Source organism: Rhinoderma darwinii, chromosome 4, assembly GCF_050947455.1.
Source record: "Rhinoderma darwinii isolate aRhiDar2 chromosome 4, aRhiDar2.hap1, whole genome shotgun sequence".
NCBI classification, from domain to species: domain Eukaryota; kingdom Metazoa; phylum Chordata; class Amphibia; order Anura; family Rhinodermatidae; genus Rhinoderma; species Rhinoderma darwinii.
This window is the reverse complement of record NC_134690.1, coordinates 115,985,450-116,129,628: the sequence shown is the minus strand read 5'-3', so window position 1 is coordinate 116,129,628 and position 144,179 is coordinate 115,985,450. Positions and strand designations below refer to the sequence as shown.

At 43.0% G+C, this 144,179-nt stretch overlaps 1 protein-coding gene across 3 annotated transcripts; it reads right to left on the bottom strand.

Annotated features, from left to right (window-relative positions):
- Positions 1-72,811: 72,811 nt before the first annotated feature.
- On the bottom strand, positions 72,812-137,144 carry TSC22D2 (TSC22 domain family member 2). Of its 3 annotated transcripts, XM_075861492.1 has the most exons (4): positions 137,009-137,144; positions 134,686-136,824; positions 77,924-77,975; positions 72,812-74,790 (listed from the first exon to the last, which is right to left on the bottom strand). In XM_075861492.1, exons 2-4 carry the CDS (start codon positions 136,407-136,409, stop codon positions 74,542-74,544), a joined length of 2,025 nt encoding a protein of 674 aa, XP_075717607.1. In that variant the 5' UTR covers positions 136,410-136,824; positions 137,009-137,144; the 3' UTR covers positions 72,812-74,541. The 3 variants fall into 3 exon arrangements, 2 of the variants coding, with proteins under 2 accessions (XP_075717607.1, XP_075717606.1); XM_075861491.1 differs by lacking the exon at positions 137,009-137,144 and having other exon boundaries at positions 134,686-136,974; XR_012883132.1 differs by lacking the exons at positions 72,812-74,790; positions 137,009-137,144 and adding an exon at positions 107,200-107,373 and having other exon boundaries at positions 77,923-77,975; positions 134,686-136,975.
- Positions 137,145-144,179: the final 7,035 nt, after the last annotated feature.

The following is a 144,179-nucleotide window of genomic DNA, read 5'->3' as shown; positions in this document are numbered from 1 at the left end:
CCAAGGCAAACACTTCAATGGGAGGTCCGTGAAAACCTGTTCCACAGCTATCCAGTCTTTGAAGGATTCATGTCTACACAAATCCACTATTCTAGCCAAATGAATGGCGTGGTAATATTGCTCCACATCAGGCAGCCCAATCCCCCCATGACGCTTGGCAAGAACCAGAATTTTTCTCTGGAGTCTAGGATGTTTATTGGCCCACACAAAGGAAGTAAGATGTTGATATACAGTTTTAAAGAAGGAGGAGGGTATCTTAATTGGCAGTGCCTGCATCGGGTATAAGAAGCGGGGTAGAACATTCATCTTAAGAATACCAACTCGTCCAAACCACGAGAAGGTCCCCTTCGTCCATCGAGCCATATCACCCTTCATTAAGTGTAGCAGTGGTAGAAAGTTGAGTTGAAATGTTCGTTCTACACAACTCGGCAGTTGAATGCCCAGATATTTGATCGAATCACGTGTCCACCTAAAGGGAAAACTGGCACTTAGGGAACTCTCTTGATCATGTGGAATATTTAGCGACATCGCCTCCGACTTCTGAAAGTTAATTTTAAAATTGGACAAAGAACCGTATTCCCGGAATTCCTTCATAAGGTTGGGCATAGAAACACGGGGAGAGGTCGCAAAAAATAACAGATCATCTGCATATGCAGCCACTTTAAAAGATTTACCTCTCATATTTAACTGCTCACATTAACGTTGTCCCTTATCTTACATAGGAAAGGCTCTAGAGCCAGGGCAAAAAGCAGGGGCGACAATAGGCAGCCCTGCCTTGTACCATTATGAATCTGGAAGGGAGAAGAGTAAGTACCATTCACCCTCACAGAAGCCGAAGGCGAGGTGTAAAGAGCACCGACCCAGGCCTGCATGTTAGGCCCCAGGCCAAGATGTTCCAGAGTTCCAAATAGAAATGGCCACCCGACCCGACCAAAGGCCTTCTCCGCATCCGTAGATAAGATGACGGTAGGAGATTTCTGTGTGTTGGCCCAATGGACAAGGTTAAGAGCCTTAGTCGTGTTATCTCTCGCTTCCCTAGACGGAATGAAGCCTGTTTGATCTCTGTGAATCACGGTGGTCATCAATGGAGCCAGTCGATTTGCCAATATCTTGGAAAATAGTTTTAAATCTACGTTAAGCAGGGATATCGGCCTATAACTAGCACAATAGGAGGGGTCCTTGCCATCTTTTGGAATAACCACTATAGTAGCATTCAATGAGTCCGAAGGGATTGAGCCGCCCGATGATATTGCATTAAGGGCCCCCAAAAACCGATCTGCCAACTGGTCCATGAACATCTTATAATAGCCAACCGTCAGTCCGTCAGGACCCGGAGCCTTCCCTGATTTAGTGTCCTGCAGCGCTTTTGAAAGCTCTTCAAGAGTAATTGGATGATCTAATGTGGAGCAAGCTTCAGCGGAGAGTTGAGGCAGACCCGAAGAGGATATATATATTCCTGTATAGCTACACTAGTGGGTGGAGAATGCGGTTCTAGCTGATATAATAAGAATAAAACTCCCGAAAAGAGTGGGCAATATCCCTCGGGGAGGTAACCTTCACACCCACCTTAGAGGTGATATGAGGAACATATGTTGAGGCTCTCTGGGTTCTCAGGGCATTTGGCAGAATTTTCCTAGGTTTATTCCCGCACTCATAGAATATTCTACGGCATTTAACTAATGTGGCTTTAGCTTTAACTTCATAAAGTGATCTAAGTTCCTCCCGGAGGGATATCAAAGCGCCCCTAGTTTCCTGTGTCTGACATTGTTTATGTTTGGCCTCTACTTCGTTAATCTTAGCCAACAGGCCGCTCGTCTTTGCAACCCTCTCTCTTTTGGGCCTCGTGCCCCATTTGATGAAAAAGCCTCTGATATAGCATTTATGGGCCTCCCATAGAATGAATGGGTTTGACACTGAACCGACATTAGTAGAGAAATACAGGTCCAACTCACGTCGTATTTCAGACTGGGCCTCAGGGTGATTAAGCAGAAACTCATTACGTTTCCAGCGGCCCTGTGTCGTGGAAGGCGGGGCAAAAGAGAGAGCGAAATGGGCGAATGGTCCGATAGAAGGGATGTGTGGATGTCTGCCCCCACTACTTTATCAAGGTGGAAGTGACTGATAAAAAAGTAATCTATTCTAGAGAACATATCGTAAGTAGCTGAATAATAGGAATAGTCGCGAGTTCCCGGGCACAGAGTCCTCCACACATCCACCAATTGGTGCTCATGAATAGTTTTTTTAATGGATCGGAGTTGAGAGAAAGGGAGGTGAGAAGCTCCTCTCGAAACGTCTAAATGAGGCTCTATAGCTACATTAAAATCTCCTTCGACTATAGTAATGCCCTCACTAAAAGACTGGAGTTGTTCCAGGTAGTCAGCAAGAGCAACCGAGTGACCCGTGTTTGGTAAGTATAGATTGGCCAGTGTAACTACCTGCGAAAATAGGGTACCCTTCACAAACAGAAATCTACCCTGCGGGTCAGCTCGAGAATCAATGAAGGACCACGGTACATGTTGTGCAATGAGAATGAATACTCACTCCTCTAGATCTGGAGTCCTCTGAGCAGCCATGATAGCAATACGGAAAGCGTCTGTTAGAAAGTTTGGGTACCTTATCCTTCCTGAAGTGCGTCTCCTGGAGGAACGCCACCTGGGTTCTAAGTCTCCATAGATCAGCAAGAATCATGGAACGCTTCTCGGGAGTTCTCAAGCCTCTGACATTGTAGGAGAGAAGCTTCACATCAGTGTGCATGGTCCTTGAGCGCTGTGAGGAAAGAATGAGAGAGGAGAGTGAAAGAGAAAATGAAGAAAAGAAAGGAAAACACTGAAAACAGTCAAGAAGAAAAAGAGGATTAGGAAATACTCTAGGGAAGTCTAAAGGAACCGAAGAGGCTTGGCCAGCGAGACACTCTGGCGGGTATACCTAAGGGGAGAGTAAGTAAGATATCTAAGGAAGTGGAGACCACTTCCCGTATAATTTGTTGAAAGTACTACCAGCGACAAATAACACCCAACCAAGGGATCTACCTATAGCCCAACTAGCTAACTTTCGTATGTGAAACCAATACAAAGTCTTGTATTTATAAGAAACCGAAGCTGACCAAAATAATGACCCCCTTTTTAGAGTCAAGTAACAGATAAATAGTGCCATCGTGTCTGCCACCAGCCAACCCCCCAAGCAAGCCGTGAGAGCTGACTGGTAGGGACACGAGGCCCTCCCCCCGACAAGAATCGTACCGCCCGCAAGAACGGGATGCTATACCCCAGAAATTCCGGTAAATGGTTGCTAACAATTGAAACAACATTTAGAAGAGAGTTAAGCCATATACCCCTCTCCAACCGGTCCCCTAAGTCCCCCTACAAGTGGAATGTATTATAGGGAACGGATAGGAAACTAGGGACATCATGTCAGTAATCAGTATATCTAGGCAAACAAGCCGTAAGAAAACCTTCTGGAATAAGCATGTGGTCGTCTCAGTAAGAAAGAATATGTTATCAAGCAGCTTCCCGGCACTAAACCAGGTACCCCATATTCAATGAGATATCCGGGTTCTCGATATCCTAAATATATATGTAAGACAGATTCAGAACCCCGCAAGTGCAAAAATCATATGCTGACTAATAATAAAAGAACACATAAATAATGAGCAAATAACTAGTAATCACACAGTAACCATCAGCAGGCTAGCCCATTATTACATATATATCTGGCAAACCCCTAGAATCAACTCTCCCTCAGGAGTCTTGTAGCCTGTAAGGCGATGAAAAATAACTAATATCCAGTTCTACAATGCTGCTTGAGTTACTCAAATATACTACCCAAATGAGATGAGACCAATACATTGCAATCCTGAGGTATGTGCGCTGCACAGCACAATAGCTCGCACATAAGTCACAAAGTTGAACCCAACTATACCATACTAATTACCAGGGAATTTTGTAAGTAGAGCATGAAACAGAACACTGCAATCATTATAGATAGGAAGTCCGTAGTCATATAAAAACATGACCACCGGCCAAACCAAGACATTCGATCAATACAAGGTCCCATTTATGGCAGTTGTTGCCTCGCCGGTCTGATGCGCTGCGGTCTGAGTTGAAGTGGGGCCACAGGGCGGTTCCTTCCACGCCTAGTTAGGCGATAATTCAGGGACACAGCAAACCAATCCGGAATGTCACTCGGTGGAACATCCAGAGACAAAAAGAGCGGGCAAATCCTGTGGGGAGTGTACAGCGATCACCGATCCTTGCTTCTTGACAATAAGATGAAACAGAAATCCCCACATATATGTCGCCTCAGCTTCTCTGATTATGTCCAGCAGCGGACGTAGCACACGTCTCATATGCAATGTACGAGCCGATAAGTCAGGCAGGATATGGATCTCAGCGCCTCTAAATTTCAGATGGCCCATGTTGCGCATTTTGCGCATTAAGCTTTCCTTTACTGTGAAATAATGAATTCTGCAGACAATGTCCCGGGGCCTGTCCGAATCTTGTGACACAGGGCCCAGTGCTCTGTGCACTCTATCTAGCTTGATATGGTTGTCTAGAGGCTCCCCCAAAATACCGTTGAACATTTTCGTCACCAAGGCTCGGAGATTATTTCCCTCCTTGTCTTCTGGTAATCCCCTTATACGCACATTATTGCGCCAGTTTCTATTTTCCAAGTCATCATGGTCAAGAGCCATTGATTGTAATAGTGACTGTTGAGAGCGCAATTGGTTCTCCAACCTGTCTAGACTGTCGCCATGAGAGGTTGTCTGCTGTTCTATAGCTGAGACACGAGAGCACATTTGTTCCACAGTACGGTTCACCTCCTCCAAACATGTACGTTGCATTTTCTCCATCCTATCCAACATATTGTCAAAGAAGCTTCTGGATGGAAGGTGCTTAAGGCCCTCAGAGAGGTCTAGTCTAGTCAGTGGGGTCTCAAGTCATAATCGGGGAGACAGGGTCAGGAGACCAGGGAGCTTCAACAGGGGGTCCCTCCAAGCCCGGGCTAATAGCGGGGGTAGCCAGAAGAGTTTTTAATGGAGTGGACGCACCTGAGACAGCACTGGAACGAGGTGGAGAGATCGCTTCCGGCCGTGAAGGAGTCGAGCTGTGAGTAACGGTCGCCATGATGGATTCCTCCTGTCTCTGTGAGACGCGTGGTCGCAAGAAGCGGGATAGTGAAGAAGTTGGAATAACCTTATCCGCAGTCTTAAGGTTCTTCCCTCGGGGCATACCGCGAGAAATCGAGGTTCTTGCAGGTCGCTGGTATAGTAAATAGCAGGTTAATAGTCACGGTCGGCGGGAGCTCCCAAGTATGCGTCCTTCTTCCTCACATGCCGAGACCACGCCCATTTTATTTTATATTTAATATTTGTTCTCATACCTCTCAAGAATGTTAAACTTGGATACCTCACTAGAATACAAATAATTAGTTCACAACATTTTTTGGCGCTGATTTTAACTACGTCGTAATCAACGCCAAGAAATGCCCCAACTTTCCCTCCATTGATTTCAGTAGGAGGTAGAAGTGTTTTTTGTCTACTTACGGAAAAAAAAAGCCTAATCCTCTATTTTGGAGCTGATTTCGCTTCTGAACCTCCAATAAAATCAATGAGAGGCGGGGAAAAAGGTGCTGTTTGTTTGGAGCATTTTTTTTTTTTAACAAAAACCGCCCTGGTTATTGCAGTTGCAAAATTAAAAAAAATGCCTCAAATAACGCATAAAAAAGTATAAAAAACAAAAATCGTGCATTACTAAATCTGGCTCCAAAAAATCAAAAGGAAAGTTTTTCATTTCTGCAACAGAATAGGCATGCTGCAAATTTTAATCACTAGCATGCCCTGATTTTTTCACCGATCCCCCCCCCCACTACATGTGGATGGGGTTTTAAGAACCCCATCCACATGGATTGTACTGTCAAGTTGGGAGGGTTTCTCTAGAGGTGCCTGAGATTGAACCTGCAAAAGTAAATCAGAAATATCCTGTGTTAGCCCTGTCACAATTTTATCAGGAGGAATGATGAAAGAAGGTACGGGGGTCTCCACACGTTGCTATAGAAAACAGCGAGAAAGGATGTCAGCCTTCTAGTTTTTGGAACCTGGATCTCTAGAACGAGAGAAACATTGTTTCTGGAACTCCCATAGAAGTGAATGGAAGTTACAGAAGTAGCGTAGCAAGCCAGCTACGCTGTGTTCTGATTACATGTTCGGAAATTACGAAGTGGCAGTGGTAATCGAGAAAGGTAGAACAGGGTTTATGGGGCCCCGTTCGAGAGATAGGTGCGGGTCCCAGAGGTGGGACCCGCATCTATCTGACATTTATGGCATATCCTGTGGATATGCCATAAATGTCCCTGGTGGGCAAAGGGAAACCCCTTTAAGCCTCTTACAAGTCTCAATGTACAAGAGGTACAAGAGGTTCTTATGGTCTGTAAAGACCACAACTGGAAATTTGTCCCCATCCAGCCAGTGCCTCCGCTGGCTGGAGTGGAGCCCATTAAAAGCCCATTAATTAGCCAACCACTCCTGAGTACCCACATGTGGGAAAAAAAACGGTGTGTTGTCATATAAAATCAGAAGCACACAGAGCTACAGATAGGCCAATAGAAATCTATAGGTTTGTGAAGGATGGTTTATTTGCTTATATTCTCTGTATGAAATTACATTGTGAATTATCAAGCAGGATGCCGAATTACTAAGATATGTATTATGTGAAAGTGATTATAATAATGTTTAACCCCTTCCCGCACCTTGGCGTAACTGTACGTCCAGATAAGCAGTAACTTCGCGCACCTGGGCGTACAGTTACGTCCGCGCTTTAAAAGTTAACCGCCACGCGGCGCTACACCGCAGCGGCGGTTAACTGTGCAGGGTGTCAGCCCTGCTCTCCCCGTTGCCGATCAGCGGCCTGTCGCCGCTGAAATCGGCAATTAACCCCTTCGATGCGGTGGTCGATTGCGATCACCACATCGAAGAGGTTTACAGCAGATCGGCAGCCCCCCACATGTATTTGCGGGGGCTGGCGATCCTTATCATGGCAACCAGAGGCCAGACAATGACCTCCGGGTTGCCATGTACGGAAGCCTCGGCGGATCAGCCTCCGGCCCCTCCTCTGCTTCCTGTCAGTGTGACAGTTACGTCACAATGACAGTTAGAACACATTACACTACGTGTGTAGTGTAATGTGTTCCAGCAGCGATCAGAGCTGCCAGTCTAAGTGTCCCCTAGTGGGACTAGTAAAAAAAGTTAAAAAAAGATAATAAAAATGTTTTGAAAAAGTGTAAAAATCAAAGTTAGAAGTGACATAAACAAAGAATGCTTTTTTTCCTATAATAAGACTTTTATTATAGGAAAAAAATTAACACGTTAAAAAAAGTACACATATTTGGTATCGCCGCGTTCGTAACGACCCCAACTATAAAACTGTAATATTATTTTTCCTGCACGGTGAACACCGCGAAAAAAATAAACGAAAAACAGTGCCCGAATCACAATTTTTTGGTTACAAACCCTCCCAAAATATACAATAAAAAGTGATCAAAAAGTCGAATGTACGCCAAAATGGTACCAATACAAACTACATCCTGTCCCGCAAAAAACAAGCCCTTACACTGCTTTTTTGACTGAAAAATAAAAACGTTATGGCTCTAAGAATATGGTGACACAAAAATGTATTTATTTTATAAATAAGTGATTTTATTGCACAAACGCTGCAAAACATAAAAAAATTATATACATCTGGTATCGCTGTAATTGTATCGACCCGCAGAATAAAGTATAATGGTCATTTATAGCCCAGGGTGAAGGCCATAAAAAAAACAAATAAAAAACATTGTCAGAATTGATGGTTTTTGGTCACCTTGCTTGCCAAAAAATGGAATACAACGTGATAAAAAAAATTTCTGGTACCCCAAAATGGTACCAATGAAAACTACAGATTGTCCCGCAAAGAATAAACCCTCACACGGCTCCGGTGGAGAAAAAATAAAACAGTTCTGGCTCTCAGAATATGGCGATGCAAAATGTGCAGAGTGTTCCAAAAGCAGATAAGATCGGGCACCATTTATAAGTGCGACACCTGCCACATATCTGAGGATTATTATTTATTTACTGCATTATTATACCCTCTTATTATACCCTGATGTACCCCGCACAGATTACATATACCCTGATGTACTCCGCACAGATAACATGTACCCTGATGTACCCCGCACAGATTACATATGCCCCCACATTATAAACTGAAACACCAGTAAAACCCCAAACAGAACAACTACCAAGCAAACTCTGTGCCCCAAAAGCCAAATGGCGTCCCTCCCTTCTGAGCCCTGCAGCGTGCCTAAACACCAATTTACGTCCACAGATATGGCATCGCCATACCCGGGAGAACCCGGTTAATATTTTGAGTTATTTGTCTTCAGTGGCACAAACTGGGCATAACATATAGTGCACTAAAATGGCATATGAGTGGAAAATTTTAATTTTCACTCCGCACCATGCGCTGCGCATTAACCCCTGCGCGCACCATGACATAGCATGTCGTAGTGTGGGGGGTGATGTATGGAGCGTCTCACGTAAAAAATAAAGAATTTAGAACGGCAAAATCGCTGTTTTTTTGGTCACCTTGGCTCTACCTAAAAATGTAATAAAAAGTGCTCAAAAAGTTGTATGTACCAAAAAGTTGCACCAATAAAAACGACCGCTCGTCCCTCAATAAATAAGCCCTCATACCGCTCTATTGACTGAAAAATAAAAAAGTTGTGGGTCTTGGAACGCGGGGAGGAAAAAACTAAGAAGGAAAAGAAAAAAATGGATCACTCCAGAAAGGGTTAATTACTTTCTAATGAAAAACCATTTATGACCACACGTGGGGTACAGCCGTACTCGGGAGAAATTGCTTTACAAATGTTGGGGTGCTTTTACCCCCTTTATCCTTTGTGAAATTGAAAAAAATTCACCATTTTAGTGGAAGAAATGTCGATATTCATTTTCACGGCCTAATTCTAATAAATCCTGCAAAAGACTTGTGGGGTCTAAATGCCCACTATATCCCTAGATAGATTCTTTAAGTGGTGTAATTTCCACTTTTGGGGGGTTTCCACTGTTTTGGCCTCTCAGGGGCTTTGCACATGCGACATGGCACCCAAAAACCATTTCAGCTAAATTTGAGCTCCAAAAGCCAAATAGCGCTCCTTCCCTTCTAAGCCTTGCTGTGGGTCCAAACAGCAGTTTATTACTACATATGGCATATTTCCGTAATCGGGAGAAATTGTTTTACAAATGTTGGGGTGCTTTTTCTCCTTTATTCCTTGTAAAAATTAAAAATGGCTACCTTTTTTCAGAAAAAAAGTCGATTTTTACCTTTACAGAATAATTCCAATGAATTCAGCAAAACAACCGTGGGGTCAAAATGCTAACTTTACCCCTAGAAAAATTCCTTGAGGGGTGTAGTTTCCAAAATGGGGTCACTTTCCAGGGGTTTCCACTATTTTGTTCCCTCCAGTGCATTTCAAACGCGACATGGCACTGAAAACCATTCCAGCAAAATCAGAATTTCAAAATCCAAATGGTGCTCCTTTCCTTCTGAGTCCTGCTGTGGGTCCAAACAGCAGTTTATTACCACATATGGGGTATTGCTATAATCAGGAGAAATTGCTTTACATATGTTGGGGTATTTTTTCTCTTTTATACCTTGAAAAAAAATTAAACATTTCTACGTTTTTTCAGAAAAAAGTAGATTTTCATCTTCACAAACTAATTCAAATAAATTTAGCAAAAAAACTGTGGGTTCAAAATGCTAACTATACCCATAGATAAATTCCCTGAGGGGTGTAGTTTCCAAAATGAGGTCACTTTTGGGGGTCTTTATTGTTTTGGCCCCACAAGACCTCTTCAAACCTGACATGGTACCTAAAATATATGCTAAAAAAAGAAGGCCCCAAAATCCACTAGGTGCTCCTTTGCTTCTGAGGCCTGTGCTTCAGTCCATGACCGAACTAGGGCCACATGTGGGGTATTTCTAAAAACTGCAGAATCTGGGCAATAAATAATAAGTTAAATTTTTTGGGAAAAACCTTCTGTGGTATAGAAAAAAATGTATTACAAATGAATTTTGTATAAAAAAAATGAAATTTGTAACTTTCACCTCTACTTTGCTTTAATTCCTGTGAAACGCCTAAAGGGTTAATACACTTTCTGAATGCTGTTTTGAATACTTTGAGGGGTGCAGTTTTCAAAATGGGGTGATTTATGGGGACTTTCTAATATATAAGACTCTCAAAGCCACTTCAGAACTGAACTTGTCCTTGTAAAAATCGCCTTTTGAAATTTTCTTGAAAATATGAGAAATCGCTGCTAAAGTTCTAAGCCTTGTAACGTCCTAGAAAAATAAAATAATGTTCAAAAAACGATGCCAAACTAAAGTAGACATGTGGGGGATGGTAACTAGTAACTATTTTGTGTGGTATTACTATCGGTTTTACAAGCAGATACATTTAAATTTAGAAAAATGCTAATTTTTGCAATTTTTCGCTAAATTTTGGTGTTTTTCACAATTAAATACTGAATCTATCGGGCAAATTTTGCCAGTAACATAAAGTCCAATGTGTCACGAGAAAACAATCTCAGAATCGCTTGGATAGGTAAAAGCATTCCGGAGTTATTACCACATAAAGTGACACATGTCAGATTTTAAAAATCGGCTTCGTCCTGAAGGCCAAAACAGGCTCAGTCCTGAAGGGGTTAAATGATTTAGTTTCGTGCAGCAGCCATCTTGTCTGGAGTTCCCATCTTGGTTCTTTTGTAGTGAATAGGAAAGTCATTGTTCCTTTAATACAAGTAATGTGGATTTCGTATGTTTTATCTTTGACCTTGGTTCCCATACGAAGCTTGTAGAGAAGGAACAGGGAGTGAGAAGGGAGGGCCAAAATATGTGTGTGGGAGAGCCATCTTACGGTAACATTCTGCCCAAGAGAGATAAGGCCACCTGCAAACCTAATGTGTGAAGAATTATAATGATGTATCTGGGATGTACGTTATAGTCTGCTTTTTACTGAAGGACAAATATTGTCACATTGTCTCTGATTGGTTAACCTCAAGCCTACACCCCTTCTGAATTTCAGTATTCCAGTTTGAGCTTGGAAATAAATCCTTCAGAGGAGTATTTTGAGAATATCAGCAGCGTCTGTGTGTTTTCTTCTCCTCTCTCGATATATATCGGTGAAATATCCTAATTAGGATACTGAATAATGGGGCCTGGCCTGAGAGTCTGTTTGGACTCGTATAAATTTCAGTCTAATATATTTTGAGGAATTGATTTCCACGACAGGTTTATAGACCCATTATCTCAAACAATGTACCATCTGTACTATATAGCCATTTAACAAATTAAATGTTCAAATGTTTGATTCCTATTTTTTTTTTTCTCAGGCCTTGCTAAAATAGCAGATTTGACTGTTTTGGGGATGTACCAATTGTTGCTTCAAGAAAACAATTGCATTAGTGAAAATGTAAATTTTTGGAGATTGAAGCACGAGTATTTAGGCACATTCACAAACAGTGGTATATATATTCCAAATAGAGTCATGTGCGTTGGGCCTTACTATTCAAGAGCACAGATTCTGAGAGTAAAGTTGTGAGTTTTGTTACTGGACTCATTCTAGTGTTTGTGTTTCAGGGTGCTACTGCTGAATAATTATTTTAATGGTAAGTATATAATAAAGTTTTTTACTTTTCAATTTCATACTGGTTCAACAGCATTTGTGAAAATATTAAAATTTCAGTATAAAGCAGAACTTCCTATTGCAACTGTTCATTAGAGAACTCTTCATACTTCTGCAAATTGCAATCTGTCCAATAACTTAACGTGCAACTAAACCTTCAACAAACTTCTGACATGTAGTAGTAACATGTCAGAAGTTTTGAACGGTGGGGGTCCGAGTGCAGAGTCATGATTTTCCCTGAGTACCCTTAGCCGGAATTGCAGGGGAACAAACAGCTTGTTCTCAGGAAGGTTCCCGGGAGCTGAACCTTGATCAGTCGCAATTTCAGAGACTAAGTCAGAATCAACAGAGGATATGATTATACCTGGGGGCAAAACACAAGCAGGATCTTCCTCTGAAGGAGGGCTGGCCTTAAAGCTACGCGACAGTGCATCAGCTTTAATATTTTTAGACCCAGCCCTATAGGTGACCACAAAGTTGAATCTAGTAAAAAAACAACGCCCATCGAGCTTGTCTCAGGTTTAGTTTCCGGGCAGATTCTAGGAAAACCAGATTCTTGTGGTCGGTAAGGACAGTTACCTGGTGCCTAGACCCCTCCAAGAAGTGGCGCCACTCTTCAAATGCCCATTTAATGGCTAAGAGTTTGCGGTTGCCCACGTCATAGTTACTCTCAGTGGGCGAGAACTTACTGGAGAAGAAGGCACAGGGACGGAGATGGGTGAGGGACCTGGTACCCTGGGACAAGACAGCACCCACTCCCACCTCGGAGGCGTCAACCTCCACAATGAATGGCTCCATTAGGTTAGGCTGAATCAGCACTGGGGCAGAGATAAAGCACTTCTTAAGGATCTCAAAAGCCTGGACCGCCTCCGGAGGCCAGTGGAGGAGACCAGCACCTTTGCGAGTAAGATCCGTAAGAGGCTTAGCGATGACCGAGAAGTTAGCAACAAATCTCCTGTAATAATCGGCAAACCCCAGGAAGCACTGTAACGCCTTCAGGGAGGCAGGTTGGACCCATTCCGCCACAACCTGAACCTTGGCAGGGTCCATGCGGAATTCATTAGGAGTGAGGATTTGACCCAAAAATGATATCTCCTGCACCCCAAACACACATTTTTCGGATTTAGCAAAGAGTTTGTTTTCCCGAAGGGCCTGGAGCACCTTCCTGACATGCTCAATGTGGGAGGACCAGTCCTTGGAAAACACAAGTTATGTCATCAAGGTACACTACAAGACATACCCCCAGGTAGTCTCTTAAAATCTCCTTCATGAAATTCTGGAAGACCGCGGGAGCATTACACAACCCAAAGGGCATGACGAGGTATTCAAAATGACCTTCTGGCGTGTTAAACGCAGTCTTCCACTCATCCCCTTCTCTGATTCGGATAAGGTTATAAGCCCCCCGAAGATCAAACTTAGAGAACCATTGGGCCCCCTGAACCTGATTGAAGAGATCAGGAATCAAAGGAAGGGGATACTGGTTCCTTACAGTGACCTTATTCAAGTTTCGGTAATCGATGCATGGCCTAAGACCATCATTTCTTACCTAGGAAGAAGAAGCCAGCACCTACTGGAGAAGTAGAGGGGCGAATGTAACCCTTGGCCAGGCTTTCCTAGATATATATTCTCTCATGGCCTCACGTTCGGGACAAGAGAGATTAAAAATCCTACCCTTAGAGAGCTTAGGTCCTGATACCAAATCGATTGCGCAATCGTATTCTCTATGAGGAGGTAACACTTCGGAGGCCTTTTTAGAAAAAACATCAGCGAAGTCCTGAATAAACTCAGGTAGAGTGTTCACCTCCTCAGGGAGAGAAATAAAATTAACAGAAAAACAGGACGTCATGCATTCATTACCCCATTTGGTAAGATCCCCAGTATTCCAGTTAAACGTGGGATTATGCATCTGCAACCAGGGAATGCCTAAAACCAAATCGGACGATAATCCCTGCATCACCAGTACAGAGCACTGCTCCAAATGAATGGAGCCAACAATGAGTTCAAAAACAGGGGTATGATGCATAAAATAACCATTAGCAAGAGGAGTGAAGTCGATACCCACTACCGGGACAGGTTTAGGCAAATCAATCAATGGCATAGCTAGAGACATAGCAAATTCCACAGACATAATATTAGCAGAAGACCCTGAATCCACGAAGGCACTGCCGGTGGCAGACCTACCCTCAAAAGAGACCTGAAAGGGAAGCAAGATCTTATTGGGTTTCATATTTACGGGAAATACCTGTGCGCCCAAGCAACCTCCCCGATGGTCACTTAGGCGCGGACGTTTTCCGGCTGCTTATTCTTACGCCTTGGACAGTTGTTCACTTGATGCTTGTCATCCCCACAGTAGAAGCAGAGACCATTCTTCCTGCGGAGCTTTCTACGTTGTTGGGGAGACACAGAGGCCCCGAGTTGCATTGGTTCATCCGAGATTCGCGTGGAAGAACGAAGCAACGGAAGCTCGGGCACCATCATGGGGGAGCCAGAGGAGAAGGCACAAAAACGTTCAAGTCGTTGTTCCCTGAGACATCGGTCAAGACGTACCGCTAAAGCCATAACCTGATCTAGAGAGTCAGAAGAGGGATATCTAACTAATAGGTCTTTCAGGGCGTTCGACAGACCCAATCTAAACTGGCACCTCAAGGCAGGGTCATTCCACCGAGAAGCTACACACCACTTCCTAAAGTCAGAACAGTACTCCTCAACGGGTCTCTTACCCTGACGTAAGGTCACCAGCTGACTCTCGACAAAGGCAGTCTTGTCAGTCTCGTCATAGATGAGCCCGAAAGCAGAAAAAAAAGGTCAACAGAGGAAAGTTCAGGGGCGTCAGGAGCCAAGGAGAAGGCCCATTCTTGGGGGCTGTCCTGGAGCCGGGACATAATTATACCCACTCGCTGGCTCTCAGAACCTGAGGAGTGGGGTCTTAATCGGAAATAGAGCCTACAACTCTCCCGAAAGGAGAAAAAAGTCTTCCGGTCCCCTGAGAACCGGTCAGGCAACTTGATGTGGGGTTCAAGAGGTGACGTGGAGGGCACTACCTGGTTAGCATCACGCTGGTCGCACCTCTGAGCCAGGGCTTGGACCTGTAGGGAGTAACCCTGCATTTGCTGAGCCAGGGTCTCAAGGGGGTCCATAGTTGTGTAGGAGCCAGGGTAGAAAAGGTATATGGGCCTGTGATTATGTAATGTCGGGGTAGGGAGACAGACAGGTGAGCCCGAATCTACCCGCCACTCAGTCCCTGCCTACTTGCATGGCCGGTCCAAGGCGACGGCGTACAACTGGGCGACGGTCCCTACGCTCAATAAGTGCACGACAGACAAACAGACAAGGGTACACAGAAGCTAAGGGAAATGGGCAGCTGCCAACGTCAACACCGTGAGCAACAAGAGTAGTGAACGAGCCGAGTCAAACCAGGAGTGTACAAGGTACTAAACACAGAGCAGGAGAGTAGTCAGTAAAGCCAGGGTCAATTTGAAGCAGAGGTCAATAGTACTAGCAGGAACAGCAGAGCCACGAAACCAGACAGAATCACAGGCAAAGGATGAGCAGGAAATGAAGGTATAAATAGACCGAGGGCGGGAGCTAGCTCCGTCTGACCAGGCTGTGATAGGTTCTCCCACTCCTCAGCCTACCAGCCTGAGTGGTAGCAGATCAAGTCACTCTATCAGACCTAGGAGCAGATGCAGACTAATTAACCACGGGCGTCGACACAGAAGCTGTGTCTGGCAGAGCCTTTACAATTGGTTTCTGGTTGCTATGTCACATTTTCAAAGCCCCTGTGGGACCAAAACAGTGGAATCCTCCCCACAAGTGACCTCATTTTGGAAACTACACCCCTCAAGGTATTCACCTAGGGGTGTGAGCATTTTGACCCCACAGATGTTTCATAGATTTTATTAGGATTGGGCAGTAAAAATTAAAAAAATCCTTTTTCTTCAATAAGACGTAGCTTTAGCTAAACATTTTTCATTTTCTCAATAAATAAAGGAAAAAAAGAACAACAGCGTTTGTAAAACAATTTCTCCTGAGTACGATAATACCCGATATGTGGTCATAAACTGCTGTTTGGGCACACGGCAGGGCTCAGGAGGGAAGGAGCGCCATTTGGCTTTTGGAGTGCAGATTTTGCTGGATAGGTTTTTGGGCACTATGTCGCATTTGCAAAGCCCCTGTGGGACCAAAACAGTGTATTTTTTTCTGTCGCTAAGTTGTAAGAGCCATAACTTTTTAATTTTTTCGATGACGGAGCTGTATGAGGGCTTGGTTTTTGCGGGACGAGCTATAGTTTTTATAGATACCATTTGGATGCATTCGACTTTTTGATCACTTTTAATTTAAATTTTTGGAAGACAAAGTGACCAAAAAAAAAGCAATTCTGGCATTATTTTTTAGGTTGTTTTTTATGGCGTTGACTGCGAGAGACAAATAACATAATATTTTTTATAGTTCAGGTCGTTACGGAAACGGCGGTACCAAATATGTATGGTTTTATTATTATTTTTCAATAATAAATGACGTGATAAGGGAAAAGGGCGATAGTGTTTTTATGTTATTACTTGAAACTTTTATTTTATTTTTTACAACTTTTAGTTTTTACTTTTTTTACACTTTTTTTTTTACACTTCTCTTTAGTTTCACTAGGGGACTTGAAGGTCCAACTGTTTGATTGATGTTCTAATACATTGCACTACCTATGTAGTGCAATGTATTAGAACTGTCAGTTATTCACTGACAGCAAGCCGATCAGGCTCCGGCTCCAGTCGGGGCCTAAACGGCTTCCATAATGGCAGACCGGAGGCCATTGTTAGGCTTCCTGTTGCCATAGTAGCAGTTGGCAGCCTTGTCATCACATGGCAGGCTACCGATTTGCTACAAACCACTTTGATGCAGCAATCGCATTGGATCACTGCATCGAAGGAGTTAATAGCTCCGGTTCCTGCCGATACATCGGGGTGTCCACTGTAACATACAGCGGACACCCACTACTGATGACGCCGACTCAGCTTTTGAGCAGGAAGCTGAGCCGGCGCAATCTTGCCGATGGTGCCGGAAGCCTCTTAGGCCCCGCCGGCGAGCGGGGCATAGGAGGCTTCCGTTGCTGGCAGACCGGGAGGTAAGTATTAGCCCTCCGATCGCCTTTGCAGCCACCGGAAACCCAGCGATCACGTTGCTGGGGTGCCGGTGGCTAAAAACTCCTCACATGCTGCGATCTCTATTGAACGCAGCATCTGAGGGGTTAATTGGCTGCATTGGATGCTACCTCCGAACACACAGCTGGCACCTGGCGGTGATGGTGCGTGCTCAGCTCCTGAGCCCGCACTATCACCGCAACGTAATGGTACTGCGCTTTGCGGGAAGCCCTGCCCGACAGCGCCGTGTATATATACGGCGGATGTCGCGAAGGGGTTAAAATTACTCTCTGCATAAATAATTTCATTTGCCTCATCCAAGTGACATGTTACAAGCTACATATTTGCAAGAGCCAGAGGTAATTTAGTAACTGTTTTCTAAGAGCCATTTTCTTACTTATCCAAAATATTTTCATGGAAAATGTAGGATAACAGCGCCACTGTGTGGATGATCAGGGGAGCAAACTATTTAAATGATTTCATACACTATCTAAAGTAACCACTTGGTGGCAATGCAGTGTGTTTATTTTTACTCTTCCAATGTATTGAAGTAAATAGATGCTATAAATGTAAATGGTCTGTAAGGCTCTATTCACATGGCAGAATTTTTGCGGCGGAACGGGAGTTGAAATGCTTTTTTTTCCCACTTGCTGATTTTTTTCAGCTAGTTTTAAAAAGATACGTCCTGCTCGATTCCACCCGAACCACCCATTGAAGTCAATGGGAGGAGGAATTTTCCTGTTGATGGCAGGAATAATCCTGCGGCGGATTTTGTGGCGGCACCCGCCACGCAAAATCCACCATTTGAATAGGGCCTAAGAGATGTATCTGCATAGGTACAGTATTGTGTTATGAGCAATAGCAGTGCCGGACTAAGGTACTGATTCTGAAGCGCTACCAAATGTACACAATAAAATTTTATTGAGTTATTGCACATACACAGACCATATTATTAATGAGAAATAATAGATTATATGGGAAATAATCCCAAAAAATGGTAAACCCCATGAGACCTGCTGCACTGTTAGCTTTAGAGGGGTTGTCCACTTCTGAACCTGAAGAACCCTATTGACGATGGGTTCAATTATCATGTCAGAGCCTGGCTCACTGGAGGATCTTCTAGTTCTCTAGTGGGCCAGTATGATCCTCGCTGCAAGTGTGTATAAGTGTATATATATATTAAGAGATCAGCAGCACAACCAGGTATGAAACACATAGAGGAAGGAATGAATTCCCCAACATTGGGTGGTGCACACAGCAGAAATGTCCCAGGTCCAGGAAAACAACTAATGAAAACAACTGCAGCGCTCCAGTATTTCAAGAACTTGCAACATTTCAACCCACATAGGGTCCTTATCAAGCATTGATAGAGACCCTATGCTTGATAAAGTCCCTATGTGGGTTGAAACGTTGCAGGTTTGTTATGGTGAATAAAAAGAACACAATAAAGCATACCTGATTGATCTCATAGAGTGATTCTATGTAAACCTCACCCACAATTACAAGCCATGCACCAACAACGACACCTTAAGTGCCTCTATAAACAGTGCCAGCAGTGTGCTGAGAATTATTTATTTACTGAAAATAGGTTCAAATCTCTTTGCCATTTTATCTTTATTGTGGTTGGAGCTCTGTTTATTGTTATAAAGACTCCATATCCAGGGGCGTAACTAGGAAAGACTAGCAAACTTTTGACTGGACCCCCTCCCCTGGGTGCCACACACAGCCCCGCTTGTAGATAGTGCCCCCCTGTAGATAGTGCCCCCTGAAGATTGTGCCATGCAGCCCCCTGTAGATTTTGCCATACAGCCCCACTGTAGACAATGCTATACAGCCCCCCCTTTAGACAGTGTAAGCCCCCTTATAGATAGTGCCACCCCCCTGTAGATAGTGCCCCCTCCCCTTGTAGACAGTGCCATCCAGCACCCCTGTAGGTAGTGCCCCCTGTAGATGAATAGTCAAAGTGCCTTCCTGCGATGAATGGAGCTGTGCCAAAGCATCAACGCCAACGGGATCCTTGCGTAGGCCGGCGTGATCCAGTGACGTCATCATGCCGGCCAGCGCAGGGATCCTGTCCCTGCGCTTGATGGGCTGCAGGCCAAAGGTGATACCACCCTGCTCCACCACAGTGTTCAATAGTATCTGCATCCTAAAAACCCAGATACTATTGAATGTGGCGTGTCTACCGCTGTAGCAGCCACGGCGGCCGCTAGCGGCGCCACCGGGTATGGGGGGGGGCTCCGTATCAGCCGCTATGGCTGCTACAGCGTAGTTACGCCACTGTCCATATCCCTTGCTGCCCTCACACAGCCATAAATACATATGCAGCAAGCTCCCCCTACTGGCGGCAGCTAGTCTACTACTCTACTCTGCTGCAAGAGAATTGGCGCTGTGCTGGGAGTTTCCCCTAGTTCTCCTGAACCGGCTGCTAAAATAACAGCCGGTTTGCAGAACCAGGGTGAAGCAGGATGCCAACCCAGATCTCCGCTCCTCCCCTGGCTTCAATTTTATCTGCATCCTACTTTCTCACCTGTCGCATCTCCACAGTTTTTCATGCCAATTTAACAAAGAAAAGGGACACACATAATAGCCAAGAGGGAAACATAGAACAAAAGTGACTAAAAACTTTTTGGCAGCTTTACATTTTAGAACAAGAATGGTAAAGTGCTCCTTCCTCAAATAGTCCCAACATTTTTTTTCCTTACAAATAAGTGCAAATACTATTAGAAATGGGAAAAGGCAAGACAGTACAAGTGATAACCGCTTGCCTTATATTTAATTTAATCCTAACCCCCACCCCCATACTACCATGTTGAAGATTTAAAGGACAAGTGCTTGCTCTGATAATCCTGATAATCTCTGTATTGCAGTAAAGGCAAGATATTCAAGACAATGACCACAATCCCCTCTTTTACCTGTTCATTTACTCTGAGTAAACAGTGTTCTATTAAGTGTCCTGTAAACATTTGCTACCTCCCCCCTTGAGCTCATACTACACGTAGACAGTCCTGCACGTAGACAGACCTGTTTAACTCTCGGAGCGCGGAGTTTACGTCTATACATGAAATACAATGTCCATTACCTCCTTTGTAAAACTTTTACCATAATCGTAAATCAATAAGAAGGTTACTAGACTGACTTGTTTTCCTCCATACTATCAGACCTCTATATACAACATATAATGTCTAGCACATCCTCTGTAAAACAGTTTTGCCAGAAGCTGAGAATAAGTAAAAGGTTATCTAATAAATTTCCTGTAAATATTCTACAAAATTGTCATATCGTCCAAGAAATAAGAAGCCTTTCAGTAAATAGGCCAGTATATTTTACATAAAGATTTATAGCACATTTCTCCAATAGGGCACTCTTACTATGAAAATAAATAATATGCTTTTCAGACAAATAAAATTATATATTAAAACTTCATTTTTGTAAATTTTTGAAAAACCTTAACACGGTGACCTTTTCCCTAAAAACGTTGTGTGTAAATCCAGCCTAGTACCAATCAAATCTAAGTTGATCAATTTAGATTTGATCAGTATCAGGGTATGTTCACACGCACTGTTTTCAGACGTAATTCAGGCGTTTTACGCCTCGAATTACGCCTGAAAAAATGTCTCCATTAGGCCTACAAACATCTGCCCATTGCTTTCAATGGGTTTTACAATGTTCTGTTCCCACGAGGTGTTATTTTACGCGTCGCTGTCAAAAGCCGGCGCGTAAAGAGACGCCCGCGAAAAAGAAGTGCATGTCACTTCTTCTACGTTTTTGGAGCCGTTTTTCATTGACTCCATTGAAAAACAGCTCTAATAACGTCTGTAAAATACACAGCGAAAAACGCAAGTAGTTCCAAAAACATCTGAAAATACGGAGTATTTTGCTAAGCCGTATGAATATACCCTTAGGCTGGATTCACACGAGCGTGACGTTTTTACGCAGGCAAAAAAACGCGGTGTTTTGCCTGCGCAAAAGGCACTTAACAGCTCCGTGGGGCAGCAGCATATGATGCGCGGCTGCGTGCTTTTCGCGCAGCCGCCATCATTATGACACTCCATTTGGATGTTTGTAAACAGAAAAGCACGTGGTGCTTTTCTGTTTTCATTCATACTTTTGACAGCTGTTGCGCGAAACACGCAGTTTGCACGGAAGTGCTTCTGTGTGGCATGCGTGGTTTTCACGAACCCATTGACTTCAATGGGTGCGTGATGCGCGAAAAACGCCCAAAGAATGGACATGTCGTGACTTTTTTTCAGCGGACTCACGCTGAGTAAAAATCACGCACATGTCTGTACAGCCCCATAGACTAATATAGGTCAGTGCGACGCGCATGAAAATCACGAGCGTTGCACGGACGTATTTCCCGTTCGTCTGAATAAGGTCTTAGGGTTATATTATGTGTTAGAAGAACACAGGATCCTCTGTCAAGCGAGCCGTCAGTGAAGCGGACTGATGGATTTGGCTTAGGGCCTGTTCACATCACCGTTCGCTTTCCGTCCAGTGGTTCCGTCGAAGGTTTACGTCGTGGAACCCCGCAACGGAAAGTCAAACGGAAACCACAGCTTTCGTTTGCATCACCATTGATATCAATGGTGACGGAAACACTGCTAATAGTTTCCGTTTGTCACCGTTCCGGCAGGGTTCCGTTTTTCAGACGGAATCAATAGCGCAGTCAACTATTCATGCTTGATAAAGGTCCTAATGTGGGACAGAAATGTTGCACTGGCCATGTTGGCTCAATAAACCACAGTTTTTTTCATCTTTATTACTGGAGTGCTGCAGGATTTATTTTTTGGATATCTGTATGGTCTTTTTGGATCGAGACTACTTGCTGGCACCCGTTTATTTAAGGACTTCTTGCCTGGAATTGAGTGCTGCTGCTTTCTTTTTCTGGTGTATATATGTAAACTATGTTTACTAAAGGTTCATATTTGCATGATAAGCAATACTTCAGCCACTAACGCAAATCTTGGCCTAGATATGGCAAGAATGTGAAACTAGTCTTTACTGTACAGATAATCTCCGCCTTTGGCATTTAGTAGTTATGAAATATTTATGCAAACAAATATGAAGTGAGGCAGACATTCTTAAAGAGGAAGTTCAACAAATCATACACTTAAAGTGTAGCTAAATGATCGACAAACTTCTGACATGTCAGAAGTTTGGATAAATAATAAATGTAGCTGTGTACGGACTCAATAAAAAGTCTATGAGCCCGTACTCCGATATATCGGCTTTCCGGAAAAAGCCGAACAGAAACGAAGCAGCTGAGCGGTCACATGAGTTCTTTAGCTGATTAGTTCTACCGATTGGTGGGGGTCTCAGTGCTCAGACCCCCACCAATCCAAACTTCTGACATGTCACTATGACATGTCAGAAGTTTGTCGAACGTTTAGCTACACTTTAAAGGGAATGTGTCGCTAGAATAATTTTTATTTTTTTTTATTTTTTTAAACAGTGTATAAATGATTTAACATTGTACTAATTTTTTTAATTTTTTCACGAGTCAGGAAATATTATAAATTAGATTCTAATTTATAACATTTCCTTGTGCTGGTCACTAGAGGGAGCAATTCCCAAAATTGCAGCATTGGCATGTGGTAAAGCAACCACATTGCATTATGCTGCAAAATTTGAGAAGACACACTCGCTCTAGCGTCCTCAAACAATCCCCCCTCCTTTATCCTGGCTAGTGCCAGGAGAAAGGAGGGGATTGAATGTTCAAACCTCCTGCACTGTGTGTCGCCATTTTCTGAGCGAATACACAGTGTAGTAGGCTTACATACAGTGGTAATCACACAGTAAAACACGAACATACACAGACATAACTTACCTGCTCCTGCCGCCGCCGCTCCCTCCGGTCCGTCCGCACCCTCCGCTCCTAGTGCTTGCTTCAGAACACATGTCCGGAAGCCGCGACCGGAAGTAGTAATCTTACTGTCCGGCCGCGGCTTCCGGTCCACAAGAAAATGGCGCCGGATGTCGCTCGGCCGAAGACCTTCCATTTGGACTGTGTGGGAGCGGCGCATGTGCCGTTCCCACACAGACGGCGTACACCATAGTGAATGCGAACGGCTCTCGTTCACATTCTCTATGGAGATGTATGTGCCGTATTCCATGTCTGTATGTGTCGTTAATCGAAACATACAGAGATGAAAAAAAAAATGGCAGCCCCCCTAGAGAAGAAAAAGTTAGAAAACAAAAACACACAAATAAATAATTTTCTTTTAAATAAAACACTAAAAGCAAATTGATATAAAATTATTTTTTTTCGCGACACCCTTCCTTTAAGTTACAGCAAATGTTTTTCCACCATTTATGTGACTACTGTAGCAAGTCCTGCGTTTTCTATAAAAGCACTATAGACACATGGGGCAGGTGGCATATACGCATACTTTTCAACCATCCTGGATTCAGTGGAACAGTCTCTGATTATGGGCGGTGTCCCGGGCGGCCGGTGCTATGTTTCTTTGTCAACTGTATCTGCATCCTCAGGACGCAGAAACAGTTGAATCCAATGCTGAAGCAAGGAACCGTCAGCTCCCTTCTTCAGTATTCAACTATGGAGTCCCCTGCCAGAGAAACACAAGCTCTCTGGCTGGGGACTCCTGTCTTGGGAAAAGCCTTGATGTCATTGTCCATATATGGACAGTGGCGTCAGTGGCTCGACCAAGATCAGTATCCCTGGCCAGAGCATTGACAAAGCTCTGGCCAAGGATTCCGGTATCTTAAAGCCCCTAACATCACTGTCCATATATGCCGACGCTCGGGCCAGGGACAATGGCGCTATCTACATGGGCACTGTGGCAGTTTATATGTGGGCACTGGCACTTTATATGTAGGCACGAGTGGGCACTGTGGCCCTATGAAGGCACTGTGGTAGCATGTGGGCACTGGCACCATCTATGTGGACACTATCTACAGGGACATTGCAGCACTATAGGGTATTCTACTGTGTGGTGGCATCCAAGGGGCGTTATACTGTATGGGGCAGCTAAGGGGGCATTATACTGTATGGGGTCATCTCTGTGGGCATTATACTGTATGGGGGAATTTGTGTGCGCATTATACTGTATGGGACATCTGTGTTGGCTTTATAATGTATAGGTGCATCTATGGGGCATTATACTGTATGAGGCAGCTATGAGGGCATTATACTGTGTGGGGGCAGTTATTTGGGATTATAGTGTGTGGGGGGGCACTATGGGGTATTATACTGTGTGGGGGCAGCTACAGTGTCATTATACTCTGTGGGGTTCTATGGGGGCATTATACTGTGGGGAGGCACTATGGGAGCATGATACTGTGTGGGCTAAACCGGGTGTGTGTGGGCTAAACAGGGTGTGTGTGGGCGGGGATTGGGTGGGGTTAGAGGCATGGCTTAAAAAGAAAACAATTAACCGCACTAAGCGGTTGTCCTTCTTTGCGATACTTGAAAGATGGGAGGTATGGATACGTGTCTGTCACTTTCAATCATCTCCCTTTTAGTTATTACAGTTTCTATTTAAAACTTACAAAGCTTTTTTTCATCTTCAGATGAAGTTCTTTTAGGAAATGCTGTGGTGCAGGATTTCTCTGGGCAGATATAAAGTAGTTGACAGAAGGGGAACGTCGATGTGAATTGTAGAACTTTAACCTGGACATACAGAGAATGATGATACTGCTTAGAATCCAGGCCATGTACTGTAGATCGCTAGATATTAAGTGTTCCATCAGAAAGAAGCTCAGCAGTAACAGGCTTTTCCTATATGTTGGAAAGTCTACTTGCGATGACCTGATCCTATAGTTTTTACATTGACAAATGAAGAATTGTACTCCTAATGCATTTTCAACCACAAAGCAGCAATTCATATATTATGCGCTGTGTACACTGTAGGCAGGGTCATCTGTCGTCTCATTATCATCAGAGGTCAGGATTACAACGAAAAGTAACATCTCTATTATTAAGCTGTAGGCAGATAATACAGGATCACACCATTGACAATAGGTGATGGACACCGCTCACCTTCCCTTTCCTCTCTGCACAGTGACCTCTGCTTATGTCACAGAGCATGCCCATAACACTCTCCCATAGATGTCGATGAGATGTTTTCTGACTGAGATTTCTTAAAGGCTATGAAAACCTTAGAATGGCATTTTTTTTTTAAATAAAAAGGTCAGTCAGTGTGATTGGTGCAACTTTATAAATAGTTTTTATGCTTTGTATTCTCTATACAGAGCAGCTGTATCCTTCGCTATGACCTGAATCCGTGAGCCCCGCGGACCTGACGTGTTTAGTTTTAGCGGGTCCTGTGTGTCTCTGACACCCAGGATACACCTGTAATCGATCACATCTAAGTTTTGAACTTAGATGTGATAGATTACAGGTGGATCCTGCATGTCAGAGATATGTAGGACCCGCTTTCACTGAATCCGTCAGTCCTGCGGACCTGACGGGAGCAGGATTTAGCGAACGATACAGCTGCTCTGTATAGAGAACACAGAGCAGCTGTAACTCAAAAAATAAAAATATTTCTTAATAAAAACTATTTATAAAGTTGCACCAATCACACTGGCTGACATTTTTATAAAAAAATGAAATAAAAATGCCATTCAAAGGTTTACACAGCCCTTAAAGAGGCTCTGTCACCAGATTTTGCAGCCCCTATCTGCTATTGCAGCAGATCGGCGCTGCAATGTAGATTACAGTAACGTTTTTATTTTTAAAAAACGAGCATTTTTGGCCAAGTTATGACCATTTTCGTATTTATGCAAATGAGGCTTGCAAAAGTCCAAGTGGGCGTGTTGAAAAGTAAAAGTACAACTGGGCGTGCCAGCGCTGCCAACTACCGACCAGTCTCTAATCTGCCCTTCATCTCTAAACTCCTGGAACGCTTGGTCTACTCTCGCCTTATCCGCTATCTCTCTGCTAACTCCATTCTTGACCCCTTACAATCTGGTTTCCGCACTCTACACTCCACAGAAACTGCCCTTACTAAAGTCTCAAATGATCTCTTGGCGGCTAAATCGGACGGTAAATCCTCTCTCCTGATTCTTTTGGATCTCTCTGCAGCCTTTGACACTGTAGACCACAAACTCCTACTTAACATGCTCCACTCTATTGGCCTCAAGGACGCGGCTCTCTCTTGGTTTTCCTCCTATCTCTCTGACCGCTCGTTCAGTGTGTCATTTGCTGGTTCCACCTCTTCTCCTCTTCCCCTTGATATCGGGGTTCCTCAGGGATCAGTCCTAGGTCCGCTCCTCTTTTCTCTCTACACAGCTCCTATTGGACAAACCATCAGCAGATTTGGCTTCCAGTACCATCTCTACGCTGATGACACCCAATTATATACCTCTTCCCGTGACATCACCCCTGCTCTAATACAGAACACCAGTTATTGTCTGTCCGCTGTCTCTAACATCATGTCCTCTCTCTATCTGAAACTGAATCTTTCTAAAACTGAGCTCCTTGTGTTCCCACCATCTACTAACCTCCCTAAACCTGATGTCTCCATCTCTGTGTGTGGCACTATCATAACTCCTAAGCAGCACGCCCGCTGTCTCGGGGTTATTTTTGACTCAGATCTTTCCTTTACTCCTCACATACAATCACTTTCACGCTCCTGTCATTTTCACCTCAAAAACATCTCCAGAATCCGCTCTTTTCTTACGGAGGAAACTGCCAAAACTCTCATTGTTGCTCTGATTCACTCTCGTCTTGACTACTGTAACTCATTACTAGTCGGTCTTCCCCTCACTAAACTCTCCCCTCTCCAATCTATCCTCAATGCAGCAGCCAGGCTCATCTTTATGACCAACCGCTACACCAACGCCTCTAATCTGTGCCAGTCACTGCACTGGTTGCCCATCCCCTTCCGAATAAAATTCAAACTTATTACTCTCACCCACAAAGCTCTCCACAGTGCTGCACCTCCTTACATCTCCTCCCTCATCTCTGTCTACCACCCTACTCGGACTCTACGTTCTGCCAACGACCTTAGATTAAAATCCTCCATAATCCGAACCTCCCACTCCCGTCTCCAAGATTTCTCTCGTGCTGCACCCGTCCTCTGGAATGTGCTACCCCAGACAATCAGATTAATTCCCAATATCCACAGTTTTAAACGTGCCCTGAAAACACATCTATTTAGACAGGCCTATAACATTCCCTAATCTGACTCCTTTCCAAGGCCCTCCATTTAGATTAGTCATCAGAATAAGATTCCCTCACACTCCTTCTCTTCATGTCCGTCATACACGGATAGTGGCTGGTGACCGGCTCATGCAGCTTTATGTTACCACCGCATGTGTATAAAAATGGCCGGACTATTGTACAGAACAAACACTGTTACACTTTGTGTCTCCCTTATGTCCTCATAGATTGTAAGCTCTTGCGAGCAGGGTCCTCACTACCCAGGTTTGAATTGTAAATGAACTTTGTCACTATGTAATGTCTGATATTGTTTGTTTCATGTTCCCTCTAAATTGTAAAGTGCTGCGTAATATGTTGGCGCTATATAAATAAAGATTATTATTATTATTATTATTATTATTATTATGTGCGTACATCGGGGCGTGTTTACTACTTTTACTAGCTGGGCGTTCTGATGAGAAGTATCATCCACTTCTCTTCAGAACGCCCAGCTTCTGGCAGTGCAGATCTGTGACGTCACTCACAGGTCCTGCATCGTGTCGGCCACATCGGCACCAGAGGCTACAGTTGATTCTGCAGCAGCATCAGCATTTGCAGGTAAGTAGCTACATCGACTTACCTGCAAACGCCGATGCTGCTGCAGAATCATCTGTAGCCTCTGGTGTCGATGTGTCCTCGCTCGTCTGACACGATGCAGGACCTGTGAGTGACGACACAGCGTGATCTCTGGAGAACACGGCTGTGTCTGCACTGCCAGAAGCTGGGCGTTCTGAAGAGAAGTGGATGATACTTCTATACACAACGCCCAGCTAGTAAAAGTAGTAAACACGCCCCGATGTACGCACATAATACACGCCCAGTTGTACTTTTACTTTTCAACACGCCCACTTGGACTTTTGCAAGCCTCATTTGCATAAATACGAAAATGGTCATAACTTGGCCAAAAATGCTCGTTTTTTAAAAATAAAAACGTTACTGTAATCTACATTGCAGCGCCGATCTGCTGCAATAGCAGATAGGGGTTGCAAAATCTGGTGACAGAGCCTCTTTAAGGTCCTATCACACGGCCCGATATGATGTGCTGCCAACAACAATAATATTTATTGCTGCATAAACAATACGCTCAGTCAATGGGTGATCATTTATCAGCTGATCGTTGCCTTAGGTACACATGGCAATGATTGGGAACGAGCGTTTATATGAACGCTCATTTGCCCGATTATTGGCCTGTGTAAAAGGGCCTTTATGCTCTGGTGCCTGCTGCGAAGGGAAGATGGCTGCCTCCATGATCATATAAATAAAAATAAAAAAATGAAAACAAAACTATACAATTGGAAAATGCATGTAGATGACAAAAAAAGAGCTCCAGTATATATTATAATTAGTTGAATTAGTTTCATTTTTATTAGTGATATGTCCCCTTTAATATTTTCCACACTAGCTCTCATGTTACCACACCGTATAATGTTGCACATAAGCAGCCAGGTCCGCTCATTCATTTCTATGTCAGGGTCACAGCAATTAATTGGCATCAACCTTGAACTCATGGCACTAGATAGTTTCCCCGACTTGTTTTCATTGTTGTGAACACCATATACAAAGAATGATATGCACAAGCAATGAGAGAAATCTTCATATCACAGTTTTCAGAACTTTGTCCTCCATAAGAACATATTTCATGTGAAAGAACTTACAATTTATTTATGTCATTTTAATGTCATTTTCTTGACTAAATATTTTAGAAAAACAAGTTCTATATATTATATCAAATAGCTTTGATCTGCCCTATAATTTACGCCAGTTTCTGCCTTAAATTATAGTAAATATTTTGGTGCACTAGTGGCCCTGCCCCCTCCGGGCTAACTCCGCCCAGTGTTGAAAAGTGTTGAAAGACGTAAAAAGTTGCAATTTTTTGCGCAAATATGGTGACAAAATTTGTGACTTTTAACACCACAAAAATGCTGTGAAACCATTAACATATTCCTCTTATTGACTTTATGATAACTCCTGATCTTAGTCATTTCCTGCATGGCACTCAATGGGTGCTGATGCAGAATTAACAGGATGCGATACTAAAGCATCCTGTTCCGTCCAGTCATTATGTGAGTTGTCATGTGATCTCCAGGGCACGGTGGTTACAAAAGAACTATTGTAAGACCCGAATCAGTTTCCTAATAAAGGTCTCTCTTTAGTTGCTTCTGCGTCAGGAGAAGAAAGCGTGCTAAAAAAAAAACTGTTGTTCCTCATCACTAAAATTTTTAGGATGGAATCACACGTTTTTTTTTTTGTGGCAGTTTTTTTTTTAGACAAACGCAGGAGTCTGTCCTTTATACGTTCCTTCTTTATGAATCCACTCCTGTGTTTGGTTCAAAAACGCTGCCACAAAAGCTACATTTTCACAAAGTCACGGCAAAAAAACGCCTAATATATCAAAATAACAAGTTAATTTAGTACTAAAAGACCACATTCATACATAGTTAGAGTCAGACATAAGATGTGCCGTGGAGGAGTTTTTTTTAAATAAATATAAAAAGTTATAGGACTGTGGGTTACTGCCCATAAAGAATTACGTGTCTGTTTTTTTGCCCATTGCAGTCAGTCAGAAAACCCCAAATCTGGAGCATGCACGGCTCTAAAAAACAGGATGCTCTGAAAATTTCCAAAGATGTATTTAGTATAATAGTTGTGTGTGAATGCAAAAATGATATGTTTACACCTACTCACAGCTAACATTTAACCCCTTAAGGACACAGCCTGTTTTGGCCTTGTGGACACAGCTGATTTTTTTCAAATCTGACGTGTTACTTTATGTGGTAATAACTTTGGAATGCTTTTATTTATCCAAACGATTCTGAGATCGTTTTCTCGTGACATATTGTACTTTATGTTAGTGGTAAAATTTGGTCGATACATTTAGTGTTTATTTGTGAAAAACATCAAAATTTTGAGAAAATGTGCAAAAATGTGCATTTTTCTAGATTAAATGTATCTGCTTGTAAGACAGATAGTAATACCACACAAAATAGTTACTAGTTTACATTTTCCATAGGTCTACTATATGTTGGCATCATTTTTTGAACGTCCTTTTATTTTTCTAGGACGTTACAAGGCTTAGAACTTTAGAAGCAATTTCTCACATTTTCAAAAAAAAAATCGAAAACCTGTTTTTTCATGGACCAGTTGAGGTCTGAAGTGGTTTTGACGGGGTTATATATGAGAAATTCCGCATAACTCAACCCATTTTAAAAACGGCACCCTCAAATTATTGAAAAAAGCATTTGGAAAGTTAGCTTAACCCTTTAGGCATTTAACAGGAATTAAAGCAAGGTAGAGGTTAAATTTACAGAAAATTTTTTTGTAACACAGAAGGTTTTACCAAAGAAACGCAACTCAATATTTATTAACCAGATTCTGAAGTTTTTCGAAATATCCCACATGTGGCCCTAGTGTTCTACTTGACTCAAACATAGGCCTCAGAAATGAAGGAGCACCTAGTGGATTTTGGGGCCTCCTTTTTTAGAATACATTTTAGGCACCATGTCAGGTTTGAGGAGGTCTTTTGGTGCCAAAACAGTGGAAACCCCCCAAAAGTGACACCATTTGGGAAACTACACACCTCAAGAAATGTATCTAGGGGTGTAGTAAGCATTTCGACCCCACAGATTTTTTGCTGAATTTATTGGAATTAGGATGTGAAAATGAAAATCTAATTTTTTTCTGAAAAAACAGAAAATATTAATTTGTACATTTAATCAAGGCAAAAAAGCACCCCATAGTTTATAAAGCAATATCTCCAGATTACAGCAATACCCCATATGTGGTCATTAACTACTGTTTGGACACATGGCAGGACTTAGAAGGGAAAAAGCACCGTTTGGCTTCTGAAGCTCAAATTTTGCTGGAATGGTTTTCGGGTGCCATGTCACATTTGCAAAGCCCCTGAGAGACCAACACAGTGGAAGCCCCCAAAAGTTATCCCATTTGGGAAACTACATCCCACAAAGAATTTATATAGGGGTATAGTAACCATTTTGACCCCACAGGTTTCTTGCTAAAATTATTGGAATTAGGCCGTGAAAATTAAAATCTTTTTTTTGTCATAAAATGTTGTTTTAACTCAGATGTTTTAATTTTCTTAAGGAATAAAAGAGAAAACACACCCTATCCTTTGTAAAGCAATTTCCCCTGAGTTGGGTAATACCTCATATGTGGTCATAAACTGCTGTTTGGACACACGGCGGGTCTCAGAAAGGAAGGAGCGCCATTTGGCTTTTGGAGCATACATTTTGCTGGAATGGTTTTTGGGTGTTATGTTGCATTTGCAAAGTCCCTAATTGACCAAAACAGTGGAAACCCCCCAAAAGTGTGGGGAAACTGCAGCCCTTAAGGAATCTATCTAGGGGTATAGTGAGCATTTAGACCACACAGGTCTTTTGCAAAATGTATTGCAATTAGGCTGTGAAAATGAAAATCAACCACTAAAATGTTAATTTTTTAAATTTTCACAAGGGATAAAGGAGAAAAAGCACCCCGACATTTGTAAAACAATTTTTCCCGAGTATGGTAATACCCCGTATGTAGTCATAAACTGCTGTTTAGATGCACGGCAGGGCTCAGAATGTCTGGAGCGCTATTTGATATGCAGATTTTGCTGGATCGCCATGTCGCATTTTCAAAACCCCTGAGGTACTGGAGTACAATGGAAAGCCCAGAGAAGTGACCAAATTTTGGAAACGACACCCATGAAGGCATTTATCATTTGCCTGGACATATGACAGGGCTTAGGAGTGAAAGCGCACAATGCACATTTGAGGCCTATTTTGGTAATTTTTGCAGAATTGGCCCACAATTACAAAGCCAAATAGTAAAACAAAGCCCCAAGTGGTGACCCCTATTTTGGAAGCTACAACCCTTGAGGCATTTTGAGCATCTGGACCCCACGTGTTTTTTTTATTATAAATGAATGTGCAGCGGATCGTGCAAAGTGAAAATTGCAATTTTCCACTAATATGCCATTTTAGTGCATAATATGTTGTGCCCAGTTTGTGCCACTAAAGAAAAATACCTCAAACTGTTAAGCAAGTTCTCCTGGGAATGGAAATGCCATATATGTGGATGTAAACTGCTGTTTGGGCACACTGTAGGGCTCGGAAGGGAGGGAGCGCCATTTGGATTTTGGAGCACAGATTTTGCTTGGTAGGAGTTCTGTTTGGGGTTTTTTCTGGTATTTTAATTTATAATGTGGGGGCATATGTAATCTGTGAGGAGTACATCAGGGTATATGTAAGCTGGGCGGAGTACATCAGGGTATTTGTAATCTGTGAGGAGTACATCAGGGTATATGTAAACTGTGCGGAGTACATAAGGGTATATGTAAGCTGTGCGGAGTACATCAGGGTATATGTAAGCTGTGAGGAGTACATCAGGGTATATGTAATCTGTGCGGAGTACATCAGGGCATATGTAATCTGTGCGGAGTACATCAGGGTATATGTAATCTGTGCGGAGTACATCAGGGTATATGTAAACTGTGAGGAGTACATCAGGGTATATGTAAACTGTGAGGAGTACATCAGGGAATATGTAAGCAATGCGGAGTACGTCAGGTTATATGTAAACTGGGAAGTGTACATAAGGATATATGTAAGCTGCGCGGAGTACATCAGGGTATATGTAAGCTGTGCGGAGTTCATCAGGGTATTTGTAAGCTGTGCGGAGTACATCAGGGTAAATGTGAACGGTGCGGAGTACATCAGGGTAAATGTGAACGGTGCGGAGTACATCAGGATAAATGTAAGCTGTGTGGAGTATATCAGGATATATGTAAGCTGGGCGGAGTACATCAGGGTATATGTAAGCTGTGCGGAGTACATCAGTGCATAATAAAGTGGTATAATAATGGGGTAAATAAGTAATAATCCACAGATATGTGGCCAGTGTCGTCCAATCTTATCCTTACTTTGGAAAACCCACTCTGCACCTTTTGTACTGCCATATTCTGAGAGCCAGAACTTTTTTATTTTTTCGCCAACAGAGCCTTGTGAGGGCTTATTTTTTGTGGGTCAATCTGTAGTTTTTATTGATGCCATTTTGGCGTACATGCTACATTTTCATCACTTTTTATTCTTTTTTTTTGGCAAGCAAGGTGACCAAAAACCAGCAATTCTGACATTGTTTTCAGACTATTCACCATGCGCTATGACATATTTACTTTATTATTCAGGTTGACACGATTATGGTGATACCATACGGTATGTATATAGTTTGTTTTTTTATGTTTTACACCGTTTGTGCAATAAAATCACTTTATTTTTAAATCATTTATGTTTTGTGTCACCATATTCTAAGAGCCATAACAGTTTAATTTTCCATCAAAAATACTGTGCAAGGGCTTGCTTTTTGCGGGACAGGTTGCAGTTTTTATTGGTACTGTACTATTATGGGGTAAATGCGACTCTTTGATCACTTTTTATTTTATATATTCAAGAAATCAGCAGCACAGCCAGGTAGGTTTCACCAGCAGGAACTGACTTAACATGGGTGGTGCACGCAGTGAAAAGTATCCCAGGTCCAAGGGCTACAATCAATATGTAAATCGAAAAAAGGAACATGCTTGATAAAGACACATTTTTGGGTTGAAACGTTGCAAGTGTTTTTATGCTTGGTGAATAAATCAAATACACATCATTGGATTATCTAGATTGCTGCAGTTCCTTTCTTCGATTTACACTATTTATTTTATTTTTCGGAGTGGTGGTGACCAAAAAACAGCAATTCTGGCATTGCTTTTTTTTTTCACCGTTTGGTAAAAATAACATGATAGTTTTATAGTTTGGGTCATTGCGTACGCGGCGATACCAAATATGTATACTTTTTTTATGTTTTCATTTTTTTTCCGATAATAAAAGATTATTTTTTTTGTCCCACTATGGGACTTGAAGGCCGGTATCACTGATCTCTATTCTAATACATTGCACTACCTATGTCGTGCAATGCATTAGAGCTGTCAGTGCACTGGCAGCAAGCCTGTTAGGTCCTGCCTCAGGCAGGGCCTAAAAGGCTTCCATACTCGGCAGACCAGGAGGAAATTGTTATGCTTCCAGTTACCATCGGCACCCCGATCATGTTGCGGGGGTGCCAATCAGCTACAAACCACCGAGATGCAAATGCCGCTTTTGACCACGGCATCTAAGGGGTTAAAGGCAGGGTCCGGAGTAAGCTCTAGCCCCTCGCGTTACAGCAGGGTGTCCGCTGTATCATACAGCTGACACACGCGGCTGATGGCTTATCTGCTGAGCCTGCGCCATAGGTAAATGGTGGGTATCAGAGCAGATGCATAACTAGGAAAGACTGGCCCCCATAGCAAACTTTTGACAGGGCCCCCCCCCCTTGGTGCCACACACAGCCCCCCTTGTACATAGTGCCCCCTGTAGATACCTCCCTTCCCTGCCGTGGTGCTCAATAGTATTTACGTCCTAAGGACGCAGATACTATTGAATGTGCCGTCAGCGGCACCACCACCAGCATGGGGGGCCCGTGACGGCTGCCGGCACGGACCGCCTCATGCCGCGGGCCTCATAGCAGCCAATATGGCTGCTACAGCGGTTGTTACGCCACGGTATCAGAGCTAGCTCCGGTCCCTGTGGTTACAGCAGGGTGTCAGCTGTAATATACAGCTGGCACACGCTGGTGATAATACGTGCTTAGTTTTTAAGCCCGCGCCAACACATCCACGTACAGTTACGTGTCGTTGCCTAAAGTACCAAACTGCAACGATGTAACTGTATGTGGAATGTTGTTAAGGGATTAAAAGCTGATTTTTTTCAGATGGGAGAAAAAATAAAAAAGGAAAGAAGGCACCAGATAAGGTGCCTTATGCACATTGTAGCCTTGGCTAACAGAAGTTTTGTGAGATGTCATATATGTGGATGTAAACTGCTGTTTGGGCACACTGTAGGGCTCGGAAGGGAGGGAGCGCCATTTGGATTTTGGAGCACAGATTTTGCTTGGTAGGAGTTCTATTTGGGGTCCCTCTGGTCCAGTGATGAGCTCTGGACATAATGCGTCGGGACAAAGTAATAGGGGAATTCTTTAGGACTCTTCTTTGTAGAAACAGGGGCGGCTCAGCCAGGAACCTATCGGGGCATATGCCCTGCATTGTTTGGCCGTTTAAGGATGCGAGCACAGAATATGGCTAAATAGGCATAACTGATGTCCCTTTCCCACTGCAACATCAGACTGGTTTATCAATCAGGCAATCTGCATGATTTGGTGAGATTTTTCCATGTCTTGCTAGGGATAATGTTTGGATACGGACGTTGTTGCTATCGCCCACTTACACAGAAATACTTGCGTATTTGTTTTTTGTTTATATCATTTATTTTTGGTCTATCACATGAATTATCAATTAAAAGTAAACGGGGTGTGCTGCTGACCTGATGCGAATGCATGGGGACAAGTGATCACAGTAACAATCGTTCTTCCCCATACTTAACAATCGTTGCTCCATTTGAATGGAGCAAACAAGCTGTTCTGTCGACGCTCGTTTAAAGGTAGTAAACACAGGCGAAAAAATCTGCCGTTACAGAATTTGTTGCGGATTTCACCCCTCTCATTGAAATCCGCCGTGGAAATTCGCAACATAAATGGACATGCTGCAGGTTGCACCGCAGGTCAATTTCGACACTAAAATGATCTAAAGTGTGTGGATAAGATTTGCAAAAATAAGCTGCAGATTTTCCACCCGCAAAGACACAGCATTTCTGCTGCATGTGAACATAAAGCTGGATTTACACACATCATTTACTCCTGTTTTCAGTGGTGGTTGGGGTTTTCTGCTCAAAAATGCTGCAGCCAGGTGTTACTTCAACTTCTATAGTAAACTATGAGTAAGCCTACTTACACAGCATTTTTGTGGCGCAAATACAAAATGTCAAAAAAAAATAATTCCACGACTAATGTAAATTGTAAAAAAGAAACCAAATGCAGGTTGCAATTAATTTTTTTTTACAACCGAAACAAACAAAAACTGCAGAAAAAAAAGGTCTAAGTGCAGTCACACATGGCACAAAATACGCAACAATCCATAGAGAAATTACTTTTGCAGATTTTGTGGTGTATTTGTGTTGTGTATTTCAGTGCGGAATGTCACATTGTATTGAAGTCTATGATAAAATTCTGCATCCAAAATCCGCAAGACATACAGAAAATGCTGCGGAAAGTATTTCTGCATCGGAAAAATTCTGCACAGAAATTGAAACCATGTATGTGTTACAGATTTTGGTTCCACCCATAAGAATACAAGAATGGTGTAAATGTCCTAATGCTGCTCATGCCCATGCAGGTTTTAATCAGGTTTTTTTTAAGCCAAAACCAGAAGTGGATTAAAAAATAGTATGATCCACCACTGGTTTTGGCTTCAAAAGCTGCATGAAAAAAACTGATACAAACCTTATCAAAACCTGCATGTATACGGGCACCAAAGGGTGGCTTTTGTGCCGTTTTTTTGCATCAAAGCCAGAAGTGGATCAAGCAGAAGCGAAAAGTATAAGGGCTTGTCCACACGTAACAGAATTGCTGCGTATTTTCCGTCCGGAATTGTGGACGGAAAATACGCAGCAGAATACCGTAGCAGCAAAGTGGGTGAGATTTAACAAATCTCATCCACACGCTACGTAAAATTTCCGACCAGAAATTCAGCTGCGGTGTGTATTTTTCGTACCGCAGCATGTCAATTCCTGCTGTGGAAAGTGAACCGAATTTCTGCTTTTTTCAGAGGAAATATCACCATCTCACAGACTTGAAAAAAACGCTGCAAAATCCGCACCATTTTCTGCAGTAAAAAAACGCAGGAAATGGTGCGGTTTTTCCCGCAGAAAAATGGCTGCTAGTTTCAACGGAAATGCTGCAGAAATTTTCCGTTACGTGTGGACAAGCCCAAAGTCTTTATTTTATATTTCCCATTCATTTGGAATCCACTTTTGGCAAAAAAAGAAAGATGCATGAAAAAGACTGAATTCACACAGCGTTTTGGTGGTGTTTCTAATGGCGTTTTTTTATGTGTTTTTTTTTAGTGTGGCCAGAAGTTATATTCAATTCTATAGTGAAATCTAAAATGCACTACATACAACTACGTTTTCATTTGTGGGGTTTTTGAGGCAATCTTGTGGCCAGTGGCATTTTCTTTCAAACTCCGCATGCTCTGGCGTTTTCTTTTATGCCCTTTTTCCCGTAGGTTTCCCTATAGGACTTCGAAATCGTTATAAAAAAAGGATGTATAAAATGGCACTAAATGAAAAACCCCACCAAAAACATGTTACATTATAATAACATTGCCATTTTTACAAGTGTTTTTTTTTATGCAGTTTAAATGGCCAGAAATAATATGTGTGTGAAGGAGGCCTAAGGCTGGGTTCACACGACCATGTTACGTCCGTAATGGACGGAACGTATTTCGGCCGCAAGTCCCAGACCGAACACACTGCAGGGAGCCGGGCTCCTAGCATCATAGTTATGTATGACGCTAGGAGTCCCTGCCTCTCTGTGGAACTACTGTCCCGTACTGAAAACATGATTACAGTACGGGACAGTTGTCCCGCAGCGAGGCAGGGACTCCTAGCATCGTACATAACTGTGATGCTAGGAGCCCGGCTCCCTGCAGTGTGTTCGGTCCGGGACTTGCGGCCGAAATACGTTCCGTCCATTATGGACGTAACATGGTCGTGTGAATCCAGCCTTAGAGTGGCACACAGCAAATTTTGTCGCAAAAATGTTCTGCGACTGAAAATCAGTTCCATTTTGCTATATTATTCTGATTGTTTCTAAAAATTTATCTATAAGCTATTTTGTACAGAAACATACATCTTAATAGTTACCATGTGCACTTGAAGTCTGTCGTATTCACGAAGTCTGGCACAATCCCACATTACGTTTTTGTTGCAGTTTGAGGTGCAGTTTTTGATTAAGTATTTTGAGTGAAAGCCAGGATTGTATCCAACAGGAAGCAAAAGTATAAATCCTTCCGTTATACTTCTCATTCCTTTTAAAGTCACTCTTGACTTTGGTTCAGAAACTGCACCTCAAACTGCACCATATGTGTTATTCCAGCCTAAGGGCAGATTCACACGAACGTTGCATTTTTGCGCGCGCAAACAACGCAGCGTTTTGCGAGCGCAAAAACCATTTGACAGCTGCGTGTGTCATGCGTGTCTGATGCGCGGCTGCGTGATTTTCGCGCAGCCGGCATCATAGAGATGAGGCTTGTCGACGCCCGTCACTGTCCAAGGTGCTGAAAGAGCTAAATCTTTCAGCACCCTCGACAGTGAATGCCGAACACAACAGCGAAAAACCTGTAAAAAAAAAAGATAAAGTTCCTACTTACCGAGAACTTCCCGGGCGTTGCCTTGGTGACGCGTCCTTGGTGACGCGCCTCTCTTGACATTGGGCCCCACCTCCCTGGATGACGCGGCAGTCCAAGTGACCGCTGCAGCCTGTGATTGGCTGCAGCCTGTGCTTGGCCTGTGATTGGCTGGAGCTGTCACTTGAACCGAAGTGTCATCCCGGGAGGTCGGACTGCAGGAAGGAGACAGGAGTAATCGGTAAGTTAGAACTTCGGTTTTTTTTACAGGTTCATGTATTTTGGGATCGCAAGTCACTGTCCATGGTGCTGAAACAGTTTAACTCTTTCAGCACCATGCACAGTGAATGTCTCCCGACGTCGCGGACCGGAATTTTTTTTGCCGGGTTCGGCCAAAACGAGTTTGGCCGAACCCGGTGAAGTTAGCTTCGGTTGTCGGGGTTCGCTCCTCGCAAAGACACTCCGTTTGGATGCTTGGAAACAGAAAAGCACGTGGTGCTTTTCTGTTTCCATTCATCCTTTTGACAGCTCGTGCGCTGTTTCAGTCGGTTCGCACGGAAGTGCTTCCGTGCGATCTGCCTGGTTTTCACGCACCCATTGACTTCAATGGGTGCGTGATGCGTGAAATACGCAGAGTTATTGAACCTGTCGCGTATTTTGCGCAGCGAACAAACACTGCGCAAAATACACGGACTGTGTGTACTGCCCCATAGACTTCTATAGGGCATTGCGTGCCGCGCGAAAACCACGCGGCCTACACGCTGCCAAATCACGCTCGTGTGAATCCCCCCTAAGGCTAAACCCACACGGGCCACATTTGCTGTGGCTTATTTCCGCAGGAAAATCCAAAAGACAAATTTGCAGATCCCCTGTATAAAAGTGTGGGTTTTATTTACAGGCTGAAAAAAAGTATGAAAAAAAAAATTTCCGGTCATTTAAAATCCGCAGCTGCAGATTTTTCTGTGTTTCCACAGGTAATCTGCAGCAATATCTGCAATGCATGATTGGGGAAAATCCGCATTGTACGCGCAAAATTCCCAACAGAATTGACATGCTGCAGACTTTTTTGACATATACTCAGCTATCTCCCATAGTCCAATAGACCGTGAATAGAGCAGTGGCCGAGTATTCCATAGTACCACTCCATTTACATAGAGAACTCAGCGATAGCAGTCGGACCCTCACCTTGTCATCAGACATGTATCACTTATCAGCAGTTTGAAGACCAATGCTTATTAACAATGTATGCAAAAACATTGACACTATCAAGGCCATGAGTAGACATTAGTCATTTTCGGGTCATAGCAGGTGTTGACATTAACAACATCAAACACTATTAAACAACTGTGTCTGCTGACATTACACTGGCTTATCCTTTTAGCCATCTACCTGGGCAAGGGTCAGAGTCTTCAGGTAATTGGCAGTGTTAAAATCAAACATATACATTTTTGTTTATACACACGGAGACTTAACCCCTTAATGACCGGGCCTGTTTGGGCCTTAATGACCAAGCCAGATTTGTTAAATCTGGTATGTGTGACTTTATCAGAGAATAACTCAGCGAAAGTTTTGAATATCCAAGTAATTCTGACATTGTTTTTTCGTCACATGTTGTACTTTATTTTAGTGGTAAAAGTAGACTGATACGATTTACGGACATTAATTAAAAAAAATAGAAAAAATGAAGAAATTTTGTAAAAATTATCATTTTTCCCTATTTTTAACGGCAATATGTCACATATGTACATACATACAGTACAATTTTTTTTATTAAATATATATTTTCATCTCTTTACTCTATTTTGGCAGCACTTTTGAAAAAAAATTGTTTTTTTTGAGCAATTTAGAAGACTTACAAGTTTAGTAATAATTTTATACATTTTGAAGTACATTTGGTTTTCCTGCACCAAGCCAGGTTTTCAGAGGCTCATAGGTGTCAGAATGGTGGAAACCCCCACAAGTGACCCTATTTTGCAAACTACACCCCTTAAGGTATTTATTAAGGGGTGTTGTAAGTATTTTGACCCCACAGTTTTTTTGTAAGAATTTATGCAAAGCAGGCGTAAAAAAATATAATCTCACTTTTTTCATAAAAGTATCACTTTGAAGACCGATTTCTTTGTAAAGCGACCATGAGAATGAAGAAACACACCCCAAAGTCTATCACCCTGTTTCTCCTGTTTTCAAAAATGCCCCCATTGTGACTCTAATGCATTGCCTGGACACACAGCAGGGCTTGAAAGGAAGGGAGCACCCGGAGGCTTTCAGGACTCCTATTTTGCTTGAAAATGTTTTAGGCCCCACTGTATATTTGGAGAGGTTTTGAACTACCAGAACGATAGAAACTCCCCATAAACGACCCCATTTAGAAAACTAGACCCCTTAAGGTATTTATCTAGGGGTGTAGTGAGTATTTTGACCTCACAGTTTTTTGCTAAATTTAATGCATAGCAGGTGAAAAAAAATAAAAAATCACTTTTTTCATAAAAGTATCACTTTGAAGACCGATTTCTGTGTAAAGCGACCATAAGAATGAAGAAACACACCCCAAAGTCTATCACCCTGTTTCTCCTGTTTTCAAAAATGCCCCCATTGTGACTCTAATGCATTGCCTGGACACACAGCAGGGCTTGAAAGGAAGGGAGCACCCGGAGGCTTTCAGGACTCATATTTTGCTTGAAAATGTTTTAGGCCCCACTGTATATTTGGAGAGGTTTTGAACTACCAGAACGATAGAAACTCCCCATAAACGACCACATTTAGAAAACTAGACCCCTTAAGGTATTTATTAAGGGGTTTAGTGAGTATTTTGACCCCACAGTTTTTTGCTAAATTTAATGCATAGCAGGTGAAAAAAAATAAAAAATCACTTTTTTCATAAAAGTATCACTTTGAAGACCGATTTCTGTGTAAAGTGACCATAAGAATGAAGAAACACACCCCAAAGTCTATCACCCTGTTTCTCCTGTTTTCAAAAATGCCCCCATTGTGACCCTAATGTGTTGCCTGGACACATAGTAGGGCCCGAAAGAAATGGAGCATCCGGAGGCTTTCAGGACTCATATTTTGCTTGAAAATGTTTTAGGCCCCACTGTATATTTGGAGAGGTTTTGAGCTACCAGAACGATAGAAACTCCCCATAAACGACCCCATTTAGAAAACTAGACCCCTTAAGGTATTTATCTAGGGGTGTAGTGAGTATTTTGATTCCACAGTTTTTTGCTAAATTTAATGCATAGCAGGTGGAAAAAAAAACAAAAAACTTTTTCCATAAAAGTATCACTTTGAAGACCGATTTCTGTGTAAAGCGAACATGAAAATGAAGAAACACACCCCAAAATCAATCACCCGGTTTCTCCTGTTTTCAAAAATACTCTCATTGTTGCCCCAATCTGCTTATTAGACGTGTGGCTGGGCCAAAAAGAGAGGGAGCACCCTTTGGCTTTCAGGGCACAATTGAATAAATTCTAGGCCCCATATCATGCATTTAGAGGCATTGAGCTGCCTGAACAAAAAAAAAAACCACGTAGAAATGACCCCATTTTAAAAACTAAACCCCTAAAGGTATTCATCTAGTGGTGTAGTGGGCATGCGGACCAAAAATTTTTTAAAGGAGGAAATAATGGGTATCATTTCAGACACTATGGGTATATAATGTTTTCTTCAAACTCTTATTACGTTTCCACATGAAATAGAGGAGACGTGGTAGAAGGTTATTTTGTTAGAAATATGCCACATTAATAAATTTGTGCGGCACAGAATAGAAGTGAAGCCGTGTATTCATAACGGATACATGTCGCTATAGACATATTTGCCTGTACTTATGACTATGTCTTGCTGAAGAAGCAGTTGGTGCCATTATGATGTCATTGTGGACAGAATTCTGTCCTAATATAAAATCAGTCAGAGAGGAAAAAATAAACTGTACTGGAGTGACGGGCAATATCTTCAAACAAATGGAGGAAAATGTATCCAACTATGTTGCAAACTCGAGTGTGTTCACTAGATAGAAGAACACCTGCAGGGCTGTCATGACAAGCTTTTTTTTTTTCAGTGACTGGTTGTACAACGTCTCTTTAGATCCATCAATCCTTATGAGGGACGAATGTGCCAAGTGACGTCGGTACACCATAACAGGCCCCTGCCCGGCAAGGTAGGAACCGCTATGTGCACAAAACAACCAATCACCTACAGAATATATAAAGGGACAGTGTCCAAAACCATCTATAGGAACAGTAAAGGATCACTAATCCCCAAAATTATGTCAGTATTTCCAGAAGAACCGTAACAAAGCCCATGGTGTATTGATAAGGAACAGCTCGATTATTAGAGATCCTCCCAAAAAAAAATATCATGCCCGTATCACGGTACAGAATTAGGAATGTAACAGCCGTATGTGGCAAGACGTAGTCATAAGAAAAAGGAAATACATCCCCAATTTATTCTTGTAACCATTGCTAAAATGCACGACTTCCACTAATTCAGGGGCGGCACGGGCCGCAGGTGTTGGATTTATCTACTAATAAATGCAATGCCCACATTTAATTTTTATTTCAAGAACACTTGTGGGGTCCATGTTCTGAATAGACAGATGTGGGCTCCTGCACAATAAACTGTATTCATTTGTGAGTGATCAAGTCCTGGATTTAATTGTCCAAGAAATGTATAAAAAAAAAAAAAAAAAAAGGGGAAAATTAGTTTTACAGTCTGAAATAAATACTTTACTACCTCCCCGTAAGAATCCCTCCCTCCCTTGGAAAGCTCAGAAACGAAAAATAAAATATGAATAAATGAAATTGACTCCCTAAAAAGAATCCCCCCCACCCCACCCTTTTTGGTGTTCCCTAAATTATAGATAAAATTCATAATTAGAAACAGTGTGGTAGGTCTCAAAACAGGGGTAGTTGCACAGGCCTGGATTTGAAGGGCACATGGGGCAGTAAAACCGGGTATCCCCTCCTCCTTCCGTGTTTACTGCACACCCGGCATCTCCTTTGGGGGTTTTCCTTACTCTCAGTGGCAGGGACGGGGTGAAGGAAGTGGCGCTCAGTGAGCCTTTTGACATTCTCTGACTCAAAGGAGTCTCCAGGTGCGGGGGAGTCAAACAGGAGGTGCTCTATAATTTTCTCCTGATACTGGAGGAAACTGAGCGTTCCCTGGGTCTTGTACAGCACATAGCTGTTGTAAGTGGCCATCTGGATAAGGTAGATCGCTACCTTTTTATACCAGGCCCTAGCTTTGCGCTTGACCAGGTAAGGTTGTAGGACCTGGTCAGATAGATCGACTCCCCCCATGAACTTGTTATAGTCCACCACGCAGACCGGTTTCCTCTTATCAGAGGTAGCGCCCCTCTCTCTCACTGCCACTGTGGTGTCCTCGTGCACGGTGGAGAGCATGTACACGTCCTTTTTGTCACTCCATTTTATTGCGAGCAACTGGTCACTGGTGAATGAGAGTGACGCACCCCTTACTAGTCACCTGGACACCAGCTGTTGAGGGAAGCCGACTCTATTTTTTCATACCGTCCCACAGGCCCCTGTATTCGCAGCATGGAGGGACTTATACAGGGGGACACTGGTGTAGTAATTGTCGGTGTACACATGGTACCCTTTCTGTAGGAATGGCACCATGAGTTCCCAGACAATTTTCCCACTAATGCCAATATCCTCTGGGCATCCTGGGGGATTAAGGTGGTGGTCCCTGCCCTCATATATAAAAAAGGCACAGGTGTAGCCCGTTGTGCTCTCGCACACCTTATAGAGTTTCACTCCGTATCGGGCTCTTTTGGAGGGGATATATTGGCAAAACGATAGACGGCCCTTGAAGGCCATAAGGGACTCCTCTACCGCTAGTTTTTGGCCTGGGGTGTACAAATTTAGAAAAGACTCAGATAGGAGGGAGATGAGGGGTCTCAACTTGTTGAGGCGATCATGGCCTGGGTCACTTCTTGGGGGGATTTGGGAGTTGTCCGAGAAGTGCATGAAGCGCATTAGCGTCTCATAGCGCGTTCGGGTCATGACAGCAGCAAATACAGGGGTGCTATGGATAGCGCTAGTAGCCCAGTAAGAGCGGATAGAAGGTTTTTTTACTATCCCCATATTTAGGGTAATTCCCCAAAAATTTTTCATTTCACAGACGGTTGTGGGGATCCATCCTCTGGAATAGTAAGAACTGGGATTTTGGGTGACAAATGCCTGGCGTATAAATTCGTCTGCTGGACGATTAGTTCCAGGACCTGATCGCCTATAAACAAATTAAAAAAATTATAGGGGGTAAAATTTGTGACATCAGAGTTGATGCCTGGAGTCGCTGTAAATGGCGGAATTTGGGGGGAGAAAGAAACTGCAGGATCCCACATTGCGGGAGGAACTGCAGTACTAGGCCCGGCTCCTGACGCTTCACCGGTGACCGCTGCGTCCACCACCATAGGGCTGGGGGGTCCAGTGGCAGAAGCAGAACTTGTGTCGCTTTCTGAGCCAAGTTCTGCTTCTGACGCAGTGCAGTGTCCGTATCACTGCCGGAACCGCTAGAGCATAGCATGGCATATGCCTGCTCTGCAGAGAACATTCTGCGGCTTCTGCGGTTCATTATTTTCTAACACCAAACTAACAAGTACATTTTTTTTTTTTTTGTATTAAAAATTTTTGGGGGATTTTTTTTTTTTATATAATATAGACACAACACTAACGTAAAAAAATGAAAAAAATACAGTAAACCGCAGTTAACAAGTAATTACGGGTAATCTGGCGTGATTACGGGTAATCTGGCGTGATTACGGGTAATCTGGGGTGATTACGGACAATATCGGAACACTGGCGAGTAAGTATGTGGTGTATTTCACAGTATAATACAGCACAAGATTTCTATAGTATTTCTCTCTCTCCTCTCACAGATCAACTACAGTGAGAGGAGGGAGGGAAAGAGCACAAATCTTGTGCTGTATTGTGTAAATATGGGACTATGGTCACTGTGATAGGTATATCACAGTGACCATATGATCAGGGACCAATTATCAGGGTCCCTGATCAGTTTCTATTTACAGGCAGAATAGCTGCCTTAGACTCACTGCGCATGCGTGCGCCATTTTCTTTTTTTTCCCGGCAGTTAGGGGGGGGGGGGGGGGGGCACGGGGGGACGACAGGGGACACGATCGGAGGCAGCAGGGGGCCTAAGAAGCAGTTTTTTTATCTCCTCTCACCAAACATACATGGTGAGAGGAGATAAAATCATAATTTGCTGAGGCACATTTATTGTAACGGCGGTCGCCGGTATTCGTTGAATACCGGCGATCGCTGGTATGGGGACCGCAAACAGCGGTCCCCAGTCACTGCTCCAAGCCCTCAGCTACCTCCGGCAGCTGAGAGCAGGGAGCTAAACCTCCCCCCGGCGGCGCTATTTTATTCCGATGCCGCGACGTAAAAAGTCTATGGCATCGGAATAAAGCCCGTTAGTGACCGACGTAGAAACACGATGGGTCGGTCACTAACGGGTTAAAGGATAACTAAACTTTCAACAAACTTCTGACATGTCATAGTGAGATGTCAGAAGTTTTGATCGGTGGTGGTCCGAGCACTAAGAACGCTAGAACGAAGCGGCAGAAGCGCTCAAGTGAGCGCTGAGCCGCTTGGTTTCTGATCGGCTTTTCTCGGAAAAAGCCAATGTAACAGTGTACGGACTCAATAGAAAGTCTATGAAACGAAACGAAGAGGCTCAGTGCTCAGCCAAGCGCTTCTGTCTCTTAGTTCTAGGGATCGGTGGGGGTCTCAGTGCTCGGACGCCCAGCGATCAAAACTTCTGACATGTCACTATGACATGTCAGAAGTTTGTTGAAGGTTTAGTTACACTTTAACTATTCTGTTATTCCTCCAGGGATTTCAGTATATATTAAAATGACAGTTTTACAACCATTATTGTTAAACATTGCCGTTCATAGAGTCCATGGAAACCTTGTTGTGTGTAAAACCAAATTTTGTTTAGTGAATGGTGTCTTATTTTAAGAGAAATCCCTGTATTCGGCCAGCTGGTTGCGGCACAGCTAAGTCCTGTATTTATAATTTATCTCTAGAACAGGAGAACCCGCTAATATATGACCTTTATTTGGTATGTATAGAAAATAGCAATTCAATGCTTTAATAACCAAATATTGAGATATATATGTTCATTCCTTATGAATTGGGACATTGCAGTGGCTCAGTATAGGATTCACTTTCTCTGCACGCCCCTAGTCATTGTGGCATGCATGTGGCATAAGCTTTATATCCCTATTCCTGTGCCCTCACTACCGCTTGAGATAAGGGTGCTACTCTGAAAAGGGCGCCCCTGAACTGCTCAGTCTGTCCCTAGATTCTTTCTGCTACATTCAATATGCCTACAGCACAGCCTTTCCAACGTGTTTCACTGTGATTATACAGGGTGGGCCATTTATATGGATACACCTAAATATCGGTGTTGCTATCAGTGTGTAAAGAGTGGGAGAAGAGGGTTGCATTGACAATCCAACACAATGGGCAGCACTTTGAACACATTTTATAAGTGGTCAGAAACGTGTAAATAACTCATGAAAGAATAAAGTAACGTTAAAACCAAGCACACCATTGTTTTTCTTGTGAAATTCTCGATAAGTTTGATGTGTCACATGTCCCATTGAAAAAACTAAAGTTGGATACAAAATGTCCGACTTCAAAATGGCCACCATGGTCAACACCCAGCTTGAAAAGTTTCCCCCCTCCCATATACTAATGTGCCACAAACAGGAAGTTAATATCACCAACCATTCCCATTTTATTTAGGTGTATCCATATAAATGGCCCACCCTGTAGTTTGACAGGGAGAGTAAGGATATCTTTTCTTATAGATGCAGGTCCTTGTTATGTAACGGCAGTGGCAGTTTTTGAATACATGAAATAGCTTTTGATATCCCTCAACACACCCTCTTGGGGAGAGGTCAGCAGTAGTGTGGCCAATCAGGGAAGGGGCTTGTCCAGAACTAGAGTAAGCCCGCCTCCTAAAAACATGTATCTACAATAATTCCGCCCACGTCCGGAAGAGTTGTTTAACGGTTTAATATCCAAATTGCGGTTCTATAACGACCATGCCGCATCTGAGGTATGATCACAGCTTGTTAGATCATTTGTTAGATCATTTCGCATGCACAGTAGGATAAAACGGATCCTTTAGATGGAATAACTAAGGCTATGTTCACAGGCTTAACAAAAAAACGGCTGTAAAATACGGAGCTGTTTTCGAGGGAAATCAGCCTCTGATTTTCAGCTATTTTTAAGCATATAGTTTTTTTATGCGTTTTTTTACGGCCGTTTTTGGAGTTGTCTTTCTATTGACCCAATGAAAAAATGGCTCAAGAAGTGACATGCACTTCTTTTTTACGGGGTGTTTTTTTATACAAATGGCGCGTAAAAACAACGCCCCGTGGGAAAGAAACGCTGTTTTTCCCATTGAAACCAGCGGGCAGATGTTTGGAGGCGTTAAATAGGCCGTGTGAACATACTCTCACTGATACAAGCAGAAGACATTTAGTTTGTATCTGTCATCTATTGACTTCAATATTGAAAAAAAGAGAAAGTTCCTCTCCATAATTTCAGATGGAAAAAAATAGTGCAGCAGACTGCGCTTTTGTGTCCTGCAAAAAGAGGGAATCCTGATGGAACAAAGACAAACTGAGCATATTGAAATCAATTTATACTTTGACGGAAAAGTTTTTTCCCATTTTTCTGTTTCTATGACTGAACAGGATAATGGAAATCACAACGCAGATGTGAACAGAGCCTAACATATATCTTATTCGCTGCAATGTCATATTCAGATTGCGGTAACAGCAGTCAGTCCAGATGTTCTTTACACAGCGACCTCCTGATTAGTATACAGGTATGGTTATAATGTAAACATTTACTTATTATATAGGAGGGTTATAGCACTATTCCTTGCACTATTATGCTAGGGCTACATGGTGACTTTGGCTGCGACACAGGTCGCACGACCAAAGGTCGCGGAGTTTCCCTGCCTGCATCACAGATAATGATAGTCAATGTGGCTGCGTTGTGACTTGCCGAAATCCGGTTATATTAATTATAGTTCATGTTATTTAATGTGTCCCTGGTCCACCCAGTGTGACATATGAGGAATTATATTTAATGTCCTGGTTTGGAATCCCTTGGTATTTTTAGCTATTGTTCCCATCCTAACTTGCTTTATCCATTATGCATTGTCATGTCATGTCATGTCGATCTAAAACAAGTAATAAACTTGTGATAATAAATTCTACCAGATAATCTAATGTATATGAGATATTTTTAATTTTATTGTAAACCGGTTCTTAACTTGCATTTTGTGTATTGAGTGGCCAGGTAAACAGGAGTGAACTTGACACGTCATGCATGTCCCGAAAGAAGCCTAAACGGTGAAACCATGACATTTGTGGATTTTATGATACAGAAAGCACCGGGGGGCAGGATTGACACCTCAGTTTACTGAAAACCAACAGCCACTAATAGTCTCCTGAGATAAAATAGTTACCACATGACGGCCCTAAAAAGAGGTGTTCCGAAAGGGCAATATTTACGCTTGAGTTCATTCATGAAGCATTAGACTTGCATGAGATGTTAGGAGAACGAGGATACCCTGATGAAATACTTAAAGGGAATGTGTTGCTAGAAAAAAAAAATTTTTTCTAGTTAAACAGTTAGTGTATAAATGATTAAACATTGTTCTAATTTTTTCACGCGTCAGGAAATATTATAAATTAGATTCTAATTTATAACATTTCCCAGTGCTGGTCACTAGATGGAGCAATTCCCAAAATTGCAGCATTGGCATGTGGTAAAGCAACCACATTGCTTTATTCTGCAAAATTTGAGAAAACACACTCGCTCTAGTGAGCTCACAGAATCCCCCCTCCCTTATCCTGGCTAGTGCCAGGAGAAAGGAGGGGATTGAACAGTCAAACCTCCTACACTGTGTGTCACCATTATTGGAGCTAACACACAGTGTAGTAGGTTTACATACAGTAGTAATCACACACTAAAACACGTACATACACAGAAATAACTTACCTGCTCCTGCCGCCACCGGTCCCTCCGGTCCGTCTGCTCCCTCCGCTCCAAGCGCTTGCTTCAGAACACAAGTCCGGAAGCCGCGACCGGAAGTAGTAATCTTACTGTCCGGCCGCGGCTTCCGGTCCACAACAAAATGGCGCCGGACGTTGCTCGGCCGAAGACCTTCAATTTGGACTGTGTGGGAGCGGCGCATGCGCCGTTCCCACACAGACGGCGTACGGCATAGTGGATGGAACGGGTCCCGTTCGCATTCACTATGGGGCTGTATGTGCCGTATTCCATGTCTGTATGTGTCGTTAATCGACACATACAGAGATGGAAAAAAAAATGGCAGCCCCCATAGACAAGAAAAAGTTAAAAAATAAAAAAAAGTAAAACACGAACACACAAATAAATAAAACATTTTTTTATTAAAACACTAAAAGCAAATTCATATAAAAAAATTTTTTCGCGACACTCGTCCTTTAAACATGCATTTAAAGAAGTCATTGGTAGGGAAAGAAAAGAATTACTGACCCTACGTACTCAGACCAAAGAAGATGGTACATTCAGAATCATCAGGACCTTTGATGAGGCCAATTCCGAGGCCAGAAACATCATCTCGCAATATTGGAACATCCTACGAGCGGATTCAGATCTGAAGGAAGTACTAAACACCTGACCCCAAATCACCTATAGGAAGGGCAGATCCTTGAAGGATCGTTTAGTCCTTAGTCATTTTCAACCAGGTCCTAGAACATGTACTTGGCTTCGACCTAAAGTTGTGGGCAATTATAAGTGTGGTGGACGAGTAGTGTGCCAACATATAAAGCTGACAAAAATCTTCTCAAGTATCGTGACAGGGGCCATCTATAAAATAAAGGACTGAATTAATTGCAAGACCAAATCGGTTCTGTACCTGATGACTTGGAATTGCCTTCAAGCCAATGTATGTAAAACCGTGAGAGAATTGAGGCGAAAGGTAGGTGAGTATCTGGGAGACAAAAGACACAAAAGAGATACAATCGGTGGCATGGCATGTGAATTTATACCATCAAAGGGATCCAACAAGTGTCATGTTCACAGATATTGGGGTGTTACGGGACACTAAGAAAAGGTGACATAGATAGGCGCGTTCTACAAAAAGAATGTTTGTGGATCTATCGCTTAAAAACAATGTCACCAAATGTTTTGACTGAACAGCTAAATTTTTGATGAGATGCACTCAGATTATCTAGTAGAATTTATTATCATACGTTTATTGCTTGCTTTAGATCGACATGACATAATATAACAATGCATAATGGCAGGGTGATGCATGATGAATTGAACAAGTCTAGAAGGGAACAATAGGTAAAATTGCCATGTGATTCCAAACGAGGACATTAAAAATAACCCCTTATACGTCGCACTGGGTGGCAGGAACACATTAAATAACAGCAACTATAATTATTTATAACACTTGGCACTATAATAGTACAAGGAATAAAAATGTTGCTATTACTATCCTATATAATAAAGTAAATGTTTACATCATACCTGTATACTAATCAGGAGGTGCCTGTATAGAGGACATCTGCACTTACTGCTGTTACCGCAATCGAAATATGTCACAGTGGGCAACAATATATGTTACTAAATGAAACTAGCATCCCATCCATATATGCAATAGAAACTATCTAAAGATGTCTAATCATACCTCAGATGCGGCAAGGTCATTATAGAACTGCTTTCTGTATGTTAAAACACTAAACAACTCCCCTGCATTACCGGGACTTCAGCCAACTTACATAGTAATGCTGGTGACGCGCATGGCAACTTATTCCTCCCCAGGAGAGGACATAGGCGGAACTATTCCGGACAGGTTTTGAGGAGGCGCGGCTTTCTCCCATTCCGAACAAGCCCCTTTCCTGATTGGCCACGCTACTGCACAGGGATATATAAAAAAAAAACAATAATGTGGATTTTAACCGCTTCCTGCTGCAGCCATTTTTTGGATTTTGACTTCTGGCATTATAGTTGTATGAGGGCTTATTTTTTGTGGGACCAGTTGTAGATTTTCACTGCATCATTTATTGTACCATATAATGTACTGTGAAACTGGAAAAAAAGTTTAATTGTGGGGTGGAATAGGAAAAAACAAGTTGATTCCTCCATTTCTTGGGGGTTTTGTTTTTTACTGCGTTTACCGTGCGGTAAAAATAGAATATTAACTTTATTCTGCAGGTCAATATGATCACATCGATACCAAATTTATATCGTTTTTCGTGTTTTACTACTTTTACAAGGAACAAACTGATGGTTAAAAATAAAATTTGCGTTTTGACGCCATATTCTGAGCGCCATAACTTATTTTTTTGCGGGGCGAGCTATAGTTTCTATTGGTACCATTTTGGGGTACATGAGACTTTTTGATCACTTTTATCCAATTTTTTTGTGGGAGATAAAGCGATTTTGGCATTTTAATTCTATTTTTTTTACGGCGTTCACCGTGCGGGTTATATAATGTTATATTGTAATAGTTTGAATTTTTACAAATCCGACGATACTAGTTATGTACATTTTGTTGTTTTTTTACATTGTGCTTGGGCAAATCAGGAAAAGGTTTTTTTTAAACTTTTTTTGCACATTGAAAAAACTTTATTTAATTGTATTTAATCTTTTTTTACTAGTCCCCCTAGGATATTTGAACCAGCAATCATCAGATTGCTTGCATGATATACTGCAAAACGAATGTATTGCAGTATATCGTTATACTGACAGTCTCCTATGAAGCCCTGCCAGAGGCAGACCTGGCGGTGCGATTTGGACGCAATCCGGAGCAGACGTACAGAGCCTGAGCTCCACATCATCAGCGCTTAATCTGCTGCCATCTACCTTGCCGGAGGCTGATTTTGAACCGCTCTTATCACCTAGACCTCCAGTGTTGACCGGGCAAACCTTTATTCTTGCACTGGGAACAAGTTTTAGACCTGCGGCCTAGTTTGTGGCCTGAAGCCGCAGCCTCGATGTCAGACTGCATTACAGAGTTTTGAAAGCGGTACCTCACCAGTGACCAATCCACGGCCTCCTGTACTGGAGGAACTACTCTAGCTCCTGCTTCGCCCATCGCTGCACACAGAGAGCATTTCCAATCTTGCGGCCTAGTCCGAAGCCTGGGTCTTGAGTTGTAGCTGTACTGCAGAACGCCAACAATGGCACCCAGTTAGTAACGGCCTCCTACATCGCCAAATCCCCAGTAGGGTTTTTCCACTCCTGCTGCACTTGTCAGTGGACTCAGGGAATGCGGCCTGGTCTGCAAAACTATAGACCATATGCCATTTACATTCCTCAAATACAACCAGACCTGGGGCATTTACATCTAAACCTTCATTACAGGTAATCCATACCTACCTGTATATACTCTGCAATACTATATATAGAGCCTGTACTCTGCTCCTTTGTTCCTTACTGCTACCCCACCTTGAAGGGCCACAGATAAAAAAAAAATATTCTTGGGTAATTTACCTAAGGACTTATACAATAAACCACTAAAGGGTATCACTGTCTATTTTCTGTGCTTTTACTAAAAGCACTCTAAAAGCACCTCATGTTCGAGGCTGTCTACCAAAATATCAACTGACCCTTCTCATACGGCTTCTCAGGGACGATCTTTATGCTCCATTCAGCAAACCGTGTGCTGAGGCCCAGTTGTAGGCCTGATGGCGACCTCTGCCTTTCAAGGGTTGCTTCCACCCCTACAATACCCTATCCAGAGCAACATGGACTATATACGACATGGACATACTACTATATATAGAGCCTGTACTCTGCTCCTTTGTTCCTTACTGCTACCCCACCTTGAAGGGCCACAGATCCATTTTTTTAATTCTTGGTTAATTTATCTAATAATGGGTTATTTACTATAATACCATATTGTTTATACTATCCCTGCTAGCGGGGTTTATTTGGTTCGTTTTGTTAGTGAAAATGTCTTCCTAATGACCTGCCCCTGCACCTGCCATTTGTTAGAACCAGTGCTTGAAGCACTGCCGAACTACACAATGTGTGATGCTTTTACATAGTTACATAGGTTCATCCTTTCTTAATAAATTACTCATCATTCATTGCTTGATTAATTATAAGGCTGGGTTCACACGAGCACATTAACGTCCGTAATGGACGGACGTATTTCGGGCGGAAGTCCCGGACCGAACTCAGTGCAGGGAGCCGGGCTCCTAGCATCATAGTTATGTACGATGCTAGGAGTCCCTGCCTCTCCGTGGAACTACTGTCCCGTACTGTAATCATGATTACAGTACGGGACAGTTGTCCTGCAGAGAGGCAGGGACTCCTAGCATCGTACATAACTATGATGCTAGGAGCCCGGCTCCCTGCACTGAGTTCGGTCCGGGACTTCCGCCCGAAATACGTCCGTCCATTACGGACGTTAATGTGCTCGTGTGAACCCAGCCTAACCCTCAATGTCATTCGTAAATAAATAGGCATCTGGCCATTTTTAAAAAAATGCTGACATAGTATCTGCCATCACTAACTCTTGGGGAAGGCTATTCCATATCTTGACCACTCTAACTGTAAAGAACCCTTTTCTATATTGATGTCTGAAACTTCTTTCTTCCATCCTAAGCAAAAACTGACACCTTGCTATCAATCCCATCCACAAGGTCATTAATAAAGACATTAAAAAAAATTGGGCCTAACACCGATCCTTGTGGTACCCCACTGCTGACTTCAACTCATTTTGAGTAAGTTCCATTTTATCAATTTTTGGTTTTCTGTCCCTTAACCAGTTCTTTACCCACTTGCATACACGTTCCCCCAGTCCCTGCCTCTATAGCTTCAGAACAAGACTGTTGTGTGGAACAGTATAAAATGATTTTGCAAAATCCAAATATGTCACATCAGTTGTATGACCAACATCCAGATTTGCACTTACCTCCTCATAGAAACCGAGTATGTTAGTTAGGCACAACCTGTTTTTCATGAATCCATGCTGGTTCTCTGTTGTTAGACTTTTCTCTGCTATATACCTTTGTAGTTGTAACGTCCTTGGGCGAGTACCCCATTCACTTCTGTACCCTGGCGGGAGAGTTGTAATGGAACAATGAGGCCTTGGTGGCTACATTCTGGCAGGGACTGTTCCCTAAGATTAAGGACGAGCTTGCCGCCCGAGATCTGCCATCTACCCTGGATGACCTCATCCTTCTGGCCGCCCGGATTGATAAAAGGATCCGAGAACGGTTCCAAGAGGCTCATCGGGAGAGAGGACTCTCTAGTCCAACTCCTACATTTCAGCAACCTCTGCTGCCCTTATCAGCTGTTCCTCCAAAGGAGTCTTTGAAGATGGACCATCTCAAGCTGTCTACCCTGGAGAGACAACACAGACGAACCTCGGGACTCTGTCTGTATTGCGGCCTCGGAGGCCATCTTGTGTATCTGTGCCCCAAAAGCCCCAGAGCCTAGGGTTGGTTGGAGAGACAACTCTGGGTGAAGAAGGTCTTTTGTCTAAATTATCCATCCCCGTGACCATAGTGTCCGGCGAAAAGACGCACTGGATCTCTGCCTATCTGGACTCTGGATCCACAGCTAACTTTATTCAGAGAGACCTGGTGGATCTTCTTCAGTTGCCCACAACCCCCCTGGAGAGGCCTTTGATCGTTGTTTCGGTGAATGGACTGCCTCTGCCAGACCCGATTGTAGCTATGACCAAACCGCTGAAGCTCCAAGTGGGAGCCCTTCATTCCGAGCTCATCTCGTTTTTGTCCTGTCCAAAGCCATCAACACTGTGCTGCTGGGCCTGCCCTGGCTCTGACTACATGTCCCAGTTTTGGACTGGAATTCTGGAGAGGTTCTCCAGTGGGGTTCCAAGTGCCTCAACCGCTGCCCAGGGCAGATCCTTCCGGCCCAGGCTCCCCGTCTCAATCATTGCCTTCTCACTATTCACAGTTTGCAGATGTCTTCAGCAAGAAGGAAGTGGAGACGCTGCCCCCACACCGGATGTATGACTGCCCTATTGAACTGGTTCCTGACACATCCCTCCCCCGTGGAAGGATATACCCTCTCTCCTTGCCAGAGACTCAGTCTATGTCCGCCTATATTAAGGAGAATTTGGAGAGAGGTTTCATACGAAAATCCTCCTCCACGGCCAGGGCCGGGTTCTTCTTCGTCAAAAAAAAGGACAGATCTCTTCGACCCTGCATCGACTACCGGGGTCTGAACCTGATCACGGTCAAAAATAGATATCCGTTGCCACTGATTTCTGAACTTTTTGACCGCATACGAGCCAAGATTTTTTCTAAACTAGATCTGCGTGGGGCTTACAACCTAATCCGGATTCACCGGCATGAAGAATGGAAGACAAGACTGCATTTAACACCCGAGACGGGCACTATGAATACCTGGTCATGCCCTTCGGTCTGTGTAAGGCTCCCGCGGTCTTCCAAGAGTTCGTCAATGGCATCTTCCGAGATCTCCTCTATGTCTGTGTTGTGGTCTATCTCGATGACATCTTAATTTTTTCTCCAGACCCGACGACTCATCAGAGACATGTCCGCTAAGTTTTGCTGCGATTAAGGGAGAATCACATGTATGCCAAGCAGGAGAAGTGCGTGTTTGAGAGAAATGCTCTACCCTTCCCGGGCTACATCACCTCGGATCAAGGTCTCAAGATGGATCCTGAGAAGGTAAAGGCCGTCCTGAAATGGCCACGTCCTCAAGGTCTATATAGCATTTCCTGGGATTCGCCAATTTCTACCTGCAGTTCATCCCAAACTTCTCCTAACAGCTCCCACACCAAAAAAGGCATAAACGCAAAGGTGTGGACTCCAGAAGCGGAATCCGCATTTATTAGCCTGAAGAGTGCCTTCATGTCAGCCTCTACCCTCCATCATCCTGATGTATCTCGACAGTTTTCTTTGGAGGTGGACGCCTCCTCTGTTGGTGCTGGCGCACTTCTGTATGTGGCTATTACTCTAAACTTTTCTCTTCCGCAGAGCGCAACTACTCGATTGGGGAATCGGGAGTTACTGGCCATCAAATTGTCCCTGGAGGAGTGGAGACATCTACTAGAGGGCGCAGTTCATTCCATTCTGATATTTACTGACCACATGAACCTCACCTATCTCCAGACGGCCCAACGACTGAACCCCTGTCAAGCCAGGTGGTCGCTGTTCTTTGCCTGGTTCCAGTTTGAGCTCCACTACCACCCTGCCGACAAGAATGTGAGGGCCCATGCCTTGTCCAGGTCGTTCGAGACAGAGGACACCATGGAGTCTTCACAAAATATAATTGATCCATCCTGCATTATCTCAACCCTCTGCAAGTAAGAGACATCCCTTACAAGCTTCGGCTGCCCGCTACCCTCAGAATCGCCAACTCCTTTCATGTGTCTCTTCTGAAGCCTGTTGTCCTGAACCGCTACTCTAAGACTCTTAGCACTGTAGTTGCCCCAGCGGTTCTGACGATTTATGCGAGGTCAAGGAGATCTTGGACTTCAAGAGGAAAAGCCTTTTACTTGGTGGATTGGAAGGGGTTTAATCCAGAAGAGAGGTCCTGGGAGCCAGAGGAGAACGTCAAGGCTCCTTCCCTCATTAAGAAGTTACTCTCTCGTTCTTGGCCCCAAGAAGAGGGAGCGTAAGAGGGGGGATACTGTAACGTCCGCGGTCGCACTCTCATCATCCTGCAGACGTCTTCCTCCCCAGAGATGCCAGCACATGCGGCCGTCCTGTCCTGCAGTGACGACTAGGGTACACACTCGCGCTCATTCCCGGACTTAATGGGCCAGAGCCAGAGCACACATGTTTTAGATTGACTTATTGCTCCCATGATCACCTTGGACTATAAGAAGGGCCCTGCCCCTTCCTTCATTGCCTGAACGTTGTTTGTGTTACCCGTGTTAGTCTTTGCAAATGGTCCCTTAGTGTTTTTCAGTTCCCAGTGTTCCCGTACCTGCTACCTGTATCCCGTGCTACATTGTTACTGTGCCTTAAAGAGTTGGAGTTGTGTTGTACCACCGATCTGTCTGCTGTGTTACACCACGCCTGGTTTCCCCAGACTATCTGGTACTGGCAGCTAATCAGTGAACAGAGGAAAAGTACGTGTTTAATATCTTAGCCCTCCCTTTATCCTCTACACTTATATTCCCATGATCATCTTTAAGAGGGCCAATATTATCAGATTTGTTATTTTTGGCATTAATACATTTATGCACATTTTTGGGATTTATTTTAATGTCGTTAAGTGATTTGTTTTTCTGTGAATAACTTTGCTAACTTGATTTAATTTTTACATTTTCTATTGAGATCTCTTGTAAGTCTGGAATGCTTCTGCTAAGCTCTCAGCCTTCAATGTTTTGAATACTTTTTGTTTTTTTCTTATTATATTTAGTAATTCCATATTCATCCATATCGGTCTCCTTTTAGTACTAGCCATTTTGTTACCAGTGGGTTTAAACTTACTACACGATTCATGTAATATATCTTTAAAAACTCCCTATTTATCTTCATTATCCCTATTTACCATTACATGATCCCAGATAACAAGACTTAGGGTATATATTCACACAGAGTGTTTTCAGCCATTCAAAACGGGCGCGTAAAAAAACGGCCGCAAAAAAGAAGTGCATGTCGCTTCTTCAGCCGTTTTTGGAGCCGTTTTTCATAGACTCTATAGAAAACCGCTCCAAAAACGGCAGTAAAAAACGATGCGAAAAACGCGAGTGGCTTAAAAAACGTCTGAAGATCAGCTGTTTTCCATTGAAAACAGCTCCGTATTTTCAGACGTTTTTGATTTTGTGTGTGCACATACCCTAAATATTTCCCTCAGTCAATTGAATTTTGCTCTCCTAAAGTTCCAGGTTTTTTTTGCTCCCCTTCATAATGTTTTATTGAAACTTATATTAAAACTTACCGTATTGTGGTCACTATTGCCTGAGTGCTCCCAGACTCCACATCTGATATTGTGTCTAGTCTATTAGATCAGACCACATCCAGCACATTATTTCCTTTGGTTGGTTTATTAACCAACTGAGTGAAATAATGGTCTTGAATTGTGTATAAAAACTTCCAACTTTTAGAACATCCAGCAGCCTCTATGTCCCAATTAATGTCAGGAAAGTTAAAATCCCCCATAATAAAGGACCCCATTATTATTTGCTGCCTTTTCTATTTGTTGCAGCATTTCATCCTTAGTCCGTTCTGCTATGTTCGGTGGCTTATAACAAACTCCAATTAGTAGTTTACTGTTATTAACTGTTCCAGAAATATTTACCCATAAAGACTCCACACTTTCACAGTCTCCCCCAATGTCTTCATTCAGAACTGGTCTTAGGCTGGATTTTACAAACAGACAAACCTGTCCACTTTTTTTTTAAAATCTTTTCTATCCCTTCTGAATACGGTGTGGCCACCCACATTAGTTACCCAATCATGGCTCTCATCCGGCCAGGTTTCTGTTATGCCCATCAAATCATAATCCATGTTGGTCATTAGAATCTCCAACTCGTCCATTTTACTTGCAAGACGTCTTGCATTCGCCAGCATACATCTAATCTTACCGACACCTTTAATATTCTTAGGTCCGTATCTGTTCCTAGTCACCTCCCTACTGGGCTTGCTAACCCCAGCCCCCACTAAATCCCCATTAACCCCTTCTGTATCCCACTCCCTATGTACTCTATCTAACCCCGCTTGTGTATCCCCGCTCCCAGATCTAGTTTAAAAGCTCCTCCAGCCGTCTAACCCTTCTTTCCCCCAGCACCGCTCTACCCGCCCCATTTCGATGCAGCCCGTCCCTACCAGAGCCTGTAGCCGACAGTGAAGTCAGCCCAGTTATCCATGAAACCAAACCCTTCCATCCTGCACCAATTTCTAAGCCATTCAACTCCCTAATCTCCAGCTGTCTTTCTAATGATGCTCGTGGCACTGGTAGGATTTCTGAAAACACTACCTTGGAAGTCCTGGACTTTAACTTCTCCCCTAGTTCCCTAAAATCATTTTTAAGGACCTTCCATCTCCCACTGACTTTCTCATTGGTACTGATGTGTACCCTGACCGCCGGGTCCTCCCCAGCCCGTCTATTGATTTACCGTTTGTTACTCTTTTTTTATTATTTACTTCTGCTGTTTCTCACACAGGATTATTATGTTACTTATGAGCTACCAACTATGCTCACCTCTTGAACCCTCTTTTCTCCTCGTTTTTGTTCTCTTAAGACCAAGAACATGCTCACAGGGAAACCCTTGCTAGCTTCTCCTCCACACACTCGTGACTGTCCTTGGCTTTCTGAAACCATCTTTCGTCAAGTCATTGGGTTGATCGATGGAGAGAACTCAATCCCTGAATGCTGAACGCATGATACGCTGGTCTCAACAGAGATATTATACTCTTAATAATAAAAAAAAACTCTCGTCTGGCCCGCGGACTGGAGTGCCCTGTACAAACATTTCCTCCTATTAAATTGCACTCAGATTAGACACATATCCTCTAACCCACATACTATAGTGCAAGAATTTTCTCTACGTTTATCTTCTCTATACACTCGATCTGAGCGCAAACAATGATTTTCTCTCCTCTACCCTCTGGCCACTTTTACCTGCTGGTCTGGCAGACCTATTGAATAAAAAAATTTCCCCCGAGGAGGCCGCTATGAAAATGCTGAAGCTTAATAAACGGCCTGGTCCGGATGGCTTTACAGCCTTGTACTATAAGAAATATGCTTCGGTCCTGTCAACATCCCTCGCAATTTTAATGAATCGCCTGACCATACTACTCTCTCGGCCTACATCTCTGATTCCTAAAGCAAAAACGGATCATCTGTGCTGGTCCAATTACTACCCCATATCCCTTATCAATATAGATGTTAAGTTACTCGCTAAAATTCTCACTCTTAGTTTGCACACAGGTTTGGGTGCCATAATCCAGAGACCGAGTTGTTTTTTTTTCGTAATCAACAAGCTTTAGATAATATACGAAGGTCTTTCTATCTGCTACATTACTGCAAGGATAGGATCATTGAGGCTATCTTCTCCTCGCTTGATATCCGAAAAGCATTTCACACGGTCTCATATCTGTTTACGGTCCCAAATAGATGAGTATTCACTCTTATTTTATTGCCTGGTTAAAAGCGCTTTATAGCTCTCCCAAAGCCTGTGTCAGGTATAATGGGTTTTCCTCAGATTTATTCACTATCTCTCGAGGCACCCACCAAGGATGCCTGCTTTCGCCCTTACTGTTTATCCTCACCTGTTTACGGCTTAACCCCAAGCAATTCATCTCCAACAAGATCCTAACATTAAAGGTATTGAGATAGCCTCAGAAACCCATGTTTGCGGATGTCATTTTATTAACTATTACATCCTCCCTAGCTACTCTTCCCAACCTCCTAAGTGTTTTGTCCAGTTTCTGGTCAATCTCAGGCTTGCTTGTTAATCATGTCAAATCTTGGGTTATGTTCACACACAAGATCAAAAACGGCTGAAAATTACGGAGCTGTTTTCAGAGGAAACAGCCTCTAATTTTCAGCCATTTTTGAAGCTGAAAAAGTTTTTTTCCAGGCGTGTTTTGTAGACATTTCGTAGTTTTTCATTGACACAATGAATAACAACTCCAAAAACGGCTCAAGAAGTGATATGCTCCTTTTTACAGGGTGTTTTTTACGCAGTTTTTTTAAACTGCGGCGTAGAAAACACCCCGTCTGAACGAAATGCCATTTTTCGTATTGAATTTAACGGGTAGATATTTGTAGGCGTTAAGCTACCAGTTTTTCAGGCGTATTTCAAGGCGTTTACACCCCGAAATACACCTGAAAACTCTGCATGTGAACATACTCTAATGCAATCAATATCTCACTCCCCTCCTCCATAATAGCTACTTTACAATCTCATTTCCCTTCCAGTGTGTGGTAGACAGGCTGAAATATCTGGGTGTTAGCCTCACTAACTATGTTCACACTTTGAATGTGGTAAACTATGCCCCGTTGCTTCGCAAGCATAGAACCATGCTAGAATATTGAGGGAAATACCATATTTCATGGCTTGTTCGGATACACACATTGAAAATTGTGTTCTTGCCTAAACTTTTATACCTATTCCGTGTGCTTCCAGTTCCCATTCCTAACTACTACCTCTGAAGCTTCCAGCAGTTAATTAAAAAGTTTGTTGGGCAAGGGGGTATTTCTAGAGTCAATTGTGCTACCCTTTCCTTACATAAATCAAAAGGTGGGTTGGGAGTCTCTGTGACCAAATATAAGGCAGACCAAATAGCCCAACTGGCCCTTTAACACACCCGTACTGAACCGGTTGATGCTTAAGGTCCCTTTACACTAGCCAATCCCATTGAGTGAACTTTTGTGGCTCGTGCCCTCGCAGAGATCTTTCAATATAAATACCATTTTACAAATCTGGGATTCGGTTACTCAGCCAGATTACTCTCGCCCTTTTTACCGCTAGCTCCGCTCTGTGGTAATAGTTTCCTCCGGGACTTGACTCTCCCTGCTTGGACTATGGTGGGGCTTACAAAAGATCATTAGTTTCTGTCAACAACGGGTGTCAAATCCTTTTCTGTATGCACAAAAAATATTCCTTCCCTAGTATAGCTTTTCAGTTACTTGCAGATTACACACTATTTCTTCCTTGATAGGATATAGTCCTACTCTGCTCTTCTGCATGAATAGGCAAAAATTCCCACGCACTTAAAAATCTTGCAAAAAGCCTTCCTAGATGAGTGGAAGCTGTTTTAGCTGCATATTAATGCCTGCGCGGTGTAGACCTACGGGGCCGTTCTGCATAGTGGGATGGCAGCTGGCCACACAGGTATGGTACAGAGTCTATAGTCCAAAAAGGGTACCTGAGGCAATGTAGACAGTAGCAAGGCAGGCTCGGCTGGGACCAGGTGGCAGATAAGACATCAGGCGTGGAGTAGCAGAACAGGCGTGGAATGCAGCACAACACGACAACAGCTCAGCACGGCAGTAGACCAGGATAGTACGGGATACAGGTAAGGGGAACACTGGGAACTGGAAGACACTTAGGAGACCATTTGCAAGACAAACTTTAAGAAACAACAACGCTCAGGCGAGGATTAGAAGGGCGGTGACCTTCTTATAGTCCAGGAAATCATGTGAGTTAATGATGATGATTTTCATGTGCGCGTGCTGGCCCTTTAAGAGCGGGCACGAGCGCGCGTGCGCACCCTCCGGGAGACAGTCTCGATACCCGGAAGGGAATGTCGGCGCCTCACAGGTGGACGACGGAGCACAGTAGCAGGATGTCCATGGCCACGGTCGTTGAGGGGTAAGTTAGAACGACGGGCCGCGCCCATAGACGTTAGTATCCCCCCTCTTCTTGGGGCCAGAGTGGGAGAGAAACTTCCTCATGAGGACAGGGGCATCAATGTTCTCCTATGGCTCCCAAGACCTCTCTTCTGGACCGAATCCCCTCCAATCCACCAAATAAAACGTCCTTCCTCCCACCTTCTTGGTGGTTAGAATCTCCCTTACATCGAAAGTGCCTGACGAGCCACCAGTAGCCACTGCAGAACTAGGAGTCCTAGAGTAGCGGTTCAGGACCACGGGCTTCAGCAAGCAGACATGGAAGGAGTTAGGGATCTTGAGGGTAGGAGGCAGCCGCAGTTTGTAAGACACCAGGTTAAAGGCAATGTGTTGCCAGAAAAACATGTTTTTTTTTTTAAATTAAACATTTAGTGTGTGGGTGATTAAACATTGTTCAAATTTTTTTTATTTTTTTCACGAGTCAGGAAATATTATAAATTAATTCAAAATTTATAATACTACCCATTTTTGGTCACTAGATGGAGCTATTCCCAAAATTGCAGCATTGCAACATTGGGTTAAAAGCCCTCGCTCTAGTGAGCTCTCAGCATCCCCCCTCCTTTATCCTGGCTAGTGCCGGGATAAACGAGGGGTTTGAACGGTGTAACCTCCTACACTGTGTGCCGCCATTTTTTGAGCTAACACACAGTGTAGTAGGTTTACATACAGTAGTAAACACACACAAACACGAACATACATTGAAATCTCTTACCTGCTCCTGCCGCCGCGGCTCCCTCCGGCCCGTCCGCTCCGTTTGCTGCCGCTGGTCCAAGTGCACAAATCCGGAAGCCGCGACCGGAAGTAGTAATATTACTGTCCGGCCGCGACTTCCGGTCCACAGGAAAATGGCGCCGGACGGCGCCAATTTCGAATTGGACTGTGTGGGAGCGGCGCATGCGCAGTTCCCACACAGACGCCGTACACTGAAGTCAATGGGACGGGAGCCGTCCGCAGTCCCTATGGGACTGTGGCTGCCGTATTCCATGTCTGTATGTGTCGTTAATCGACACAGACAGAAATGGAACAAAAAATGGCAGCCCCCATAGGGAAGAAAAAGTGTAAAAATAAGAAAAAGTAAAACACAAACACACAAATGAATATAAACGTTTTTAATAAAGCACTAACATCTTTAACATATAAAAAAATAATTTGTGATGACACTGTTCCTTTAATGTGTAAAAATATCTCGAAGGGTCCGAGGAACCTGGGAGTAAATTTGCAGGACGGCACCCTCAGCTGGATATTTGAGGACAACCAGACCTTCGTACCTGGAAGAAATGGAGGAGAATCCAGTCTTCTAGTATCTGCTTTTTTCTTCATGCGGTCAACTGCCAGCAGAATAGAAGATCGGGTCTGCTGCTATATTTGCAGAAAGTCCCTGAAGGTCGAGTCAGCTGCAGGCACCTGGGACATAGTAGAGATAGGAAGAGGTATTCGAGGATGGTGGCTGTAGACTATGAAGAACGGGCTGGAGGTGGTGGACTCCCTAGTATGGTTATTATAGGAGAATTCTGCCCACGGGAGCAGCTGCACCCAGTCATCATGTTGTCTGGAAACAAAGTGACGTAGATAGTTCTCCATAATTTGGTTAATCCTCTTGACTTGCCCATTGTACTGGGGATGATAGGCCGAAGAGAAGTCCAACTTTACACCGAGGAGGCCGCAGAGTGCTCTCCAAAACTTCGAGGTGAACTGGACACCTCGATTTGAGACAATATGCAGAGGCAAGCTGTGCAGACGGAAGATGTGTTGTATGAAGAGGTCGGCCAGTCGAGCAGCAGAAGGCAGGCCAGTCAGAGGAACAAACTGAGCCATTTTAGAGAATCGATTAACCACCACCCAGATCACACTGCAACCCGCAGAGAGGGAGATCCATAACAAAGTCCATTGCAACATGCTGCCAGGGAGCAATGGACACAGGAAGTGTTTGGAGCAGACCAGCTGGTCTGGAGTGGGCAACTTTATTTGCTGCGCATACCGTACATGAGGAGACAAAGTCCATGACATCTTTGGGCAGCGTGGGCCACTAGAACTGACGGGCGATTAGGTCTTGGGTCTTACGAGTACTCGCATAACCTGCCAGCTTGGAACTGTGAAGGATTCTTCCTCTGTCTGCCAGACGTACAAAATATCTTCCTGTAGGAATGTCTCTAACCTGCAGAGGGTTCACAGAGAAGACGCAGGAAGGATCAATAATATTCTGTGGAGACTCCAGTGTCCTCTGTCTCAAATGACCTAGACAAGGCATCGGCCCTCACATTCTTATCGGCAGGTCGGTAGTGGAGTTCGAACCGAAACCGAGCAAAGAACAACGACCACCTGGCTTGACGAGGATTCAACCGCTGGGCCGTCTGTAGATAGGTCAGATTCTTGTGATCCGTGAAGACCAGGATAGGATGGACTGCGCCCTCCAGTAGATGTCTTCACTCCTGCAGATCCAGCTTGATGGCCAGTAACTCCCGATCCCCAATCGAGTAGTTGCGTTCTGTGGAAGAAAACAGCTTAGAATAGTAGCCACATACCAGTCTTGCCTTTAGAGCCTCTCTGGAACAACAGTGCACCAGCACCGACAGAGGAAGCGTCCATCTCTAATGAAAACTGTAGGGACACATCAGGCTGGTAAAGAATAGAGGCTGACGTGAAGGCTTTTTTTAAGATCTCAAATGCAGCTTCTGCCTCCAGAGTCCACACCTTGGCATTCATACCCTTCTTTGTGAGGGTAGAGATGGAGGCTGTCAATGACAAGAAGTTGGGGATGAACAGCCAGTAGAAGTTGGCGAATCCCAGGAAGCATTGTATGGCCCTTAAGCCTTGGGGGAGTGGCAACTCCAGGACAGCATTTACCTTCTCAGGGTCCATCTTGAGGCCCTGATCGGAGAGGATATAGCCCAGGAAGGGAAGAGATCTTTTTTCAAACATGCACTTCTCCAGCTTGGCATAAAGACGATTCGCCCTTAAACTAAGCACCACCTGGCAGACATGACTCTGAAGAGTTACTGGAGCTGGGGAAAAAATAAAAATGTCATCGAGATACACCACAACACAGATATAGAGGAGATCACAAAAAATTTCATTGACAAATTCTTGAAACACAGCGGGGGCACCGCACAGGCCGAAGGGCATAACTAGGTAGTCATAGTGCCCGTCACGTGTAATAAATGCGGTCTTCCACTTGTCACCCTGACGAATCCGAATCAGGTTGTAGGCCCCCCGCATATCCAGTTTAGAAAAAAAAAAATTGCCCCCCGTATGCGATCAAAGTGTTCCGAAATCAAAGGCAATGGGTACCTGTTCTTCCCCGTGATCCGATTGAGGCCTCGGTAGTCAATGCAGGGTTGGAGGGATCATCCTTCTTCTTGACAAAGAAAAACCCAGCTTCGGCCGGGGATGGGGATTTAAGAATGAAGCCCCTCTCCAGATTCTCCTTAATGTAGGTCGACATAGACTGAGTCTCTGGCAGGGAGAGAGGGTATACTCTACCGGGAGGAGATGAATCAGGAACCAAGTCGATCGAACAATTATATGCTCGATGTGGCGGCAAGGTCTCTGCTTCCCGCTTATTGAAGACATCAGAGAACATAAAGAAACAAGAAGGCAACCCTGCCAATGACTGATGTGGAGAAGACTGCCGTGGATGGATATGATCCAGACAGCGGTCGAGACACTTGGGACCCCACTGGAGAACCTCTCCAGAGTTCCCATCCAGGACTGGGGCATGCAAACGCAGCCAAGGCAAACCCAGCAGCACGTGGGTTGATGGCCTTGGGCAGGACAAACAGGGAGATGAGCTCAGTGTGAAGAGCTCCCATTTGAAGTCTCAATGGCTTGGTCACAGACAAAATTGGGTGAGGCAACGATCAACGGCCTTTCCAGCAGGACAGTGGGAGAAGATCCACAAGGTCTTGACAGATAAAATTAGCTGCAGAGCCAGAGTCCAGGTAGGCAGAGACCGGATGGGGCTTCTCGCCAGCAATGATGGTTACGGAAATAAACAGTTTGGAGGAGAGTTCACGATTAAATGCAGTAGTGCCCAGGGTTGTCTCTCCAACCAAACCTAGGCGTTGTTTTTTTTGGGCTTTTGTGGACACAAACGCACCACATGGCCAGCAAGGCCGCAATATAGACAGAGTCCAGAGGTGCGCCTGTGCTGTTTCTCTTGTACAGACAATTTTAGGCGATCCACCTGCATCGGTACCTCGAGCAAGGCAGTAGAGGACCGCAAGAGGGGTTGCTGGAAGTTGGGCACCAATCTAGGAAGCCGTCTCTCCTGTCGAACCTAATGAGATTGCTCCCTGAGTCTTATATCCACCCGAGTAGCCAGCAGAATCAGGTCGTCTAAGGCAGGTGGTAGATCTCGGGCAGCAAGTTCGTCCTTGATCTCGGGCGATAGACCGTGCCAGAAGGATGCTACCAAGGTCTCATTGTTCCAGGACAGCTCTCCTGCCAGGGTCCTGAACTGGATGATGTATTCGCCCACGGAGGTGTCCTCTTGGCGAAGGTTGAGGATAGCAGTGGCTGCCGACGAGACTCGTCCTGGCTCCTCAAAAACAGTACGGAACCGCACGAACCCCTGAAAGTCTTGAGTCTCGGGTCCCTGACGTTCCCAGATTGGGTTCGCCCATGCCAGGGCCTTGCCAGCAAGTAGACACGATGAAGGCGATCTTGGTTACGTCCGAAAGAAACGCTCGGGCATGCAGGGTAAAATGGATATAGCATTGGTTCAGAAATCCCCTACACGTACTTGCATCTCCCTGGAACCGAGAAGGTAATGGCAACGAGAACCGAGGACCCGAACAGCAACCGCCAGGAGGTATAGCAGGAGGGTCGGTCGGAGGAGCTTGCATAGAGGCAGGAAGGGAAGCAGCTAGTGCCCCTAGCTGCTGCGCCATGGAGTCCACTGCCACAAGAAGTGGATCCTGTCTTGCTCAGAGATCCTGCAGGTCTGCTTGCATGGCTTGGGAGGGTGACATGCCCTTAAATTGACCAACAGGGTCCATGGCCTGAGCGTACGGTCACGATGCAAGGTGTGGACCCACTGGGTCGTACCGCGTAGCGGGATGGCAGCTGGCCAAACAGGTATGGTACAGAGTCTATATTCCAGAAAGGGTACCTGAGGCAATGTAGACAGTAGCAATGCAGGCCTGGCTGGGACCAGGCAGCAGGTAGACGTCAGGAGTGGAGTAGCAGAACAGGCGTGGAATGCAGCACAACACGACAACAGCTCAGCACGGCAGTAGACCAGGCTAGAACTGGATACAGGTACGGGGAACACTGGGAACTGGAAGACACTTAGGAGACCATTTGCAAGACAAACTTTGTTAAACAACAATGCTCAGGCGAGGATTAGAAGGGCGGTGGCCTTCTTATAGTCCAGGAAATCATGTGAGTTAATGATTTTCATGTGCACGCGCTGGCCCTTTGAGTGCGGGCACGATCACACACCCTCCGGGAGACAGTCTCGATACGCGTAAGTGGGTGCCGGCGCCTCACAGGTGGACGACGCAGCACAGAAGCAGGATGTCCATGGCCGCGGTCATTGAGGGATAAGTTAGAACGACGGACCGCGGCCATAGACGTTACAGTATCCTTCCTCTTACGTCCCTTCTTGGGGCCAGAGAGGGAGAGAAACTTCTCTCGACGGACCGCGGCCATCGACATTACAATGCCTATGGATTTAGAATTGGATGTCAAAAGCTCATGTAGGTGTAATTTGTAGATGTCTCAATACTTTTGTCCATATAGTGTATCTCAATGTTGTCTGTCTTTTTTGGTTTCTAAAGCATTGAATTGCTATTTTTTAAATAAATATGTATCCAGTTGTGAACAAAATTGTTGGTACCCTTCCGTTAAAGAAAGGAAAACCCACAATGGTCACTGAAATGACTTGAAACTGACAAAAGTAATAATAAATTGTAATTCAGACATTGCTTTTGAATTGTAGTTCAACAAAAAAAAACAACTAATGAAACTGGCCTGGAAAAAAATTATGGTACCCTTAGAAAAGATTGAAAATAATTTGACCATAGGGACATGTTAAACTAAGGTGTCCTGTAATTAGCACCACAGGAGTCTTCACACATGTAATTAGTCAGTTTGCCTATTTAAAGGGTGAAATGTAGTCACTTTTGGCATCATGATGGATACCACACTGAATATGGACCAAAGCAAGCCGATGCCTAATGCACACAACCGTGTGCGCCGGCCGAGTCCCGTCAGTGATCCCAGGAAAGATAGAAAATATCCTATCTTTCCTCGGATCATTTTCACGGACCCGACTCACCCGCTAAAGTGAATGGGTCCGTGAAGACTATCGGGTGCCACTCAGATGCCATCAAAAATGGCCTGATTGGCACAACTGTTGTGTGCATGAGACGTAAGGAGTGTTCTCAGGAGATTAGAAAGAAAGTGATAGACAAACATGTTAAAGGCTATAATACCATCTCCAAACAGCTTGATGATCCGGTTACTATAGTTGCACATATTATTCAGACGTTTAAAGTCTATGGAACTGTAGCCAACCTCCCTGGACGTGGCCACAAGAGGAAAATTTATGACAAATTGAAGAGACGGATATTACGAATGGTAACCAAAGAGCCCAGAACAATTTCCAAAGAGATTAGAAGTGAACTCCAAGGTCAAGGTACATCCGCGTCAGATCGCACCATCCGTCGCTACCTTTGCCAAAGTGGACTTAATGGAAGACGACCGAGGAGGAAGCCATTGTTGAAAGCAAATCGTAAAAAAGCGAGGCTGGAACTCGCCCAAATGCATATTGAGAAGCCACAAAGCTTCTGGGAGAATGTCCTTTGGACAGATGAGACAAAACTGGAGCTTTTTGGCAAGTCACCATCAGCTCTATGTTCACAGACACAAAAACATAGCATACAAAGAACATTGTACCTGCTGTGAAACATGGAGCACTCCATTATGTTTTGGGGCTGCTTTGCCACATCTGGCACACTGTCTTGAATCTATGCAGGGTAAAATGAATTCTGAAAAATACCAATGCTTTCTGGAGCTTAGTGTGCTGCCCAGTATCAGAAAGCTTGGTCCTGGTCGCAGGGCATGAGTCCTCCAACAAGATAACGACCCAAAACACACAGCTAAAAACATCCAAGAATGGCTAAGAGCAAAGCATTGGACTATTCTGAAATGGCTTCTTTGAGTCCAGATCTAAATCCTATTGAACAGCTGTAGAAGGAGCTGAAACATGTAGTCTGGAGAAGGCACCCTTCAAAACCAGAGACAGCTGGAGCAGTGTCCTCACGAGGAGTGGCCCAAAATACATGCGGACAGGTGCAAAATTCTCAGAGAGTTACAGAAATAATTTGTTTGCAGTGATTGCCTCAAAAGGTTGTGCAACAAAACATTGAGTTAAGGGTACCATCATTTTTGTCCAGGCCAGTTTTTAGTTGTTTTTTTTTAACAATTCTGTTGAAGCACAATTCAAAAGCAATATCTGATTTACATTAGTTGATTTTCAGTAAAATGTATTACTACTTTTGTCAGTTTCAAGTTATTTCAGAGACCATTGTAGGTTTTCCTTTTATTGGAAGGGTACCAACAATTTTGTCCACGACTGTTTATATAAAATAGATTATCGAGTTCTCCCATTCTGATGACAAAGTGTTTTATTTTAAAAGCGCACAGAAGTGTTTTATTTTAAAAGTGCAGGACGGTATTGACAACCCTAACCGATTCCAATTTTCAGTAGTAGACAAAAACATTTTTTAGTTTCTTGTTCCTTTAAAAAGATCACCATTACACACCACATGGACATGTTACAGCTTCGAACAACATTCAAGTTACACAGCGCCATAATTTTTGTACACCCATACTCTACCACTGTACCTTCAATTGCATAGGGATTTTTTTTTTCTGTAAGTTTCAGTCTGAAATCTGATAAAAATGAGGCATGCTCCATTGGGCAGTGGGCTATTCTCCCCCTAGAAGCCACCCAGAGTACTATGGGCAAGGACTCAGTGTGTCTCTGTACAGCCCTTAAATGGGTTGTCCACTACTGACAACCTATTCGCCGGATAGGTCATCAGTATATCATCGGTCGGGTCCAACACCCGGACCCCGCACCGTTAAGCCGCTCTGGCAATCTCTGGGCACCGGATGTTATGGCCTATTATGCTATGTACGGAGCCGGAAGCATTTGGCTCCGTACACATCATAGCGGCCGTGCTGAAGCTCTGCTCCTATCTACTTGAATCAGAGCATAGCAGTAGTACGGCAGCTCGCCTAAATTCAGTGGCCGGAGCCAACTGCTTCCGACACGTACGTCCGGTGCTCGGAGGCAGCGGGAGCGGCTTAATGGTGCGGCGTCCGGGTGTCAGACCTCCACAGATTATGTACTTATGACCTGCCTTTATGGTTTTAAATTGGTCAAATATTTTTCTGTAATTTTTATAAAAAATACAACATACAGCCTTAATGTAGAAAAGAATGGCTGCACATTTATGCTAGATGGAAACGGACGTGAAAAACGCGACATTTTTCACGTCCGAGGTGCCCTCGTTTTCACAGATCCCAATAGACTTGAGTCTATGGAGGGATCCGTGAATACAGAACAAAATAGGATATGTTCTATTTTTTAATTGACACTTCACACGGTCCGTTGAAACAACGGTCGTGTTAACAGCCCCATTAAAATACGTGCGTCCGTGTGACGGCGGTTGTTTTAACGGGCGTCACATGGACGTAAAATGCGCTCATGTGAATCAGACCTTAAACTAAAACACTAGTTGGTTAGGTGAAAAATGTAAAAAGAAAAAACACACTAATGGATTAGAAAAATAGACTGCTTTGAACATATTCTAGAGTCACATTTTTCAACAAAACTGCAATTTAATAATAATTTCATAAAAGGGTGTTAAAATAGATATCTTTACAATAATTGGACAGATGTGTATGTCTAAAAACAAACATATGTGCTCGCAGATTTATGAAATGTACATTTGTATTTTGTTCAATTTAAATACTTATTATACACTGCACTCAATCTGCATGTTGAATTTATTAAATACATTAAAATCTGCAATGTAACAAAACTTGTTTTTCTGCATACGAAATTTATAACACCATTTTAAATGAACAAAAGATGGCTCACTTTAATGTTTTTTTTTTTTAGTTTTTTGTTTGACAACTAGTGTACATTTTACACTAGCTCATCTCTACCGACACCAGCTGTTTGCTCTGTTTATTGGACGCAGTTCACAGATTACATATACTATAAGAGTGCTGGACACAAACATGAGGTACGAAAGTGGTTCAGAGATAATAATAGGTCATGCAGAACATGCTAAACAGCAAAAAAGGAAAATAATGTGAATGATAGAACACTGAACAAAAATACAGAGAATGTGCATAACAAAATGAAAAAAAAAAAATAATAATAATAATAATTACACAGCTTTGCTTCTTTGGTTACAAAGTAGGTTGAACAATTTCACAGTTTTTTTTTTTATCCCACCCTAAAAAACTTATAATTCACATAAATTTTCTAAAAAGCATAGGAATCATGGCATCTTTTATATTCCTCCCACAATTGGAAAGAAGAGAAATGAACAAAGTTTTCTTCATCAAAATAGCTAATCTATCATTTATTTTAGTATCACAACTGTCGCTCTCCTGTACAGGTGCAATAGGTTTCAATACTTACTCTGTACAAAATTTACATTCAAACTGGATCTTTTCTATATTGTAAAATAAATACCAAAAAGATTGCGGTTAGTGTTAGATATACATTTATATGCCTGGATACGTATGCTCAGTTATTGCCCTATTGGATGCAATCCCGTTTCTCTATTTATGATAGATTTACATTTATATTCTATATAAAGGAAAATAAAGAGTGTCTGTGACATTGTTCATACATATTAAGAAAATAGCAGCCCTGTAATAAATTAAAAACACAAAAAAACATTTAAATGAAACTAAAAAGAGGGAAAACAAAAGGTTACTTAAAGAGGCTCTGTCACTACATAAGGAGATTGGCGCTGTAATGTAGGTGACCGCAGTGCTTTTTATTTAAAAAACGATCAATTTTGACCACTTTATTAGCGATTTTTAGCTTTATGCCAATTAGTTTCTTAATGCCCAAGTGGGCGTGTTTTTACGTTAGACCAAGTGGGCGTTGTAGAGGAGTGTCTGACGCTGACCAATCAGCGTCATACACTTCTCTCTATCTTTTCTGTGAGATTCCAGCAAGGCAAACGTAATCTCTTTTTAAATGACAGTTTACATCGTAAACTCACGATATTACGTTTGCCTTGCTGGAAATCTCACAGAAAAGATTCAGGATTCTGAATACACATCACGTCCTGGCTGGAGGTAATGTATATTCATTGTCAGGACACTTGAGTAACGTTATAGTGTGTGTATGAGGCTGCACATCGTGATATAGCTATATCACGATGTGCTGTGTAAATGAAGAGAGAGAAGTGTATGACGCTGATTGGTCACTGATTGGTCAGCACCATACACTCTGTACAACGCCCACTTGGTCTAAAGTAAAACACGCCCACTTGGGCATTAAGAAACTAATTAGTATATAGCTAAAAATCGCTCATAAAGTGTTAAAAATAGATCGTTTTTCTAAATAATAAGCACTGCTGTCACCTACATTACAGCGCCAATCTCCTTAAATAGGAGATAGGGCACTTATAATGTGGTGACAGAGCCTCTTTAAAGGATGGTGGCTCCCACTATGAATACAATGATTCGTTTTGCTTATGTAGAACTGACAAAACATGGCTCAGAGTATATTTAAAAAAAAAAAAAACAACACCCCCTGGGAGAGCCACCAAAGCTCCGTAAGTAAGACCCATTGCTGGATACCAGACATTAACAACTAATTTAGGCAGCAGTTTATGTTAAAGAAAACCTTCTCGGAACAATTGCACTATATAAAATATAGGATTTTGCTAAATATTTTTTAAGTGATAGATCAATTTAGATAGTCGCTGTTAACATCGACTATACCGAATGTAGGAGCAGCAAAAGTTGCTGCTTTTTTAAGCCAACAAGCACATTAATATAGGACATAGTAATACCTTTAATACATGCATAGTAACCTAGGATACAATTATGTTCTTGCATATAAAATAAATGCTGCGGGAAGCAGATGGAGAGAAGCCCAATATACATAGACTCTCTCTGTTCAGTGTTCCAATAAAAAACAGGTTTCCAAAGATTACAGAGTCCAGATGAATTACATTACACTCCTTAAATAATAGGTTGACCGGATAATATAAATAGGAGGCGTTAAGCAGGAATGTCTACCTCTAATTTTACTTGACCGTGTGAACTGAGCGTCATTTGATGGCAGACAAATTATGGATAGCGGTGACATTATGTGTCATGCATTTTCAAATACTATAACTATTCATCAGTGTGAATAAATGGCTTTAGTAACAATGCAGCTTCCTTTACCAGACATGCTTTTCCCCCCGTTTTCTACAACATAAAGTGCTGCTCTTGACCCCATAGACCTGCACACATTCATTGTCAGTATTCAAAGAATGTATGTGTTCTGTATATATATATATATATATATATATATATATATATATATATACACATATATTTTTTACAATCCAGTTGTGTTAAGAACCTGATACGCAAAGCAATAGGTATCACCTCTCTCATATTGAGAGATCAGGGAGTACGATTGTCTAATACTGAAAAGGCCAAACACACAAATGAAGCATGGCTACTTGCTCTTTTTCTCATTTTTTTCATTTTTAAAGTGTAAAGAACAGCAGTGGCACACAAGGACAGATTGCCTTCAGATTTCTGAACGAGGCGAGAAAGCAGTTTTTGTACACTTTACGCCGAAGAAACATTCGGTTGCTGCGTGGGGTGTGCGGTCTGTGGAGCGGTTAGAGGAGCTGTAGTCACTGGAGCCGGCTGTTGACAGGGGCCAAGTTGAGACAGCTGATCATTGTTAGAAAGGGATTTTAACAGTGCATTTTCACGTTCAAGTGTAGAGTTTTTCTCGATTAATTCCTTTATTTGTTCCTTTAGGACTTCCACCTCTTCTCTTACTGCGTACATCAAATGGCTTTTCACCAGGTCCTAGAAAAATACAAAAAAACACACTTTAAAATAAAGAGTCGCAGAGTGATTCTAACCCCTCCATTTTAGAGTGCCCAAACAATGTAGACATCGGTTCACCCCAAGAGGAAAAAAAAAAACAAACAAAAAATGTAAAAAAAACCAAGAGAAACTCAAATATTGAAGAGGTATTCCCAGCTCAAACATTTATGGTGCCTCTATCTGACATCTATGGCATATCCTGTGGATGTAAGTCCCACCTCTGGGAACTGCGCCTCTCTCCAGAACGGGCCCCCTGACCTCCGTCCTACCTTCTCCCGCTGGGCTGCGTTCACGGAGTTACAAAGTGGTCGTTTTTTCTGGAAACAGCTGAGCGCATTTTGCTACGTTGTTTCTGGAATTTTGGAAACAGCGTAGCACAGCGAGCCACTTTCACTAGCACCCAAGTTCAGTGTAGCAAAATGCACTCGCCTGTTTCTTAAAAACCGTAGCCCAGTGACAGCAGGTAGGAGGGGGGGGGGGGGTCAGTTGCCCCCGTTCTAGATGGATGCAAGTCCCGCACCCATCGGACATTTATGACAAATCCTGTGGATACGCCATAAATGCGCAAGTAGGGAAAACCCCTTTAATGACCTAATATGTCAAATAGGGGTTTAGAATGGAAAAATATATATATATATAAAACTTCTAGTACTAATCATATTTTTATTAAGAAAAACACTGTTTAATAAAATTCCAGTAGAGGTCATGTCTTCCGGTTTTACAGGAGACATGTGGGATTTATTAGGGCTCGTCATAATCCATTTGAAGGTTCTATTTTTCCCCATTTGCTTATCAGTGCAGAAAGGGGTTTTCTACTCTTATGCCCCCCCCCCCCAGCATACAGGACAAACGGCGGATTTTGCATGCATATTTGTGCACGGAAAAATCTGCAGCGGATTACAGTACGAGCCATGTGGATGACATTGAAAGTAATCTCATGTACGCTGCAGAACTTTTTCCACACAGATATCAGAGAATGCCTCATCATTCGGTTACGGATGTTCACAGTGGATTTCATTCCTTTCAATGTAGTAGAGGTGAAATCTGCAGTGAATCTGATGCAAAATCCACATGTAGCACATGCAGATTATTCCTCAGCAAAATCTACACCAAATACACATTATGTGCGTGGGTATGACTCCTTCAATTAGACAACCTTGGAAAAATATGGGATTATCCTGAGCATCTAGGTAAAATAATAAAACAATGTTCAACCACTATTCACATTCTCTTTTATGCACAGGATGAAAACCCCATGTTAGAAAAACAGAACCCAATGTGATGGGACGGCTACTGACAAAAAGCATGGAGTTAGCAAACAGGCAAAACTTGTTCTGAATGTGTATAAAAATATAGCAAGATAAAAAACCATGGAAGCCCTACTGCCCAAGACTTCAGCGTATTATTTATCAAAACAAGTTCTAGAATTCAGCATCCGCGGTCACCGGCAGGTCTCCTGCTTGAGACGAGAACCTATGGTTTTTTCCCCAAGATTCTTTAAGCTGCTCCATAAACCACAGCAAAAAGGTAGAATATAACAAGGTCCCCATCAGAGCGTGGTTATTTCTATGGTCAACACAATGGACAGTCCTCACTGACAGCTGCGTCTCAGAGATCCTGTCACTTTTTTGTTGTTTTTTTTTTATCTTTGAATTAGTCCGATATAGATTATTAACATTTTCGATGTCTATTGCAATAACACAATCAGCACCCGTCTATCCCAGCTTGTTCTCTAGAGTGCACTCCGTTAGCACAGGCAGGAAAAAAAAAGTGTTAATGTTTAGGGAGACCGGAGAATCAGTTGACGGTGTCCTGTCTATTAGGCCATGTTCACACTGAGTAATTTGACGAGTTTTTTGACGCAGAAACCGCGTCACAAAACTCGTCAAAAACGGCCCGAAAATGCCTCCCATTGATTTCAATGGGAGGCGTCGGCGTCTTTTTCCCGCGAGCAGTAAAACTGCCTCGCGGGAAAAAGAAGCGACATGCCCTATCTTCGGGCATTCCCGCCTCTAACCTCCCATGGACTTCAATGAGAGGCAGAGAAAGCGTATTTTGCGGTGTTTTATGCCCGCGGCGCTCAATTGCCGCGGGCGAAAAACGCCGCGAAAATCGGCGTGCAGGGAGAGGAAAATCTGCCTCAAACTTCCAAACGGAATTTTGAGGCAGATATTCCTCCTGCAAAATACTCCGTGTGAACATAGCCTTAAAAGTCCACTATTCTATGCAAAATATTACAAAGGTTTATCCTCTGTATTTTTTAAATACTTAAAATCGCAATTCAATACTGAAATTCCTGCAAGAACAAACATTTTGTAGTAGTACTTTTAGGCTACGTTCGCACTGAGTTTTTTGCAGGCGGAATTTCTGCCTCAAAATTCCATTTGGAAGTTTGAGGCAGATTTTTCCTCTCCTGCACGCAGATTTTCACCCACGGCCATTTCACCCACGCCGCGAAATACGCTTTCTCTGCCTCCCATTGAAGTCAATGGGAGGTCAGAGGCGTAAACGCCCGGAGATAGGAGAAACCAATGGGAGGCAGTTTTGCGGCGCAGTTTCCGCATCAAAAAACTGTGTGAACATAGCCTAAGGGAACCAGTCAGTGACTTTCTCTCTGCCCTCTCTGTAGTGACAGACACGCTGATTTCAGCAGTCACTCATGTCTGATAGTGAAGTGATTTAAGAGAACTTACAGTTAGAATGCTGGGTGTTAAAATCTTTGCGCTCTACCCATTTCTGCCATGTAAAATCCTTGACTCCCTACCGAGAGGACGCCAGGATGTACGAGGACGTCAAATAAACAAGTCTAAATCTGTTTGCAGAATAAAATTAAAAAAACGTAACGCTGGTCATACACATTGGATGGCCATTGGCTGCACCTCCTCTGACTTGGCCTGGCCAAGATTGCATACTTCATATTTCAGGGAAACAAAAGGGTCGGGCATGTTAAGTTCCAACACGCCTGATCCTACTAGTCGGTAGTGAGCTGTGCTGTGCTGCCCCATACACATTACGACTCATCCATGGAGTAAGATGGTGGTCAAATCAATAGCAGATTTTATGAAAACAAGTTGCTCCTAAGTTTAGAAATCCATTTCATGAATGTACTTACCATTGCCTGCTCGATCTTGTTGTCGATGGCTACAACATTTGCACTCGTAGAACTGAAAAAAATAAAATGGAAACAATTATAAATTTGCTGCTTTGCTGGAATGTGAAAGAGTTGACATTCACATGGCAAACCGTGACAAATAGATAATAAAAAAAGTTCATTGGAAAAACATCTTTTTAAAAGGTAAAATGTAAAAAAAAAAAATAAATAAAAAAAAAATAAAAAAAATAGGTTCGCAAAACACATTGCAGAAAAGTAAACATCGAAAAGGACAAAAAAAAAAAAAAACACCTGCAAAAGTAAAATCTGTTTACACATATCCTGCAGTAGTCTTACTACAAAATGTGACAAAGGTGAACATTTACGCAAAACATACACATTGTCTTCACAGAATGATTGAAAGAAAAAAATTCTAGAGAACCACAATACCGTAAAAGTGTTGATAAACCGCCGTTTTATACCCAGTTTCAACACATTATGAATCCTTGTCTTCTGTGACAGGATTGTAAAAACACATACTGAGGTATAAAATACTGGAATAGCCATTAAGCTCATCTGCCACCCCTTGTTAGGCTGGATTTGCAGCTTCTATATTATTTACAATGGTGACTGTAATGAATGTGTGACCTACAGACAATCCTGCCCTTCATTCACTACTATTTGGTCAACAAACAGGGTATTTTCAACACTGCTGAAAAACTTTACCCTCATCTCATAACATGCAAGGCCTTGTGGTGGAAAGAGGACATTCCTCGATTTAGGCTGAATTCACACAAGGGTTTATCATTAAAGCGTATACTAACCAGCTTCCTAAGGGTATGTTCACACGGCAGAATCCACCGGAAAATTCTGCCTCCCATTCATTTCAACAGGAGCCGGATGCTCGTGTTTCCCGCTAGCAGATTCTTTCAAAAGCCTAGTGTCATAATGAATAACAAGTATCCTAACGGCTGCGTGTTTTATTGCCAAGGACGGGATTTAATAATACTGACCTGGGGCTCCCAAATTAAGCCTTTAGGGGAAAAAAAACCAAAAAAAAACGTCCTAAACTCCTAGGATGGGATCCAATCTAAACCAAAACTCTCAATACAAAGCACTTGTATAGATAGAGCCATAATAAAGCCATGGCTCTGAGACATTAAAGTGGACCACATAGTAGGGATTTTAGTCGTCTAATGACAGATTTAGACCATCTCTTTCGGTCGGTCTCCCCAATTTCATGTCGAGACGTTTTAGATGTCAACCAGCAGACATGTTGGTTATTTTTGGTGGATGCTCAGGTGTAGTCATACCTAAGAAATCTGATCTGAAGTCAGATCGGCAGAAATATACATGTGGCACCTTTGTCACCACCAACTCAATATTCACTACTTTTACCTATTCATACATCTACGCAGAGATCTATATAAAATCGGTGTTAATGTTTGTAGCAGTTCTTCACTTCGGCTAAGAGAGGTGAAACTGGAGTAAGCACTCCCCTTTATGGAGTCCAACCCTTTAAGCAGTTTTAATCTTCATGCACTTTTGGATGACAACAGGAAAATCCCTTTGAAGAGGTGCCAGACGATTGATTATTGTAGGATAAGTTCTGTAACTTTCTAATGTACTGCGCAAACGGATCCTTAACAATGACGAAGAACGGAAACACAGTGAGTGAATGGAAAGAGGATTCTTTTTATCCAGAGGCTGAAAGCGCTGTCCTGCCCTCACTACTGTATCCATTCTAGGCAATCCTCTGTGAGCTGAACAGTTAGCGCCCCAGATTTACAACTCTAACTTAGAGGGGATAGAAAATCCATTTTCACATACCTTATTAGGGAATTCTGAGTTAATAGAGGGGGTCCCCGGTTCAGGATCCTCATCTATTGGTCAAAGTGGAGAGTGGTTACAAAAAGCACTTCTCGCTCTGGAGGACGTGTCCTGTATTACACAGATCGCACATTAATATGAAATGGCTGCAGATTTTCAGTGCAAATTCCACTCTGAGAATCCACAGCAGTTTACAATGCATCTGGAAAACTCTATCCATATGTAGCAAAAGAAATCCACATGGAATGGAAGGCTTTCCGCAGATTTTCAAATCCGCAGCATGTCAATTCTGTTGTGGATTTGCAATCTGTAGCAAATCCACAAGTAACACATATGGGTTTTGCAGTGAATTTGTTGTTGTTTTTGTAGTGAAATCCGGAGAAAAACATCCGCTATACTGCCAGGTTTCCTTAAATTGCGGTTTATCGGTAGAGGAGGGGGTGTTTAGAAAAGGGGAAAACATTGATCAGCTTATTATCTGAACGATTCCTACATGTTAGGATGATGTTTAAAGTGGCCATACACATGAAATAACTGTCGGACACTCTTTTGGCGGACCGCTATTTATCTTGACTAAGCCATAAACCTTCTGGTAGCGGCTATCTGCAGTGGGAACAAAGGATCGGCATGCCGAAATAAAAGTAGCCGGATCCTTCTTTCCCCCGCCATTTGCAGTTGGGAGGCCCCATATACATTAGATCGCTGGTTGATCCTGCCAAAAACAATGGGTTTGGATAGTTTGTATGATGTGTATGGGCATCTTTAGACTATACAATGTAGCAAACTTTCAGACAAGAGCGATTTGTGCTGCTCATGTAGTTAGCTCAGAAGATTACCCAGAATGGATATAATTATAGAAAGTTCTGCTGTAAAATATGTGTTAGGTTTTAAAGAGGCTCTGTCACCAGATTTTGCAACCCCTATCTCGTATTGCAGCAGATCGGCGCTGCAATGTAGATAAGAGTAACTTTATTTTTATTTTTTTAAAACGAGCATTTTTGGCCAAGTTATGACCATTTTTATATTTATGCAAATGAGGCTTTCTAAAGTACAACTGGGCGTGTATTATGTATGTACATCTGGGCGTTTTTACTTCTTTTACTAGCTGGGCGTTGTGAATGGGAGTGTATGATGCTGACGAATCAGCATCATCCACTTCTCTTCACAACGCCCAGCTTCTGGCAGTGCAGACACACAGCGTGTTCTCCAGAGATCACGCTCTGACTTCACTCACTTCCTGCCCCAGGTCCTGCATCGTGTCGGACGAGCGAGGACACATCGGCACCAGAGGCTACAGATGATTCTGCAGCAGCATCGGCGTTTGCAGGTAAGTCGATGTAGCTACTTACCTGCAAACGCTGATGCTGCTGCAGAATCAACTGTAGCCTCTGGTGCCGATGTGTCCTCGCTCGTCCGACACGATGCAGGACCTGGGGCAGGAAGTGACGTCACAGCGTGATCTCTCGAAAACACGCTGTGTCTGTGCACTGCCAGAAGCTGGGCGTTCTGAAGAGAAGTGGATGATGCTGATTCGTCAGCATCATACACTCCCATTCACAACGCCCAGCTAGTAAAAGAAGTAAAAACGCCCAGATGTACATACACAAGACACGCCCAGTTATACTTTAGAAAGCCTCATTTGCATAAATATAAAAATGGTCATAACTTTGCCAAAAATGCTCGTTTTTAAAAAAACAAAACGTTACTCTTATCTACATTGCAGCGCCGATCTGCTGCAATAGGAGATAGGGGTTGCAAAATCTGGTGACAGAGCCTCTTTAAGTCTATGGATGTAAAAAGTATTTGTTTTCATTCAATGCCAGCAAACCATTGTAGTAAACGGCTAGGAATTGAAAAAATAAATAAATAAAAAAAAAAAGGACAGATCAACAAATTTACACCAGATTTCTGGAGAACATACATAAAAAATATGGCATCTTGGCCAAATGCGATATTTGTAAACCCCGGCAACCACTTATATTTATAAAGCCTCTGATGAGACGTGTTGGAAATAGTGGGCAGGGTGCTAAATGTTTCAGAAGACAAAGCCATGTTTGAACTGGCTTTTTTCCCCCTTCGCCAGTGCAATTTTCATATGGTACGCCCGTATGGATTAATGAAATACCCTCCAAAATTATATTACAAAACTGCAGCACTCTTCATTATACAATGACAGTCTAATTTACATAAAATCTAAAAAAAAAAAAAGTCTCATCAAACCCAACCCATTGCACATTTTTATGCTTACAATCTGTCACAATCCTATGGCTCTATCTATACTAGATTAACAAATCCACCCATTACGTCACTAGGTGCTATGATTTAATATTACAAAGATCTGATCATCTGCTCACTGAGTGCAAACCTCTACACTGAACCAAAGCTTCAGGATTCAAAAGGAGCGTTCTGTTCTGCATGTCTTCGCTTCTTAATTTAGCCTCATTTTAGGTCTTTCTTTATTTTGCTCAGTAATAATATTTTTATAGTTGGACCATGTGAACGGAGTCAGTTGTGATAACATGTTACAGCATTATAAGTACAGAGTGGTAAATCGAATTATCGAGATCTGCTCATCAGGAGACACAAGATGTTCTGTTACCAGTTATGCAACAACCCCAGCTCACAAGCGTAAAGGGGGGTTTTACACTGGGCGATTATCGGGCAGACAAGCGTTCATAGAACGCTCGCTGCCGATAATTCCCCTGTGTAAACACGATCATCAGCAGCAGATGAAGGAGCATTTGCTGGTCGTATCGATTTAAAAAAAATAAAAAAAACATTATCGTTGTCAGCAGCACATCTCTCTGTGTAAACAGGGAAACGCGCTGCAGACATGATAATGTATGGGGATGAGCGATCAGAGTAACGACTGCTCGTCCCCATCCATAGCTCCGTCTGACAGGAGCAAATGAGCGCCGATCAAATTGATCGGCACTCGCTGCAGCGGCTGATTATCGGCCGGTGTATAAAAGGCCCTTAAAGAGGCTCTGTCACCGGATTATAAGTGTCCTATCTCCTACATAATCTGATCGGCGCTGTAATGTAGATAACAGTGGTTTTTATTTTGTAAAACAATCATTTTTGAGAAAAGTTACGGACAATTTTAGATTTATCTTAATTCGTTTCTTGATAGACAACTGGGCGTTGTAAAGAGAAGTGTATGATACTGACCAATCAGCGTAATATACTTCTCTTCATTCATTTTTAGCTGTGCCTCCAGCCAGGATGCGATGTCTATTCACACTCCCGACACGTCTGTAATGTTTCTGTGGGACTAACTCACACAGCACAGAGTGATCTTGCGAGATCGTGCTGTGATTAAGTCCCACGGAAACTTTACCGAAGTGTCGGGAGTGTGAATAGACATCGCATCCTGGCTGGAGGTGATGTCTATTCACGCTCAAGACACTTTGGTATAGTTAATGTGTGAGTATGTGACAGCACAGCGGGATCTCGCTGTGCTGCGAGTACAGCTAAAAATGAATGGAGAAGCAAATGACGCTGATTGGTCAGCGTCATACACTTATCTTTACAACGCCGAGTTGGTAAAAAGGTAAAAAAAAAAACGCCCAGTTGTCTATCAAGAAACTAATTAGCTTAAATCTAAAATTGTTCATAACTTTTCTCAAAAATGATTGTTTTTCTAAATAAAAACCACTGTTCTCTACATTACAGCGCTGATCAGATTATGTAGGAGAGAGGGCACTTATAATCTGGTGATAGAGCCTCTTTAAGATCTTGTGACACAGTCGTATTTAGAGCATCTATCGCTACCAGAAAGGACAACCATCAAAACAAAAATAGAAAAAAAAATTATGTGGGGCTTTTACGCAGCCGTGAATATGCTTTCCCTGCTTACAACAAACAAAAAGCCTTTATCATTTAAGAAGCTTGAAAAAAAATATTTCCTGTGTGATCCTCATGGAAAATTCCACTTCCATACATCTCTAAATCTTGTCTAGAATGCAGCTGTGTAAAGGTAATGTGAACGAGAGCTATAAAACGTTGTTACTGATTAACCATACCATATGGAAATACACAACCTTCTTAAAGTCTATAGCATTTTGTGCCCAAGTGCCAGTAGAGGCTCTTTTCCAGTGGCCAATTTTCTGTGAACGCTGGTTCCCGATCATTGCCCTGTGTAAAGAACGAGTAAACGCTCATTCATCGGTTAATTGTATCGTTTATGCTGCAAGAAATATCATCGTCGACAACATATCTCCCTGTGTAAACAGAGGGATGAGCTGCCGACACGATAGAAGTATAGTAGTAACAATTTATGCTTTCACATGGAGCTATGTTTGGGGATAAGCAAACAAACGCCGATCAACGAGCGGTCTTGTTGATTGGCGCTAGTTTACACGGCAGATGTCAGGCCGCGTAAGAGGACCCTAAAGGTAAGTTCACACATAACAGATTTGTTTAGGTAATATTTCACAGAAAATCCTTAGAACATCATAGTAAATCCACAGCAAATTCGTGCCTATTTAGCGGATCTTCATTTCATCACATACAATGTATTTCAATGAGGAATTTTCGCAAAAATTCTGCAGCAGTAATTAATATGCGGTGGACAAAACAAAAAACACGCAGGACAATTTCAACATCGTCCACTTTGTTGGTACTGTAAAACGCTGTTGAATTTCTGTCCGCAATTCCGGACAGAAACCCTGTGATCAAGGCCTAAAGCTGGCAATACATTAGTAATTCCAGATGGCTATTTTCTGAAGGACTTGTCATTCACGTTGGTCTGTGAAAGTTATAGTTTTAGATGGCAACACTATAAGTAGTGGGCTCCCTCTGTCCCCGCAGTGAAAAAATTATGGGGTGCCAATGGGATGCCATGGCAGCCGGAGGCCTACTGAACTCTGCGCTCTACTATTAAGTCCAGGGCGGAGTAGTAGAGCACAGAAGAAAGCAATACGCTGAAGTATTACATGAGAGATCCATCGATCGTATGGTAAAGTCCCCTGGTGCAAATGTAAAAAAAAAAAAAAAACAAAAAAAAAACATATTTTCCCTACTTCTCACATGAAATGTAAAAAAGTAAAATAAATAAAATAATAATAATAAAAAAAATTAGTGAGTGCACACTGTGCCCACAAAAGTCTCGACTAATCAAATATCATGTTATTTAGCCCACGGGGGTAAAAGCCATAGGAAAAAAAAAATCCCCAATGACCGAACTGCTGTTTTTTTTGGTCACCTCACTTTTTAACCTGTTAGTGACCGCCAATACGCTTTCACTCGGAGGGCACTAACTGGCTTTATTCTGATGCATACGCCTTTTCACAGCGCTGCATCAGAATAAATCTTCGCCGCTGGGAGCCGTTAACTTAAAAACCAGAGCTAGCTGAGAATTAGGAGCAGTGCTGCTCGAGCAGGCAAATCTAAATCTGCCCGTTTAACCCCTTAGATGCAGCGCTCAATAGCGTGCGCCGCATCCAAGTGGTTTTGGAGGGAGGTCCTTCACCGGAGCCATGGAAGACTGAACAGACATCGCCTCCTGCAGATTTGGATAAACGTCTTGGCATAGAGGCGATGTCTGTTGACTCTTCCGTCACTCCAGTGAAGGACCTGCGGGAGGAAGTCCCGTCACAGCGTGATCTCGCGATATCACGCTGTGCAGTGAAACAAGCTGGGCATGAATAAAGAGAATTGTATGACACTGATTATAGTCAGTGTCATACACTTTTCTTTACAATGCCCACTTAGTGCAAAAGTAAAAACGCCCAGTTGGGCATTTAGAACAAATTAGCATAAAACTAAAAATTATCATAACTTGGACAAAAATAAAAAAAAAATTCAGTGCGTTTAGTGTAACTTTTTAATTAGTCTTTTTTAGATACAGCTGCTCTGTATTCGGTTTACAGAGCAGCTGTATTTAGCGCTAAGACCTGAACCCGTCAGTCCCGTAGGACTGACGGGTTCAGTGACAGTAGGCCGTGCGTGTCTCGGACACGCAGGATCCACCTGTAATCACACCTAAGTTATGAACATACATGTGTTCGATAGCAGCTTGGTCCTGCATGTCAGATACACCGAGGACCCGCTGTCACTGAACCAGTCAGTCCCACCTAACCGGATTTAGCGCTACATACAGCTGCTTTGTATACAGAATACAGAGCAGCTGTATCTAAAAAAAAAGGTAAAAATAATTTTTACCAATTCTAAAGTTACACCAAACACACTGACTGACCTGTTTATTAAAAAAAAAAAAAAAACACAAATGTTTATATAGCCTTAAACCCCTTAATGACCAGGCCATTTTGCGCTTTAATGACCAAGGATTATTTTTTGTTTTTTTCACGGTCGCATTCCAAGATTCGTAACTTTTTTTCTTTCTGTTGACATAGCCGTATAAGGGCTTGTTTCTTGCGGGACGAGTTGTATTTTGTAATTGTACCATTTTTAGATGCTTATAATATATCAATTAACTTTTATTAACTTTATTTTAGGAGAGAATTGAAAATAAGCAGCTATTCCAGCATTGATTTTCAGGTTATAAATGGACGCCGTTTACTATGCAGCGTAAATAACATGTTAACTTTATTCTATGGGTCGGCACGATTAAGGTGATACCAAATACGTAAAAGATTTTATATGTTTTCCTACGTTTGCACAATGAAAACCCTTTTAGAAAAAAATTACTTGTTTTTGCATCACCGCATTGTAACTTTATTTTTCCGTCAATGTGGCCATATAAGGGCTTGATTTTTGCAGGCTAAGGTGTAGTTTTCATTAGTACTATTTTGGGGTACTTATGACTTATAGATTAACTTTTATAAAAAAAATTATGGGGGGAATGGGAGAAGAGAGAATTTTGACGTTTTTTGTGGGTTTTTTTTGGACGCTGTTCATCCGGCGGTTTAATGTGTTCATTTTATTGTTCAAGTCGTTACGATCGCGGGGATACCATGTATGTGTATGTGTTATTTGTTTTGGCACTTTTACTAAATAAAACCACTTTTTGGGCAATTTATATTTGGGTAGTTTTTTTTGATTTTGACTGTAAATTATTTTTATTTTTTTTCACAAACTATTAACTGCTTTACATTTTTTTTTTTTAGTCCCACCAGGGGACTTCACTATGCGATCTGCTGATCGCATATATAATGCTTACTTAGTATACCAAAGCATTATTGCCTGTCAGTGTAAAACTGACAGGCAATCTATTAGGCTATGCCTCCGGCATGGCCTAACAGGCATTTGCTGAAGACAGACCTGGGGGCCTTTGTTAGGCCCCCGGCTGCCATGGAAACCGGACGGCGCCCCACGATTTCTTTGCGGGGGCGCCGGTGGGGTGACTGAGGGAGCTCCCTCCCTCTGTCAAACACATTAGATGTCGCTGTCGCTATTGACAGCGGCATTTAATGGGTTAAACTGCCGGAATCGGAGCGCGCTTCGATTCCAGCCGGAGCCAGGCTGTGTATAACAGCCATGCTCCTGCCGCTGATCGCGTGTGTACACTGGCAGTACCCGCGCGATCAGAGGACGGATATATCCGTCCTCCTGCGGGAACTAGAACCTGCACAAGACGAATATATCCATCCTCCGGCGTTAAGCGGTTAAGACTCCTTAATGTGTCCATTTTTTTTTGGTGTCTTTTTAGTGGCCAAGCAAGAAGAACTTCCATAAAAGATTAATAGAAAAAAAAAAAGTGTTGCACAAACAGCAAGTTTCTTGGACCGTTGGTCTTCTGGGATTTATCCAGCTCTGTAAGAGGCTCTATAGAGCAGCTCCTGGCAGGGAGGAGACAAATTCATTCTTAATGCTACACTGTATATCATAGCAACCAATCAGAACTCTCATGTATTAAACTGCTCTAGAAAATTAAAGCTGCACTCTGATTGGCTTCTTTAGGCAACACTTTCTATTGGACAGTTTTGATAAATCAAGCTCTTTTTCAATTCCTCACCATTTTTAAGAGGTTTTCGGTCAGTGAATGGGAATATTCATATTAAGATCTATTAACCCTCACACAGCTAAGCGTGTGCTCATGGTAAACAGGTCTCGCCAGATCTCAAAACGTAGCAGACATTTTCTCAGCACTTTTTCTTTCAAATAAAATGCCATTTATTTAGTTCTGCAGCATAACATCCTTGCTCAGCAATGTGGTAAGATTTCACACTGACCGGTCGAAAGCTCGCCACGTGCTTGAGTAAGGACATTAGTAAGCACAGAAACGAAATCATTTCTATTTTATTGGCTGAGGGGTTGCCAGTTTCTATGTATGGGGGTTATTCGGTAGTTTTGTCACTTATAATTCTTCTTTAACTATAAAGGGAGTCTGTCAATAGACTTTACGCTACCAAACAGCTGACAGTGCTAGGTACCTATCTGGATTAGGGACATACCTCATTACCTTAAATTACTGCCGGCATTCATGGAAAAAACACGGTAAGTTCTATTCTGCCAGACGCCATGGCAGCCGTTTGGCATCGAGCGCTTTAACCCCCTCCCTCCATTACGCAGTTAATTGAACAGTAAATTAACTGCATAGGGGCTGGGAGGGTCACATGGGACAAAACATCATCCCAGGAGGCCGGCATTACAGAGACAAAATGGGGAACAGGGGTGTATTGCTGCGGGAGACCAGGAAAGGAGAGTACAATTTTTTTTTTTATCCCTTTTGCTTCTGCAGTGGCAAATCTGGATGAAAATCAGCACAAAATTTACACAACTTGCTGCAGACTTTCAGCCGGAAATCCCTGCGGAATTTGGATCAGATTTGCTGCGAATAAGTCAGCCGGAAATCTGACCAATGTAAACATACCCGAATACGGAGCTGTGGGGGCAATCCTGAACAAAACTTAGTCTCATGCATACGAATACATGGTTCTGATGCCTTAACATGCGTCAACTACTCCTTTTAGTGGCGTTATTGCAACCTCTGGCAGCAGCTCAAATCTCTCACTGGTCTACAACAATCAACGTAGCTAAAAATGTATCAGCTTGGAGTCCATACGGTTTAGCTCAGAGGGCTGCTTAGATCGACAGGGTACCAAACCCTTAGCTGTGTGAACAGGACTGGGTCAGGATGTGAATTCAGCCTCTGCTTGTTGTCACTGAACTGGAGGACAGTAAGGGCTCATTCACACGAATGCGAATCTCGTCTGCGTGACGGCCTTTAAAAACAACGGGCGTCACACGGACCCATGCATTTCAAAGGGGCCGTTCACACGACCGTTGTTTCAATGGAGCGTGTGAACGCTCCGTTGAAAAATAGGACATGTCCTATTTTACTGCGTGCATCCCTCCATAGACTGTAGTGGAAAACAGTTTTTCATGTCCGAGGTGGTCTACGTTCGTGTGAATGTAGCCTAAGGAATTTGAGCAATAGAAAGTTGCTTGTTTGCAGGGCCGGCATCAGCACCCGGCAAACCCAGTCAAGTGCCAGGACCCACTCCACTTGGGGTGGCCCACTCAGCCGCCGGGTGCTGACACTGCCATGGTTAAGGCATCACTGTCCATATATGGACAGTGATGTAAGGAGAGGAGTCCCAGGCAGAGCGCTAGCGGCTCTGCTCCGGGACTCAATCTCTGGGGGGCAAGCCCCTGACATCGCAGTTCATATATGGACATTGATGTGAGGACCAGAGCAGTGTCCCAGCCTGGCGTAGCTAGCAACTGCGACCGGGCCCCTAAGTCCGCAGGACGCAGATTCAGTTTGGTTGAATGCTGGAGCCTCGCTCCAGCATTCGCTGTGCCGTGAGCAGCTCGGCGCAGGCAGGCGCGATATAGTGACGTCATCGTGCCGGTCTGCGACGAGTCACTCACAGGACATTGCAGAGGAGGAAAAGGATCATCCACACGCCGTGGGAACGTGGGTAGGTAAGTAATTATGTGATTATATTTCTATTAGGTACATATGGGGGCATTATACTAGGTAGGGGAGGGGGGGTCATATTGTAGCTGCTGAGGGGGCATTATACTGTATGGGGGGGCATTATACTGTGGGGGCAGCTATGGGGGGCATTATACGGTGTGGTGGATTTATACTGTGGGAGCAGCTATGGGGGCATTATACGGTGGTGGTCAGCTATAGGGGCATTATACGGTGGTGGTCAGCTATAGGGGGCATTATACTGTGGTGGTCAGCTATAAGGGGCATTATACTGTGGTGGTCAGCTATAAGGGGCATTATACTGTGGTGGTCAGCTATAAGGGGCATTATACTGTGTGGGGGGCAGCTATGGGGAGCATTATAATGTGGTGGTCAGCTATAGTGGGCATTATACTGTCTGGGGGGGCATTCATGGGGTCTGTCGGGCAAGGCAGCTGGGCATGGGCGTGCACAGGGGTCTGGTGGCAGAAGCTGAATTCTTGCACCAGGGCCCATGAGCAGTTAGCTACGCCACTCCCAGGCAGAGTGCTAGTAGTGCTCTACCCGGGACTATGGCTCTGGGGTTGCCCCTGACAACACTGTCCATGTCAGGGGCTGTGTGGCACTAAATTTATAGGGGTACAAACTGGGGGCCTAACTTCTATATGGGAGCATAAACAGGGCCTAACATCTATATGGGGGCACAAAGTGCCAATTTTTGGCATTTTACAGCCGTCGTGAGTTCCCCCGCAAAGGGGCCCACATATACCTGGAGCAGGCCCTGCTTGTGTGTCATTATACAGAAAAAAACACAAAGAAAAAATATACAACTTTTAAGCTAAATCGTAGCAAACCATCTTCTTCCAGTTGTAGCCAAATGTGTTGAAATCCGTAATGAATCACAATGGAACAGCAATGCAAAAAAGGACCAACAACTACTGTATATTTAGCTGGATACCAAATGGATTTAAAAAAAAGTCATAAAACCAGTCCATAGTAGTACGCACTGCCCCCCCCCACATTAAACATGGTAAGTGAACCACAACAGAATCAGGGCAGTAAGAAACATCTATAAGTATGGGAGATAACACAACGGCACATACAATGAAGCTAGCTATTCCTGTCCTGCTTATGAGGACCATCACTTCTCAAGTGCCCGAAAGTATCTCAAGTCTTTACAGAAACAAGAACTACATACATCTCACACAACCTCTGTTTGGATTGTTCACTTTCATTCGCTTTCTAAATTGAAAAAAAAAATAAAAAAATAAATAAAAAGAAAGCCAGTGGTTTGAGATATATTTTGAACTTCTCCTTCCTCTGAACACAAAAACACGTTTATACAGCAGCGCCCTTACCATTATCGTTACATTTTCAGAATATAAAAAGCAAAACGTACAAGAGTAATGAACGTCCACCACTATACAACTAACAGTCATTGAGAGGCCAATATATTACAGACTTTCAGATAATTTTATAATAAGCCGTCCTGTAAGGGATTTCTGGTCTGGGCATGGATTTTATCCCGGACATGACCCCACAGAGGTCGCTATATATGCTTACTTTGTCCTAGACGTTGTGTAAACCGTGCAGGTCTTGACATCCCTGCTCCAAATGAGTGCAAAGTATATTTTTACTGTAGGCGCATAAGGGAGTGCTTCCTTCAAGAAACCGGATGACTCCCCTTAAATGGTATTATACAAATACCGCTTAATAATAACTTATTCACATAAAAAAGCAGGTACAACCTTAAGCCCGGTCATATGATATCCCCCCCCCACCACATCTGTCCCTACCGTCATTCTTTGGGCACTAAGCTAAAACAGTCAAATTATAAAAGGAGTAAAAAAAATAATAAAGATAATAATTTTATATATATTTCAACTGTTACTGTACACCTTTCATCTCAACATATACATCTTACTCGTTTTATAATAAAATGCTGCATGTATAAGCCTGTCCTTAGAGGTAAGATGAAATTTAAAGCTCATCTTGATAAGCAATAGCAGAAGTTAAGAACGATAAAAAGGAAAACTCACCAATAGGTGCGTACACGTGAAGAACAGTGTCGAAACGGGGAGCCCATGTATGAACGTCTACATGCCATGTTGTCTTCCACATTTAATGCATTAATGCTTCAAAAAGGAAAAAAAACCCGGAGCGTTGCAATACTTGTCAACCTTTTCTTCTGCACGTACAAAGATGTATGGACTTGTGCAAGAGACCTGTGTGTCACCGAGCTCTGAGGAGCAAAGCTTTATCAGCAATGGGTGTGGATCTACCTGCCATTCCTCGTGATAAATGATCCATATACAGAAGGGGGTGGGGGCAGCAGGGTTGGTGAACCTTCCAGACTTTATGCGTTCTAAAGCTCAAGGGTCCGGTCATCCGAATTTCATTACGTTAAGTTGATCAAAAGTAATAAACTAGACACGAGTTTATTTACTGAAAACGCAACACAAACATTTAAAAAATGTTCTAAGTTGATAAGTTAATTCAGTTATACAAACGACTCGGATAAGAATTATTCTGATGCCGTCCATACGGCAGCATGACTTCTGTGGAGGATTGTTTGAACTATTGCAGATATCATAGCATGGAGAATAAATTAACTGTTCAAATAACGATACCGAACAACGACTAGTATTTGTCTGTTTATAGTAGACAACAGGACAAAAGTCTATAGATACGGATCAATAAGCTCTAATGGTAAAGCACACATGCCATAACTAGTCCATTCACATTCATTATTTGTCTGCAGATCAAAAGTTGGATTTTTACACGACCAATCTCTTGTTCTCCAGGAGATAAGTGCGTCCATGTGCAACCGCATTGCCATAATGTAACCAACACTAAGGCTCTGTTCACGGAAACCACATTGGAAAACGCGCCAAAAAACGTCCGAAAATGCCTCCCATTGATTTCAATGGGAGGCGGAGGCATTTTTCTCCCGCGAGCAGAAAAAAACGCTAGCGGGAAAAAGAAGAGACATGCCCTATATCGTCGGGCGCTTACGTCTCTGACCTCCCATGGACATCAATGGGAGGCAGAGAAAGAGTATTTCGCCGAATTTTTGCCCGTGGCGCTCAATTGGCGCGAGTGAAAAACGCGGCAAACGGCGTGCAGGCAGATCAAAATATGCCTCAAAATTCCAAACAGAATTTTGAGGCAGAATTTTCTGCCTGCAAAAAACTGTGTGAACAGGGCCTTTAGGGGTTTTACACTTGGTGATTAGCGGGCAGACGAGCGTTCATAGAACGCTCATTGCCAATAATTGCCCTGTGTAAACAGCGCAGCGATCAGAAGATGAAACATTTGATCATCGGCTGGTCGTATAGTTTTAAAAAAGTAAAATATCGTTGTCGGCAGCACATCCCATCGTGTAAACAGGGAGACGCATAACGTATGGGGATGAGCGATCGGAGTAACAACCGCTCACCCCCATACATAGCTCCGTGTGACAGAAGCAAACGAGCGCCGATCAACGATGTCTCTTTGATCGGCGCTCACTGCGCCGGCCGATTATCGGCCGGCGTAAAAGGCCCTTTACACTTGCAAACACAAGCATGTACCGTAGATTTATGGTGGAGATAGCTGTTGGCTAGACTAAGATTTATTTATTCTTCCTAAACCAGTCATTACAAGCCTAATTTCTACAAAATAAGGCAACAGTTTGAGTTCCAAAAGTAGAGGCATTTATACAGAGCGCAGTTTAACCCCTTCCCGCTCCTTGACATTCCGTCATGGTAACCACATCGTTCGCGCTCCATGATGTAATAGTACGCCACGGGAGGAACGGCCATTTCGGCCGTCCTCCCAACACATACAGGAGCTGTGACAACTGCTGTCTCGTTCAGTGGGGACCGATCGCGGTATCCCCGCTGATTAACCCCCATAGAAGCGGTGTTCAATTGTGTTCGCAGCTTCTTAGGGGTTAAACCACCATCGTCGGCTCGCTACATGATAGCGGGCGGCGATGGTTGCTGTGGCAACCGGAAGCCTAATAATGGCCTCCGGCTATGCCATCGACAGAAGCCTAGAAGGTCCTGATAAAGTCAGGACCCACTATGCTTGCGGGTCAGCGAGTAGCGGACAGCTCTAATACACTGCACTACGCACGAGTTGTGTAAAAATAAAAAAGTAAAAATCCCCCTTTTTCCCTTATCAGTCCTTTATTATTAATAAAAATAAACAAATAAACTATACATAATTGTTATCACCGCGTCCGTAACGGCCTGAACTACAAAAGTATTTTGTTATCTATCCCGTGCGGTGAAAATAATAATAAACCATACCAGAATTAATTTTTGGGTCACTTCACCTCCCAAAAAAAATGGAATAAAAAGAGATCAAAAAGTTGTATGTACCTAAACATGGTACAGATCGAAACTACAGTTCGTTACGTAAAAAACAAGTCCTCACACGGTTTTCCTAATGGAAAACTAAAAAAGTTCTGGCTCTTTGAATAAGGCAATACAAAATAAATGATTTTTTCTAAAATGTATTTTATTTTGAAAACGCCATAAGACATAAAAAAAAACAAAAAACTATAAACATCTGGTATCGCCGTAATCGTATCGCCCCGCAGAATAAAGTGAATATGTCATTTATAGCGCACGGTGAAGTCTGTTAAAAAAAGGAATAAAAAAACAATAGTAGAATTGCTGTTTTTTTTAGTCACCACGCCTCTTAAAAATAGAATAAAAACTGATCAAAAAGTCGCATTCAGCCCATGAAAACTACAATGAATGGGTCACTTTTAAGAAGTTTCCCCTGTACTGGTACCTCAGAAGCTCTGCAAATGCGACATGGCGCCCAGAAAACAAATACAGCAAAATCTACATGCGAAACAGCGCTCCTGCTTTGAGCTCTGCCGTTTGTCCAACCAGCAGATTATTACCACATTTGCTTTACAAATGTTGTGGTGCTTTTTCTCCTTTATTCCTTGTCAAAATTGAAAATTCGTACCTTTGAGCCTAATTCCACAAAATGCAGCAAAAAACCCGTTGGATCTAAATGCCCACCCTACCCCTCGATAAGTTCCTTGAGGGGTGTAGTTTGCCAAATATAGTCACTTTTGGGGGGTTTCCACTGTTTTGGCAACACAAGACCTCTTCAAACCGGACATGGTGCCTAATAAAAAAGGAGGCCTCAAAATCCTCTAGGTGCTCCATTGCTTTGGAAGCCGGTGCTTCAGTCCATTACCACACTAGGGCCACATGTGGGATATTTCTCAAAACTGAAGAATGTGTAGGAGATAGGGCTGTAATGTAGATAACAGTGGTTTTTATTTTGAAAAACGATAATTTTTCAGCAAGTTATGAGCAATTTTAGATTTATGTTAATTGGTTTAATACCCAACTGGGCTTTTAAAGAGGCTCTGTCACCACATTATAAGTGCCCTATCTCCTACATAAGGAGATCGGTGCTATAATGTAGGTGACAGTAATGCTTTTTATTTAAAAAAAACTATCTGTTTTCACCACTTTATTAGCGATTTTAGATTTATGCCAATGCTTTGCTTAATGCCCAAGTGGGCGTGTTTTTACTTTAGACGAAGTGGGTGTTGTACAGAGGAGTGTATGACGCTGACCAATCAGCATCATGCACTCCTCTGCATTCATTTACACAGCGCATAGGGATCCTGCTAGATCCTTATGTGCTGTCTTATACTAACACATTAACAATACTGAAGTGTTTAGACAGTGAATAGACATTCCACGGGATGTCTATTCACAATCTCTGCACTTAGTTACGGTTTCTGTGGTACTTACAGCAGAGCAAGCGTAATCTCGCGAGATTACGCTGTAGATGACAGGTTACAACGAGATTACGCTTGCTCTGCTGTAACTGCCACAGAAACAGTAACGAAGTGCAGGGATTGTGAATAGACATCCCGTGGAATGTCTATTCACTGTCTAAACACTTCAGTATTGTTAGTGTGTTAGGATAAGACAGCACATAGCGATCTAAAAGGATCCCTACGCGCTGTGTAAATGAATGGAGAGGAGTGCATGATGCTGATTGTACAACGCCCACTTGGTCTAAAGTAAAAACACGCCCTGGTGTCGCGAGGAAAAAAAGAATAGAACTGGAATCAAGTAGACCGTGCTATTCAGGTCAGTAAACCAGTTCAAGTTATATGACATAGTGACAGGTCCTTTTTAAGGTTTGTGCAGCTTGAAGGGAGATGCATTGGTATGTATGCCCATAACCTAGCCAGAGACAAAACCATTTTAATTGAAAATGTTGAACTTATCAAACCTTGTTCAGAACGTGAAATAACCAAATGTGCTAGAAACAGAATGATTATCCGTAATATAAACTGGATCATACGAGTTTCCAGAAAGTGTCAGCGGCTAGATAATTGTATTCCGTCCTCAAGTTTCTGCCAGTTTACAGCGGTAGTCATGGTCATATGTTGCCATAACTTACAAGTAGTCCCGTCAGGTCTCCCATGATCTCCTATCTGAAGGCAGCATAGGATAGAGAGGAAGATGGTGGGCTTGGTTATATAAAACATTTTCTCTGATTTGATCAACTTCTGGTATAAAATAGGTTTAAAGGCTGCCAGGACTCAAAGCCTACGAAAATCTTATGAATGGCTAGCTAGAAAGAGAGGAATATGCCATAAATGTCTGAAAGGTACGGTCCCTCCTCTAACTGGAGAAAAGGGGTCCCTCAACCATGTCCCGCCAGCTGCTTGCCAACTTTAGACATGCAGTATATGACGTAGTTCCACAACACTCTACATGGCCCCTAACCTCATAAGCCGTAAAACCAAACCTGAGGTTTACAGTTATCAGTCACAATGCTTGAGAAAGACAGTTGTAAAAACAGCAAATCAGATTACACCTTGTGCGACCCGATCCCTTCCATAATCACCTTATGTACACAGTCATGTGTAAACAGTGTGAAGAATACGTAATGCTTCCCCAACCACTACCCTGCTGCTAGGTTCCAGGCTGGATTAGTTGTGGACCACATGAGAACTAGGAACGTCATCTAAAGAAAGCACTCCTGTATGTAGGCCTGAATCAGTGGTCACCTTCCACAAGAATATAAAGAAGGAAGGGGGGGGGGGGGGGGGGAAAGAGTATAAAGTATCATCTGATCTAGCTGTAGCAATATAGCAGAGGCATGAGGTCCATAATGGAATATACCTCAAATGACTACATCCAGGAGCGGAAGATGTAGAGAAGGAGACATTGGGGGTAAATACTTTCTGCTTATTATCCTTAATGAGGTCTGTCACCAGATTATAAATGCCCTATCTCCTACATAACCTGATCGGAGCTGTACTGTAGATAACAGCAGTGGTTTTTATTTTGAAAAACGATCATGCCCAACTGGGCGTGTTTTTACTTTTGGGCATTATGAAGAGGAATGTATGACGCTGACCAATCCGTGTCATACACTTCTCATTGTTCCAGCCCAGCATGATCCACAGCACAGTGTGATTGTGCAGTGAAAGAAGCTGGGCTGGAACAATGAGAAGTGTATGAGGCTGATTGGTCAGCGTCATACACTCTTCTTCATAACGCCCACTTGGTCAAAAGTAAAAAACACACCCAGTTGGGCATTAAGAAAGTCATTAGCATGAAGCTAAAATCGCTCATAACTTGGTGAAAATAGATCGTTTATCTAAATAAAAAACACTACTGTCACCTACATTTATAGCGCCCATCTCCTTATGTAAGAGATAGGACACTTATAATCTGGTGACAGAACCTCTTTAAAGAGGCTCTGTCCCCACATTAGAAGTGCCCTCTCTCTTACATAAGGAGATGGGCGCTATAAATGTAGGTGACAGTAGTGTTTTTTATTTAGATAAACGATCTATTTTCACCAAGTTATGAGCGATTTTAGCTTCATGCTAATGACTTTCTTAATGCCCAACTGGGCGCGTTTTTAATTTTGACCAAGTGGGCGTTATGGGGAGAAGTGTATGACGCTGACCAAATCAGCGTCATTCTCTTCTCTCCATTCAAGTAATCAACACATAGTGATCCTGCGTTGTTCACAATGTGGATGTATGTGACAACACATAAACGTTACTGAAGTGTCCTGACAGTGAATAGAAATCACCTCCAGCCAGAACGGGATGTCTATTCACAATCCCGACACTTCGCTAAGGTTTGTGTGGGACTTACAGCACAGCAAGCATGATCTCGCTTTAAGCGGTCATTTACAGCATGATCTCGTAAGATTACACCTGCTGTGCTGTAAGTCCCACACAAACGTTAGCGAAGTGTCGGGATTGTGAATAGATATCCTGTCCTGGCTGGAATTGATGTCTATTTACTGTCAGGGCACTTCAGTAACGTTAAAGGGAATGTGTCCCTAGAAAAAATTTATTTTTTTTAGTTAGACAGTGTATAAATGATTAAACATTTTTCTAATTTTTTCACGAGTCAGGAAATATTATAAATTAGATTCTAATTTATAACATTTCCCAGTGCTGGTCACTAGATGGAGCAATTCCCAAAATTGCAGCATTGGCATGTGGTAAAGCAGCCACATTGCTTTATGCTGCAAAATTTGAGAAAACACACTCGCTCTAGTGAGCTCACAGAATCCCCCCTCCCTTATCCTGGCTAGTGCCGGGAGAAAGGAGGGGATTGAACGGTCAAACCTCCTACACTGTGTCGCCATTTTTTGAGCTAACACACAGTGTAGTATGTTTACATACAGTAGTAAACACACAGTAAAACATGTACATACACAGAAATAACTTACCTGCTCCTGCTGCCGCCGTTCCCTCCAGGTGCTTGCATTAGAACACAAGTCCGGAAGCCGCGACCGGAAGTAGTAATCTTACTGTCCAGTCGCGGCTTCCGGTCCACAAGAAAATGGCGCCGGACGTCGCTCGGCCGAAGACCTTCCATATGGACTGTGTGGGAGCGTCGCATGCGCCGTTCCCACACAGACGGCGTACAGCATAGTGAATGGAACGGGTCCCGTTCGCATTCTCTATGGGGCTGTATGTGCCGTATTCCATGTCTGTATGTGTCGTTAATCGAAAAGAAAAAGGGCAAAAATAACAAAAAGTAAAACACAAACACACAAATAAATAAAACATTTTCTAATAAAACACTAAAAGCAAATGGATATAAAAAAAATTTTTTCCGCGACACCCGTCCTTTAATGTGGGTGTATGTGACTGCACATAGTGAACAACACAGGATCACTATGTGCAGAGTAAATAAATGGGAGAGAAGTGTATGACGCTGATTGGTCAGCGTCATACACTCCTCTTCATAACGCCCATTTGGTCAACAGTAAAAACACGCCCAGTTGTCCATTAAGAAAGTCATTAAAATAAAACTAAAATCGCTCATAACTTGGTGAAAATAGATAGTTTTTCCTGTTGCCTACATTACAGCGCCGATCTCATTATGTAAGAGATAGGGCACTTCTAATGTGGGGACAGAGCCTCTTTAAAGGGAATGTGCCGCTAGAAATTTATTTTTTTTCCCAGTTAAAGAATTAGTATTTGAGTGATTACACATGGTTTTAATCTTTTCACAAGTCAGGAAATATTATAGATTAGACTAATTTAGAACATTTCCATGTGCTGACCACTAGAGGGAGAAGTTCCCAAAATTGCAGCATGGTCACTGTGGTAAGGCAACCTCATTGATTTATGCTGCAAATTTTGGGTGGACACACTCCCCTCTAGTGTCTTCACACAATCCCCCCCCCCCTTCTTCTGGCTAGTGCCAGGAGAAGGAGGGGTTTGAATGTCTTAAAACCTCCTTCACGGTGTGCCGCCATTTTCTGAGCGACTGCACAATGTAGAAGGATTAGATACAGGGCTCAGCAGACAGTATCACACGAACATAAATTTCCTGCTCCTGCCGCCTCGGCTGGTCTACGCTCCTATTCCTTGCGCCTTCGCTTTGTTGAACATTTGGCCTTAAGCTGCGGCCGGAAGTCATCTTACTGTCTGGCAGCGGCTTCCGGTCCACATGGTAATGGCGCCGGATTTCGCTCTACGAACGAGCTTCGTTTTGGTCTGTGTGGGAGCGGCGCATGCACCGTTCCCACACAGACGGCATACGGTTCTGAGAATGGAACGGCTCCCGTTCGCATTCTCTATGGGGTTGTATGTACCGTATAGCATCTCTGTATGTGTCGTTAATCGACACATATAGAGGTGAAAAAAAAAAATGGAAGCCCCCATAGAGAAGTAAAAGTTTGAATACAGTAAAAAGTATTAAGTGATAACACGAATAAAATGTTTGTTTATATTTTATTAAAAGCAATATAATTTAAAAAAAAAAAATCATGAGACCTTCCCTTTAAAGGCAATGTGTTGCCAGAAAAACATGTTTTTTTTTTTTTAATTAAACATTTTGTGTGTGGGTGATTAAACATTGTTCAAATTTTTTTTTTTTTTTTCACGAGTCAGGAAATATTATAAATTAATTCTAATTTATAGTATTTCCCATTTCTGGTCACTAGATGGAGCTATTCCCAAAATTGCAGCATTGCAAAATTGGGTAAAAAGCCCTCGCTCTAGTGAGCTCTCAGCATCCCCCCCTCCTTTATCCTGGCTAGTGCCGGGATAAACGAGGGGTTTGAACGGTCTAACCTCCTACATTGTGTGTCGCCATTTTTTGAGCTAACACACAGTGTAGTAGGTTTACATACAGTAGTAAACACACACAAACACGAACATACATTGAAATCTCTTACCTGCTCCTGCCGCCGCGGCTCCCTCCGGCCCGTCCGCTCCGTCTGCTGCCGCTGGTCCAAGTGCACAAGTCCGGAAGCCGCGACCGGAAGTAGTAATATTACTGTCCGGCCGCGACTTCCGGTCCACAGGAAAATGGCGCCGGACGGCGCCAATTTCAAGTTGGACTGTGTGGGAGCGGCGCATGCGCAGTTCCCACACAGACGCCGTACACACAAGTGAATGGGACGGGAGCCGTTCGTCGTCCCTATGGGACTGTGGCTGCCGTATTCCATGTCTGTATGTGTCGTTAATCGACACACACAGAAATGGAACAAAAAATGGCAGCCCCCATAGGGAAGAAAAAGTGTAAAATAAGAAAAAGTAAAACACAAACACACAAATAAATATAAACGTTTTTAATAAAGCACTAACATCTTGAACATATGAACATTTTTTCTGTGATGACACTGTTCCTTTAAGAGCCTGTCATTCTCTCAAGGTTGATGCTCTAATCTGAGATTGAGGTAATATTTACGTGTGTCACAAGATTTAAGAACAATTGGATGAGTCACTTCTTTCACCCAACAATGGTGCTGACCTAGAAAGCCTGACTCCTACAAATGTAATGCATCCACGAGTTTACTTAGTTTACATAGATAAATGTGCTAATCAAGTTGTCTGGTCTCCGTCCAAAACCAGTTCTCAAGATAAATATAAAATATCCCAGAAGAAAGAAAACAAAAACCCAATCGCACTATACAGAGAGGTGTCCAACTATGCATGATCATCCTGTGATAGCCAGAAGTACTGGAGGAGGTCTCCAACCAGGCAAGAAGAAACAGAGTAGCAGGTTGTTTTTTTTGAGGGGTGGGCGATCATAGCAGACATTAACCCCTTAATGACCAGCCTATTTTAGACCTTAATGACCGAGCCATTTTTTACGTTTTTCCATCGTCTCATTCTAAGAGCTATAACTTTTTTATTTTTGCGTCGACATAGGGGGGGGGCGGGGGGGCGGGAATAGAAAAAAACCCCAGCAATTTCGCCACACTTTTTTGCGTCCTAACTTTACGCCGTTTACTGTGTGGTATAAATAACACAATACCTTTATTAAGTGGGTTTGTTCCGATTGCATCGATACCAAATTTGTATAGATTTTGTATGTTTTACTACTTTTGCACAGTGAAAACACTTTTTTTCTCTCAAAATTATTTGTTTTATTGTCTCCATATTTGAAGAGCCGTAACGGTTTTATTTTTTCGCCGATGCAGTTGTATGAGGGCTTTTTTTTTTTGCGGGACGACTTGTGGTTTTTATCGGTGCCATTTTGGAGTAGATGCGACTTTTTATCACATTTTTTTAAGACTGGATTGAAAGGAAACAGCAATTTTTGCATGGCTTTTTATTTTATTTTTTACGACGTTCACGGTGCGGGTTAAATGATGTAATAAGTTTATAGTTGGCTTCGTTACGGACGCGGCGATACCAATTATGTGTAACTTTTTTACTTTATTTTGTTTGTTAATAATAAAGCAGTTTGTAAGGGGGAAAAGTGGGTTTTTCATTTTTTTTCTTTTACTTTTATACTAGTCCCACTAGGGGACTTCACTATGCGATTATCCAATCGCATTTATAATACACTGCAATACTTTTGTTTTACACAGACAGGCATGTGCTAGGTCATGCCAGAGGCATGATCTAGCAGGCATTCACTACAGGCAGACCTGGGGCCCTTTATTAGGCCCCCGGCTGCCATCGGAGACACAGACACTCGGCGATCATATCGCCGGGTGTCGTGGGGGAGAGAGGGAGCTCCCTCCCTCTCTCCAAAACCACTCCGATGCGGTGCACGTTATTGAGCAGCGCATCTGAAGGGTTAAACGGGTGAGATCGATACTAATATCTATCTCACGCGGGAGAGCAGGGACTCTGGCAGCTGAGAGCAGGGAGATTTGACAGCTCCCTGCTCGGTTTACTTATTCCAATATAGCGACGTAAAAAGTCTATTGAATCGGAATAAGGCCCGTTAGTGACCGACGTAAAAAAAACACTATGGGGCGGTCACTAACGGGTTAAGTCATGTTTATGGGTATAGCCCTTTAACCCCTTAGTGACCACCAATACGCCTTTTCACGGAGGCCCAGTCAAAGTCCTGCACGGCTGTACCGTGCAGGCTGGAGTTGGGGCTCTGCTGTCCGAGGACAGCTGGACTCCAGCTCCAACGTCCGTGATCGCGGCCGTTTAACCCGTTAAATGCCGCCAATAGCGACCGCAGCATTTAACTTGTTTACAGAGGGAGTGAGCTCCTTCTGTCACCCATCGGCAGCCTGCAAATGCAATCGCGGGTCTCCGATGGGGTGCCATGGCAGACGGGGGCCTGATAAAATCCCCCAGGTCTGCCCTGGGCATATGCCTATTAGGATGCGCCGAAGGCACGTCCTAATAGATTGCCTGTAAGATTTACACTGACAGGCAATAATGCTCTGGTATACCAAAGCATTATAGCAGCGATCTGAAGATCGCACAGTAAAGTCCCCTAGTGAGACTAAAAAAAAAAAAAAGTTATGTGAAATAAAGATTAATAAAAATGACAGTAAAACAACAACATTTTTTTCCATAAAAAGTAGAAGTGTAAAAAATAAAATAAAAAAGTAAACATATATGGTATCGCCGCGACCGTAATGACTCAATTAAGTTAATATGTAATTTAAACCGTAAGGTGAACACCATAAAAGAAAACCGCAAAAAACAATGGCGAAATTGCAATTTTTATCCATTGCCCCCCAAAACACTCATAATAAAAATGAATCAATAAGTCCCATGTACCCCAAAACAGTACCAGTCAAAACTACGTCTCGTCCCGCAAAAAACAAGCCCAAAAAATCACTACATTGACAGAAAATAATATTAAAATGACGACTCTTGGAAAGGGACGATGCAAAAAACAAATAATTTTAGTTCAAAAGGTGTTTTTATTGTGCAAAAGTCGTAAAACATAAAAAACCTCTACATATGTGGTATCGCCGTAATCGTACCGACCGTCGGAAAACCGGAAACCTGCTGGAATGGTGACGAACGGAAAACATTAGCGATCAATGGGGACTGAAATGGAAGCTGTGGTTTCAGTTTCACTTTCCGTTGCGGGGTTCACCCGACGGAAACCTCGGACGGAATCCGTGTGCCTATCAACGGACGGGCAGGCAGAAGTACATTATAGATATATTACAGTAATCGGCAGCCACTACACTCTATTAATCACTGATACAGAGAAGAGGCTGCTGATAAAAATAAAATAAAAAGCAGTTTATACGTACCCCGTTCGTTGTCTTGGTGACGAGTCCCTCTTCTTCCTCCAGTCTGACCTTCCTGTATGACACGGCAGTCCATGTGGCCCCTGCAGCCTGTGATTGGCTGCAGAGGCGGTCACGTGGGATGAAGCGTCATCCCTGCAGGCCGGCCTTCTGACGTCATACAGACTTCGTGACCGCCACTACAGCCTGATTGGCTGCAGCGGTGACATGGGATGAAACGTCATCCCAGGAGGAAAATACAGGGAGTTCTGGGTAAGTATGAACGGATTTTTTTATTTAAATTAAAATTGTGTTTCGCAAGCGCCGAGCATGGTCATTCTTCAGCGCTAGTCACTGTCCAGGGTGCTGAAAGAGTTACCGCCGATCAGTGCAGCCCATTAACTCTTTCAGCACCCTGTACAGTGATTAGCGCTGACCAACCCTGCTCTTTCAGCACCCTGGACAGTACCATGCTCGGCAACACGGAGTGCACACGGCCGCTAAAACTGGCACACGGATATGTCAAAAACGGCCACTAAAACTGTGAAGGAAGTGTGCACGAGGCCTTAGAAGGCTATTTGTGAGTGTAGTCTTAACTTTGGCTACAAAAATAATTTACTATGACGAAATGGAAAACAAAATTCAAGTCATAAAGGTATTGGACTAGGTATATAATAACTTCCCAGTATAAAAATGAAAGTGAACAAGTAGAGGTTTGCATAAATAAAGTCACAGCAGATACTGGTTTTAGTGAAAGCTGTTCATATGCTGGCAAATATAGAAGGATTAACCATTCTTTTATCAAGTTATATTGCCACCAGATTTTAATTGTATTCCATCTAGACAATGAAGAATGTGTATACATTTATCCTTTGAAAAGAAGTTGCCATGCTCCATTATGTCCACTAGATGGCACTACCAGCCAAAAAAGAAAAGGGAACAAAAAAAAATAAAAAATATGTGCTGCAAGCTAGAAGATCCCTTTAAAAATGAATGCCATGGGGCAAGAGATCTTACCTCAGGCTGTATCTATAGAAACACATGAGACTCTGGGCGCAAAGTTGACCACACGGAAAAATACAAATATTTGAACCACTCCACCTTTACAACTTGAATGGGAGAAGACTGCTGGAGACAGCAGATCATTGATGAACAGGGACAAAAAGAAAATGTTTAATCATTACCTATTAGCAAGTCCTTTATTTTTAATAAAGGTGCACACTTGTCAGCAAAATATAAAAACACAAATGAAAAAAACCAAAAAAAAAAACCAATCTTATTGTTTCCCCAAGAGATAAGCAGTGTTAGCAGGGTCGGACTAAGCTGCTCATCTCCCCCTACTGAATTGAAATAACCTGCAAGTTATTGGAAAAATTGAAGCCGAAAACGGTCAGGCCAGTTATATTTTCGCCAACTGTTATCTTAAGTCTGTGGGACTCCTGACCACAAAACAGAAAGTACCTGCAAGGATATTCCACAATATTAAAAAGGACAGCGTTCCAACAGTGGACTTTTAAAAAGTAACTGCGGTTGTGTTTCTCGATTGAGTGGTTGTTGCTCTTCGAACATGAATCCAAGCTATTAAAATATGAGCAACATGGACCTAACCTTAATGCATTTCATATCATATCCACCGAGGTGGTAGGTTGAGAATTTATATCAGAGGCAACAACGGTTTCCGCTCCACGGACAATATAGTGGACATACATTCATTAATCTTTCTTGGGCTCGCGTGTCCCACACTGGTGACTACAGTGCTCTGTACAACACGACATTCAGATGTATTTAAAATGGAACTTGTCAACTTGCCAGTGCTCAATATAGTAGGACATCTAACTACAGAACGATAAAGTAGAGGCCACAACCACAAAAGTAACAGTCCCCAGAATTTAGTTTTCACCTAATTCCATACACAGTGAGGCAAGAGAGAGGTCACATATCACTCCCTGGCAGCCCTGACCCTCAAGAGTCATGTTTCGGAGTCTTCCATGGACCAGGTCCTGCTTCTTACACTACCCCCATGCTAATATAACCATGTAAAAGAAAGGAAAACAATGTTATACACACACGCCACAATTACGTGTGAACTGCTGTAATGAACACGACATCCGCTTGCAGATTGTAGTGCGATCAAGTGTCATGTTTGTCAGTCACACCTCAGTTAGGACTTCGGATACGATTGGGTTTTCTCACATTGTGATATTTGAAATACACCCACTAAATAAACAGGGCCCAAATTGTTCATTCCTGTTGATGAACTGGTTTTTCTTTTACCGAACTCTAGGGATAAGTCACATAGCAACCTTAACGGCAAGGCTCAAAACACTCCATCCCAGAGGAGAGAAGAGACACGGAATAGCCAATGTATCTAGCTGGAGGCATTCAGCATTAGAACACGTCAAAGTGTTTCACATTCGGAGTTCACGTCAACAGATCTGTAAACCATTTGTGATACGCGACACATTGTCTTGTAGATTAACAGTACAATCATGCAGCATAAACATTGGATACAAAAACCATAGGCACTGTGATTACAAGCGCACACAGATCACACAACGCAAGACGTAAGCGCGCACCTTAAGCAAGCGCAATCACTTAAAGGGAATGTGTTGCCAGAAAAACATGTTTTTTTAAAAAAAATTAAACATTTAGTGTGTGGGTGATTAAACATTGTTCAAATTTTTTTTATTTTTTTGCACGAGTCCAGGAAATATTATAAATTATTTCTAATTTATAATACTACCCATTTTTGGTCACTAGATGGAGCTGTTCCCAAAATTGCAGCATTGCAACGTTGGGTTAAAAGCCCTCGCTCTAGTGAGCTCTCAGCATCCCCCCCTCCTTTATCCTGGCTAGTGCCGGGATAAACGAGGGGTTTGAAAGGTTTAACCTCCTACACTGTGTGTCGCCATTTTTTGAGGTAACCCACAGTGTAGTAGGTTTACATACAGTAGTAAACACACACAAACACTAACATACATTGAAATCTCTTACCTGCTCCTGCCGCCGCGGCTCCCTCCGGCCCGTCCGCTCCCTTTGCTGCCGCTGTTCCATGTGCACAAGTCAGGAAGCCGCGACCGGAAGTAGTAATATTACTGTCCGGCCGCGACTTCCGGTCCACAGGAAAATGGCGCCGGACGGCGCCAATTTCGAATAGGACTGTGTGGGAGCGGCGCATGCGCAGTTCCCACACAGACGCCGTACACGGCAGTCAATGGGATGGGAGCCGTTCACAGTCCCTATGGGACTGTGGCTGCCGTATTCCATGTCTGTGTGTGTCGTTAATCGACACACACAGAAATGGAACAAAAAATGGCAGCCCCCATAGGGAAGAAAAAGTGTAAAAATAAGAAACAGTAAAACACAAACACACAAATGAAAATAAACGTTTATATTAAGGCACTAACATCTTTAACATATAAAAAAATTATTTGTGATGACACTGTTCCTTTAAGGGTTCCAAGCCCACCACAGATTAGTAGAAGGCACATTTGATAGAATTATACACATTCGCAGATCACACAGGCAACACGTAGAAACCACGGGAGTGTTCATGCCCTACAAGTATAGCGGCAGACTTCTCTCTGAACACCTAATAATCCATTACCCTAAAACCTGTATTTAGTAACGGACTCAGTGCCCCCTTTTCAATAAGGGAAATTAAACTTACCTTTTCCATTTCTTTTTTTCTGTTTGGGACTTAGAAAAAGTTGCTAAATCAGTCGGTGTTCATACTGTTAATCCCACTTATTTTTCTTTTACGGTATCCCCTGCTCCCTTGACTGCTCTAATCCAGTTCCAAGGTCTTCCAAAGCAAAATAGAAATACTGTAGATCTAAAAAGACTAAAGAAAAAAAAAAGTTGTACACAATTAGATTATACAGCTCCCTCTACATGTACCAAGGTTCAAAGGACTTGGGAACGGAGGTTTCTGGAGCAAAAAGATGGATTTGTCAATGGTTTGCTAGGGTGCCATACAAAAGACCGAGCCTCCGCCAGGGAGGTGGTCAAGAATATATGAGGCCGACTATGAGTGATGTAACATAAGACATTGTCTCGTCTGTATGTGATGTACAGCATAGAATATATTCGGTCATGTTACAAGTATATGTTCTATATATGACATGGGATTTCTAAGTGCTATCTGATAAGTATGTCCTGTGGGAACGGAGTCACATTTTAATGCAGCACAGTAGGAACATATTTTAGAAGAAAAATAAAATAAGAGACACTGATGGACCTCACAAGAGGCAAAAAGCGCTTCCGAAAAGTGCGACTGGCATTCACGGTTCAGGATGAAGTCCTTAGTAATGCTGCGCCATCTGCTTTCTGGTGTTGCCTTCATAATCTTTTCAGTAACTTATTGAACTCATTTAGTCCATAAAGGATCGGTTATTAGGGGACCCACGTAGGTCGAGAACTAAATAATTCTCCAGTTTCTAAGTTCAAGCCATATTAATGGTTTGCAGTAATGCCCCGTAGTGGTCTACATAGAATATAGCCACTGCTATTTGGAGATGTATACAAAATGGATGATTGTTGTTTTACTGAAGAACTACGAAGGATGAGACCTCCTGATCCCTTTACTTTTATAAAAGAGGTCTTGAAAAAAATATCACTATTAGAATTACGGGATAAATGGCAAAATAACCTAGCAAGGTACAGAGGAATTAAAACACAATATATAGAGGGCATATGGACAGTAAGGTTGATATGGTGGGATGAAGGAAACCAAACCCTTCACTGAAACACTGATCTACAGCATTGCCTTCTTGAAACAGAAGTTATTTGCAAATCCCAAATACAAGGGGGGGGGGGGGTGTCACTTCTCATATCGAGGTATTGAGCGGAGCCTTGTAAATCTTTCCTGCTGAAATGCTGGTATAGGAACTTGGGCTATGGCCTAAGCCTGTGTCGCCAATATCACTGGTAAAAACAGAGAGGAAAAGCACCCAAAAAAAGCTTTAAAAAAAAAAAAAAAAAAAAAAAAAAGGGTAGGAGGGGAATAAATAATAACCGGAAGACAAGAACTGGATTTGAGCAATGTAGGGAGCAGGAAAAACCTAAAGAAAAGAACAGTTATATAACAATGACACTCATTGGAATTACAATTTGCAGACACAAATCGCTCCACCAGCCTGCAGACGCTCCATCATTTTCAAAGCACTGTTCACATTGGTTAATTCAAGAATCAAGCGGTTCATGCAAATTCCTGCATGTGGCCATACAGTAGTCATACCTATCACCCAGTCTCTTTGACCCACGGAACTTCACTTGAAATGCTTCATAGAAAGCAGAGGAAGGATTCCTGCGAGACCCAAGAATCAAATGAAAAGCAGTTGAAAACATTTGTGCTATAGGCGATGAAGAAATGGAAAAAAAAATATATATATATATAAAAATGACAGAACGTTGTAAAATCAATGCCCACAAATAAATGAAGGATCTTGCAGAGTTTGAGGAACCTACAACTGAAAAGTATTTCCTCGAAGCTTTGGCTAAACAATTTTACAACAACAAATGTGATAAAGCCAGGCTTGACCAAATACCAGAAATGTGCCGCCGGCCGCTCGCTCTGAAATGTAAAAGGAATTGTCCGGTTTCAGCAAATTAAAGGTTATTTTTTTGTAGAATTCAAAGCTCACATGACCATGGACAGAGTTGTATCCACTGGAGGCAAACAACAAATGTTCCTGCTGAACATCAACAAGCAGAGATCTTAAAAATGGTTAAGGAATGGATACAGAAAAGTATATTGGAAGATTCTGTAATTTAAAGGGAACCTTTCACCTCCCCATTCATGTGCAGCATGTAACGGGGAGGGCTGCACAAACCCTGGGGCACTTTACATTTTTTTTCTACCTCCCTCCGTTATTTAGATATCGGTGCCGTTCTATTTGACGCCCGATATTTAAATAACCCCCATAACAGTCAATGGGGCGTGTTACTGTGACACTGCCCAATCAGATATGGACAGTGTTACAGAAAGAGCGAGGAGAGAGAGCGTGTGCGCGCACACACACACACACACACACACACACACACACACACACGCTCTCACTCTTCAGCTTTCAAGATGTCTTCTGCAGAACTGGCAAGGGGAAGTGTCTCTGCTACGGACAGTATAAGCGCTACCCAGCTCTTACACTTTCCGTAGCAGGGACATGCCCCCTTGCCAGTTCGGCAGACACAGTATAAGACTGATCTCTCACAAGAGCTGAAGGAGATGAGAGCGCGCATGCACGCGGTCCTCTCCCCAGCTCTTACACTGTCCGTAGCAGTGACAGCCCCCTTGCCAGTTCGGGTGAAAATATGCAATCGCACTCTCTCTCCTCGCTCTTGCTGTGGCACAGTCCATATCGGAATGGACCGTGTCACAGCCATAGTAACACGCCCCCTTGCCAGTACACGCCCCGTTGACTGTTCAGGGGGTTATTTAAAGATCAAGCGCCAAATAGAACGGCACCGATATCTAAATAACAGAGGGAGGTAGAATTTTTTTTAATTTATTTTTTTAAAGTGCCCCAGGGTTTGTGCAGCCCTCCCCATTACATGCTGCACATGTATGGGGAGGTGAAAGGTTCTCTTTAATTATCCAAAACATAAAATGAAAGTGTAGCTAAACGGTCAAACAAACTTCTGACATGTCATAGTGACATGTCAGAAGTTTTGATTGGTGGCACCGAGATATATATAAAAGTGATCAGAACTTTGCCAATAAACAAAACAAAACCAAGACCAAGACAGTAGTTATATACATCAAAGTGCCTATTAGATTATGTAGGAGAGAGAAGTATTAAACTGGTGAGAGAGGCTCTTTAAGTCTGTTCATATTGCTGGTCCACTAAAATTGGCAAATGTTCCCAAGATGGGTTGAATTGGCTCCTAAACACCACAGCTTTTTCTCCACTTCCGTTATACAGACAGAAGTAACTATTCAATATAACTTGCAGTCACGCTCACACATGCAACATCACACCCAGTGCAAGTCCAGATATAGAAAACGTAAAACTTCTCATTGTGGGGATCTGGGCGCTGTAATACCTGGATCAAGAGGGCTATGGCTTTCTGCAGAATGCCCTGCCCCTTTGGCATCATCTGGTGGTAGAGGTAATAAAGGGGCATTGAGTGCAACGTATAACTGTAGCCCATCTTCACCTCTCCCGAATGGAGTCGAGAGAAGCTGTCAAGACCTAAAATGAGGCATGACACTGCAGAACACCATCATAAGTTTGATCTAGCGATCAGTGTGGGTCTCAGCAGCTAGATCCCCATGAAGAGAACTTCTGATATGTATCCCGGACATGTCAGAAGTTTTTTTTTTTTTATGGTTCAGAAATACTTTAAAAAGTAGCTAACATTGCACTAATGCAGGGAGTGTTTTTTAGAAAAAGTAAAATCAGTTTCCCCATCTTAAGTCATCAGAAGGTCATCGTTGGCAGCAGCAACACCCTGACTTTTTTTTAATACATATAATCCAAAGACACAAATATCTCACAAACTGGTATTTTCGTAACTGAAACCCAAACTTAAAATAGTAGATTGTGAAGTGCTAAATTTGTGTCAGCGAGATATCTGCAGCATCGCTTCTCCTGTAAGTGCTGACAGCTTTGCGCAGTACTAGTTCCTCTTCCTCTTTTGCAGGGGTTAACTATACTTTGTACAAGCAGTTCACCAACTGTTCACATCGGTTTCCTCAGAAGATTATTACTAACAAGTCATAAATGTCAATTACTCATAGTTAGTCCCATTATTAAACACAAGCCTCATCCAAACTGCAGTGAATGATGTATAGGGCCAGCTTATAGGGAAGGCAAAAGTGGCAATTGTCCTGTGGCCTCCACAGCTCTCATACAAATTATATAGTGGTCGGCCAGTTCTGACCACAATTATCTAGTGTCTATATCCAGTCTACATTATTCACGCATTATATGACCGGGTTACTGGGATTTGGCCACAGCCAATTCTTTTGCCCAGAGGCCTCGACCAACCGTGCTCCAGTGCCAGCTTTGTGCATCACCGACTACCTGAATGTGTCCAAGTTTCAGTCCCCAGCAGTGTCAGAAAAAAAACTGCGGAGACATGGCTCATTTACACATATTTATAGACTGTTCCCACCATATACCTTGTGCCTAAAAAGGATTTACATGATCCCAGCAAAGGAAAATGACAAAAGTTTCCCGACTTCCTGCTGCCATGACCAGGTCGTGTTATTTTAGGTGCCTCCGTGGCCCTGCTCTTTTCTAGCTGTAATCTCCGTTCTCTTCCAGTGGGCCTCATGCCACAGAACAAACACATTCACGTAGCCTTCAGCAGGCTGTAACATCTGCATTGAAGTGATAAAATATATGTGGCTATAAACAGCATCCCTGTACTCTGCAGGTAAGTGTCTAGGACAAATTGTGTGGCATTTCGAGTGTCTCTGCTGTTCTGCAGGACATTAGGAGACTGCTCCTCTGCCATGAGGTCGCATCTGAAAAATTGTGAGTAAACGGACGTTTACCGAATAGGTTATAAAGTGGCCCCAAAGTGGAACTTCACATTAGACCGGAATGGTCACCAAAAATTTAAGACTATCAGATGCCCTAATTCATGAACTTAGTAGTAACAATAGCACAGTGTTACAGCAACACTTGCCAGTTCGGCAGACAAAGTACAAGATTGATCGGAGAGGAGAGCGCACATGCACGCTCTCCTCTCCCCAGCTCTTACACTGTCCGTAGCAGGGACACGCCTCCTTGCCAGTCCGGCAGAAGACTGATCTTAAAAGCTGAAGAGTAAGTGCGTGCACACGCTCTCTCCTCTATCCTCGCTGTTGCTGTAACACTGTCCGTATCTGATTGGACAGTGTCACAGCCATAGTAACACGACCCCTTGACAGTTCAGGGGTTATTTAAATATCGGTTGCCAAATATAACGGCACCAATATCTACATAACGAAGGAGGGTAGAATTTTTTTATTTTTTTTTATAAAAGTGCCCCAGGGTTTGTGCAGCCGTCACCATTACATGCTGCACATGTATGGGGAGGTGAAAAGTTCTCTTTAAACATCTCCTACCATTTTGGCTGTTGTAGAGTCGAACACCTGTAGGCAACTGGTCTCCTGCAAATTCTAACTCAATTCCCTCAGTCTGATTCAACTGCTCTCCCCCCTCCCTTCTTTCAGTGTAAAGGTCCTCTTACACCGGCAAATTTTGGCCGGTGCAACGAGCACCGATCAACGAGACAGCTCGTTGATCGGTGCTGGTTTGCTCATGTCACAAAGGAGCTAGTATGGGGACGAGCGCTCGATACTCCGATCGCTCGTCCTCATACATTATTAACACGTCAGCCGCACGTCTCCCTGTTTACACAGGAAGACGTGCTGCCGACATTTCATTTTTTTTTAAAGCGATACGATCAGATGAATGAGCATCTGCCGATCGCTGTCCTGTTTACACAGGGCAATTATCAGCAAAGAACATTTTACGAACGCTTGTCTGCCCCATAATTGGCCCATGTGAAAAGGGCCTTTACACATAGCAGCAGAAAGGGGGGTGAGAGGGTTGTAGACAGAAGGTGTGTGTGTAGAGGGGGGGGGGGGGGGAAAGCTTCAAAGTGTTGAGAGGGAAGATCAGACAAGCTGTTCCTATCAATGCGTAGATAGGGAGGAGAGCACACAGGCCATCAAGATGCTTTCTCTATACTCTGACCTGTGGTGAAGCAGTTGAGTCAGACATCAGGAGAAGTAGGCCGACTGATTTGAGTTAGAATTTGCAGGAGACCAGCTGTCTACAGGAGTTACACAGACTCTACAGCAGCCAAACGTTATGAAGACTTTAGAAAGTTTCTTAAATTTTGCATTTAAGAAGCAAACAGTAATTTTTTTAAAAATTGTTTTTAATGGAATGAGAGATTTTTTTTCTGCTACTTACAGTCCTAACATTCTGCAGCACTATACAGAAGTTGTCCTCACTCACTGTCCCCATTGGGGCTCACAATATAAATAATCTCTCTGTATATTTTTTATGGTGTGTGGAAACTGGAGTACCCAGAGGAACCCCTCGCAAACACTGGAAGAACATACAGACTTCATGCAAAAGTTGGATTCAAACCCAGGACCCAAGTGCTGCAAGACATCAGTGCTAACCACTGAGCCACCATGCTACACTCAAGACCGTTGCAAAATTAGGGTTAAATAATTCATATTTTGGTTTTAAAACAAATGTTTAATGGTTTTAAACATTTCCAACTTCCCAGTGCCAGAAAAGTCCAGCTACACGTATTTAAAACCCCTAGTTTCAGGAACTGCTTCAAACAAACAATCTGTACAACTGCAGCGAGTCCCTTTTCACAAGTAGAATTATGATGACCAGAATAACGATAAAGCAGCAAACCCACTGCAATACACGGTTCAGCCATAACATTAAAACCACTGACAGGTAAAGTGAATAACATTGATCTCATTACAATGACACCTGTAAAGGGATGGAATAGATTAGGCTATTGAACAGTCAGTTCTTGAAGTTTACGTGTTGGAAGCAGAAAAAAAAAAAAATGATTAAGTGTAAGGATCTGAGCGACTTTGACAAGGGCCATACTGAAGGCTAGAAGACTGGCATTTCTAAGAGGGCAGGACTTGGAAGTGGTTAGTACCGACCAAAAGTTGTCCAAGGAAGAACAACTGGTGAACCAATTGACAGAGTTATGGGTGCACAAGGCTCATTGATTAATATTGGGAGTTACTGTAGCATGAATTTCTGGAGAAGAAAAAAAAAAGTTAGCGCTGGCAATGACTAAGATGTCAGATGACACAGCCATAGCCGCAGACTGGTAAGGGTGCCCATGCTGACCACGGTCCCCTAGCAAAAGCGCCTAAAATGGGCACGTGACGATCAGAACTGGACCATGGAGCAATTAAAAAGGTAGTCTTGTCTGATGAATAACGTTTTCGCTTATCGGTGGAAGGCCGGATGAGTCGCTTACATGGGGAAGAGATGGCACCAGAATGCACGGTGGAAATGCCGCAAATGCTCTGGGCAAAGTAAAAAATTGGGTCCGGGCATTCATGTGGATGTTAGTTTGACAAGTACCACCTACCTAAAAATTGTTGCAGACCAAGTACAAGCCTACATAGCAATGACATTCCCTAATGACAGTGGACTCTTTCAGCAGGATAATGCGCCCTGACACTGCAAAATTTGTTGACTTGGTCTCCAAATTCCCCAGATCTCAAATCACATCGACCATCTGTGGGATATGCTGGAAAACAAAGTACAATCCATGGAGGCCCCACCTCGCAATTTACAGGATTTAAAGGATCCGCTGCTAACGTGGTTTTAATGTTATGGCTGTATACTCCTGGAGAAGTTGGTGTACAACAAGTATTTTAGTCATTAAAAGGATGCATGATATTTAACCATATACTACACTATTCAACCCCACAAATATGTCAGCATTGCGCAATTTCAATCACATGGTTGCCATGTACATATGACCCACTGGAGGGCACTGTTCACAGGCCTTATGTTGTCTGACTGCTCCAGGAAAATGACAGACCCGAGATGGCAATGACTACTACACAATGACGTAACGGTGGTCAGATCCTTCACCACCACAATATGCATGTTAAAGTTAAGGTACTGTGGGTAGTTATTGGCACCTTCAGCTTTAGTACTAAGCAAGACAATGATACATAGAGGGACAATTTTATTGTGATACAAGACTTTCTTCTGAGGCTGATAAAACAGAACAATGGTTTGAGCTTTGCTGTGTAGTTAATAAAAAATATGGTACAAATCCTCAATAGCTTGTGTATGAGATATTTTCTTTATGGTCACTTGCGGTGCTGCTTAAGAATCCATCGCTACAGAGACTATTTCTATGTACATATCACATATGGTGTGGGAGTTTTTTGGGGATAGAGAACGGTGGACATTTCCACCATTATGGTAAGCCCGTTCTAGTGAAAGGTAAGGGTCCCAGCTGTCAGACTCAGGCAGATCAGATATGTATGACCGATCCTGTGGCTAGGTGATCGTGTTTAAGGGAGAAACCTGGCCACAGTGAGGGAACAATGTAGAGGACAAATTTCCTATAAACATGACAGAGAAATATGCCTATGAAAATGTAACCAACAGGTGAACAACAATTAGGGTACAGACACAGCTATGGCCCGCCTGGCAGGGGTGCAGACACGATGTGGCCCAAAACCCAGATGACCACAAATAAATGTGGTTTTCAGATTTGAAATGTTTGTGTGGGCATGGACAATAAACAGCAATTTTACCTGGAATAAACCGCACAGAAGTTGTAATTTGAAAACTGTGCCCACTTGTGGTACGGCACAAGGGTAGCTACATCTGTCTGTACCTTTAGAGCTTCCAAGAGTAGCACTTCTTATTGCTCAATTCACAGGAACTAGTGAGATCACTTATGATAAAATCATGTTGTCAGCCATCTTTATTAGTGTTAGTGAAGCCCTGCCAAACTGTAATTAAGAAAACATATTGATGCAGTCAAGCCACATTTTTTGTGGATTTTGTAAGCTGCACAATTGTCAGTTTCCACATCTACGATGTAAACTGCATTACTTTACTAGTAGAATGGTGAAAGTGTAGCCTCAAGGCATCAACTAGACATGAGTAAGAATTTACAAGACAAACCTTATGGATTACCTTTGCCAGGTATTGCTAATCACCATAAAACCAAGAGATTCACCAGTCTTAGGGGGGATTCACACGAACGTGTATTGGGTCCGTGCGGGCCGCGTGGTTTTCACGCGCCACGCACAGACCAATACAAGTCTATGGGGCAGTACAGACAGTCCGTGCTTTTTGCGCAGCGTTTGTCCGCTGCGCAAAAAGCGCGACATGCTCAATATCTCCGCGTAGTTCGCGCATCACGCACCCATTGAAGTCAATGGGTGCGTGAAAACCACGCAGGTCGCACGGAAGCACTTCCGTGCGAACCGACTGAAACAGCGCACCAGCTGTCAAAAGGATGAATGTAAACAGAAAAGCACCACGTGCTTTTCTGTTTCCAAACTTTGAGATGAGCGAACCCGGACAACCGAACCCGGCAAAAAAAATTCCGCTACGCGACGTCACTGTCCAGGGTGCTGAAAGAGTTACACTGTTTCAGCACCCTGGACAGTGACTTCCGATCCCAATATACATGAACGTGTAAAAAAAAAAAAAAAAAAAAAAAAAAAACGAACAAGTTCTGACTTACCGATAACTCCCGGCTTCTTCCTCCAGTCTGACCTCCCGGGATGACAATTCAGTCCAAGTGACAGCTCCAGCCAATCACAGGCCAAGCACAGGCTGCAGCGGTCACATGGACTGCGGCGTCATCCAGGGAGGTGGGGCCCGATGTCGAGAGGCGCGTCACCAAGGACGCGTCACCAAGGCAACGGCCGGGAGGGAAGTTCTCGGTAAGTACGAACGTTTCCTTTTTTTTTTAACAGGTTTCTCGATATTGTGATCGGCATTCACTGTCGAGGGTGCTGAAAGAGTTACTGCCGATCAGTTAACTCTTTCAGCACCCTGGACAGTGACTGACGTCGACTAGACTCATCTGTATGATGGCGGCTGCGCGAAAATCACGCAGCTGCGCATCATACACGGATGACACACGCAGCTGTCAAGTGGTTTTTGCGCGCGCAAAACGCAGCGTTTTTTTGCGCGCGCAAAAATGCAACGTTCGTCTGAATCAGCCCTTATGATTAAAGCGTACCCAGCCAAACGTGACAACTGGCCTGTGCTTCTGAATCATTACGTGCAGTTACTGTAGTCCTGTGTAACATCAGCTATTTGTGCTTCAGACTTCTGCCAGCATGGAACCAATTTCTGCCGCCCAAAAAATCCCACCCTTTCTCAGATTTTTCTTTCAATAAATACCAGGGAGACCACCTTCAAGCCTGATTGTATCTAGGATCGTAGAGTCTGCTCATGTGTTCCTTTAGAATAAATAATCTAGTGGGAATACCATTTATGCAGCCAAGAGTAGGGTGGAGAAACCAGACAATATATACGCACTCGCCAACAATTCATTGACAAAAAAAGGGCTACTATGAAAATGACAGATCACTGGCCCATAACATTTTAAAGGAGTTGTACTGGATTTGAAAACATGGCTGCTTTCTTAACCCCTTAATGACCAGCCTATTTTAAACCTTAATGACAAAGCCATTTTTTACGTTTTTCCATCGTCGCATTCCAAGAGCTATAACCTTTTTATTTTTGCGTCGACATAGCTGTATAAGGTCTTGTTTTTTGCAGGACAAGTTGTACTTTTCAATAGCACCATTTTGGGGGACAAATTTATTGATTAACTTTTATTTGGGGGGGGGGGGGGGGGAATAAAAAAACCTGAAATTTCACCACTCTTTTTCGCGTCTTAAAACAACGGCGTTTACCGTGTGATATAAATAACACAATAACTTTATTCAGCGGGTTATTACGATTGCAACGATACCAAATTTGTATCGTTTTTGTATGTTTTACTGCTTTTACACAGTAAAAACGCTTTTTTTTCAAAATTATTTGTTTTTGTCTCCATATTTGAAAAGCCGTAACGTTTGTATTTTTTTGCCGATGCGGTTGTATGAGGGCTTTTTTTTTTGCGGGAAGACTTGTAGTTTTTATTGGTACCATTTGAGTAGATGCGCCTTTTTGATCACTTTTTATCACAGGATTCACAGAAAACAGCTATTTTTCCATAGTTTTTTTTATTCAATTTTTTACGGCGTTCACCGTGCGGGTTAAATAATGTTATAGATTTATAGTCGGGGTCGTTACGGACACGGCGATACCAAATATGTGTAACTTTTTTACTTTATTTTGTTTTTTTAATAGTAAAGCATTTTGTAAGGGGAAAAGCTGGGTTTTTCATTTTTTTTCCAATTAACTTTATTAAACTTTTTTTTTACTAGTCCCATTAGGGGACTTTAATATGCGATTCTCCGATCGCTATTGTAATACACTGCAATACAAAAATATTGCAGTGTATTACTGCCTGTCCGTTTAAAACGGACAGGCATCTGCTAGGTCATGCCTCCGGCATGATCTAGCAGGCATTCGCTCCAGGCAGACCTGGGGGCCTTTATTAGGCCCCCAGCTGCCATTAGAGACACAGACACTCGGCAATCGTATCGCCGGGTGTCAGTGGGATGAGAGGGAGCTCCCTCCCTCTCTCCAAAACCACTCAGATGCGGTGCGCGCTAGCAGCTGAGAGCAGGGAGATTTGACGCTCCCTGCTCTGTTTACTTTATCCTGATGCAGTGCCGTAAAAAGGCATATGCATCAGAATAAAGCCCGTTAGTGGCCGCCGTTAAAAGGCGTATTGGCGGTCACTAACGGGTTAAAAACCGTGCCATGCCGGCCAACAGGTTGTGTGTGGTATTGCAGATCAGCTCCATATACCACTATTTGGACAACTACACATTACACCAACAGGATTTTTTTTTTAGGACATCCCATTTTTCCACAAAGTTGGAAGCATACAATTGTCCAAAATGTCTTGATATTCTGAAGCATTAAGACTTCCCTTCACTGGAACTAAGGGGCCCAGGCCGACCCATAAAAAACAGCCCCATAGCATTATCCCTCCTCCACCAAACTTTACAGTTGGCACAATGCAGTCAGGCAGGCAACGTTCTCCTGACATTCACTAAACCCAGACTCATCCATGAGACTGCCAGATACAGAAGTGTGATTTGTCACCTCACAGAACACGATTCCACTGCTCCAGAGTCCAGCGGTGGCTGCTTTACACCACTCCATCCGACGCTTGGCATTGGGGATGAAAGGCTTGTATGCAGCTGCTCTGCCATGGAAACCGAGCCATGAAGATCCAGCGCGCACAGTTTGTGCTGAGGTTAATGCCAGAGGTTTGGAATTCTGCAGTCATGGAGTCAGCAGAGCATTGGTGACTTATGCCCTATGCACCTCGGCACTGGGCGACTCCCTCTAACTTTACGTGGTCTGCCACTTTGTGGCCGAGTTGCTGTGGTTCCTGACCACTTCCACTGTGCAATAAAACCACTCACCGGTGAATATCCAGGACGGCAGAAATTTCACCGACTTATTACAAAGGGAACATCCTATTAGAATGCCATGGTCTAACTCAGTGAGCGCTTTAGAACGACCCATTCTTTCACTAACGTTTATAAAGGCGACTGCACAGCGAGGTGATGGATTTTCTACACCTGTGGCAATAGGACTGAATGAAACATCTGAATTCGATGACAGAGGGGGAGTCCCAATACTTCTGTCTATATAGTGTACTTTAAGATGCAATACCATACACAACTCATTGACAGGTGTGGCATGCTTTTAAGGGGGGGGGGGGGTGTTTTTCTATTCCTGTATTATGAATTTAAACTTTTACTAGTCAAAAATGGGCAAACGGCCATTGGGAGGAATGGGAGGAAATTGCAAAGATAGAACTTCACATCTAAAAAATTCCTCTTAATCCAAAAAATAAAAAACAGGATGGATTCAATTTGTAAATGCACTTTTAGACTCCATTGACAAAAGCAAAAAGTGTAGAAAAAGCACAAATTGGCAGCGAAAGTATAAGGCCTTAAGAGTCAAACAATTCTTACAAACTACCCTCTCCAATTTCAATGGCTCAAAACAATCCAGTATGTATAAGTGTGGGTGAGCAAAATAAGTCTGAAATTACAGAGCGGTTTTTGCCTGAAAACAGCTCCTGATTTTCAGACGTTTTTGTAACTACTCGCGTTTTTCGCGGCGTATTTTACGAACGTTATTGGAGCGGTTTTTAAATGGAGTCAATGAAAAACGGCTCCAAAAACATCCGAAGTGACATGCACTTTGACGCGGGCGCCTTTTTACGTGCCGCCTTAACAGCGGCGCGTAAAATTACACCTCGTGGGAACAGACCATTGTAAAACCCATTGAAAGCAATTGGCAGATGTTTGCAGGCGTAATGGAGCCGTTTTTTCAGGCGTAATTCGAGGCGTAAAACGCCCGAATTACATCTGAAAACAGTGCGTGTGAACATACCCTTAGAAATCCATCCCACCAATGCTTCACATAACAGTTGAGTGAGAATTCTCAGGCTTGGTCAAAAGTTTCAGGATTTAGTCTAACAGTACGACTAGTGTTTAACATAATAAAGGTAGTTCCTAAAGTCACATTGCTTCTCTGAACGAAACAAGCAATCTGGAGGTTAAACGTGATAATGGTCTGATTTATCAGCTTCGATTAACACTACACAAGTAACCACTTGAGAAAACGAGGCAAGAGGCCCCTAAAATAAAAAAATAAAAAAAAGTGGAGGGTCTCACAGGCAGGGTTGTAGCTACCGGACAGTTCACAATCCCATCCATTCATTAGCGTTCCTGGAAGCAGTTCATACTGGTCAGCTATCTGTGGAAAACCATCTGTGCTCTGTTCTTATTCCAACACAGTCATATTTTACTTGTCTTCAGAACGTGGAGGACTTCTCAAGGAACGTTCTACTTTCCACCCAACCACTATGCCCAGATGCAGCTTCAGAAAAACCATCTCCGTTCATGTTGGAGCCTGCAAGCCATAAGTTTCAAGCAGATCAACATGTGGCTCAGTGGTTTGTTGTGGCAGTCTAGGACATTAACCCCTTCGGGTTTTTATTTTTCGATTTAGTTTTTCACTCCCTGGATTTCAAGGGCCGTAACTTTTATTTTTCTGTCAGTGGTGTGAGGGCTTATTTTTTGCGGGAGGAGTTGTAGTTTCTTATGGTAAGTTCCATATAACGTACTGGGAAACTGAAAAATAATAATTTGCGGGCTGAAGTTGGAAAAAAACTTATTCCTCCATAGTTCAATAGTTTTTTGGGTTTCGTTTTTACGGCTTACACCGTAATATGTGCACCCCATTAAAGACAGAGAAACGTCCGAGCAAGTAGGCCAACGTATACTACTACTTAGCCAACATCTAGGTTACGTGAATGGACAGCTTTAAACTTCGTTCACACTTGGTGATCGCAGTGTGCAACAAAATATATTTTGACCCATTGAGGTCTAAAAACACAACTAAATAAAATTGTCCATATGGTCTACAAGCCAGATGGTTTTCCAATTAAATTTTAGTTTTTTGTTGTTTTTTTAAGAACCATTTCACTTTATATAAAAGGACAATCTCTGATCAGTGAAAGGGTTCATCCATCCGAGTGGTTTCAAAAATTACACATACAAAAACAGCCTAAATTATACAGACTCTGAACGTAAAATATTTTATGTTCAAACAGATTCACCTTTCAACAGCTTTAGGCCTTTGTATGTACAGAGCTATTCTACGTCAGAAGGATTGCAGCAAACCGATGGAGCATGACAATTTTCCTGGCTAATTTGTACGGAATCGAATAGAAAAAAAAAAACTATGAGATAGACGACACAGTAAGGGTATGTTCACACGGCAACGCAAAAACAGCTCCTGAATTTCAGACGTTTTTTACAAGTGCACGCATTTTTCACGCCGTCCATTACGGATGTAATTGGAGCGGTTTTTCAATGGCGTCAATGAAAAACGGCTCCAATTACGTCCCAAGGAGTGTCCTGCACTTCGACGCGGGCGTAATTTCACGCGCCGTCTTTTGACAGCAACGCGTAAAATGACAGCTTGTCTGCACAGAACATCGTAAGACCCATTGCAAGCAATGGGCAGATGTTTGCCGACGTATTGGAGCCGTCTTTTCAGGCGTAATTCGAGGCGTAAAACGCCTCCATTAACCCTGAAAATAGGTCGTGTGCACATACCCTTAATGTCCTCTATGTGCTTCGTATTTAGTCACGTGCATGAGGCTGTTAAAAATGGAATGCGCTTTTCATTAATGAAGTCACACTGAAATGACATGCGCTATTCACACGAACGTGTCCATTTTGCGCACTTAAAAAACGTGTTGTTTCCTGCGTTGCAGTTGTGTGTGGTATCAGTGTACGGTACGCATCTGCGATTTTTTACACGCGTAAGTCACACGTTTTTTACGCCCGCAAAATAACCTGAAGGGTGTTTTTTTCCCCCTCAAATTTCTTTAGCAACTGTTGCGTGAAAAAACGCATGGAAGACAGATGTGCTGTCCGTGATTTTCACACACCCATTGACTTCAATAGGTGAATGATGCGCAAAAGACGCACAAGTATAGGACATGCAGTGAGTTTCACACAGCGGACACGCTGCGTGTAAAACACAATGTCTGAATGGCCCCATTGAATTGCATAGGTCCGTGTGATGTCCGTTGCTAATGCGCGTAACACGGACGTGGAATACTATCGTGTGAATAAGGCCTCCGGGTATGTTCACATACTTCGCAAAAAATAGTCTGAAAATACGGAGCTGTTTTCAAGAGAAAATAGCACCTGATTTTCAGACGTTTTTTAATTAGCGTTTTTTACAGCCGTTTTTCTAGAGTGTCAATGAAAAACAGTTCCAAAAATCGGCTCAAGATGTGACATGCACTACTTTTTCGCGGGCGTTTTTCAACGCAGCCTTTTTTCAAAACGGCCGCATAAAAAAAAAACACCCCGTTGCAATAGATCGCCGTTTTTCCCATTGAAATCAATGGGCAGATGTTCGGAGGCCTTCTGCTTCCGATTTTTCGTGTGAACATACCCTCATACTTTTCCTCTCCTGGTTTTGGCTTAATACTACTGATGGAAAACACGGTCGTGTGAAAGTGGCCTATGGCTGGAACATGCAGTTTTTGCGGCAGTTGCTTGAGCCAAAAACACAGGAGTGATAGGTCGTCTCTCTTTTTTGTATCCAGTCTTTCCTTTTACACCTTCCTGACATTTCACGTATGGTTAAGTCATAGCCGGGTAGGGGGAAGTATGGAACGGGCTCACGGAGTGCACCCGTTCCATATGATGCGGATGTCAGCTGGTCACAGCTGTATGTTACAGCCGACACTTCACAGTAACGAGCGGGAACGCACTCGTTTAACCCATTAAATGCCACGGTCAACAGCGACCGCGGCATTTAAATAGTTAGAAAGAGGGGGCGACTGCAATCACGATGTGGCGATGGTTGCTATGGCTGCCTGGAGGCCCAATGAGGGCCCCCAGGTCTGCCATCTTTGTTAACTCCCATTAAACCCTGCCAGAGGTGGTTAAAGTCCCCTTGACTTAAAAAAAAATAAAAATAAAAATTAGTAAAATAAGTGTTTTTTTATGTAAAAAAAAAAAAAAAAAAATTAAAGTTAAAGAGTCTCTGTCACCAGATTATAAGTGCCCTATCTCCTACATAATCTGATCGGCGCTGTAATCTAGATAAGTGGTTTTTATTTTGAAAAACGATCATTTTTGAGCAAGTTATGAGCTAGTTTAGATTTATGAAATTTCACTGTATAGTTTGATAAAAATTAATTGTGCTCCCACAATATGAAGAATTTATAAGGTTCACTGAAGTAACAAATGAGTAAAAAATACCTTTTAATAGTAACTTGTTAAAAACAGGGGTAACACACCACTGTGACATAAGCCCCACCGTGATTATTAAAAAATGTATTAAACAAAAAACACTGAGTCATTATGATGCATGTATCTCGGTGTTTGTAACGATATTTTGTCTGGAATCAGCATATATCCAGGGCACACCAGTAGTACAATCCCCAAATAAAGCACAGGTGTCCGAATGAATCGGCTCTCCTAGTGCTGGGTGTAACACAATATGACTGTCCCCAATGCAAACATTCCATAAACAATAAACGACCCTACGCGTTTCAGATACTCATCCTCAGGGGTCCGTATCTTGGTAACTCTGGCCTCTTCACCAGCGATAGTGATATTCACCAGCAGATATTCTGCTGTGCGTCACGGCAAGATGCACGTATCGATGTCAACGGCATACTTCATTGCAGGCGCTAGGTTACTATAAACGCTAAAACTCCACCCCTCGTATTAGGCGGCAACACATGAACTGACCAATCCCAGCACCCACTCGATTCGTGACACCTGCCCATGTGACCCCCCGCCGTCAGCTGACAACCAGGGGCCATCATCGGCCGCATCAACCCGAACGCGCAGGCGCAGTAGAAGCCAAGGACAAGTCGCCCGGACTGCCAAACACGAGGAGGTAAGCGCTACACGATAATGTATTATAAGTATATCTTGCGGGACAGTTAAACACCGCAAGTAGACTACCTCACAGAGCAACTCAAAAGTAATTAAACACATGTGAGGTGGGCAAGAATACTGGATCCCTCATAACAGGAGGGACCGACAGGCGATCTCCAAATGTATCGGCTGACCCATATGGCCATCTCAAAACTTAGTATATTAGGCAATATGAACTCACCCACCTTATAGGCAACCCAGTGGAGAAAGGCCACCCATAAGGGAATGGTGAGGCATGTTAAATAAAACATGTATAATTAGTCTGCTCATTTAAACCTGCTGGTTGTATACATTCCAGTCTATGGATCCATTGTGCTTCTTTGCGTAAAATCAGGTTGTCCCAGTCCCCTCCTCTTTTAGGGGGTCTAACAAGTTCAATTGCTTGAAACTTTAAGCATGATGCCTGACCTTGGTGTTTAGCATGCACATGCTTAGATATTGGGGTGTCCCTAACATGGATAATATCTCCAACATGCTCCCTAATACGGCGACGAAATTGTCGTCCATGCCCCCTTAACTATGTGGGTAAAACAGCACATGTGATTAGGTAGACCACTCCCGCTGTCTTGCAATTGACATAATCACGGATATTATATTGTTTCTGTGTAACAGCACTAGTGAAGCTATTCCCTTTAAAAATGAATTCACAGGCTTTACAGCTACCACATCTGAAGGTGCCTGGTATTTGTCTATCCAGCCACGTACCCCTAGGTGAAATGGGGTCAAAACAGCTATGCATGACTCTGTCCCTTATGTTTTTCCCTCTCCGATACGTAACAGACGGCCTCTGTGTGATCTGATCTACTAAATCTACATCAGAACTGAGAATACGCTATATAGAATACACAGAAATACACAGAAACAATATAATATCCGTGATTATGTCAATTGCAAGACAGCGGGAGTGGTCTACCTAATCACATGTCCATGCCCCCTTAACTATGTGGGTAAAACAGCACGACAATTTCGTCGCCGTATTAGGGAGCATGTTGGAGATATTATCCATGTTAGGGACACCCCAATATCTAAGCATGTGCATGCTAAACACCAAGGTCAGGCATCATGCTTAAAGTTTCAAGCAATTGAACTTGTTAGACCCCCTAAAAGAGGAGGGGACTGGGACAACCTGATTTTACGCAAAGAAGCACAATGGATCCATAGACTGGAATGTATACAACCAGCAGGTTTAAATGAGCAGACTAATTATACATGTTTTATTTAACATGCCTCACCATTCCCTTATGGGTGGCCTTTCTCCACTGGGTTGCCTATAAGGTGGGTGAGTTCATATTGCCTAATATACTAAGTTTTGAGATGGCCATATGGGTCAACCGATACATTTGGAGATCGCCTGTCGGTCCCTCCTGTTATGAGGGATCCAGTATTCTTGCCCACCTCACATGTGTTTAATTACTTTTGAGTTGCTCTGTGAGGTAGTCTACTTGCGGTGTTTAACTGTCCCGCAAGATATACTTATAATACATTATCGTGTAGCGCTTACCTCCTCGTGTTTGGCAGTCCGGGCGACTTGTCCTTGGCTTCTACTGCGCCTGCGCGTTCGGGTTGATGCGGCCGATGATGGCCCCTGGTTGTCAGCTGACGGCGGGGGGTCACATGGGCAGGTGTCACGAATCGAGTGGGTGCTGGGATTGGTCAGTTCATGTGTTGCCGCCTAATACGAGGGGTGGAGTTTTAGCGTTTATAGTAACCTAGCGCCTGCAATGAAGTATGCCGTTGACATCGATACGTGCATCTTGCCGTGACGCACAGCAGAATATCTGCTGGTGAATATCACTATCGCTGGTGAAGAGGCCAGAGTTACCAAGATACGGACCCCTGAGGATGAGTATCTGAAACGCGTAGGGTCGTTTATTGTTTATGGAATGTTTGCATTGGGGACAGTCATATTGTGTTACACCCAGCACTAGGAGAGCCGATTCATTCGGACACCTGTGCTTTATTTGGGGATTGTACTACTGGTGTGCCCTGGATATATGCTGATTCCAGACAAAATATCGTTACAAACACCGAGATACATGCATCATAATGACTCAGTGTTTTTTGTTTAATACATTTTTTAATAATCACGGTGGGGCTTATGTCACAGTGGTGTGTTACCCCTGTTTTTAACAAGTTACTATTAAAAGGTATTTTTTACTCATTTGTTACTTCAGTGAACCTAGTTTAGATTTATGCTAATGACTTTCTTAATGCACAACTGGGCGTGTTTTTACTTTTGACCAGGTGGGCGTGGTACAGAGGAGTGTATGAGGCTGACCAATCAGTGTCTTACACTTCTCATTGTTCCAGCCCAGCTTCTTTCACTGCACAAATCACACTGTGCTGTGGATCATGCTGGGCTGGAACAATGAGAAGTGTATGACACGGATTAGTCACTGATTGGTCAGCCTCATACACTCCTCTGTACAACACCCAGTTGGTAAAAAGTAAAAAACACGCCCAGTTGGGCATTAAGAAAGTAATTAGCATAAATCAAAAATTGCTCATAACTTGCTCAAAAATGATCGCTTTTCAAAATAAAAACCACTGCTGTTATCTACATTACAGCGCCGATCAGATTATGTAGGAGAGAGGGCACTTATAATCTGGTGACAGAACCTCTAAGTTAAATTAAGTTTTAAGTTAAAAAAACCTTTTTCCATTTCCCCCCTAGAGCACAGTAAAGAAATAAAATAAAACAAACATAATTGGTATCGCCGCATCCGTAAAAGTCTGAACTATTACAATATATAATAATTTTCCCCGCACGGTGTACGCTGTAAAAAATAAAAAGTGTAAACGCCAGAATCACTATTTTTTGGACACCTCATTTACCACAAAAAATTTTTAATAAAAAGTGATCAAAATGTCGCATGTACCCCAAAATAATATCATTAAAAACTACAACTTGTCCTGCAAAAAATAAGACCTCATACCACTTAAAAGCGACGGAAAAAAAACAAAAAACAAGAATTTGTCGACAATACATTTTTTTACACTTTTTTTCTTTGTAAAAGTAGTAAAATATAGAGAAAAAAAAATAATATATATATATATATATATATATATATATATATATATATATAATTATTTGGTATCGCCATAATCTTATTTACCCGCCGAATAAAGTTAACATGTTTTAATTGCACAGTGAATTCCGTAAAAACTAAACGCAAAAAACAATGGAGCAATCGCTGTTTTTTCTCTTCATTTTCTACCCAAAATAATTTTTTCCCCGTTTCCTAGTACATTATATGGCACAATAAACGGTGCTACGAAAAACTACAACTCGTCCCGCAAAAATCAAGCCCTCATGACTATATAGATGGAGAAAAAAAAAAAAAAAAAAAAAAAAAGTTATGGCTTTTGGGAGGTGGTGAGGAAAAAACGAAAATTAAAATCTGAAAGTGGTTTATGACGGGAAGGGGTTAAAGAAGCTCTGTCACCAGATTTTGCAACCCCTATCTCCTATTGCAGCAGATCGGCGCTGCAATGGAGATAAGAGTAACGTTTTTTGTTTTTTTAAATACGAGCATTTTTGGCCAAGTTATGACCATTTTTATATTTATGTAAATGAGGCTTTCTAAAGTACAACTGGGCGTGTTTACAGTAAAAGTACAACTGGGCGTGTATTATGTGCGTACATCGGGGCGTTTTTACTTATTTTACTAGCTGGGCGTTCAGACGAGAAGTATCATCCACTTCTCTTCACAACGCCCAGCTTCTGGCAGTGCAGACACACAGCGTGTTCTCCAGAGATCACGCTGTGACGTCACTCACTTCCTGCCCCAGGTCCTGCATCGTGTCGGACGAGCGAGGACACATCGACACCAGAGGCTACAGTTGATTCTGCAGCAGCATCGGCGTTTGCAGGTAAGTCGATGTAGCTACTTACCTGCAAACGCTGATGCTGCTGCAGAATCAACTGTAGCCTCTGGTGCCGATGTGGCCGACACGATGCAGGACCTGGGGCAGGAAGTGAGTGACGTCACAGCGTGATCTCTCGAGAACACGCTGTGTCTGTGCACTGCGAGAAGCTGGGTGTTAACGAAGAGAAGTGGATGATACTTCTATACACAACGCCCAGCTAGTAAAAGAAGTAAACGCCCAGATGTACTTTTATTTTAAACACGCCCAGTTGTACTTTAGAAAGCCTCATTTACATAAATATAAAAATGGTCATAACTTGGCCAAAAATGCTCGTTTAAAAAAAAAAAAAAAAAAAAGTTACTCTTATCTCCATTGCAGCGCCGATCTGCTGCAATAGCAGATAGGGGTTGCAAAATCTGGTGACAGAGCCTCTTTAAGCTATGTTCACACGGCACAAAATAAAAAAAGTGTAAATGTGTCAACTACGCTAGCGTTTTTATGAAGAGTTCTTAAAAATACAGGCGTTGACACTCCCATTGACTATGGGAAGATTTGGCACGTTTTTGGCGCAAAAGAATTGACATGAGTCTTCTTTTTCACGCAACGCATTTAAAAATGCTCATGTAAAAATAAGGTGATGTACCAACAGCGAGCTTTCCAATTGATTTGAATAGGAAGCTTAATGAAGCGTTTTTCTTTTTTGAGGAGTATTTCGGCAGGTAAAACATGAAAAAATATTTTTCCTTTTTGTATCCACCCTTGTGTAGAGCTAAAACTACGTGTGTGATTCCAGGTGAATGCCGGGTCCACACGGACGCAAATGCAGTAGATTTAACGTGCGGAAAATCCACAATGGATTACAGCACCAGCCATGTGGATAAAATCTGCTGAAATTCCACATGTTTCGCATGGAAATCAGAGCATGCGGCAGATTATTAAATAGAAAATGCTCTCACTTATCAGTATCAACATGTCCTACAGTTCAGATCTAAGCTGTAAGGCACGCCGATACTCAAGACCGGTAAGTAGCAGATTCGTTTTTTTATCCCCTATAAGTGCTTTCTGAAGTTTCACTTTAGAGAAGGCGTCATCAGTATTTGGTGCGTGGCTGCGTGATTTTGGCACATATGGCATCGTTCTGACACTTTTATGTTTAGAAACAGAAATGAAGGAAGTGCTTTTATTTTTGCCTTCATTTCTTGAACTGTTGCGCGAAGTGGGTCCGTGTGTTGCGCGTGATTTTCACGCACCCATTGACTTCAATGGGCGTGTGATGTGCGAAAAACGTTCAAGTATAGGACATGTCGTGAGTTTTACGCAGCGGACACGCTGCGTGAAAATCACGGACTGTCTGAACGGCCCCCATTGAGTTATATAGGTCCGTGCGAGGCACGTGATTTTCACGGACGTAAAACTACGCTCATGTAAATAAGGCCTGAGAAACCCATGGGTTTTCTAAACCAGACAACCCCTTTAACAGAGTGAGAAATATTGTTAGTGGCCATTTCCCGGAAAGGTGGGATAAAACGTTTAGTGAAGGAAATTAATCAAAACTAGTGAAAAGAAAAAAAGGGGTGCAATTTCCCATAAAACTCATTTTACAGATTGTCTTAAGAAGGCAGCAACTTGGTTGGTGGATATGGACAACCACAAGACTTTTCCCTTTGCACGAAAAATCTTCCTCGGTGTCCTTTTAAATGGAGGACACAAATTTGTACCAAGTACAGGAAATTATCTTCCCCCACAAATGACACCTTTATCTCCAATTCCTTTTGGCGCAATGATAGCTTACTGACTGCACTTGGAACACTGCCTAAAAAGGTGGCAGAAGGCCCTTTTATACCGGGTGATTAATGGGCAGACAAGAGCTCATAGGACGCACGTTGCTGATAACTGCCCTGTGTGAATGAGCAAACGCTCGATCATCTGCTGATCGTATCATTCTAAAAAAGTGAAATACTATCGTTGGCAGCACACCTACCTGTGTAAACGCGCTGCCGACATGATAATGTATGGGGATGAGCGATAGGAGTAATGACCGCTCGTCCCCATCTATAGCTCTGTGTGACCGGAGCAAACGAGCGCCGATCAACAATGTCCCGTTGATCGGCGCTTGCTGCAGCGGCCGCTTATTGGCCTTTGTAAAAGGCCCTTTACTATCCATCACAACCTAAATGGTTATAGTTTTGAAATGAAGATAAAATAGCCGTCAGCCTCAGAACTCTGTCCACAAATATTGTGAGCGTCTGTCAGGGGTTCCATTGCTTGACGGTAAAAATAACAGCATACAGCGATACTCTTGCCATTGACAGTTCTTATTATAAGTCAATGGGAACATCAATCACCATTTGGATCTATTGTACGACAGATCCATCACACCCCCATGGCTTGCGTTGATGCTAGTGTAAACAGAGACTAACTACTCTCACATTTCAACCAATGGTTGTACCGCAATCAAAAAATTACCCATCCACAGGATGGGTGACAATTGTCTGATCGCTGGGGCCTCCACAGACTGCAAGATTCCTGAACCCCCTTGTTCTTTCTTACATCGGTCTACCATGCTCACTGCCGCACCATTCATAGTCTACGGGAATGATGAAAACAGCTCAGTACAGTGCTCAGACATTGCGGCAGACACTGAATGCAGAGGAAAACCGTGTGTGTGTGTGTGTGTGTGTGTGTGTGTGTGTGTGTGTGTGTGTGTGTGTGTGTGTGTGGGGGGGGGGGTGTGATCGGAATCAGCATTCTTACCATCGGTGGGGGTCACAGCGATTAGATAATGTTAGGAAAGGTGATGGTCAATTCTGGGACAACCCCTTTAAGACTAGGTTCTCGCCACATTCCAACAGGACACACAAAAATGCAGGCTCATTTTTTCTGTCCTGTTGTAGAACAGGATCCAAGCAGATCCTGTTTTTGTTCAATATAAGTCAATGCCAATGGGATGCAACTGTATAGTAATCCTGATCTAAGGGCGCCTTTTTTCTAATTGTGGTGGGGGTTTAACAAACGTTCAAGAGGATGCAAAAAAACGTGGTCTGGTTGTTATGACTAAGACACGATTTACCCTACAACAGAGATAAAGAAAAAAAAAAAACAGACGTTAGGTGCTGGTAGTCATTATTTTTTAATTTATAAAGACTTGACTGACCGAAAACACACACACACACGAAAGAATCGCACCAACGTTTCGTATGTGCCTACCTCATTGAAGATTGATGTTCCATTTTTCCAGGAATGCCTGCTTAGTCATGGAAGTGAACAATCATTACACCAGGCTCTGTTCACACTGCTGTCATGGCTTCACTTTTAAAAAGGACTCATGACTCAACATGACTGATATGTAAAGAATCTCAATGGATCTTTTTTTTATTTAGTATATAGAATAGCACAGCAGAGAACAGAACTGACAGGAAGGAGCCATGAGGTCAGTATGAACAGGGCTTTAGTATTGGTTGGTAACTTAGACCTGTGCACAGGTGTTGTGTTGTCATTTGCAATGTATTATCATTAGTGTTAGGAATGTATCCAGAATTTCTGGTGAGATAAATGTAAAGGGCCAAGTCATTCTCTGGCGTCTACAGAATCTCTGTGTGTAACACGCTTGACAGGATGCCTAAATAATTCCAGAACTTCATTTTATAAAGTAGCTCTATGGGGGAGACTAGGAAATGTGGGAAAGAGGGACTACTTGTCATGTGCATCCTTTAAGCCAGTTACATATTGATAATGTGATTGGTTCAAAAGCTGCATGTGACAAGAACTCCGTGGCTTAGGACTCTTACAAGCATTAAAGGGGTAGTCCAGGATTATAAAGACATGGCTCCTTTCTTCCAGAAACAGTGCCACACCTGTCCACAGGTAGTTTGTGGTATTACAGCTCAGCCCCATTAATTTACGCAGAGCTGAGCTGCAATCCAGACAACCCATGGACAGGTGTAATGCTTTTTATGGATTTTTTGGGTTGACAGTCTGCCCTGTTCAGCACTCCATAGGATAGCAGAGGGAACTTCTACCATAGTTTCGAGGATCTATACAATAAGTTTATATTGTTACAGGCGTTTCATGCAGTAGGACAAAAAAATAATTTATAAAAACTGTACAAAATAGATGACGCGGCCTAGAACCTCTACTTTCACTTCACATTGGAAATTACGTATACAAATATACCCCTAGCACTTCATGGATTATTAAAGTATGGAACCAAAGAAAACCTGTTTGCAGTTCTACATTACCAACCAAAGCGGCAGGAAGGGATTTTTTTACCTCAGGAAATAAAAGAGACTTCAGGAAGAACGCAAGGCTGCTCATGAATGGTCAATATGTCCAGGACCATATTGTACTAGTGATCTCATTGCAGGGGCAGGAACAAGTGCCATCACATGTATCAGCCAATTAGAAACACAGAGGTCCAAAAACACGAACTTTTATTATCATCCTTTATTCATCTAGGAGTCAGGCCCAGCACAGGACTCAGCTGCACAGAAAACATTCATCCCCATCACCTCCTGCCCCAGTGGAGCTTACAATCGAATAACCCCACACCAAGCACCAACTTCTGGCACTCGCTCAGAGGTAACAAATTCTACCATAGAAATGGAACGTACACTGCTGAATGCTGACGTTTTGGGATCATATAGATGTCACATGTTTACAGTGTCCATGATCAAGAATCTGATACAAGTAGTGTAGATGAACCCGGGCTCACTACTGCAGAGGGACGAACGCCTTACACACATTAACATACAAAAGTGCTCCCGGGAGCGCAACTATGAAAAACAACGTGTGGATATCGCAGTCGTATTTTTTGCAATGGTAATGGCGCACAAAACAAAAAACGGAACAACTTGAACTCAAAGATCATAAAAATCATAGAAAGCGGCTTCACCCACAATGAATTACAACACATAAGGCTGCCAAAATTCTGGCATATACAGGGATCTTTCATAAAAGGGAAGAAAAGTTACATCTGCAGAGCACATGTCCGTCTTGCACTCTTAAAAAGGGATTGTCCCAAACGTGACTTCCACGATATTTGAATAAAGAAGGTCATAAAGTTGACAGCTTTGGGGGGTGGTCATCAATCCCAAAAATGTCCTAGAACGGATGTCAACCACTCAAGTCAAGAGTCACCCTTATATCAAACTTTTACACCATATTATAAAAGACCCATTTGGGGGTATCCAACTAAACGTACCCTCAAGTGGCGAACGAGACTCGGATTAGAATTACAAAACTGTTCTAAAATTGGGAGCCCATGACACCATGTCAGTTTCTGAGCTCAACCATTCTGAACTATGGAGTTGACCTAGTCAGAGGCGAAGATAAGCCAAAAGGGATCCTGTAGTGTTTTTGGCGACGATACCCCGACCAAAAAACACATTCTGACACTTCCGAAAACTAAATGGAAAGTGAACGCTGATGTGAACCGGCCCGGTGAATGGTTATGTGGACCATTTTACTGCAACAGTGGCTTTCTAAACTATTCAGACTGCGAAAGTTACTTTGACACCCTCAGAACCACTGGTAGAACTTATAGTAGGATTTCATTACATAAAATGCTATATTAACTGTTCGCAAGACAAAATTTGCCAGACATCTAAATGTACTAACAGTCCACCAGCACAGGAGAGGAGGGAATCACAAATAGTACGGTTAAGTCCTTAAAGGATTGTCCAAGTGCTAGAGATCTTCCCAACGTGGTGTAATTCTTAGCCAGATGCCTGGATTACATATGCACACGGCCATATATTTATAGCCAAGGACGAGATAAAATCCCACGTTTGATGTTTTCAGCAATACTGCTGAGTGAAGGGTCACCTATGAGTCGGCAGACCTGCCTCGGTTTTACTACAAATTCTGCGCTGTGCCAGGTGCCGCCCACAGCTAGGGCAGCCTGCCCCACACTCTGATACGCTTCCTGAGCTATGTGAAAGATTAGACTGGATTATCTGGACACAAACATTAAACGGACCCTCCAAGAACCAACTCCGCTGCTACAAAAGGACAAAAGTCATTCTACTACAAAAAGTTTGCACTGGAGCTGAAAGGGTAAAAGATTTGTCTTCACTTTAGAAAACCTGTTGGACAAGAGTGTCACTCAGCGGTACATCAGACGATGTATGAGAGTTCCTGGAAAGAAATGCATGTATAGCAATAAGACAAATGTGAAATACTCCATACCTGTCATCCTCACCATCAACACCGATAGGTAAACCAAATACGGGTAATTGAAGAGGGTTGGTTAGAGGGTCCATGATAGGAACTTTCACAAATGACTTCTCAGAAATCAAGGTGATTGGCAGATGAGGTAGGGGTTCCGACCTTCTTCGGTCATCGATTTGACCAGCCAATGGCTGGGTCTGAAACGGACTAATGGTGGACTGTGGCAGGCTCGTATGTACATTGCTTGTACCTTGCACAGACGGAAGTCCAACTGTTGGGATCAAGCTGTTACTTCTACTGACAGAAGTATGGCTACTCAATGGAGACTGTACAAAAGTCAAAGGAGCAATTGGCATAGTAACAGGGGTAGCCGACAAACTAGGCACACTACTTGTTATTCCAGAAACCCCACAACTGGGCACACTGTGCGGGCCAGGTGTCGTGGCATGGTGCCCACCAGGAATGTTTGAGAATTGACTACTTCCAGTCACTTGTTGCTGACTTAAAGTTTTCTGTTGCACCCCACCAATAGACCCCACACCTCCTGTTTGTTGCATATGAACTGAATGGCTCTGGGTAGTTGGCGCACTCTGCAACGGTCCTGATCCTTGACTGACTGGGTCACCGGGTTTTGAATGAAGGCCGATAACGTGCGCTCCTCCACCTGCTTGCAGGGGCTGGCCTGGAAGACTGGATGGAGCCCCAGTACCTGCTGCTATTTGACTGGATCCCTGCGACTGTAGAACAGATAGATGTTGCCCATACTCAGCCTGGCCGGAGACCTGTGTGCCCATCATATGTCCTGACTGCATTTGGGCCTGGGAGTAGGTGAACTGTTGGGGTGGAGCAGCTGAAGCATTGGTCTGCTGCTGCTGACTGATAGACATGCTTGTCTGGGCTGCAGCTACATTCTGAGGTGCTGGGCCATTGTGCCCACTCTGTGCATGAATATAGGACTGGCCTGGTTGCCCCATCATCTGCTGAGCACCAGGATACATGGACTGAGCAGCACCCTGAGACACGGCTCCACCTATAGGCTGCTGCTGGGAGATCTTGTCGGGGTGCAGCAGCTGTGACACAGCAGTAAGGGAAGTGTCAGCTATAGACTCCGGGCCATGCCCTACATGCACAGAGCCCACGGTGGCGCCCAGGCCGCTGTCCCGGTCTGCAGTGTGATCATAGTGCCGGATGGAGTCCGCAGTCCTGGTGATCACAGTACCGTCCGAGTCCCGGTCATAATACTCCATGCACGTCCAGCGGCCCCGCCTGTACGGCTCTCCGGAGCCGTGGTCTAATTTGATCACTCGGAAACGTGAGCTGCAGGCGGCCGTGCTGGTCGTAGTAATAGCAGCAGTGGGGGAGGAGGAGATGGGGGCCACGCTGGTGGGTGTAGCCGCCTGAGCGGTGTGGTGGTGGGCAGCAGGTTGGCTCGGAGCCGTGTGCCCGCTGCTTCTAGTTGCGATGAGCGGGGCATCCTGCTGCACATTAGGAGACATGGTGACGGGAGTCTCGGGGTCTCCCACGTTATTCAGCGTCTCCTCAGACGAGCTCCTCTCCACCACATCCTCAGGCCCGTAGTCCGTGGCCCGGGACACATCAAAGATCTCGGAAGAGACATCCTCGGTGCGGGGGTCGTCGGGATCGTCCAGGCTCTCGTCCTCCGTAATGCTGCTGGCCGCCTGCGCCGTGGTCACGCTGGTGATCTGGAAGCAGCTCTTCTTCTTAGCCGGCATCTTGGACATGATGAGGGGCAGAGCCGAGACACGTCCCTCGGGGAGGGCGGAAGCGGCGGTCCCGCTCTGGGTTAGCTTCTCACTGAAGTCCAGGGAAGGGAGGGGATTCCCGGTGTCAACGTCTAACGCAACGCAGACATCTCTGCGACCCCGCCGGTATCGATGAAGGTTCGGTGCTGCAGGCCCTGGATAGGCCCGGCCTCCTCTGTCACCACTGTCCGAGGATGGTACAGGCCGCTGCTCTTACAGATGGCGCTACCGGCTTCAGCCTATGTGGGAAGCCTGAAGTGGGAGGAGGGGGGGATAGGCCGTGGCTCCCCCGCTCGCCCCTACCTGCACTCCAGTGCGACAGACATGTCAGTATTAGGATGTGGCGCTGTCCTGTCCCCGAATCACTGAGAGGAAGTGAGAGACGCTGAGGAGCCTACAAAGTACAAGGAATAAATGTCTGTTAGTGACGACAGCCCCGCCTCCCGCGATGTGACCTCAGCCTCCTCCCCGCTTCCACCTCCTTTACTGCTGCCTCACTCATACACTCAAATTCAAACCGCTATCATCACTGTACACAAGATGGCCGCCAGGGGCACTGTGCAAAAAAAACAAAAAACCTGGTGGGGCTGCAGTCATTCATAAATCCGTTCTATTGGTTAGACTGTACTGCGTCATCAGGAGGCGGGGATGAGAGGCAGGACAAACCATTCCTCTCGAGCATTGCTGTGGCAGGCGGAGAAGGGGGTGGTGCTGATGGTACGTCCCAGCATTCTGCTGCTTTATCTGAGAGCGGGTTGAGTTGCAGTCAGCTAGCTGCTATTTTTAACCCGTTCATGACTGAAGCTGTAGTGTAGGCTGCTTGGTATAGAGGTGCTGAGGAGGGGCGTAGCTATTGGGGGTGCAGAGGTAGCAGTGACCCGGGCCCTGGAGCCTGAGAGGACCCAAAAGCCCCTCAACTGCATAAGCGCTAGCTGATAGCGGACATGTAATATGCTTCATAAAAATTGGGGGATTGTTAACCCCTTACTGACCAGCCTTTTTTAGGCCCTAATTACCAAGCAATTTTGTTCGTTTTTCTATAGTCTCATTCAAAGCGTTATAACTTTTTTATTTTTCCGTCGACATAACTGCGTGAGGACTTGTTTTTTCTGGGATTAGTTGTACTTTTTAATGGCAGCATTTTGGGGTACATATTTTTTTTTATTTACTTTTTTCAGGGGAATAGAAAAAAACCCTGAAATTCCACCATTGTTCTATGTGTTTTAAATTGACGCCGTTCACTGTGCGGCGTAAATAACACGTTACATTACGACTTGCACAATAAAAATACCTTTGAACTAAAATGATTTGTTTTTGCGTCGTCGCTTTCCAAGTGCCGTAATTTTTTTTGCAGGACGAGACGTACTGTTTTGGGGTACATGGGACTTATTGGTTAGCTTTTATTATGACTTTTTTTGGAGGGCAATGGAAAAAAATAGCATTTTTGGCATTGTTTTTTTTTTTTTTTTTTTAAAGAGGCTCTGTCACCACATTATAAGTGCCCTATCTCCTACATAAGGAGATCGGCGCTATAATGTAGATGACAGTGGTTTTTATTTAGAAAAACTATCTATTTTTACCACGTTATTAGCGATTTTAGATTTATGCTAATGAGTTTCTTAATGCCCAACTGGGCGTGTTTTTACTTTAGACCAAGTGGGCGTTGTACAGGGGAGTGCATGACGCTGACCAATCAGTGACCAATCAGCGTCATGCACTCCTCTCCATTCATTTAGTCAGAGCATAAAGATCCTTTTAGATCACTATGTGCTGTCTTATACTAACATTAACAATACTGAAGTGTCTTGACAGTGAATAGACATTCCTTCCAGCCAGGACGGGATGTCTATTCACAATCCCGACACTTTGCTAACGTTTGTGTGGGACTTACAGCAGAGCAAAGCGTAATCTCGCTGTAACCTGTCATTTATTTATTTATTACAGTTACTTATATAGCGCCAACATTTACAGCGTGATCTCGCGAGATTACGCTTGCTCTGCTGTAAATACCACAGAAACATTAGCGAAGTGTCGGGATTGTGGCTGGAAGGAATGTCTATTAACTGTCTAAATACTTCAGTAACGTTAATGTGTCAGTATAAGACAGCACATAGTGATCTAGCAGGATCCCTATGCGCTGAATAAATGAATGGAGAGGAGTGCATGACACAGGAAAAAAGGAAGTACTTGCACAGATGTTAAAAACGCATACCGCACGCAAAGCACACTGATGACACACGGACATGAAATAGGCTGCTTTTTACGCACAGAAATCTGACACGCTCGTGTGAATGTAGCCTTAATATCCAAGACCTACAATGGTTTACTGGTAAATAAGGACCGAGTATACTTATCATAAATGACATGTAGTTACCGCATCAATACTCGTCCAGCTGATCACACAGACACAGCAAGTACCCGTACGATCAGGAGTGGGGCAACAGCTGTAATACAAAGCCGCTATCCCATTCTAAAGGTGGAGTTCAGAGGAACTTAGATCAGTTTAACTCATGAACAGGGAATGTGGAATTGGTAAGAAAAAATCTGGCTATGTTCAATCTCATTGTAAGACATGTTTGGAAAAGGTTTTAGAGGAAGAGTCTCCCTCTCTGATGAACAACATTAAAGACCTGGTCAAAAATGAAGTTAAAAATGACCTCATCTGGCAGATTTTAGTGCAGTAATTGCATTTAGTGAAGATGAAGTCCAGTCAGAAGGTGAAGAAGAGGGGCTACTGTATTTGGAATACGATTGCTCTTCTGAGGAGGAGCTCTTGGAATAAGCCTCTCATTCTTACGAAAAACAGACCTTTTGATTAAAGCTCTAAGGTCCACTATAGACCTACAGGACTCTAAAGAGGCGAAGCCTGTTCAGGATATGATGTTTGAAGGGCTAAGGCCCAGGAAGAGAAAAAGGTATTACCAGTCCATGAAAATGTCAGCCTTAATCGCCAATGATGGAAGAGGGCTATACTTCCTGGTAAAGGACATTAAGATTGATTCTCTTGTTGCAAAATAGCTTTATTGCCTTTTTAAGAGAGGTCCCTAAAGGATTCCATGGATAAATGGCTGAGGTGTACCTTAACCCCTTAAGGACGCAGCCTTGTTTTGACCTTAAGGCTCAGAGCCCATTTTTCAAATCTGACATATTTCAATTTATGTGGTAATAACGTCGGAATGCTTAAACCTATCCAAGCGATTCTGAGATTGTTTTCTCGTGACACATTGAGCTTTATGTCAGTGGTAAAATTTGGACTTTATATTAAGTGTTTATTGGTGAAAAATTGCAAAATAGCATTTTTCAGAATTTAAATGCATCTGCTTGTAAAACAGACGGTTATACCACCCAAAATAGAAACTAGTTCACATTTACCATATGTCTACTTTAGATTGGTATCGTTTTTTGAACATTCTTTTATTTTTCTTGGACGTTACAAGGCTTAGAACATAAACAGCAATTTCTCATATTTTGAAGAAAATTTCAAAAGCCTTTTTTTTAAGGTACCTGTTCAGTTCCGAAGAGGCTTTGAGGGGCCTATGTATTAGAAACCCCCATAAAACACCCCATTTTGAAAACTAGACCCCTCAAAGTATTCAAAACAGCATTTAGAAAGTTTATTTAACCCTTCAGGCATTTCACAGAAATTAAAGCAAAGTGGAGGTGAAATTTGCACATTTAATTTTTCTTGCTGAATTTCAATAGTATTCAATTTTTTTCTGTAACACAGAAGGTTTTACCAGAGAAACACTAACAAATATCTATTGTCCAGATTCTGCACTCATTAGAAATGTCCCACATGTGTCTCTAGTGTACTCGTGGTCTAAAACACAAGCCCCAGAAGCAAAGAAGGACCTAGTACATTTTGAGGCCTCTTTTTTTTATTAGAATATATTTTAGGCAGCATGTCAGGTTTTAAGAGGTGTTGAGGTGCTAAAACAGTAGGAATCCCACAAAAGTGACCCCATTTCGGAAACTACACGCCTCAAGGAATTAATTTATGGTTGTTGTTACAATTTTGACCCCACAGTTTTTACACAGCACGTATTTGAATTGGGCTGTGAAATTAAAAAAATGACATTTTTTTCCAATAAGATGTCATTTTTTATCAAAATTTCTTATTTTCACAGGGAACAAAATACCCCATTTTGTTGCCCAATTTCTCCTGAGTGCAGCAATACCCCATTTGTGGTGATAAACTGCCGTTTGAGCCCATGGGAGGCCTCAGAAGGGAAGGAGCGCGGTGTGTTCTTTGGAGTGCAGATTTTGCTGGATTGGTTTTCGGTGCCATGTCACATTTGCAGAGCTCCAGAGGTATCAAAGCAATGGAAACCCACCAGAAGTGACCCCATTTTGGAAACTACACCCCTCAAGCAATTAATTGATGGGTAATGTGACCATTTAGACCCCATGGTTTCTTCACAGAACTTATTTGAATTGGGCTGGGAATTTTAAAAAAAACAAACATTTTTTCCAATAATATGTAGTTTTAGCTCAAAATTTCTTATTATTACAAGAAACAAAATACTCCATTTTGTTGCCCAATTTGTCCTGAGTGCAGCAATACCTCATTTGTGGTGATAAACTGCCGTTTGGGCCCATGGGAGGGCTCAGAAGGAAAGGAGCGCTATTTGTTCTTTGGAGTCCAGATTTTGCTGAATTGGTTTTCGGGTGCCATGTCACATTTGCAGAGCCCCAGAGGTATCAAAGCAATGGAAACCCACCAGAAGTGACCCCATTTTGGAAACTACACCCCTCAAGGAATTCATTTATTGGTGTTGTGACCATTTTGACCCCATAGTTTTTTCACATAACTTATTTAAATTGGGCTGGGAATTCAAACAAAATGTATTTTTCCAATAATATGTAGTTTTGGCTGAAAATTTCTTATTTTCACAAGAAATAAAATACCCCATTTTGTTGCCCAATTTGTCCTGAGTGCGGCAATGCCCAATTTGTGGTGATAAAATGATGTTTGGGCCCATGGGAGGGCTCAGAAGGAAAGGACCACCATTTGGCCTACTGGGGATTTTCTGGTGCTAAGTCATGTATGCAGAAGCGCCTGAGGTACCAGTACAGTTGAAACACCCAAGAAGTGACCCCGTTTTAAAAACTACACCCCTTAAGGCATTCATCTAGAGGTGTAGTGAGCATTTTTACCGGAGACATACACCCCATAAACTGTAATGTGGGTTCTCACGGGTATGGCAATACCCTCAATGTGGCGGTTATCAGCTGCCTGGGCACACGGCAGGACTCAGAAGGGAAAGATGAGGGGGATAAGATGTGCGGAGTGCATCAGGGTAAGTAAAATTGTGGTAGATTAAAAATCAAGGGTTTGTATGATACATTTTGAAGCACTCTTTCATACGGAGCCTTAGTTTTTCGTGACACGTGTCACATTGATATATTGTGTCCTCCCTTATCCCTCTCTTATAGCAGACTTTGTACCTCTTTTGACTTTTTCCTTTCTTGCCAGTTTGGGGAACTTCTCCTGGAAAGTGTTGCCCTGGTACGATGTGTGTGGCCCCGCTTCCAGAAGTACTGCGTGCCCCCCCTTGTTGGTCCCTAAAAATTAGTTTTTTGATAACCACCTCTTGAAATTCCAGGAAAGTTCCCGTCTGGCCTGCACATCGACGTAGCATGTACACATTGTACATGCCATCTGTATGATGTGCACGGCCAGCTTCTTATACCACACCGCATGGCGCTGTAGGGCTTTAGGACTTGATCTGACAAGTCCACCCCTCCCATGTACCTATTGTATTCCAGGATGCAGTCTGGTTTGGGGGTGTCTGTACTGGTACCTCGTACAGGTACATGGGTACTGGTGTGGGCATGTATTGTCAATACAAGGACATCTCTCTTGTCCTTGTACTTGACACACAATATGTTGCTGCTAGATTGTGCCTTGCTCTCACCCCTTCTGAGTGTTTGCCCAAGCAGAGTCTTAGGGAGGCCTCTCAGATTTCTTCTAGCAGTGCCGCATGCCGCACTTGAAGAGTGGGACGCTGGTATAAAAATTATCCAGGTAGAGTTGGTAACCCTGGCCCAGCAGTGGGTGCACCAAATCCCACACAACTTTTGTGTTAACTCCCAGTAAGGGGGGGGGGGGCATTCTGGGGGCTGAGCACTGGTGTCCTTCCCTTCATATATCTTAAATCTGTAAGTATACCCTGATGCACTCTCACACAGCTTATACATCTTCACACCATACCTTGCCCTCCTACCTGGCAGGTACTGGCGGAATTGAAGCCTCCCTTTAAAATATACCAAGGACTCCTCAATAGAAATACAATTTTCGGGGATGTATGCTTGGGAAAACCGGGCACTGAAACGGTCTAATAGGGGTCTCCGTTTATACAAACGGTCAAAACTGGGGTCGTCTTGGAGTAGGCAATGCTCATTAGGAGAAGCTAAGTATTGGCTAATTTTTTCCAGTTCAGTTCTGAAGTTGCTTTGAGGGGCCTATATATTAGACACCCCCATCAAACACCCCATTTTAGAAACTAGACCCCTCAAAGTATTCGCAACAGCATTTAAAAAGTTTATGAACTCTTTAGGTGTTTCACAGGAATTTAAAGCAAAGTAGAGGTGAAATTTACATATTTATTTTTGTCAGAAAATCCTTTATATAGCATTTTTTTCTATAACACGAAAGGTTTTACAAGAGAAACACAACTTAATACTTATGGCCCAGATTCTGCAGTTTAGAGAAATATCCCACATGTGGCCCTAGTGCGGTAATGGACTGAAGCACCGGCCTCCGAAGCAAAGGAGCATGTAGTGCATTTTGATGCCTCTATTTTATTAGGCACCATGTCCGGTTTGAAGAGGTCTTGTGGTGCCAAAACAGTGGAAAACCCCCAAAAGTGACCCCATTTTGGAAACTAGACCCCTTTGAGGAATTCATTGTAGTTTTCTTGGGGTGCATGCAGCTTTTTGATCAGTTTTTATTCTATTTTTTTAGGTGGTGTGGTGACTAAAAAGCAGCAATTCTACTATTGTTTTTTTATTCTATTTTTTTTTTACAGCATTCACCGTGCGCTATAAATTATATATTCACTTTATTCTGCGGGGCGATACGATTACGGCGATACCATATGTTTATAGTTTTTTTTATGTCTTATGGCGTTTGCAGAATAAAATACGTTTTGTAAAAAATCATTCACTTTTTGTGTTCCCTTATTCTAAGAGCCAGAACTTTTTTATTTTTCCATCAATAAAGCTGTGCGAGGACTTATTTTTTTGCGTAATGAACTGTAGTTTCAATCATCACCATTTCTAGGTACATGCGACTTTTTGATCTCTTTTTATTCCATTTTTTGGGAGGTGAAGTGACCAAACAATTGTGATTGTGGTACGGTTTATTATTATTTTCTTTTACGGCGTTTACCGTGCGGGATAAATAATGAAATAATTTTGTAGTTCAGGCCATTACGGACGCGGCGATACCAATTATGTATAGTTTATTTGTTTATTTTTATTAATAATAAAGGTCTGATAAGGGAAAAAGGGGGATTTTTACTTTTATTACTTTTAAAACTTTTATTTTCTTATTTTTACACATCTTTTTTTTAACTTTATTACTTTGTCCCACTAGGGGACTTGAGGGCAGGAGGCCCTGATAACAATTCTAATACACTGCACTACATGCGTAGTGCAGTGTATTAGAGCTGTCAGCTATTTACTGACAGCAAGCACAGTGGGTCCTGACTTTGTCAGTACCCACTAGGCTTCCGTCGATGGCAT

Excerpts from the sequence above, each read along its gene's own strand:
- TSC22D2 (XM_075861492.1), bottom strand. The coding sequence starts at position 136,409 with ATGTCCAAGATGCCGGCTAAGAAGAAGAGCTGCTTCCAGATCACCAGC. Across the intron at positions 77,976-134,685 it reads GTTGATGGTGAGGATGACAG|TTCTACGAGTGCAAATGTTG; the intron begins GTATGGAGTATT and ends TATTTTTTTCAG. Across the intron at positions 74,791-77,923 it reads ACAAGATCGAGCAGGCAATG|GACCTGGTGAAAAGCCATTT; the intron begins GTAAGTACATTC and ends GTATTTTTCTAG.